The sequence below is a fragment of the Loxodonta africana genome, chromosome 1 (genome assembly GCF_030014295.1).
Source record: "Loxodonta africana isolate mLoxAfr1 chromosome 1, mLoxAfr1.hap2, whole genome shotgun sequence".
NCBI classification, from domain to species: Eukaryota; Metazoa; Chordata; class Mammalia; order Proboscidea; family Elephantidae; genus Loxodonta; species Loxodonta africana.
Genome location: NC_087342.1, coordinates 14813991 through 14958169, shown reverse-complemented (window position 1 = coordinate 14958169; position 144179 = coordinate 14813991). Strand labels below are relative to the sequence as shown.

Below are 144179 nucleotides of genomic sequence, written 5' to 3'. Positions count from 1 at the left end.
GTAGCCAAATTTTTTCCCCCAGCCTGTAGGTTCTGTTTTTACTCTTTTGTTGAAGTTTTTTGATGAGCTTAAGTGTTTAATTTTCAGGAGCTGCTGTTTATCTAGTTATCTTCTGGTGTTTGTACATTATTAGTTACGGTTTATATTCTATTTATGCCATTATTAGGGCCCTTAGCATTGTCACTATTTTTTTCTTCCATAACCTTTTCATTTTAGATTTTGTATTTAGGTCTCTGATCCATTTAGGATCCATTTTGGGTTAGGTTTTGTATGTGGTGTGAGCTATGGGTCTTGTTTCATTTTTTTAGAGATGGACATCCAGTTTTGCCAGCGCTATTTGTTAAAAAATACTATCTTTTCCCAATTTGTAGCCCTGGCGGTGCAGTGGCTAAGACCTTGGCTGTTAACCAAAGGGTCGGCAGTTTGAATACACCAGCGACTCCCTAGGAACCCTATGGGGGCAGTTCTACTCTGTCCTGTAGGGTCGCTATGAGTTGAAATAGACTCAACAGCAACACGTTTGGTTTTGGGGTTTTTTTTCCCCCATTTAATGGACATTGGTCCTTTGTCAAAGGTTACCTGACTGTAGGTGAATGGATTTATGTTCCACTGGTCTACATGTCTGTCGATATACCAGGACCAGGCTGTTTTGACCACCGTGGCTGTACAATAGGTTCTGAGATCAGGTAGTGTGACATCTCCTATTTTGTTGTTTTTCTTCAGTAATTCTTTACTTATCTGGGGCCTCTTTCTATATAAAGTTGGTGATTAGTTTTTCCAACTCATTGAAGAATGCTGTTGGTATTTGGATTGTGATTGCATTGTATCTGTATATTGCTTTGAGTAGAATTGACGTTTTCACAATGCTGTGTCTTCCTATCTATGAACATGGTATGATTTTCCATTTGTGTAGGTCCCTTTTGGTTTCTTGCAGTAGCATTTTAAAGTTTTCTTTGTATAGGTCTTTCAGATTCCTAGTTAGATTTATTCCTAAGTATATTATCTTTTAAAGCCTATAATAAATGGTATTGTTTTCCTGATTTCCTTTTTGAAGTTCTCTTTATTGGTATATAGGAATCTAAATGATTTTTCTATGTTGATCTTATATCCTGCTACTCTGCAGAATCTATTAGTTCCAGTAGTTTTCTTGTGGAATCTTTGGAATTGTGTATGTATAGGATCATATCATCTGCAAATAGGGATAGTTTTACTTCTTCCTTTCCAGTACGGATGCCCTTTATTTCTTTTTCTTGCCTTAGCACAATGTTAAATAGGAGTGGTGATATAGGGCGTTCTTGTCTTATTTCCATTCTCAGGGGGAATCCTTTCAGCCTCTCTCCATTGAGAATGATATTGCTGTTGGTTTTGTATGTATGCCCTTTATTATGTTGAGGAATTTCCCTTCAATGCCTATTTTATTGAGAATTTTTTATCAGGAATAGGTTTTGGACTTCACCAAAATGCCTTTTCTGTGTGGATCGAAATGATCGTGTGGTGTTTTTCTTTTGTTCTATTTATGTGATAGGTTATGTTGATTGATTTTCTAATGTACCATCCTTGCATACCTGGTATGAATCCCACTTGGTTGTGGTGTTTTTTTTTATGTGATGCTGAATTGCATTGGTTAGAATTTTGTTGAGAATTTTTACATCTATATTCATGAGAGATATTGGTCTATAATTTTCTTTTTTGTGTTGTCTTTGTCTGGCTTTGGCATCGGGGTTATGCTAGCTTCGTAGAATAAGTTTGGGAGTATTCCCTCCTTTTCTGTGTTCTCAGATAGTGTGAGTAGTACTAGTGTGAGCTCTTCTCTGAATGTTTGGTAGAATTCTCCAGTGAAGCCACCCGGGCCAGGGCTTTAGTTTTGTTGGGAGGTTATTATTATTATTATTATTATTACCTCTTCTATCTCTTCTCTTGTTATGGGTCTGCCCTGGAACTTTTTGAGTGAAGGTGTACAAGTTTTCACTTTAAGATTCAAGTAGGTAAGTACACACCTGTGTAAAGACAGATGTTCATTAAAAGGCTGTTTGATTATTTTTAATTGGCAATAACCTTAATGTCAAATGCTAAATTCACAGAGTAAATTTTGCTACAGCTCTTATCCAGCCAATAACAGTTGTGTGACGTGGAAAAGACTCCCATGATATACTGTGGAGTAGATAAGCTGTTTGGTATGACCCCTTTTTGTTTATACAAACACACATATATTTACGTTGAAAAAATTCTGGAAGGATACAGTCTATATTTTTGATAACATCATTAGGGGAGACTTCTGCTTCTTGTTGATCTCTACTTTTTGAACGAAGAAGCATTGTGTGATTTTTGTGTCAAGAACAGAATTGTTTACGACAACAAAAAACAGAGATTATCGAACTGCCTTCTTCTAACCTTAGAGGTGCACAACAGTGGAATACATCCCTTGTGGGATTGTGAAGTCCCCAATATAGAGAATGTCAGACAGAGGCTGGGTGACCCCCTAACCAGGATTCCTGTTGTCCTTTGATTCAAACATTCCCTTTTTTTTTTTTTTTTTCCTGCCAATAGGTCAATGCCTCAGACCGATAAGCAAATATGCATCCCGCCGGAGCTGCCGGAATTGCTGAAGCAGTTCACCAAAGCTGCCATCCGGACCCAGCCGCAGGATCTCATCCAATGGGCTGCCGAGTGCGTCTTCCTTTCCTCCTCCAGCCCCTTGTTCCCACACTGAGGGGAATGAATGTCATGGAAAACTGTGAGGAGGTTGTCATGGCTGCAGCCAGGGAGTGGAGGCTGATTAGCATAACCTTTGTGATTTTCGGTTCTAGCATGGCTTTGGTGTTTTAAAATTCACACATGAAAACATCACAGCGGTCAAGGATGGGATGCCCTCCCCTGAGCGAGCCAAACTTAGCAACATGAAGCCAGGGCGATAGGCAAAGTGTCCTGGGGCAAACAGCAAGAACTAGACCATCACATCACACCAGCCCACGCACACCCCACCCCATCTCTGCACCCCCTCAATCTGTCCCAGTGGAAAGAAGAGTTCAGAACCCCCTGCAGTTTAGCTGGGCTTTTCCTTAGTTTAAACCACGACCGCGTTCTCTTATCTCACCACTAGATGGCAGCAGTGCACCTGGGGGAGCCATGTGAGGATCCTGCTGGGTGGATTGTGTGGGATGGGTCCAACCTGGTTCACTCCTGGATCTACCCCTTTAAGGAGACACCTTCCTCCAGGGCTGTTAAAACTCATACTTGCACCTGATCAGAGACACTTTTTTTATTTTGTCTTTGGTGAAATTATTGTTACTTTCGTTAGCATTCCTTTGAATAATAAAGAAAAAGGAGGTAAAACAGAGAGAGAAAGTCAGCAGGAGTATAGCTGGGTTGAAAACAGTGCTCCCTCTTTCAGGAGAGACCTCCAGAGATAGCTCAATTGATGGGTCTTACACAGTAATAGCTGCTGGCCTGGACTGAAACAGCTTTACACAGAAATCCTCTCAGCTATGAAATTGCTTCTTAGACAAACTCGCCTGCTTAAAGCTGGGGGTCTGGGGCTTGTGGCAGGAATTTGAAGCTAACTAGACCTCCCTGACCATTTCCAGGCTATTTTTATTGTTTGGTGATTACTTCCTTAGCAGTATTTCAGTGGGAAAGGGGGACTAAGAGAGGGCGTGGTGGGTTGGACAAGGCAGAATGTCTTCAGCATGAGATTGTGAGTAGGTGTGTTGGGTGGGAAGAAGGTGTGGCCACCTTTGAGAAGGCACCAAAGGTAATCTAAGAGGGTTCTTTAGACTCTGAGCAGCGCTCTCTGTGCTCCTGGGCTAGGTTAGGATGAGGCTTTTCCAAATGAAAGGAAAATAAGCCAGTGGTATGCATAAAAAGGAGACCTGGTGGCTGGTGGCACAGTGGTTAAGAGCTCAGCTGCTAACGAAAAGGTCAACAGTTCAAATCTACCTGCTGCTCCTTGGAAACCCTAGGAGACAGTTCTACCCTGTCTTATAGGGTTCCTATGAGGGAAAATCAAGTTGACAGCAATGGGTTTGGTTTTTTATACATAAAAGAGACATAAATAGTAGTGCTTTGCCTAGTAATGACCCCTGTTTAATTTTCCATTTTAAATTTGACATGTTATAAACTTTAGCTTCAGCAGACTGATTCCTTCTGGCATAGTCAGACACTTTGTGTTATACTATACGATAGTTTAAAACCCCATTTTGTTGTATGTATGCTGCTGTGTTATGGTAAGAAAAATGACGTTTCTTGGTATTGTCCCTGACATTTATGGGAGAAGACGTTCCACCGTTGTAGCCTGTTCACGCCCATGTTGTATCATGCGCTATAAATTTTTTAGACATTGGTGAAAAATCAGTTTGTAGTTTAATGGCAACGAAAAAGGAGATCATGACCTAAGAGCACTCTCTGTCCTATTCAGACATGAAAAGCACTAATCAGATGGTCTTACATGGCTCACAAACCAGTAGCCTTTCAGAGGGTAAAACTCCACAAAGTAGTTCCAAGGCCAAATATGTGTTTAATTCATTGCAAGAAAGAATTTCCCTACCTAAGGGCTGACAATGATGAAACCACCTTGCTGTCAGCAGACATAAACTCATCTGTCCCGTAGTAGACCCACAGGACAACACACATTTGCAGTATGTGTCTAACCATGGAATGGTTCGCTCGCACGTGAAGCTAAAGCACCCATACAGGACTGAATCCACTGACTACAGCCTCATTTCAATGTTCTCTAACCAACTCCACTAACAAGTTGCTGAGTGTCACTCTCTACCTGGGCAATCACTTCTATGGAATGAGGAGCTGTGTGTCTCTGTCATCATTTACATCTCACCTAACCCCCAGTGCCATCGAGTCGATTCTGACTCATAGCGACCGTATATCTCACCTAAGTCTGGCTTTATAGACTGAGACCACACCCTACTCCTGTTGTCACCCTGTACCCACACCCATCCCAACACTGATCTGTCTGCAGAGATTTCTCACCCTGGTGGCATAGGGGCTACAGCTGCTAACCAAAGGGCCTGCAGTTCAAATCTGCCAGGTGCTCCTTGGAAACTCTATGGAGCAGTTCTACTCTGTCCTGTATGGTCGCTATGAGTCAGAACAGACTTGACGGCAACGGGAATGGGTTTATTTCCTTAAAGGTGACCTTAGAATATTTTTTCTGCCCTTCATGCTGATGACCTCCAAGGGGTGACTGGAAGGCATTGTTTTAGTCTGAGTAGCTTTAGTTCTGAGCTGCTTTGTGGCTTGGAGACAGGAAATGGTTCTCAGCCTCATCAAGGAATGGCTTGGCCCTAAGACGGGCTTTACAAAATTCTCTGTGTTCTTTTTATACTACATGGATCTATAGACAGTGTGAAAGATAAAGTGAGGAGGAGCAGAGGCTTGTGACCCAGGGATGGTCACTGATAAGGCTTGTGATGTAGATTATCAGGCCTTTTTTCCAAGGCACCTCTGGGTGGGTTTGAACTATAAACCTTTCAGTTAATAGCTAAGTACTTTACCATTTGCGCCACCCAGGGACTCCGGTAATGGAGATAGACCCTTCCACGTAGCATAGGTGACCCACCTGTCAAGTGCTATGTCCATTCCCTGCTGCAGGCAGCCTCTTCCCATCTCATGCCAATCCTGAAACAGGACTCAGTATTTTTTGTCCACATTGCCCCCCTCCCCTAAAAAAAAACCCCACTCTGCAAAGCATTGGGAAGCAAGCAGACTTTCCTGAAGCTTTTAAAGGGAAGGTAGAGAAGGATTTTATGTCATACACCCCACATAATATAAGGTTGTCTCAAATCCTTCTTTGGCTTGTCTTCTCCCCCTGAGCCTCCCTTTCTGCCCCACCAACCTTCTCTTTCTTCCCTCTTGAAGCCCCAAGCTTTGTTCTTTCCAGGCTTTCCCCTTCTTGGCTCACCCTAGAGCTCTCTTTCTCTCCCTCTTTCTTACACAGGGCACTTTAGTTTTCTCCCAGCTTCTCTTTCCAAGGTTACATATCCTCACTCACTATCTAATACTGACTTTAAGTACATCTGTGGTCATCGTACAGGTAGTCCCGACTTACAAGGGGTTCCATTCTAACGACTCCATCATAGGTCGGTTCTGACGTAAGTTGAATACCTCTTTTTTTTTTTTTTTTAGTTTTCCTTATTATTGCCTTTTATCATCAGTATCTTTACAAATTTGGTCTTTATTTGTCTTTGGGGGTTGGAAACATTACATCTGAGAATGATAACATCAGCAAATTACGCACTGCAGCATCGTATGTTGTACATATTACTGGTGATAAGATGTACAAAACGAAAGCAGAAACCAGTCGGTCGTAAGTGTGGTTCATCGTAACTCAAGTTGTAAGTCGGGGACTACCTGTACTGATAAAGATTTTATTTATGTGTGTGTGTGTGTGTGTCTGTTTTTTAAAGATCATCTAGTTACTAGGGTTTTTCCTCCATAAAAGATAGCATGGAATTAGAAATAATAATTTTTTTCTCCTAATCTTACAGATACACACAAACATGAACATATACATAACACACAAACACACACGCATACATATCCTATGATGTGTTATATATCTTATGATGTGTGTGTGTATATGTGTGTGTGTGTGTGTAAAAAGCTTAGGAGGGATGACTGGGGAAAAAAAAAAAACATACCCAATATACTCCAGAGAATTTGCTGATTGTTCTTCATTCTTAGAAAGGAGCAAATATTTTCACCCCCTAAGCCTTCTCTAGGCCTTAGGCACAGAAAGCAATACATTCAGGCTTTCCTTGTATGTCAAAACCAAACAAAAACCAAACCCAGTGCCATCGAGTCAATTCCAACTCATAGCGACCCTATAGCGACTCTGTATGTCAAGGAGCTTTATAAACAAGTGTCTGGTATCCAGCAGCCACCGGACTATAGAATGCTCCCCCACCCCCTAACTGTTTCTCTCGTAGTTATTTTGGAGCCATGTCCCGTGGAGAGAATCCCCCTGTGAGAGAGCGATCTGAGCGAGTGGCTCTGTCTAACTGGGCAGAGCTAACACCTGAGCTGTTAAAGATCCTGCATTCTCGGGTAAGGGCCACACTACTGCGGTACATAAGGGGGGTGGGGGACAATGTCAAGGCTGGGTGGATACAGACCAAAGCCCACTGTCACCCGGCCATTCAGCTGGTCACACGTGCAGCACCATCCTAAAATTCACTGAACGATGGACTTAAAGTTAATCTCCCCTTGGGGAAATAGGAATAATTCTGAAATGGCTGTGGACTATCCAGTGCTGAGCTGTCAGTGGGGACATCCTCAGACTGCCCTGAAGCTGGCAGAGTGTCCAGGGTTCAGGACAATGCTAACCCCTTCCCTCCAGGAGAGTGCAAGGCCAAAGTCCCTCAGCTGTGTCTCCCTTACTGATTAACACTGTAATATGATGCCAGTCGTGATTTGGAAAGGGGCCTATTATAGCTCCCCCACTATCCCAGGTGTAGGCATAGGCTACGTTTTAGGAAAAAGTCTGGTTCTCCTCACAGCCAAATCACCTTGGGAGCTGCCTTGGATGCTTTGGGTCAATTTCCAGGAAAATATGGCTTATCGTGGTCCACTTTAGGATCCAAGACAGAGAGTTTTGGGGTGATTCAGGACTGACTTAGCCAACTATCTTGGTCCCAGAGGCTTAGCCATTTCACCAGCATCAGAAGGCCAGGGGAGGTGTTGGACCTTCACTGGGGCATCTGTGCCCTTCTCACATTGTTGGCCAACAACTGGCCACTCATTCCCTCCATCTTCCTAGCCACCAAGTGCCTTGTGCTGTGGGTGTGACACAGATTCAAGGTACTTGGGGCCAAGCAACATTATGCATCCAGACCAAACCCTGAGGGTAGCCATATCCCCATCTTGTTCCTGAGAAAGCGTGAGGGATGCATGTGAGGGATTGTGCAAAGAACTCAATGGAGTCTGGAAACAAAAGCTCTAGAATCTAGTTTCAACACTAATCCGTGGTCTCAGTCACATGAGTCCTCTGCCCCTTCAGGCTGCCCTATCTGCCTTACAGGAATAACCTAGGGATAAAACAGCAGATAATAAAAACATCAGAAAAAAATTGAAATGCAATACTAAAAGTCTATGTTTCCTACAACTATGATATCTGGAGTTAAAAATTATTAAATTCTATCTCACCATGTTCTTTCACTAGGGTGAATATTTCTCTGCCCTTGCAAAGAAACTGCCAGAGTCTTACCTCCTTGACAACCCCACTTGCTGTGCCCTGGGAGAATCCGGGGCCTCGCTGGGCAGGTGCGTCTCAGGGGCAGAGGCTGCCTCATTCCCTGTGTTCTCCATGTTCCTACCCTGCAGGTTGCCGGTAGGCTGATCATCCATGCAGATGAGCTGGCCCAGATGTGGAAGGTGCTCAGCCTCCCAACAGATCTGTTTAATAGTGTGATGAACGTGGGTCGCTTCACGGAGGAGATCGAGTGGCTAAAGTTCTTAGCCCTTGCTTGCAGTTCTCTTGGAGTTGTAAGTCGTTTTAATGTTTTGTGTTCATTTAGGGAAATTCTCTGGGCCTGGAAGGGCAGGAGTTGACAGTTTGTGCATCTAGACACACAGTCAACTCTCCAAGGCTGTGGATTGGAGATGAGCATGCGTGTGGATTCATTATCCAGGCTTCTCGTCTTTTCCTCCTCTTGGATTAGGCTCATTTCTGTGCTCTTTAGCAGGGGTTAGGGGGAAAGAGAGAGAAAAACTGATCCAGGCTCTAGGGACAGGTTGGCTAAAATGTGGCTTAGGGGCTCTTTGTGAATTTCAATCATTGCACGCAGATTCATGTCTATCACCACTCCACTCCCTCCATTATATTCATAGAGATAACCAAGAGTGCACTGCAGGGTAAGAGTTGCTTATACTCAGCTGCCAGACACCTAGCAGACATAGAATGGAGACTTTTACAAAGAGGGGCAGCCTTATAAAAAATACAATTGGGTAAATGTAATCGGACAGGAAAACCAGAGATAAGAGAGCAAGGAAGGAGAGATGAGGCTATTTCTAGACCCGTAGTTATGACATCAGCACTGATACAGGATGCTCACACAAATTCATGCCTTTTCCAATTTGCCTTGGTTTACAATTGGAAAAGCCACTTTCCTGTTTGAAGGAAAAGATGCTGAAACCTGTGTGTGTGTGTGTGAGCGTGTGTGCGTTTTAACTAAAGCTTAGGTGTCTTCTTATACATGGACTCAGTCTTGTTAAACACTGTTTTAATAACTTCCATGAAAATGAACCAGAAACTTGGTTTAAAAAAAAAAAAATCCTTGAAATAAATGAGTTTAAAAATTAACGAGATAATCATTGCCTCTGCCAAAGCCAAACGGTGGGAAAAGGTAGCTTGAATAGTTCGGCACATTTTGTGCTTTCTTCTCGAATATCCTTGAAACGCAGATTTGACATTTTTGTTTCTGAGAAAATTCACCAGAAATACTGTAGTCCAACTTTTTCTACGGGTTTTCCTTGAAACTTTCCTCATTATCATTTCTTGAGAGAGAAGAGGAGGCGCCATTTGTGTTCCTTTTTTTTTTTTCCTGTTCATTGTCCTTTATAGCAACATTATGTAATGAATACATTACTATCCTCCAAGGGCAGACGAGGGGCCCAACAGCACTGATCTCACTTCTGTGGAAATAGCTCAAGAGCTGGCACCTTAGTTATCTAGTGCCGCTATAACAGAAATACCTCAAGTGGGTAGCTTTAATAAACAGAAATTTATTTTCTCGTAGTTTAGGCTAGAAGTTCAAATTCAGGGTGCTGTCTCTAGGGGAAGGCTGTCTTTCTCTGTCCGCTCTGGCGGAAGGTCCTTGTCTCTTTTTAGCTTCTATTCCTCAGTTCTTTGGTGGTGGTGTGGCATGTGTCTTCCCCTCTCTTTATGCTTGCTTGCTCAGTTCTGCACTGTTCATATCTCAAAAGAGATTGATTTAAGACACACCCAGTGGTTAAGAGCTACGACTGCTAACCAGAAGGTCAGCAGTTTGAATCCACCAGTTGCTCCTTGGGAACTCTATAGGGCAGTTCTACTCTGTCCTGTAGGGTCACTATCAGTCAGAATCAACTGAATGGCAATGGTTTTTTTTTTAAACCCACAAAGAGGAGCCCTGGTAAGGCAGTGAGTAAGAGCTCGACTACTAACCAAAAAGGTTGGCAGTTCAAATGCACCAGCCACTCCTTGGAAAACCTATGGGGCAATCCTGCTCTGTCCTATAGAGTCACTATGAGTAGGAATCAACTAGATGGCAGTGGGTTTAGTTTTGGTTTACCCACAAAGGGTAGAGTAAGAAAATAACTAGATTTAATCCAATCCAGGAATTTCAGCCTGATGCAGTAATTGAAACAGCCTTTAGGCAAATTGCACAGTCTCTTCGATTTCTTCGGTACCACCCGCACCCCCTTCCTCTTTTCCAAGATGACAGTTGAGTTTATAAGGAAAGAGTGACTCCAGGACCTCAGCGCAGCCAAATGAAGGTTTTCGCACGTCTGTTGGTCTTCTTGGGCACCTCTGGTTTCCATGGTGATGCCTCTGTCTGCCTGGTCACAGCTGCTTGCAGCATGAATGGTCTAGTCTCTTTCAGGTTAGTCATCGCACAATGGTGTTCCCCCACAGACATCTCAGTTTTCACTGGTGCTGAGGTCTGTTCCCTAGGTAAGGGGTCTATGCCACAGCCCCTCACTGCCTTGTGAGATGTCTGAATCTTCCCCTATCCCTATATCCCACAGTAACCAAGAGTGGCTTTGGAAAGCCAAATTCCAACCTTCTCTCTGCTTAGCCCACTGTGCAGCTGCTAGGTTCACTTTGATGTGGCTGCCTCCCAAATTGGTGAGAAGAAACCATGAGGTGAATTGTGTCTTTCTACTTCGTCTCAAAAACAAAGAGGTTGGGTTAGATGTTCCATGAGGTTCCTTCACCTCTAATGTTCTGTGATTCTATTCCCCCTTCTCTGCTTCCACTGAGTCACCCTCAGCCCTAGCTGTGGATAATAGTAGGCTCCTTAGATTCTGAAAGGTCCTGACATGTTTGACTTTGCCCCTAATTACCGTATGTCAAAGAATACCTAGAGGTGAGGTCAGCCTGGAGGGCAAGTCCATAAATAAAATGTGCCCTGTAAATCCAGGAAGCAATTCCTTCATTGGATCACACTGGATTGTGGCTAGGAACTTAAATGTGGCGTGGTCAGAGTGTCACCATCTGGGGTGAAGGCTTTGTCTTCTAGTTAATCCACTTATCTAGAGTTAAGCCCAGGAATTCCCTCCTTCCTCAGTACCCAACCATGATCTCTGTGCCATCTAGAAAAGCCATTTCCCCCCTTGTAGAGAAGAGCCTAATGCAGGAATTTTAGGTAGCAGGTAGACGTACTCAAGTCTTGAGCTCCCTGACCTAATACATGTGATTCAAAATGCAATGGCTTGAAGACCTTGTCGGTTTCAGGATTCCTCCCTGTGGACTGGCCTATGCCACTTCCTTTTCCAACTGAGACTTTATGTAGAACAAAAAGCTCTTGCAAGTAGTAAATAATTGGGTTAACTGGAAGGAATGGCTTACATTTTCTTAGCAAATAATTCACTTGTCGAGCCTTTTACCTCTGAGATTGAAAATGAAGCTCATAAGATGCTATCTCTATGACGTGGACCCTCATCTGACCAGAGATCTTGTGCAGAAGAAGGCAGATGTTTACTTTAGATTTATTTCAGTTTACCAAAAAGCTCCAGTCCAAAGAGTTTATCCATTCATCCATTCATTCATTTATTGAATGTTTTTAGATCTTATAAGGGCAATAGAATTTGAATATTTGCTGTTTGAATGACCAATAAAAGATGATATTTGGGGTAGAAAGCACCCTAATTTGGATGAGGCTGCAGAAAGAAGATAACCAAACAAAGGCAGTAAGAGAGCAGTTGGTTAACAGAAGTAGAGAGGATGAGCTATGGATGAAAATTATGAAGTTGAGTGCAAGCACTCATGATTGCAAATAATCTACCCAAAGCCATTCTTATGCTGACCTCAAATACGTGGATGCCTTCCCATCCTCACTGACAGCCCCTGAGCCAGCCTCATGCATGCCCGTCCTCCCACCCCCTTGGTGGAAGTGGCTGCATAATGGCTCACACTGTGCTTACGGTGCTTTCCACAAGAGGGTGCCAAGGAGAGAGAGCAAATGCCAAGTGGCCTGCTGCAAACCCCAAGTGTCTCTGACATCGTGTGGTTTATCACATACAAATTCATGTACATTGAAGATTCTATTTCATAAAATAACGATGTTTGATTTAATATGCAAATAATGTTCAAAATACTGGCCATCAAGTGCAAATGTCGCTACAAGAAGATGGGCCAAGTTTATTCAGTGCCCTCATCTACCTTCTGGCTTGTAGACTTACACCCTTATGTAACGCACACCACAGTTAAAGAAGCAGCACCTAGACATTCATTATATTCAGGGAGAGGCTGGGAGCAGAACCAGCAAACCTCAGCTACAGAGGGAGAGCAGTGCTGGCCAGCCATTTGGTGAGATATAACAGCTGCTTGTTCACTCCCCCAGCCTCACCCAGTTCACCACTCAGGACTGATTTTTCACTGATCCCTGAGGGTGTGCAAGAAACATTTGCACCTCGTCTGTTTTAACAAACTTCTATGATGTACATGCTAACCTGTCTTTGCAGATTCAGAGCTAAACCATCCTTTCCTTGTATCATTTCCTTGCTTTATCCCATCACTACACAACTCTTTCCCTTGTGAAATGTATTCAAAGGGCAGGCTTGTTGAAAGACACTGGTACATTAAAACCTCTGCTCTGAACATGATCCTTAGTGTTCACATTTCAGTGAAAGGAGTGGTTTGCTTCTACTATACTAACCCTTTCATTACAACTTCTGGCAATCATCATCTACTAATTTTTCTCCCAGCAACAGGGTTAGTATTACGTACTGACCAAGACCAGTTGCCATCGAGTCCATCCCAATTCATGGTGACCCCATCTGTGTCAGAGTAGAACTGTGCCATATAGGGTTTTCAGTGGCTGATTTCTTGGATATGGATCACCAGGGCTTTATTCCGAGGTACCTCTTGGTGGCTTACATCACCAACCTTTCAATTAGCAGCCCAGGGTGTTAACGATTTGCACCACTCAGGCACTCCCGATAATGTACTTCATGATTGTAGTTAGATGGAGCCACATGCTTTAGACGGATGGGTTTTATCTTGATGTCCAGTCTCATTTTTCCTGCATCTGGAACACCTATCTTCCTAGGGACATCAGCTTTTTTCTCTCTCCTTCTCCCTGCGGTGGCACTGCTCCACGTCTCTCACAGGAGCGTGCAGACTAGACTAATTACCTCAACCCTTTACAGAGATGATTGTAGAACAACAAGAATAAGAAAAACTGTAAGTTTGTGGAATGTAAAAGCAAATTACCTTCTTTCAGTAAGGTTATTCTGATTAAAGAAACAAATGTCTCCACATATTCAGCAGTTTATAAACTTGATTCTCTAAAGATACCCCTCCAACAAAGAAAGAAAGGAGAAAAAGACGCCCAGTAGGCACTCAATAAACCAGTTGCTGTCAACCGATTCTGAGTCATGGTGACCTGTGTGTGTCAGAGTAGAACTGTGCTTCACAGGGCTTTCAGTAGCTAATTTCTCAGAAGTAGATAATCGGTTTGTCATATTGTGGTGGCTTGTGTGTTGCTATGATGCTGGAAGCTATGCCATTGGTATTTTATATACTAGCAAGGTCACCCATGGTGGACAGGTTTCAGCGGAGCTTCCGGAATAAGACAGACTGGGAAGAAAGGCCTGACAATCTGCTTCTGAAAATAAGCCAATGAAAACTTTATGGATCACAACAGGACATTGTACAACTTGGCTTGCTTTGGACTCATCATCAGGAGGGACCAGTTACTAGAGGAGGACATTATGTTTGGTGAAGGAGAAGGCCAATAAGGGCAAGGGAGAGCCTCAGTGAGACGGACTGGCACAGGAGCTGCAACCATGGACTCGAACATGTGATGTCGAGGGTGACTCAGAACCAGGCAACATTTCTTTCTGTTGTACAAAAGGTTGTCATGAGTCAGAGTTGACTGCAACTATCTATAGGTACTCACCATTTTGTTTAGATTGAATTAAATGACATTTAGGTGTAAATATTTCAAGCTTTCCAGAATATTGCACCAGTCCCACTTCATTTTATGAGAGTAATATTTTTTTCTTTTTGTATCTAAACTGAGCTCAAGAATCTGGCCTGGAATAATGACTTTCTCTTCATTTTATCTTGTGGTTTTACAGACCATTGCCAAAACTCTCAAGATCGTGTGTGAAGTTTTATCATCTGACCATGATAGCGGACCTCCCAGAATCCCCTTTAGCACCTTCCAGTTTCTCTACACGTATATTGCTGAAGTGGACGGGGAGATCTCGGCATCGCATGTCAGCCGAATGCTAAACTACATTGAACAGGAAGTGTAAGTAAACCTTTACCAACTGGGGGTGAACAAATACAGGGAAAACAAATCTAGCAGGGTCCCAAGCCATGATATGGTGAGGTTACCATATCACACTGCTCTGGAAACAGAAATGGTGTGAGAAATGTGAAGTAAAGATAGAAAGGAGATGAGGAATGTGGAGGGGAAGAATGGTGTAGGACAGCAATTCTTAGCATGAGCCTCAGACCAGCAGCAGCATCATCACTTGGGAACATGTTAGAAATGCAGTGTCCAGGCTTTATCCTGGACCAACTGAACCAGAAACTCTGGAGTGGGGCTAATCTGTGTCTTAGCAAGCTCTCCAGGTGACTCTGACTCTCAAGTTCAAGAGCCAGTAGGGTAAATGCAGAGGAGGAGAGCTCAGGACAACTGAGGCTGATGAGGGAGGAGCAACAGCAGAACATGGAGCTAGAGAGTTGTTTATATGTTGTCTTTCTTAAGATTCATCATGTTTAGCGAACTAACCCAAGTCTATGTATTTTCCCCACACAGAATTGGTCCTGATGGTTTAATCAAGGTGAATGACTTTACCCAAAACCCCAGAGTTCGGCTGGAGTAAAAGCACAATTCTGGCAATTTTAAAAGAAGATACAGAGATAATTGTGCTTCAGAATGACTGAACCCCATCCACCATCCAATGTCAATTTTCTTGTACAACGGGGACATGCTAATAAACAATTACACAAACATACTAAATCAGAAATGTGTGGAATTAAGATGCCCAAGTGTTGGGGAAAAACACCTGCATTAAGAGATTAGTATTCTTTCCACACTGGCTCCGGGTGAAAGTGGCTAACAAAGCGTGGAGAGAAAATGCATCTTGAGGCAAAGCCAGACTGTTGGATTTCAAAGTTAGAATGTTAACTGGACACAACGTTGATGTTTTGTAACTATTAAGCTTAAGTTAGATAAGGTCCATCCAAGTTTTTACTGGTTTATTTCTCCATTTGTTGGTATTATACTAGTTGTTCACTCATTCACCAATATTTATTGAGGTTAGTTAGCTCTGTGCCAGGAGGAGTCCCTGGGTGGTTGCAAAAGGTCAATGCACTTGGCTGCTAACTGAAAGGCTGAAGGTTCCAGTCCACCCAGAGGTGCCTCAGAGGAAAAGTCTGCTGATCAACTTCCAAAAAATTAAGCATTGAAAACCTATGGAGCACAGTTCTACTCTGATATACATGGGTCAGAACTGGCAACTGGTTGTTTATGCCACAGGAATAGAGTTGCCAGATAATATACAGGATGCCCAGTTAGATTGAATTTCAGGGAAGCAATGAATAATTTTTAGTAAAAGTGTTTATTTTGGTTTTTTGCTAAACCTGGCAATCCTAGCCAGAAATTACGCTGGCCTCTGAGCATATACAAATGAATCAGATCTGAATTCTGCTCTCAAGAAGTTCCCAGTCTAACACTAAGATAAGACACGAACATAAATCACTTTAATGCAAGTGGTGTTGAGAGGTACTAACAGAGTGCTTTAGAGATCACTATTAAAGTATCGATGTTAACAGAGTTTCCTGACACCGTATATGTACAGGTGTAATGGGACCTTCTGGGGAAAATCTCCTGCATGAGTGTAAGACCTCCTGAAGAGGTCACCTAAAGATTGTTCTTTCTCCCAGGAAGCAGAGGAGATTAACAGGCTGAGTTCCAACGTCACTGCCTCCCTTCTATCAATCCTCTTTTAAAGTTGTTTGTGTTTAAAAATCATGTTAACTTGCTCATATATGAATTGGGAGAAAAATTGTCTATTGGTGTCCAAATAAAGTTAAAAAAGTGATTGTGACTAGACGTCACCATGGGCCCTTGATTTTGGCCTAGGGTGAAACAATTGAAGGGGCTGAACCGAATTTTTCCCCCATAGTCACAGAACCGTACCTGCAAGGGTACTGCTGCCTTCTTGGCCAAAGCGGCCCAACATTTATATCCATTCTGGGACCTAAAAGGCACTGGTGGCACAGTGGTTAAGAGCTCGGCTGCTAACCAAGAAGTCAGCCATTTGAATTCACCAGCCGTTTCTTGGAAACCCTATGAGGCAGTTCTACTCTGTCCTATAGGGTCGCTATGAGTTGGAATCAATAGCAACAGGTTTGGGTTTGGTTTGGTTTTGGGACCTAACACTGCTTGAGAATTGAAAATTCTCACCTTCAGGCAGGGAGCTAAAGTACCTCGGGTGAAACCTGGCACCATAATTAATAGGATGTAGAATTTAGAGAATGAGTGAGATCCTTTAACTTGCCTCAGTGCCCCAGTGTCCCTTGGTTTCTCTTTCATTATGATCAAGAATTGATATATAGTCTTGTCTGTGAGAAGGAAGTGGGGGTGGAGGGGCTGGGGAGGAGCATTTTGGAAGACTCTAAGACAACAAAATTCATAAACTCAAAGCAAAGGGTCCTTTGTACATTTGAGGATACAGATTGAAATCAATAGCTAAATCTCAGAGTAGCCCTGAGCATAATCCCTCGAGAGTGCGGTTGAGGAAACCCCAACTATCAAAGCATATATTACACACAGATATGAAATTACTGATGGCACGGACACCAACAGCTGAGACTAAGAGCAATTGGCAATACCCTCATGGCACTGCCAACTGCTCGTCTTCTAAGTCACTATTTGGTGTCCACCATTTTTGTTCTCTGCTCTGGCTCACTGTTGCAATGCTTCCAAAGCTATTGATACTTCTAAGTCACAGGTAAGAGACTCAGGTGCTACAGCACATTTGCCGAATCACCCTGCTCCAGCAGTTGCTCCAAGGGTGAAAGCAACCTGGCCCTCAACCTGGGCTATGCCATATGAATATTATAAATACTGTTATAAATACTAGGGTAATAATAATTTTTAAAAATCTAGTTGCCATTAAGTTGATTCCTACTCATGGCGACCACACGTCTGTCAAAGTAGAACTTTGCTCCATAGACTTTTCAATGACTTTTGGAAGTAGGTTGCCAGGCCTTTCTTCTGAGGGACCTCTGGGTAGATTTGAACTGCCAACCTTTCAGTTAGTAGCCAAGTGCTTAATTGTGTGCACCACCTAGGGACTCCATTAAAAAATAATAGCTAGTATTTATTAAGTACGTACTATGTGCAAGCCGCCGTGCATGACACTTTACAAACATTCTCAAAATTTTCTTCACAACTCGACCTTATAAAGTCAGTACTATCATCCACATTTTATAGATGAGGAAATAATCTTAAAGATATTAAGTTGTTCATTGTCACTGGTGAGAAGGAGTTTGAATCCAGGTCCGACTCCAAACTTGTGCTGCCTTATATGCTTAATGCCTGTCTTCATATGGGATTTCCCCCAGAAGCAATCTTTGAGACAAGGATGTAAGTGTAAGCAGTTTATTTGGGAGGTGATCACAGGAACACTGAAAGAAGAGAAACTGATGGGAAGAAGGCCAATAAAGGGTACTGTGCAAATGATTAACACGGTTGGCTGTTAACCAAAAGGGTGGAGGTTAAGTCCATCCAGAGGTACTTTGAAAGAAAGACCTGGCAATCCACTTTTGAAAAATCAGCTGTTGAAAGCCCTATGGAATATGTATAGGTATGTATGTTTGTATATATATGTGTGCATATATACATGTAGCTATATGTATACATATATACATGTGTGCATGCATGTACCTTCATATATGTAAGAAAACACATTGGGGATACAGTTACAGACATTTCTTAAACATAACACTCACTGGACTGGTTTTCTGAGTTTGAAGCTTTAGGACCATAGTCTTGTGGGACAACTCAGTCAAATGACATAGTTCAGAAAGTTTATATTCTACATCCTAGTTTCGTGAGTAGTGTCTGGGGTCTTAAAAGCTTGCAAGTGGCCATCTAAAATAAAACTACAGGTCTCTTCTCATCTGAAGCAAAAGAGAAAGAAGGAAACCAAAGACTCAGAGAAGAAATTAGTCTACAGAACTAGTACAATCTACATGAAACCACAGCCTCTTCTACTCTGGGACCAGAAGAACAAGGTGGTGCCAGGCTACCGCTACCAAATGTTCTGATCAGAACCATGATAGATGGATCCTAATAGAAGGGGGAAAAATGTGGAACAGAACTCAAATTCTTAAAAAGTCCGGACTTCCTGGACTGATCAAGACTAGAGGACTCCCTGAGACTATCACCCTGAGATACTCCATAAAGCTTGAACTGAAACTACCCCCCCTGAGGTCACCTTTTAGCTTATAAAACAAAGAATATTACCAAGGAGTACTGTGCATCCTTAAAAAAATCATCTATATGAGACCAAATGGTCAACAGTTCCTCTAAAGCAAAGATGAAAGAGTAAGGGAACAGGGAAGCCAGATTACTAGAAGCAAAACATCCAGAAGAGAACAAATGAGAACGTCAACACATTGTGAAAAATGTAACCAATGTCTCTGAACAATTTGTGTAGTAATTGTTAAACGGGAACCTCATTTGCTGTGTAAACTCTCAACGAAAGCATAATAAAATATTATCAAAAAAAAAAAAAAACCTATGGAGCACAGTTCTACTCTGACACACATGGGGTTGCCATGAGTCAAAATCAACTTGATGGCAAACAGTAGTGACAGTAGCATCAAGATAAAACCAAAAAAGCCCTCAAATCCATTGCCATCGAGTCAATTCCAACCCATGGCGACCTTATAGGACGAAGTAGAACTGCCCCATAAAAAAAATAGGGTTTCCAATTAGTGGCTGACCTTTTGGTTAGCAGCTGAGTTCTTAAACACTGTGCCACCAGGGCATAGGTACCCATAAAGCTGAGTCCCGCTGGAGAACTCTGGGAGCCAGGTCTCAGGGCTATCCCAACCTCGGGGGTGAGGAACTCTTCATGACTGCTTGACCACCTCCCCTCCCCATCTGTCATTGTCTGAGGGCTGCTTCCAGGGCCTTAACTCTGGCATTTCTAGCTTTCCCTGTGCATGGCTTGAGCTTGCTCCTGTTGCTCCAGGGGAGGAAAAAAATTTTTAGGCAGTGTCTTAGGTTCTTAGTGCTGCTATGACAGAAACACCACAGATGGGTGGCTTTAATGAACAGATATTTTCTCACAGTTTAGGAGCTATTGCTGTTGTTGTTAGTTGCTGTCAAGTCGGTTTCAACTCATAGCGACTCTACCTACAACAGAATGAAACACTGCCCCGTTCTGTGTTATCCTCACAATCATTGTTATGTTTGAGCCCATTGTTCCAGCCACTAGTCCAAGGTCTTCCTCTTTTTTCCTGTCCCTCTACCTTCCCAAGCATGATGTCCTTCTCCAGGACTTGTCCTTCCTATTAACATGTCCAAAGTATGTGAGATGAAGCCTTGCCATCCTCACTTCCAAGGAGCATTCTGGCTGTACTTCTTTTAAGACAGATTTGTTCGCTCTTCTGACAGTACTTGTTTTTTCAATATTCTTCACCAACACCATATTCAAAGGCATCAATTCTTCTTCAGTCTTCTCATTCATTCATTGTCCAGGTTTCGCATGCATATGAGGAGACTGAAAATACCATGGCAGGGGTCAGGTGCACTTTAGTCCTCAAAGTGACATCTTTGCTTTTCAGCACTTTAAATACCTCTTTTGCAACAGATTTGTCCAATGCAATATGTCATTTGATTTCTTGACCGCAACTTCAATGGGCGTTGATTGTGGATCCAAGTAAAATGAAATCCTTGACAACTTCAATCTTTTCTCCATTTATCATGATGTTGCTTATTGGTCCAGTTGTGAGGATTTTTGTTTTCTTTATGTTGAGGTGTAATCCATGCTGAAGGCTGTGGTCCATACTGAAGGTCCTTGATCTTCATCAGTAAATTCTTCAAGCCCTCTTCGCTTTCAGAAAACAAGGTTGTGTCATCTGCATAATGCACATTGTTAATGACTCTTCTTCCAATCCTGATGCTGTGATCTTCTCCATGTAGCCCAGCTTCTCAAATTATTTGCTCAGCATACAGATTGAATAGTATGGTGAAAGGATACAACCCTTATGCATACCTTTCCTGACTTTAAGCCACACAGTATCCCCTCGTTCTGTTCAAACAATTGCCTCTTGGTCTAAGTACAGGTTCCACATGAGCACAATTAGGTGTTCTGGAGTTACCTTTCTTCCCAATGTTATCCATAATTTGTCATGATCTGCACAATTGAATGCCTTTTCATAGTCAATAAAACACAGGTAAAGATCTTTCCAGTACTCTCTGCTTTCAGCCAAGATCATCTGACATCAGCAATGATACCCCTTGTTCCACATCCTCTTCCAAATCCAACTTGAATTTCTGGCCGTTTCCAGTTGTTGTATTGTTGCAACCATTTCTGAATTGTTTTTGGCAAAATTTTATTTGAGTGTGATATTAATGATATTGTTTGATAATTTCTGCATTCTGTCAGATTACCTTTCCCTGGAAGGGGCACAAATATGGATCTCTTCTAGTTGGTTGGCCAGGTAGCTGTCTTCCAAATTTCTTGGCATAGATGCATGAGAACCTCTAGCACTGCATCCGTTTGCTGAAACATCTCAATTGGTGTTCTGTCAATTACTGGAGCCTTGTTCGTGGCCAATGCCTTCTGTGCAGCTTGGACTTCTTCCTTCAATTCTATCAGTTCTTGAAGTGGTTGAACATCGAACAATTCTTTTCGGTACAGTGACTCTGTGTTTAGGAGCTAGAACCCAAATTCAGGGCACTGGCTCTGGAGAAGGTTCTCTCTCTGTCCGCTCTGGGGGATAATCCTTGTCTGAGCTTCTCTAGCCCCTGTATTCCTCAATTCCTTGGTGATCTTCACATGGCATCTGTCTTTCCCCCATCTGTGCTTCCTTGTCTCTGTGTCTAATCTGCTCCTTTTACATCTCAAAAGTGATTAGGTTTAAGGCATAGCCTACAGCGATATGGCCTCACAAACGTTAACAAAGAAAATCCTATTCCAAATGGGATTACATCCACAGCTACAGGGGTTAGGATTCCAACATATATCTTGAGGGACACAATTCAATCCATAACAGGCAGGAAGTCATAGATGTTCACAACAAAGGGCATACAGATGGGACACCAACAACATCTGTTGCAATGCCTTGCAGAGATTTTAATGAAATGAAATTTCAATGTTTTAATCACTATTGTCTTCTTCTTTGGTCGTGCACAAGTCTACAGGGGCTTCGAGAAAACAAGTGACTGACATTTTCCTGTATTAAATTCACACCTGACCTCCACACCTGGCCCACTGTTCCAAATCAACTATTTCCTCCTTATGATGAAATCATCCTGAAGGGGGTCTCCTGGTCTTGCTGCTGGTAGATCCTTGTCAGACCTGTCACTGGCCTTCCTGTCACAGTCAGAAATATCTAAATCCTAGCATGACCCCAGTTAGGCTGTCAAACAGAGAGCTCTGTAACATATAAACCATATGTTTCTTCTTTAAAAAGAAAAACATCCAGGAAGCAATAAAACCAGGAATTTATAAAGAAAAAGAAGTGGGCTCTTGCTTTACTAAATTAAGCTATTTTGGTTAAAGTGAAGACTGCAGATACTTTTAAAGCTTCGGGGAAATGCAAAGATTATGGCGCAATTCCATTTTCTCTGTGTTCCAGGTCCCCTCTCTCCTTGATGCTATTTAATTAGGCACCTCACTATCCCTAGTTAACCAACTCCCAAGATCACCAGGGCCCTGCGGGAGAAAGAGCTGGTCACTCCAGCATAGAAAGCCAGTCTTTGAATTAGGTTCGACTAGGATTCATAACCAGGAATTCTTGGAGAGGCTCCTGAAGTCCTCTCGTAAAACTATATACAGAAAAGCTTCAGAAATGTACACATTAGCATTTTCCTAAGGGAAAAAAATACAAAGCTTTTAGCCAGTTCTCAAAGTTATATGATCTCAAAAGCTTAAGAACACTTGGGTTAGAAATAGCTCTGGAAGGCAACAAATGGCTTGAGGAAAGGCAACAAGTCTCAGATCTTTCCAAGCAGAACCAAGCTCATGTTTCCAAAGTTTGATTTATTATCCAGTCCACGGCCTCTTACTTTTGAGTCTCTTATCTTGGCTATAAATCTTACTGCGTTTTTAGTTTAGATTTTCATAATGCTTTGCAGCTTTGGTTGCTTCCTATAAACTGGAACGTGGTTAAGCATGAACAGAGACTTTCACACTTCAGAGGTGAGCCAATTGGAAAAGCTATTAGTCCAATATGCTAAATTATAAAACACTGGCTACCAGCAACAAAAAGAAAAAAAATAGATAACTTGGAGTACATCAAAATGAAAAAATTTTGTGTATCGAAGGACTTTATCAAGAAAGTGAAAAGACAGCCTAAAGAATGGAAGAAAATATTTGAGAACTATGTAAACTATAAAAAGTGGACAAAAGGGCTTGAATAGACATTCTCCAAAGAAGATAATACAAATGGCCAATAAGCGTGTGAAAAGATGCTCAAGGCCCTTAGCCACTGGAGAAACGCAAATCAAAACCACCGTAAGATGTCACTCACACCCACCAGGCTGGGTATTATCAGAAAAACAGAGACTAACAAGTGTTAGCAAAATGTGGAGGGTTCCAATTGGAATCCTTGTGCATTGCTGGTGGAAATGTAAAATAGTGCAGCGACCATGGGAAAGTTTGGTGATCGTTCAAAAAATTAAAGACGGAATTACCATATGACCTAGCATTTCCACTCCTACGTGTACCCTCAAGAAACTTGAAAGCTGGGACTCAGATACTTGAACACCAATGTTCACTGCAGCATTATTCACAATAGCCAAAAGGTGGCAACAACCCATGTGTCCATCACCAGATGAATGGATAAACAAAATGTGGTATGTGCACACAATGGAATATTATGCAGCCACAAAGAGAACCAAAATTCTGATACATGCTACAACATGCATGAACCTTGAAAACATTATGCTGAATGGAATAAGTCAGACTCAAAAGGCAAGTATATGATCCCACTTATATGAAATATCTAGAATAGGCAAATGCATAAAGACCAAAGTTTATTGGTGGTTACCAGGGGCTAGATGAGGCGGGAAATGGGAGTTATTGCTGAAAGGGCACTGAGTTTCTATTTAGGATAGTGGTTAATGGTATCAGAGCCTGGTGAAAATAATTAATGTCACTGAATTATACGCTAAAAAATTGTTAAAATGGTAAATCTTCTCTTATATATGCAGTATTTCATCAAAATAAAATTTAAACAAACCAACCATTAGCTAGACCAAGCAGAGTCGGGTACCCATGATACTAGAGTGACCTAAATCTCTACATCAGACTCAAAGGGCTGAGTCCTGGATAATCCTGAGTCTCATGGCACTCAAGTGGCTGTCAGCCTCAATGCAACAAAGCAGTCCAAACGGAGATCAGTCAGCATTTACTTAGTCAACAAAAAATTTTAAAGTTCTTACTATGTTCTGGGCGTTGTGCTAGGCACTGGGGGATACTTCACTGAATAAGATAAGGTCTCTGCTCTCACAGAGATTAAATTACACTTGGATAGACAGACATTTCATAACTAATCACACAATTAAAATTGTGAAAAGTGGTGCAATTCCGTAATAGGATAGGGCATTCAACCTAGTTTTCAAGGGTGAGATAGAGACGTGGAAGGAAAAGCTTTCTTGAGGAAGTAACCTTAAAGCCAATGCAGAAGCCTATGGCTTCAGATACCATGGATGACTCAGAAATGTACATCTGCAGCCCACACCTCCCCACCGAACTCCAGACGCAAATATCCAGCAGTCTACTTGATATCTTCTCTTGGATGACTGCAAGGCACCCCCTAGTCAACATGTCCAAATCTGAGTTCCTAGTTTGGGGCTTTTTTTCATAATAAAATGTTGGGGAAAATGAGTTCATAAACTTCTCTCCTAAATCTGGATCTCTTCCACCACCCACCCAGATATCAAACCCAGAAACCAGGGTCAAAAGAAACACTACTCCTTTGCCTTACTTCCTGAATCTATCTTCAGGTTCTGTCCATTTTACCTCCTATGCTTCTCTTGCATCTGTTCTCTTCATTTCTCCCTATCCCTATCCCAGCTGACCTGTTTCATCTGGTCTACTACGATGGCTTCCTACCAGTCAGGAAACAGAAAACACTCTTAGCTGAGATTTTGAAGCTAATTAAAGGAAGATTTACAGACATATAAGGGGTATAGGGAGCCCTGGTGGCATAGTGGTTAAGCATTCGGCTGCTAACCAAAAGGTTGGCGGTTTGAATCCATCAACTTCATCTTGGAAACCCTATGGGGCAGTTCTACCCTGTTCTGTATGGTCTCTATGAGTCAGAATCAACTCAGTGGTAATGGGTATGTTCTTGGTTTAAGCAGTGTCGGAGAAGCCCTGGTGGTGCAGTGGTGAAGTGCTCGGTTGCTACCTTAAAGGTTGGCAGCTCAAACTGTGCGAGAGTTCCAAAACTGAGACACCTGACTCATGTCAGAATTATTGGCCCTGCTCTGAGTTCCAACTCCATCTTAGCTTTTCTTACTTCACCCGCAACTGCCAAACCCTTAGACAAAGGAAACGATTTTCTCTATGGTTAAACTAAAGATATGGAAAGAATGTTCCTAAAGGAGGGTCTTGACACAAGACCTTTATCAGAAACCCTCTCAGCAGCCCTCAGGAAAAGTCTTGAGTTAGTTGCCTTGAGACCACCCTGTAAAACTCTCCTTTGTCGTGTATTTAAACTACCCAGTCCAAAGAGTCGATATTCATATTTCCAACCATATGCTGTGAAGCACCCTCCGAGTTGTCCCACCTCCTGCTTACCTGATCTTGCAACTTCCAATCAGAATGTTGTATTTCATCTTGTAAAAATACCTCTGTGACTCCACCATTTTAGAGGGCTTGGCTTCACTTTGTGAGGTCAGACCCATCCCCTGTTTGAACTGTCTTAATAAATTTCTTTGCTTTTATTTTTAAGAGTACCCATTCTTACTCATAGAAAGAACCCAGCAAGGCACATGGGAGAAAGATGTGACACTCTGCTCCCATAAAGATTATAGCCTAGGAAACCCTATGGGGCAGTTTTACTCTGTCTGATAGGGTCACTGTAAGTTAGAATAGACTTAATGTCAACAGATTTTGTCTTTAGGGAGTGTTGAGGAGCTCGGGCAGCACAATCGTTAAGGACTCAGCTGCTAACCGAAAGGTTGGCAGTCTGAACCCACCAGCCCCATCTCAGTAGAAAGATGTAGCAGTCTGCTTTCATAAAGATTGTTGTTGTTGTTGTTGTTAGGTACCATAGAGTCAGTTCGGACTCATAGTGACATTATGTGCAACAGAACAAAACACTGCCCCGTCCTGTGCCACTCACACAATCCTTGCTATGTTTGAACCCATTGTGCAGCCCCTGTGTCAATCCATCTCATTGAGAGTATTCCTCTCTTTCGCGACCGTATGTACAACAGAACGAAACATTGCCCAGTCCTGTGCCATCCTCACGATCGTCCTTATGGTTAAGCCCATTGTTGCAGCCATTGTGTCAACCCATCTCGTTGAGAGTCTTCCTCTTTTCATTGACCATATACTCTGCCGAACATCATGTTCTTCTCCAGGGACTGGTCCCTCCCGATAACATGTCCAAAGTATATGAGATGAAATTTCACCATTCTCACTTCTAAGGAGCATTCTGTTTGTACTTCCTCCAAGACAGATTTGTTCATTCTTCTGGAAATCCATGGTTTATTCAGTATTCTTCACCAACACCATAATTCGAAGGTATCAATTCTTCTTCAGTCTTTCTTATTCATTGTCCAGCTTTCACATGCATATAAGGTGATTGAAAATACCATGGCTTAGGTCAGGAGCATCTTAGTCCTCAAACTGACATTTTTGCCTTTTAACACTTCAAAGAGGTCTTTTGCAGCAGATTTGCCCAATGAAATACATCATTTGGTTTCTTGACTGCAGCTTTCATGGGCATTGATTGTGGATCCAAGTAAAATGAAATCCTTGACAGCTTCAATCTTTTTTCTGTTTATCCTAGTGTTGCTTATTGGTCTAGTTGTGAGGATTTTTCTTTTCTTTAGAGGTACAATCCACAGAAGGCTGTAGTCTTTGGCCTTCATCAGTAAGTGCTTCAAGTCCTCTTCACTTTCAGCAAGCAAGGTTGTGTTATTTGCATATCTCAGGTTGTTAATGAGCCTTCCTCCAATCCTTTTGCTATGTTCTTCATATGATCTGACTTCTTGGAATATTTGCTCAGCATACAGATTGAATAAGTATAGTAAAGGGATACAACTCTGACATACACCTTCCCTCATTTTAAACCACGCAATATCCCTTGTTCTGTTTGAACAACTGCCGCTTGGTCTATGTATAGGTTCCTCATGAGCACAATTAAGTGTTCTGGAATTCCTATTCTTGGCAATGTTATTCATAATTTGTTATGATCCACACAGTCAGATGCCTTTGCATAGTCAATAAAACACAGGTAAACATCTTCCTGGTATTCTCTACCTTCAACCAAGATCCATCTGACATCAACAACAATATCCCTTGTTCCACGTCCTCTTCTGAATCCGGCTTGAACTTCTGGCAGTTACCTATCAATGTATTGCTGCAATCACTTTTGAATTCTCTTCAGCAAAATTTTACCTGCATGTGATGTTAATGATATTGTTCAATAATTTCTGCATTCTGTTGTATCACCTTTCTTTGAAATGGTCACAAATATGAATCTCTTCCAGTCAGTTGACCAAGAAGCTGTCTTCCAAAAGTCTTGGCATAGATGGGTGAGCACGTCCCCAGGCTGCAGCCATTTGTGCAACATCTCGGCTGTTATTCTGTCAATTCCTGGAGCCTTGGGCAATGCCTTCAGTGCAGCTTGGACTTCTTCCTTTAATGCCATCGGTTCTTGATCATGTGCTACCTCCTGAAACGGCTGAACATTGACCAATTCTTTTTGGTATTAAAACCCACTGCCGTTGAGTCGATTCTGACTCATCTCGACCCTATAGGACAGAGTAGGACTGCCCAATAGTTTCCAAGGAGCACCTGGAAGATTTGAGCTGCCGACCTCTTGGTTAGCAGCCGTAGCACTTAACCGCTACGCCACCAGGGTTTCCTCTTTTTGGTGTAGTGACTGTGTATTCCTTCTATCTGTTTTTGATGCATCCTGTGTCGTTCAATATTTTGCCCATAGAATCCTTCAATATCGCAACTTGAGGCTTGAATTTTTTTTTTTTTCAGTTGTTTCAGCTTGAGAAATGCTGAGCATGTTCTTCCCTTTTGCTTTTCTAACTCCGAGTCTTTGCACATTTCATTACTTTGATTTGTCTTCTCAGGCTGCCCTTTGAAATATTCTGTGCAGTTCTTTCATGTTTTCATTTCCTGTTAGCTTTAGCTACTCAATACTCAAGAACAAGTTTCAGAGCCTCTTCCGACATCTATTTTGGTCTTTTCTTTCTTTTTGTCTTTTAAACGACCTTTTGCTTTCTTCATATATAATGAACATGATGTCATTCCACAACTTGTCTGGTCTTTGATCATTAGTGTTCAATGCATCAGATCTATTCTTGAGATGGTCTCTAAATTCAGGTGGGATATACTCAAGGTTCTCTTTTGGCTCTTGTGGATTTGTTTTAATTTTTTTCATCTTCAACTTGACTTGCATATAAGTAACTGATGCTTCGTTCCATAGTCAGCCCTTGGTCTTGTTCAGACTGATGACACTGAGCTTTTCCACCATCTCTTTCCACAGATGTAGTCGATTTGATTCCTGCATATTCCATCGAGAGAGGTCCAAGTGTACAGTTGCTGTTTATGTTGTTGAGAAAAGGTATTTGCAATGAATAAGTCATTGGTGTTGCAAAATTCTATCATGCTATCTCCAGCATCCTTTCTATCACCAAGGCCATATTTTCTATCAGACCTTTTTGTTTCCGACTTCCCCATTCTAATCACCAGTAATTATCAATGCATCTTGATTGCATGTTTGATCAATTTCATACTGGAGAAGTTTGTCAAAACCTTCAATTTCGAGAGGCGGAGCCAAGATGGGGGAATAGACAGATGTTTCTGTCCAGCCCTCTTTACAACAAAGACTCGAAAAAACAAGCGAAACGAGTATATTTGTGACAAGCCGGGAGCCCTGAGCATCAAAGACAAGCTTAGACAGTGAAATGAGGGGCAGAGGGAGGAAGAGGCCGTTCAGAAGTGGAGAGGAGTTGCCGGACCTGAATCGCGGGGAGCCCTCAGGCACCATTCCCGGAGCAGCGGTGGTGGCAGTGGGCTGGTCCTAGCGTTCGGCCCGCAGTTTCCTCAAGGAGAAGCAGCAGCCACACAGCCCACTCACACCTCCGGAACCTGAGGAGAAGGGCGCCCTCAGCAAAAGCTAAGGACTTGAGGATATTTTACCGTGCACCCCCCACCCCCACCCCGGCTTTGGCAGCTGAATCCCCGGCCTGAGATAGACCCTGGTGAGCACCTGGAGCTGTCCTTTTGGCCTGGGGAAGGAAAAAATTTGCAACTGGGGGGAAAAGATAATTTGCTAGCTCTATTAACTGGAGGAGCTCAGGACAGAAGCGGCTCCTGTCCAGGCATAAACCGTCCGTGGACCTTGAGCACCTTTCCCTTCTGTGTGGACCTGTGTGGGCCTATTTCGGAGAATAGGCCCTTGTTGGCAGACTCTAACCATTTCGGCTATGCAGTGGAGAGGTGGGTGTTTGACGTTTGACACTGCTTTGCCTAATAAACAAGGTCCTCACCTACCCACAACAGGGACCTAAGGACTGGTAGCTCCACTCAGACCACCCAGCCACCCACAACAGGGGCCCAGGTAAATGGTACCTCCTAGTCCTTACAACCAAAAACTTTTGGTGCCCATGGTCTCTCTGCAGAACCCACCCACCAGCATGCTCTAGGGAACAGAGACGTGTTTTCCTCAGAGACACTTGAGGGTCAGTTCTCAGCCTGCTGCCTTGTTCAGAGTGTGACCCCCTGCTGCAATCAGAAACCGGTATATAAGCCAATCACCCCTGCCCCTCTAAAACTGTAGGACAGAGCCTGTACCACACACTTGATATCAGCTTCCTGGAAACCTGAGCTGAATTCATACAAGAAAACTGAATGGACTCCTAGATTGATATACCTGAAAACAGCTCTAGCCAGCTGGGGACAGGACACCAGAGCTCCAAAGGTGAAAATAATCAAGCTAGCTCACTCAAGCAACCCACAGGGGTATACCAAAACAAAACAAAGCAAGAAGCTATGACACAGTAAGCAAGCATAAACTAATACAGTAACTTATAGATGGCTCGGAGACAACAGTCAATATCAAGTCACATAAAGAAACAGGCCATGATCGTCTCAACAGGCTCTCAAAATAAAGAATCCAGGGATCTTCTAGATGAAAGTGTATTCCTGGAATTACCAGATGCAGAATACAAAAGTTTAATATACAGAACCCTTCAAGACATCAGGAAGGAAATGAGGCAATAGGTAGAACAAGCCAAGGAACACACAGATAAAGCAACTGAAGAAATTGGAAAGATAATTCAGGAACATAATGAAAAGTTTGATAAGCTGGAAAAATCCATAGACAGACAGTAATCAGAAATTCAGAAGATTAACAATAAAATGACAGAATTAGATAACTCAATAGAAAGTCAGAGGAGCAGAATTGAGCAAGTAGAAGCTAGAATTTCTGAACTCGAAGATAAATCACTTGGCACTAATATATTTGAAGAAAATCAGATAAAAGAATTAAAAAAAAAATGAAGGAGCCTTAAGAATCATGTGGGACTCTATTAAGAGAAATAACCTACGAGTGATTGGAGTACCAGAACAGGGAGGGATAACAGAAAATACAGAGAAAATTGTTGAAGATTTGTTGGCAGAAAACTTCCCTGATATTGTGAAAGATGAGAAGAAATCTATCCAAGATGCTCATCGAACTCCACATAGGGTAGATCTTAAAAGAAAGTCACCAAGACATATTATAATCAAGCTTGCCAAAACCAAAGATAAAGAGACAAAATTATAAGAGTAGCAAGGGATGAAAGAAAAGTCACCTAAAAAGGAAAGCCAATAAGAATAAGCTTGGACTACTCAGCAGAAACCATGCAGGCAAGAAGACAATGGGACAACATATTTAAAAAATTGAAGGAAAAAAATTGCCTGCCAAGAATCATATATCCATTAAAACTGTCTCTTAAATATGAAGGTGAAATTAAGACTTTTCCAGACAAACACAAGTTGAGGGAATTTTTAAAAACCAAACCAAAACTACAAGAAATACTAAAGGGAGTTCTTTGGTTAGAAAATCAATAATATTAGGTATGAACCCCAATACTAGAACACTGGGCGGAGCAACCAGAAGTCAACACAGACAGGGAAATCCAAAAAAAAAATCAAGATTATTAAAAAAAAAATCCCAACACAGGGTAATGGCGATGTTATTATATAAAACATAAAAACATTAAAATAATAAAGAGGGACTAAGAAATGTAATTATATACCTTCCATATGGAGAGGAAGGTACGGTGATACAAAGAAAAAAAGTTCGTTTTAAATTTAGAAAAATAGGGGTAAATGATAAGGTAACCACAGAGGAGACAAACTATTCTACTCACCAAAATAAAATACAAGAGAAAAATACAGATTCAGCAGAAACAAAATCAACAACAACAAATACGAGGAAAGGACAATACATAAAGAAAATCTACTAAGCACATAAAATCAAGTGGGAAAAAGAAACTGTCAACACACACACAAAAAAAGGCATCAAAATGATAGCACTAAATTCATACCTATCCATAATTACCCTGAATGTAAATGGACTAAATGTACCAATAAAGAGACAGAGTGGCAGAATGGATTAAAAAACAAGATCCATCTATATGCTGCCTACAAGAGACACACCTTAGACTTAGAGACACAAACAAACTAAAACTCAAAGGATGGAAAAAATATATCATGCAAACAACAATCAAAAAAGAGCAGGAGTGGCAATATTAATTTCTGACAAAATAGACTTTAAAGTTAAATTCATCAGAAAGGATAAGGAAGGACACTATATAATGATTAAAGGGACAATATACCAAGAAGATACAACAATATTAAATATTTATAGACCCAATGACAGGGCAATAAAATACATAAAACAAACTCTATCAGCATTGAAAAGTGAGATAGACAGCTCCACAATAATAGTAGGAGACTTACACACACCACTTTCGGTGAAGGACAGGACATCCAGAAAGAAGCTCAATAAAGACAAGGAAGATCTAAATGCCACAATCAACCAACTTGACCTTGTAAATATATACAGAACGCTCCACCCAACAGCAACCAACTATACTTTCTTTTCTAGTGCACATGGAACATTCTCTAGAATAGACCACATATTACGTCATAAAGCAAGCCTTAGCAGAATCCAAAACACTGAAATATTACAAAGCATCTTCTCTGACCACAAGACCATAAAAGTGGAAATCGATAACAGGAAAAGCAGGGAAAAGAAATCAAACACTTGAAAACTGAACAATATCCTCCTCAAAAAAGACTGGGTTATAGAAGACATTAAGGATGGAATAAAGAAATTCATAGAATCCAATGAGAATGAAAGCAATTCCTATTAGAACCTTTGGGACACAGCAAAAGCTATGTTCAGAGGCCAATTTATATCAATAAATGCACACATCCAAGAAGAAAGGGCCAAATCAAAGAATTATCCCTACAACTTGAACAAATAGAAATAGAGCAACAAAAGAAACCCACAGGCACCAGAAGAAAACAAATAATAAAAATTGGAGCTGAACTAAATGAAATAGAAAACAGAAAAACAATTGAAAGAATTAATAAGACCAAAAGGTGGTTTTTTTTTTTAATAATTTTTATTGTGCTTTAAGTGAAAGTTTACAAGTCAAGTCAGTCTGTCACATATAAGCTTATGTTCACCTTACTCCATACTCCCACTTACTCTCCCGCTTATCAGTCAGCCCACTCCCTCCTTCCAGTCTCTCTTTTCGTGACAGTTTTGCCAATTTCTCACCCTCTCTACCCTCCCATCTCCCCTCCAGACAGGAGATGCCAACACAGTCTCAAGTGTCCACCTGGTATAAGTAGCTCACTCTTCATCAGCATCTGTCTCCAACCCATGGTCCAGTCCCTTCCACGTCTGATGAGCTGTCTTCGGGAATGGTTCCTGTCCTGGGCCAACAGAAGGTTTGGGGACCATGACTGCCGGGATTCCTCTAGTCTCAGTCAGACATTGAGTCTGGTCTTTTTATGAGAATTTGGGGTCTGTATCCCACTGTTCTCCTGCTCCCTCAGGAGTTCTCTGTTGTGCTCCCTGTCTGGGCAGTCATCGGTTGTGGCCGGGCACTATCTAGTTCTTCAGGTCTCAGGATGATGTAAGTCTCTGGTTTATGTGGCCCTTTCTGTCTCTTGGGCTCATAGTTATCGTGTGACCTTGGTGTTCTTCATTCTCCTTTGATCCAGGTGGGTTGAGACCGATTGATGCATCTTAGATGGCCGCTTGCTAGCATTTAAAACCCCCGACGCCACATTTCAAAGTGGGATGCAGAATGTTTTCACAATAGAATTATTTTGCAAATTGACTTAGAAGTCCCCTTAAGCCATAGTCCCCAACCCCCCGCCGTTGCTCCACTGACCTTCGAAGCATTCAGTTTATCCAGAAAACTTCTTTGCTTTTGGTCCAGTCCAGTTGAGCTGACTTTCCATGTATTGAGTATTGTCCTTCCCTTCACCTAAAGTAGTTCTTATCTACTAACTAATCAGTAAATAACCCTCTCCCACCCTCCCTCCCTCCCCGCCCCTTGTAACCACAAAAGTATGTGTTCTTCTCAGTTTATACTATTTCTCAAGTTCTTATAATAGTGGTCTTATACAATATTTGTCCTTTTGCATCTGACTAATTTCACTCAGCATAATGCCTTCCAGGTTCCTCCATGTTATGAAATGTTTCATAGATTTGTCACTGTTCTTTATCGATGCATAGTATTCCATTGTGTGAATATACCGCAATTGATTTAACCATTCATCTGTTGATGTACACCTTGGGTGCTTCCAGCTTTTTGCTATTGTAAACAGAGCTGCAATAAACATGGGTGTGCATATATCTGTTTGTGTAAAGGCTCTTATTTCTCTAGGGCATATTCCGAGGAGTGGGACTTCTGGGTTGTATGGTAGTTCTACTTCTAACTTTTTAAGAAAATGCCAGATAGATTTCCAAAGTGGTTGTACCATTTTACATTTCCACCAGCAGTGTATAAGAGTTCCAATCTCTCCCAAAAGGTGTTTTTTGAAAAAATCAACAAAATTGATAAACCTCTAGCCAAACTGACAAAAGAAAAACAGGAGAGGAAGCAAATAACCTGAAAAAGAAATGAAAGGGGCAATATTACAACAGACCCAACCCAAATTAAAAGAATCACATCAGGTCACTGTGAAAAACTATACTCAAACAAATTTGAAAACCTAGAAGAAACGGATGAATTCCTAGAAACACATTACCTACCTAAACTAACACAGAGATAGAACAACTAAATAGACCCACAGCAAAAGAAGAGATTGAAAAGGTAATCAAAAAACTTCCAACAAAAAAAAGCCCTGGTCTGGAAGGCTTCACTGCAGAGTTCTACCAAACTTTCAGAGAAGAGTTAACACCACTACTACTAAAGGTATTTCAGAGCATAGAAAAGGATGGAATACTACCAAACTCATTCTCTGAAGCCACCATATCCCTGATACCAAAACCAGGTAAAGACACCACAAGAAAAGAAAATTATAGACCTATATCCCTCATGAATGTAGATGTAAAAATCCTCAACAAAATTCTAGCCAATAGAGTTCAACAACATATCAAAAAAATCATTCAACATGACCAAGTGGGATTCATACCAGGTATGCAGGGATGGTTCAACATTAGAAAAACAATTAATGTAATCCACCACATAAATAAAACAAAAGACAGGAATCACATGATTTTATCAATTGATGCAGAAAAGACGTTTGACAAGGTTCAACACTCATTCATGATAAAACCTCTCAGCAAAGTAGGAATAGAAGGAAAATTTCTCAACATAATAAAGGGCATTTATACAAAGCCAACAGCCAACAGCACCCTAAATGGAGAGAGCCTGAAAACGTTCCCATTGAGATAGGGAACCAGACAAGGATGCCCTTTATCACCACTCTTATTCAACATTGTGTTGGAGGTCCCAGCCAGAGCAATTAGGCTAGATAAAGAATTAAAGGGCATCCAGATTGGCAAGGAAGAAGTCAAAGTATCTCTATTTGCAGATGACACAATCTTATACAAAAAACCCTAAGGAATCCTCCAGAAAACTACTGAAACTAATAGAAGAGTTCAGCAGAGTATCGGGATACAAGATAAACATACAAAAATCAGTTGAATTCCTCTACACCAACAAAAAGAACTTCGAAGAGGAAATCACCAAATCAATGCCATTTATAGTAGCCCCCAAGAAGGTAGAATACTTAGGAATAAATCTTACCAGAGATGTAAAGACTTATACAAAGAAAACTACAGTACACTTATGCAAGAAACCAAAAGAGACTTACATAAGTGGAAGAACATGCCTTGCTCATGGATAGGAAGACTTAACATTATAAAAATGTCTATTCTACTAAAAGCGATCTATACATTTAATGCAATTCCAATCCAAATCCCAAGGACATTCTTTAATGAGGTGGAGAAACAAATCACCAACTTCCTATGGAAGGGAACGAGGCCCTGGATAAATAAGGCATTACTGAAAAAGAAGAACAAAGTGGGAGGCCTTACTTTACCTGATTTTAGAACCTATTATGCCCCCACAGTCGTCAAAACAGTCTGGTACTGGTACAACAACAGATACACGGACCAGTGGAACAGAATTGAGAATCCAGACATAAATCCATCCACATATGAGCAGTTGTTATTTGACAAAGCCCCCAAAACAGTTAAATGGGGAAAAGAAAGTCTTTTTAACAAATGGTGCTGGAATAACTGGATATCCATCTGCAAAAAAATGAAACAAGACCCATATCTCACTCCATGCACAAAAACTAACTCAAAATGGATCAAAGACCTAAATATAAAATCTAAAACGATAAAGATCATGGAAGAAAAAATAGGGACAATGTTAGGAACCCTAATACATGGCATAAACAGTATACAAAACATTACTAAGAATGTAGAAGAAAAACTAGATAACTGGGAGCTCCTAAAAATCAAACACCTATGCTCATCCAAAGACTTCACCAAAACAGTAAAAAGACAACCTGCAGACTGGGAAAAAGTTTTTAGCTATGACATTTCTGATCAGCACCTGATCTCTAAAATCTACATGGTACTGCAAAAACTCAACTGCAAAAAGACAAATAACCCAATTAAAAAATGGGCAAAAGATATGAACAGACACTTCACTAAAGAAGACATTCAGGTAGCTAACAGATATATGAGGAAATGTTCACGATCATTAGCCATTAGAGAAATGCAGATCAAAACTACAATGAGATTTCATCTCACTCCAACGAGGCTGCCATTAATCCAAAAAAACACAAAATAATAAATGTTGGAGAGGCTGTGGAGAGATTGGAATACTTATACACTGCTGGTGGGAATGTAAAATGGTACAGCCACTTTGGAAATCGATTTGGCGCTTCCTTAAAAAGCTAGAAATAGAACTACCATACGATCCAGCAATCCCACTCCTTGGAATATAACCTAGAGAAATAAGAGCCTTTACACGAACAGATATATGCACACCCATGTTTATTGCAGCACTCTTTACAATAGCAAAAAGCTGGAAGCAAACAAGGTGCCCATCAATGGATGAATGGATAAATAAATTATGGTATATTCACACAATGGAATAGTATGCATTAATAAAGAACAGTGGGGAATCTGTGAAACGTTTCATAACATGGAGGAACCTGGAAGGCATTATGCTAAGTGAAATTAGTCAGAGGCAAAAGGAAAAATATTGTATAAGACCACTATTATAAGAACTTGAGAAATAGTTTAAACTGAGAAGAAAACATTCTTCCGTGGTTACGAGACAGGGGAGGGAGGGAGAGTGGGAGAGGGACATTCACTAATTAGATAAAAAATAACTACTTTAGGTGAAGGGAAAGGCAACACACAATATAGGGGAGGTCAGCACAACTGGACTAAACCAAAAGCAAAGAAGTTTCCTGAATAAACTAGATGCTTCGAAGGCTAGCGTAGCAGGGCAGGGGTCTGGGGACCATGGTTTCAGGGGACATCTAAGTCAATTGGCATAATAAAATCTCTTAAGAAAACATTCTGCATCCCACTTTGAAGAGTGGCATCTGGGGTCTTAAACGCTAGCAAGCAGCCATCTAGGATGCATCAATCGGTCTCAACCCACCTGGATCAAAGGAGAATGAAGAACACCAAGGACACAAGGCAATTACAAGCCCAAGAGACAGAAAGGGCCACACAAACCAGAGACTACATCATCCTGAGACCAGAAGAACTAGATGGTGCCTGGCGACAACCGATGACTGCCCTGACAGGGAACACAACAAAGAACCCCTGAGGGAGTAGGAGAGCAGTGGGATGCAGACCCCAAATTCTCATAAGACCAGACTTAATGGTCTGACTGAGACTAGAAGGACCCCGGTGGTCATGGCCCCCAGACCTGCTGTTGGCCCAGGACAGGAATTATTCCCGAAGCCAACTCCTCAGACATGGAGTGGACTGGACAATGGGTTGGAGAGGGATGCTGGTGAGGAGTGAGTTTCTTGGATCAGGCTGACACTTCTATGTTGGCATCTCCTGTCTGGAGGGGAGATGAGAGGGTAGAGGGGGTTAGAAGCTGGCGAAATGGACACAAAAAGAGAGTGGAGGGAGATAGCAGGCTGTCTCATTAGGGGGAGAGTAATTGGGAGTGTGTAGCAAGGTGTATATGGGTTTTTGTGTGAGAGACTGACTTGATTTATAAACTTCCACTTAAAGCACAATAAAAATTATTTTTTAAAAAAACCTTCAATTTCTTTATCTTTGACATTAGTGGTTGGTGCGTAAATTTGAATAATAGTTGTATTAACTGGTCTTCCTTGTAGGCATATGAGTATTATGCTATCCTTAACAGCGTTGTACTTCAGGATAGATCTTGAAATGTTCTTTTTGATCATGAATGGAACGCTGTTCCTTTTCAATTTGTCATTTCCAGCATAGTAGACCATATGATTGTCTAACTGAAAATGGCCAATGCCAGTTCATTTCAGCTCACTAATGCCTAAGGTATTGATCTTTATGCATTCCATTTTATTTTTCATGACTTCCAATTTTCCTAGAATCATACTTCATACATTCCATTTTCCAGTTATTAATGGATATTTGCAACTGTTTCTTCTCATTTTGGCTTGTGCCACCTCAGCAAATGAAGGTCCCAAAAGCTTGGCTCCATCCACGTCATTAAGGTTGACTCTACTTTCAGGAGGCAGCTCTTTCCCAGTCATATTTTGTGTACCTTCCAATCTGAGGTGCTTATTTTCCGGCACTATATCAGACAATGTTCCTCTGTTATTCATAAGCTTTTCACTGGCCGTTTATTTTTGAGAAGTAGGTTGCCAGGCCCTTCTTTCTAGTCTGTGTTAGTCTGAAAGCTCTGCTGAAACCTGTCTACCATGGATGACCCTGCTGGTATTAGAACACTGGTGGCATAGTTCCCAGTATCACAGTAGCAAGTCACCACAGTAAGAAAAACTGACAGATGATTGGTGGCTCCCAGCCTTAAAGGTAGGAATGTTTTAAGGGAAAGAAACAGATTACAGAGGACAAATTCATTTGAGAAAGTATTTCTACAGTATTATGTAAATTGTGGAGTCTTTGGGTGGTGCAAATGTTAATCTTCAACCAAAAAGTTAGAGGTTCAAGTTTGCCCAGAGATGTCTTCGAACAAAGGCCTGGTGATCTACTTCCAAAAAACCAGCCTTGAAAACCTTGTGAAGCACAATTCTACTCTGACAGACGACACACATGGGGTGGCCATGACTTGGAATTGACTTAACAGCCTCTGGATTACCAGTTTTACCTTCCTTTAACTAGCAGATTTGAGTGTCTTCCCAACCTCCACGGCTACCTCCAATTTCTAGTTTGTCGGACTGTGGGGGGTTGTGTGTTGCCGTCATGCTGGAAGCTATGCCACCGATATTCAGATACCAGCAGGGTCACCCATGGAGGACACATTTCAGCTGAGCCTCCAGACTAAGACAGACTAGGAAGAGGGACCCAGCAGTCTACTTCTGAAAAGCATTAGCCAGTGAAAACCTTATGAATAGCAGCGGAACATTGTCGGTTACAGTGCTGGAAGATGAGCCCCTCAGGTTGGAAGGCACTCGAAAGAAGACTGGAGAAGAGTTCCCTCCTCAAAGTAGAGTCGACCTTAATGAAGTGGATGGAGTAAAGCTTTTGGGACTTTCATTTCCTGATGTGGCACGACTCAAAATGAGAAGAAACAGCTGCAAACATCCATTAATAATCGGAACCTGGAATGTACGAAGTATGTATCTAGGAAAATTGGAAATTGTCAAAAATGAAATGGAACACATAAACATCGATATCCTAGGCATTAGTGAGCTGAAATGGACTGGTATTGGCCATTTTGAATCAGACAATCATATAGTCTACTATGCTGGGAATGACAACTCAAAGAGGAATGGTGTCGCATTCATCATCAAGAAGAATGTTTCAAGATCTATCCTGAAGTACAATGCTGTCAGTGATGGGATAATATCCATACGCCAACAAGGAAGACCAGTTAATACGACTATTATTCAAATTTACACACCAACCACTAGGGCCAAAGATGAAGAAATAGAAGGTTTTTATCAGCTACTGCAGTCTGAAATTGATCGAACATGCAATCAAGATGCATTGATAATTACTGGCGATTGGAATGCAAAAGTTGGGAACAAAGAAGAAGGACCAGGAGTTGGAAAATATGGCCATAGTGATAGAAACAATGCTGGAGATCAAATGATAGAATTTTGCAAGACCAACGACTTCTTCATTGCAAATACCTTCTTTCACCAACATAAATGGTGACTATACACATGGACCTCGCCAGATGGAACACACAGAAATCAAATTGACTACATCCGTGGAAAGAGACGATGGAAAAGCTCAATATCATCAGTCAGAACAAGGCCAGGGGCCGACTGTGGAACAGACCATCAATTGCTCATATGCAAGTTCAAGCTGAAACTGAAGAAAATCAGAGCAAGTCCATGAGAGCCAAAATATGACCTTGACTATATCCCACCTGAATTCATAGACCATTTCGAGAATAGATTTGATGCATTGAACACTAGTGACCGAAGACCAGATGAGTTGTGGAATGACATCAAGGACATCATCCCTGAAGAAAGCAAGAGGTCACCGAAAAGACAGGAAAGAAAGAAAAGACCAAGATGGATGTCAGAGGAGACTCTGAAACTTGCTCTTGAGCGTCGAGCAGCTAAAACAAAAAGAAGAATTGATGAAGTAAAAGCACTGAACAGAAGATTTCAAAGGGCCTCTTGAGAAGACAAGGTAAAGTATTGTAATGACATGTGCAAAGAGCTGGAGATGGAAAACCAAAAGGGAAGAACATGCTCGGCATTTCTCAAGCTGAAAGAACTGAAGAAAAAATTCAAACCTCGAGTTGCAACAGTGAAGGATTCCATGGGGAAAATATTAAACGATGCAGGAAGCATCAAAAGAAGATGGAAGGAATACACAGAGTCATTATACCAAAAAGAATTAGTCAATATTCAACCATTTCAAGAGGTGGCATATGATCAGGAACTGATGGCACTAAAGGAAGAAGTCCAAGCTGCTCTGAAGGCATTGGCCAAAAACAAGGCTCCAGGAATTGATGGAATATCAACTGAGATGTTTCAACAAACAGATGCAGCGCTGGAGGTGCTCACTCATCTATGCCAAGGAATATGGGAAACAGCTTCCTGACCAACTGACTGAAAGAGATGCATATTTATGCCCATTCCCAAGAAAGGTGATCCAACCGAATGTGGAAATTAGAGAACAATATCATTAATATCACATGCAAGCAAAATTCTGCTGAAGATCATTCAAAAAAGGCTGCAGCTGTGTCTCGACAGGGAACTGCCAGAAATTCAGGCTGGATTCAGAAGAGAACGTGGAACCAGGGATATCATTGCTGATGTCAGATGGATTCTGGCTGAAAACAGAGAATACCAGAAGGATGTTTACTTGTGTTTTATTGACTATGCAACGGCATTTGACTGTGTGGATCATAACAAACTGTGGATAACACTGCGAAGAATGGGAATTCCAGAACACTTAATTGTGCTCTTGAGGAACCTTTACATAGATCAAGAGGCAGTAGTTCGGACAGAACAAGGGGATACTGATTGGTTTAAAGTCGGGAAAGGTGTGTGTCAGGGTTGTATTCTTTCACCATACCTATTTAATCCATATGCTGAACAAATAATCCGAGAAGCTGGACTACATGAAGAAGAACAGGGCATCAGGATTGGAGGAAGACTCGTTAACAACCTGCCTTATGCAGATGACACAACCTTGCTTGCTGAAAGTGAAGAGGACTTAAAGCACTTACTAATGAAGATCAAAGACCACAGCCTTCAGTATGGATGACACCTCAACATAAAGAAAACAAAAATCCTCACAACTGGGCCAATGAGCAGCATCATGATAAATGGAGAAAAGATTGAAGTTGTCAAGGATTTTGTTTTACTTGGACCTACAATCAACAGCCATGGAAGCAGCAGTCAAGAAATCAAAAGATGCATTGCATTGGGTAAATCTGCCGCAAAGGACCTTTTCAAAGTGTTGAAGAGCAAAGATGTCACCTTGAAGACTAAGATGTGCCTGACCCAAACCATGGTATTTTCAACCACATCATATGCATGTGAAAGCTGCGCAATGAATAAGGAAGACTGAAGAAGAGTTGAAGCCTTTCAATTGTGGTGTTGGTGAAGAATATTGAATGTACCATGGACCGCCAAAAGAGCGAAAAATCTGTCTTGGAGAAGTGCAGCCAGAATGCTCCTTAGAAGCAAGGATGGCGAGAGTGCATCTTACATACTTTGGACATGTTGTCAGGAGGGATCAGTCCCTGGAGAAGGACATCATGCTTGGCAGAGTACAGAGTCAGCGGAAAAGAGGAAGAACCTCAACGAGGTGGATTGACACAGTGGCTGCAATAATGAGCTCAAGCATAGCAACGATTGTAAGGATGGCGCAGGACCGGGTAGTGTTTCGTTCTGCTGTGCATAGGGTCGCTATGAGTCAGAATCCACTCGATGGCACCTAACAACAACAACAACCGAAAATAATGCGGTATCAAATGCCCTGGACGAGACCACATTACCTAGTGTCTTAGTTACCCAGTGCTGCTGTAGCACAACTATCACAAGAACAGAAATTTATGTTTCCACTGTTCTGAAGGCTAAAAGTCTAAATCAAGTTCTCTGTCCTGTGGACCCTTTTTCTGTTGGTAGCCCCAGGCATTCCTTGGGATCCTCACATGCATCTGTCTTGCCCCCGTAAAGATTACAGCCTTGGAAACTCTATGGGGCAGTTCTATTCCGTCCTGTAGGGTCACTAAGAGTTGGAATTGGCTCTACCGCAAGAGGTTTTGGTATGGAGTGTTGAGGCACCTAGGGACTAACAAGCCATTATCACCTCTCAGTCTGAAGGGACAAGGGGAGGAAAATGTTTTATTAGAGCCTGGTGACAACTGAAGCTCCCAGGGGCTCCCCTTAGGAGCTATAGTCCTGGAGGGCTACTGTATCTCCAGAATGACACTGAGGTGGGAGAAATACCCCAATCATTCTGTCTTAGTTTCTCAGTGCTGCTGTAACAGAAATACCACAAGTTGGTGATTTATAACAGCAGAAATTTATTTTCTCACAGCTTAGGATGCTGGAAGTCCAAATTCAGAGCACTGGATCTCTGTGGGTTCAGGGTAAGGGAGAAGGTCCTTGGCTCTTTTCAGCTCCTGTGTCTCAGTTCCTTGGTAATCTTCACCTGGCATGACATCTATCTTCCCCCATCTGTGTTTCCTTGCTTTGGGGCCTACCCTGTTCCTTTCATATCTCAAAAGTGATTGCTTTAAAACACGCCATATTTACTGATAATGGCCTTATCAACACAACAAAGAACACTCTGTTCCCAAATAGGATTACATCCAGGAGTGTGTTAGGATTTTCAACACACATTTTTGGAGGTCAAGATTCAATTCATACACAGTCTCTCCTCCTAACCTCCTTTTCTTTTTTTGTATGTTCCGTTTTATTTTTTACTTTTGAAAAATTTTTTTGTGGGAAAATATATATGACAAAACATTTGTCATATTTCACATAAGTGGATCAGACAATACTTGTTCCTTTGTGTCTGATGTATTGCACTCATCATGTTTTCAAAATTCATTCATAGCATTATTCAGAAACTCATTTCTCTGTGTGGCTGAATGATATTCCCTTGTACGTATATACCACTTTTGTTTATTTCATTCACCCATCGACGAATGCTTGGGTTGTTTCTACCTTTTGGCTATTGCGAATAATGCTGCGATGAACATTGGTGACGCTCCCTGGTGGCACAGTGCTTAAAGTGCTCAGCTGCTAACCAAAAGTTTGGCAGTTTGAATCCACCAGCTGCTCTGTGGAAGAAAGGTGCGGCAGTCTTCTTCCACAGAGATTTACAGCCTTGGAAACCCTGTGAGGCAGTTTTACTCTGTCCCACTAAGACAGGGCTCACAAGATAGTTCATATTCTGTCTCTGCCTTATTTCCTGAAGTTGTTTTCTTTGCAGAGATTTCCTTGAGCTAGGTGACAAAAGAAACTAGCTAGAACTTGTTCCTGACGCCATCTTAGTACCTAAGGTGACCTTCCACACAATCTGGAAAAAGACAACAAGGACCTAATTACAGAGGGAGAAGTCTGACCTGCACTAAACCACCTTCCCCATCCGGTGCACCTGTGCAGTGAATAAAAATTGACCTGGCCCTTGAAATCAAAATTTATAAGGCCCCAGCCTGCAAAACAGAGTTGGGTGCCCACTTCCTGCCCTTAACCCCATAAAACTCCCCTTGAGGTCCCTTGGGGAGATAGTCTTGGATGGCTTGCCTGTCCTGATTGTCTCGGTGGGCCAAACAATAAAGGTGACTTTTGTCCGCTCCATCTGGGTCTCTGTCATTTTGGCTGGATGGAGTTGTGCCAAGCAGAACCCGGAGTTCCTGGCAACACTATAGGGTTGCTATGAGTTGGATCGACTCCATGGCAACTGGTTTGATTTGCTTTTGAATCCCTGTTTTCAAGTCTTTTGAGTACGTACCCAAGAGTGGAATTGCTAGGTCATGTGGTAAATTATACGTTTAACCTTTTGAGGAACTGCCCAGCTGTTTTCCACAGCTGCTGCACTATTTTACATTCCCTTCAGCAAAGGATGAGGGTTTCAGTTTTCAATTTCTCTACAACCTTGCCAACATTTGTTATTTTCTGATAATAGCCATGCTAGTTTGTGTTAAGTGGTTGCCTTCCTGACTTTGACTAAACAAAACCAGAAACTGGAGAGCAAGCCCCAGTGACGTAATCCTTACGTTGTCAGGTGAAAACTCCAGGTTTTGCTTGGTGAGCTTGTTATAAACAATAAACAAGAGGCCAAGGTGGAAGATCAGAAAGATGCCTTTATTTTGGAAAGGAGCAACCGGGGCTTTTTGCCCCCAAGACTGCATGCAGGCAGCTTGGGCAGGTGGGCTTTTACAGAGAGGAGACAGGGAAATGCAAATTCATCATGAATATTCAGGATTGACCCTTACACTGGCACTCAGAGTTTGGGGATGACTAAGCATTTTCTTTAGACAAGGGTTCAATCCCCCAGGATGGAAGAAGAGGTTGATTTTCTTTCAGAAGGACGTTAAATCTCCATCCAGAGGCGGGTTGAGGCCATCTATGGCCCGTTTTTCGGTTATCTTGTCAAGGACAATTTTGGAAGAATGCATGGCTTGTTTTCCTTGGTATAGGAGGATAAGCCAGAGCAGGTGTCTCTCAGAAGGGTTGGGCTCTGAGCCTGCCTGCCTCACTTAGGAGTCCATCTCTTCTGCATGGAGAAGGGCAGAGAATGAATTGTATGGTCCACTCAAATCCACTTGTCTTCCCAAACAATCCTCTACACTAGTGTTGCCACACTTTTTTCTGTAAAAGACCAGATAGTCAATGTCTTAGGCTGGGTTCCCTAGAGAAGCAAAACCAGTAAAGTGTACAAATACATATAGAGATTTATCCCTAGAAAATGGCTTACACAATTGTGGAGGCTGGAACATCCCAAGTCTGTGGATCAGGATAAAGGTTTCTCCGATTCATGTAGCTGCAGGGACTGGCGAACCCAAGTTTGGCAGGTCAGAGAGCAGGGCTCTTGCTCACAGGCTGTAAAAATTGACAAATCCCAAGATTGGCCCATAACCTGCTAGCTCAAGTTCCAAGAACTGGAGGTCAGACAAACGGGAGGCAGCTGCAGGATCCACAGCAGGCAAAAGCTACAACATCCACTTATATTCAGATGCAGGCCACACGCCCAAGGAAACTCCCTTTCAACTGATTGGCTACTCACAGCAGATCCCAACATGGGAGCGATCACACAGAAACACTGAGACTCATGGCCCAGCCAAGCTGGCACACAATCTTAACCATCACAGTAAATATTTTAGGCTTTGCATGCTATAACGTCTCTGTCACAACTACTCAGCTCTGTCATTGTAGTTGGAAAGCAGCCATAGACAATATATAAACAAATGAGTGTGGCTGTGTTCCAATAAAACTTTATTTATGGACACTGAAATACGAATTTCATGCAATTTTCACATGTCATGAAACATTATTCTTCTTTTTGATTTTTTCCAACAATTTAAAAGGGTAAAAACCACTTACAGGCTGTACAAAAAAATCGGTGGCAGCTGAATTTGGCCTGAGGGCAGTAGTCTGCCAATTCCTGCTCTATACCTCAGCTGATGAGCTTTTTGAAAGACCAATCAATTCACATTACTCCCTGCTTAAACTTTATAGATTCCCATTGTCCTTAGGATAATAACTCACATCCTTAATGTGACCTGTCCACCACTCATCTGTCAGTTTGTCATACTATGGTGGCCTCCGGGACAGGAGCCGTCTTGGAGAGCTGCTGCTTGCGCTGCTCGCGCGCACCTTAGTTAACATATCCTCACCTATGTCTATGTCTATGAATAAACACGAATCTTTTCCCTCTCAAGTACTTTAAAAAACCCAGGCCTGTTCTTTGTTCTGTGAGACGAGGGCAAGCATTGCTCTAGGCCCTCCTTGTCTCCACTTGCAAGCCTCTTCAGTGAAGCTTTGCTTGTGTGAAAAATTCTGCATGCCTTTCCTGCTCATTCTGGACCAGCGAGAGGCAAGAACCTTATTCCGGTAACGTTATTGGAAGGGACCAGTCCCTGGAGAAGGACATCATGCTTGGTAGATTGTGAGAGAAAAAGAGGAAGACCCTCTACCCTCGAGATGGATGGAAGACCCTCGAGATGGATTGATCAGTGGGTGCCGAATGGGTAGTGTTTTGTTCTGTTGTACATAGGGTCACTATGAGTTGGAGCTGACTTGACAGCACCTAACAGTAACAATGTGGCCTGTGAGGACTGGATAGTCCAATCCCTATGTCCATTAACACCCCCGCTGTCCATGCTTCAGCCACAAGGGCCTTTTTGCTTTCCTCTTACTCACCATGCTCTCTCCACATGTCTAGAAAACTCCACGTCCCCTCTCCATCTAGTTCAACCTGCAGAAGACCACTCACTACAGCATTACTAATAACAGCACAAAAATAAGGTAGGGATTTTATCCCCAACAGTAGGGAAATGGATAATGAAACACCAAGCAGCCCATTTTGTAATTTAGATTAGTGAAAACTGATGCCGATAAACACTGGAAAAACACTCATGTTACAATAATATATATATTATGTCCTTGATATAAGGTTTACACATATAAATAACAGGTGGTAAAATTCTGGAAGGGGATGTGCCAAACTGTAAGGAATGGTGTCCTAGTTATCCAGTGCTGCTGTAATAGAAATACCACACACACACAGACACACACACACAGGTATAGGGGTTAGGACTTTCAACATATATTTTGGGGGTGACATGATTTAATCCATAACAAATGGTAATTCATGGGTGGTGGGTTATGGGTGATTTTTTTGTCTATATTTTCTAAAATAACGACAATAACAATAAGAACACCATTGCCATCCAGTCGGTTCCGACTCACGGTGACCCTATAGGACAAAGTAGAATTGCCTCATAGGTTTTCCGAGGAGTGGCTGGTGGATTCCAACCATGGAAGTTTTCGGTTGTAACCACTGAGCACCAGGTCTCCTTTCTAAAATAAGCATGTAATAAGAAAAAATAGGTCTTAAAATAAATTAAGAAAAACAAGCCTGAACTCTCAGAAGAATATGTTAAAAACTGCTATAGGAGAGGAACACGGAGGGCCCAGGACTGGAAGTTTTCACAGTCCAATTCAATGCTAAATTTACCAATTACCTAGTTTCCCAAATCGATCCGTCTAAGTGTGTAATGAATTGCTGAGAAGATATTAGTTCCCAGATTTTGATATGAATTGTAACTGAGCCTTTTGAAAGGTAGCTCTTTTCCCATTAAAAAAGATAAAACGAAACCAATTAGGTTACTTTAATTTCTTCTCAACTTGATTTAAAACATTAAGCCAAAAATCAATGCCTGAAAAACTAAAGATTAATCCCCATTACCGTTAGCACGGCATAGCAATGGTAAGAACACTGTGTCATTCTTTATTAGCAATAATTACCTCCAATGAAGAGTTGACAACTATGCACGGACGGAAAGCCAGAATCTCAACTAATAAGTACTGAGATCAATGCCACGGTGAATAATTTTGTAATTGACCTCAGAGTTACCCAAAGATTAAGATCCCGAGGTTTGATTTTCATTTATTAAGAACAACATCATTCAAAAACGCACACACAACTCAGAACTAAAAATAAAAAGCCAAAACCCAAAAGGTGAGCGCCAATTCCTTCTGAAACATATCCGCTTCCCATTCCAATCCCTTTCTATATAGTCCCCGCCTCCCCCATCTGAGGGAGGGCAGCTCTCCTCCCTCAACAGCCCTCAGAACTCTGTTCTTTCCCGGGTTTGGGGACCTGGCCCCCTCAAGACCAGCGCCTGGGCTTCTAGCCCCGCCCCGCTCTCATAGCCCCGCCCCAGCCCCGCCCCCTAGCCCGCCCCGCCCCTCCTCGCCCCGCCCCGCTCGCCCGAGTGTGACGCTCCCAGAAGCCGAGAGGACTCTATTGCGCAAGCCCAGGGCGGCGAGACAAGGAGGCGAGAGAACTGCTACAATGAGGCGCGGCGCTCGGCGGGCTCCTTGCCGGAAACGGAAGCTCAGGGGGCGGGCCAAGGGGGGCCGAGAGCCTGCGGCGGTTAATTCCTTTTACCGCCCCGCTGCGGTTCCCTGGGCCTGGGCTTCGCTGAGGCTGCGAGAGATGGTCAGGTCCGGACCTCGGCCGGGCCAGGTGAGGGGTGTGGGCTGAGGGGTCCACTGCGGGGGTGCAGAGGGGCCGAGGGGGTCCTCGGAGCGGGAGAAGTGTAGGACTCGGCTTGACAAAAACAAAAACAAAGACGTCGAGGCGGTATTGAAAACCCTGGAAGAGGGAGGGGCGGGGACCCCAAATCTTGCTATCCTAACGCAGCCCTCCTGTCCATAGATGTATGTTCTGTTTAAATCCTTGTAGGCATCAAGAGCGTTGGTTTTGGTGTTGGGCAGGGGTTCGAGTCCAGCCTCTGCCGCTGGGGCGGGCACCAACCCCTCCGGCCCACAGGACGCGCTGCTGCATCGAATCCCGATTCTCCGCCCCATCCTTTAAGAGCTGCTGTTAGCTGAACCGCCCTGCTATTGCCACCTCACTGTCACTATTGCTGGTGTTTTACCACTAGGGGAAAAAAGTCCCGATTGGTGTCCTGACCTTCCCCCCTCAAACGCACGCCTCTCGATGTAGCTAAAATTTCGTCTTTAAAACCCGACATTGGACATGTCTCTTTTTTCCCCCCTTAATATTTTATTGTTTTTTAGGTGAAAGTTTACACAGCAAATTGGGTTCTCAGCGATTTTTATTCACATTGTTCTGTGACATTGGTTACAATTTTCACTGTGTGACAGCGTTCTCATTATTTCCATTCTTTTTGTTCCGTTTCCATTGATCTAGCTTTCCTTCCTCTCCTTGCCTTCTCATCTTTGCTTTTAGGTAAATGTTGACGATTTGGTCTCGTATAATTGATTGTTTAAGGGAGCACATTCCTCACAGGTGGTATTGTTATTTTATAAGCCAGTGTATTATCTGCCTGAAAGGTGACCTGTGGGAGTAGCTTCAGGAGCAAGTTCAAAGGGTATCTTAGGGTGATAGTTTCAAGATAAAATCTCAGTTCGTTGGGCTGTCTGCAGAGAGCCATTTTTATTCCAGCTCTTGCTTTGCTTTTGTGTTCATGCCTCCATTCCAGGAACATGCAACACTCCACCTGTTAGTCCTGCAGTGCCCTGGATGTGGCAGGCCCTCTAGCTTCCAGGCCTTTGCTCATTCTTTTCTCTCTGCCTACACTGCTCTTCTGTTCCTGATAACACCATTTCCATCTTCTTCAGCTAAAGGGCTGTCACTAGAAGCCTTCCCTTGCACGCTCACATCCCCGTTGGTTGGGTGCCCTTTGTCCTTTAGCACCCTGTGCTAACCTTTATCAGACCACTTTTCGGGCTAGAGGTTGCTAAGCACTTCCTCCACTAGACCATTTTATCTCTGTCTCTTCTACACCTGAAAGGAGCCCTGGTGTTGCAGTGGTTAAGTGCTTGGCTGCTAATGAAAAGGTCAGTGGGTGGTTGGAAACCACCAGCCGGGGCAGTCTGATTCCGTAAAGATTTACAGCCTTGGAAACCCTATAGGGCAGTTCTACTCTGAGTCTCTATGAATCGGAATTGATTCAACGGCAGTGGGTTTGGTTTTTTCTTCTGCACCTAGGACAGCAGCTGACATAGTAGATTTTCAGAGACTAGTTAGTAAATTTTCAGGGAATGAATCAACTGTTGCTCACACAGACCCTCTACTTAGTGCATCTAATTGCTCTCTCTCGCTCTCTTTTTAATTGCTGTGTCTTCTTTTATCAGCTCCTCTGTTTTCACCATTAATGTGAATCTTAGACTTTTTTCAAGGCCTGGCTTAAGATTTCTTCACAGGACTTCCAGATCAGCCCCACTCATATAGGTCAGATCTTTTTCTTAATGAACTCAGAATATGTGCAGTCAGCAAGGGGGAAAAACATGGTTTTTATAGTCACAGTCTCCTACAGATTTAAATTAAAATTCTGTCACGGTTGTCTTAATGACAAACAAAGTACTTCTCTTGTCAATAAAATCAGGGGTAAGAGCACCTGCCTGAAAAAATTGGAAAGATTAAATGAGGGAATCTGGTAAGACACTTATCAGACACTTGACAAAGATGTGCAACAAAATTCAGTTCACTTAAGAATGCATAGGAGACCCTGCTGGCGTGGTGGTTAAGTGCTACGGCTGCTAACCAAGAGGTCAGCAGTTCGAATCTACCAGGCGCTCTTTGGAAACTTTGGGCAGTTCTACTCTGTCCCGTAGGGTCACTATGAGTTGGAATCGACTCGATGGCAGTGGGTTTTTTTTTTTTTTCTTTTTAAGAACACATAGTTTACTACTGTCTTAATAATAATAACGTTGTTGTTGTTAGCTGCTGTTGAGTTGGCTCTGACTCCTGTTGACCCCATGGACAACAGAACGAAATGTCGCCTGGTCCTTTGCCGTCTTCACGATCATTAGCATGCTGCAGCCCGCTGTTGTAGCCACTGTGTTTTGAGTGCCTTCCAACCTAGGGAGCTCACCTTCCAGCACCATATCAACCAATGTTCTTGTGATCTATAGGGTTTTCACTGGCTAATTTTTGGCAGTAAATCGCCAAGCCTTTCTCTCTAGTCTGCCTTAACTTGGAAGCTCCACTGAAGCCTGTCCACTGTGGGTGACCCTGCTGGTATTTGAAATACAGGTGGCATAACTGCCAGCATCATAGCGACACACGAGCTACCAACAAATTGACAGACGAGAGTGATGGCGAAACAATAATAGTGGCTTGATGCTATTTGAAGTGCTTTTACATATTATAACTCATTTTAATCCTCACGATAGCACTATGAGGTAGATACTCTTGTCATTCCCATTTTATAGATGAAGTTGAGAAATGGAGAGGTCAAATAATTTCCCTATAGTTACACAGCTGGTTAGTAGTCGAGACAGGATTCAGACCCACATAACTGGTGCCGGAGTCCATTCTTTTAAACATCACACTTATTAGACGTGAGACTTAGAACAAATCACCTCTCTGAACCTTGGGTTCCTACCACACAGGGTATAGATTAAACGGAAATGGAAATGAAAGTTTGTAGTACACTTGAAATCGTTCTGCCGATCTTGCACTTGTTGGTAGGAGATATGCCTACTAAGAAATGCGTATTTTCTTAAGAAGCAAAATAAAAAGTTTAATGATAATACCCACTGGAGAAAAATATGAGATAAAACTGTTCTCTCATGGATCGTGAATCAGGCATACACCTTTTGGAGAGCAGTTTTGCAGTTTCTATCAAGGGTCATTAAACTGCTAATAATCTTTCACAAAATAATTATTTTAACCTTAAAAATGAAAAGGCTATTTTCGGTATATAGAAAGATTGCTTCAGGTTTTTTTTTTTTTTTATGTGAAAAATAGGAAGCAAGCCAAGCGTGCATTGTATTACTTCACTCACAGAAATACAACTATTGGAATTTTTGAAGACTATCTTAATGTGGAAAAAGATTTAAAAGTGAAAGCACAGGATCCAAAATTGCACATATCCAGACATCATGACTAAGTAAAAAATGCTTATGATAAAGATGGAAGCCCCAGTAGCAAAGAGCACACTTAGTGCCCAGATCTTGGTTTCTAAATTCCATTTTCCATCAAAAGGAAAAATAACCAACTCCAGGGCTGAAGGAGGGAAATTATAAGATGAACCTGGAGCATACTATTATAGAAAGTAAGGGACTACTCAAAAAGTGATGGGAGGAGTAATCTGGAAGGCATTATGCTGAGCGAAATGAGTCAGAGGCAAAAGGACAAATATTGTATAAGACCTCTATTATAAGATCTTGAGAAACAGAAAAAACTGAGAACACATACTTTTGTGGTTATGAAGAGGGGAGGGAGGGAGGGAGGGAGAGGGTTTTTTATTGATCAATCAGTAGATAAGAACTGCTTTGGGTGAAGGGAAAGACAATACTCAATACAAGGAAGGTCAGCCCAATTGGTCTGGACTAAAAGCAGAGAGGTTTCCGGGATAAAATGAATGCTTCAAAGGTCAGCAGAGCAGGGGCTGGGGTCTGGGGAACATGGTTTGCAGGGACTTCTAAGTCAATTGGCAAAAAAATTTCTATTATGAAAACATTCTGTATCCCACTTTGAAATGTGGTGTCTGGGGTCCTAAATGCTAACAAGCGGCCATCTAAGATGCATCAATTGGTCTCAACCCACCTGGAGCAAAGGAAAATGAAGAACACCAAGGTCACACAACAACTAAGAACCCAAGAGACAGAAAGGGCCACATGAACCAGAGACCTACATCATCCTGAGACCAGAAGAACTAGTTGGTGCCCGGCCACAATCGATGACAGCCCTGACAGGGAGCACAGCAGAGAACTCCTGAGGGAGCAGGAGATCAGTGGGATGCAGACCCCAAATTCTCATAAAAAGACCATACTTAATGGTCTGACTGCGACTAGAGGAATCCCGGCGGCAATGCTCCCCAGACCTTCTGTTGGCAGAGGGCAGGAACCATCCCCGAAGACAACTCATCAGACATGAAAAGGACTTGTCAGCGGGGGGGAGAGAGATGCTGATGAAGAGTGAGCTAATTAAATCAGGTGGACACTGGAGAGTGTGTTGGCAACTCTTGACTGGAGGGGGGATGGGAAGATAGAGAGAGAGGGAAGACGGCAAAATTGGCACGAAACGAGAGACTGAAAGGGCTGACTCAATAGGGGGAGAGTAAGTGGAAGAAGGGAGTAAGATGTATGTAAACTTACATGTGACAGACTGGGATTGTAAATGTTCACCTGAAGCTTAATAAAAGTTAATTAAAAAAAAAAGTGATGGGAGCATGTTAAAATGATGCAGGAGGCAGTATGAAGGGCCTCCCACTGACCCAAATCTGGGAAGGTTTGACCGTCAAAATAATAATGGATAATAGTTCCATTGAATAAAATAGGAGTCGATGAGCCCATATTTATATAAATAGGTAAATGAGGCAGAAGGAAAAGTACGTTCATGCAATGAACGCCAACTAATGTAGGAAGAATGATGTTGTTTGAAAATTACCGTTTGTTATGGATTGAATTGTGTCCCCAAAAAACATCTGTCAACTTGCCTAGGTCGTGATTCCTAGCATTGTGTGATTGTCCACCTTATTGTATGTGTTTTAAATCCTATCACTATGATATAATGAGATGGATTAGTGGCAGTTATATTGATGAGTTCTACAAGATTAGATAGTGTCTTAAGCCAGCCTCTTTTGAGATATCAAAGAGAGAAGTGAGCAGAGAGACATGGGGACGTCATACCACCAAGAAAACAGCACCAGGAGGAGAGCGTATCCTTTGGACCTGGGGTTCCTGCATGGAGAAGCTCCTAGTCCAGGGGAGGATCGAAGACAAAGACCTTCCTCCAGAGTTGACAGAGAAAGAAAGCTTTCGCCTGGAGCTGACACCCTGAATTTGGACTTCTATCCTACTAGAGTGTGGGAGGATAAATTTCTCTTTGTTAAAGCTATCCACTTGTGGTATTTCTGTCATAGCAGCACAAGATGACCAAGACATTGTTTGACAGACATCATCGTTTAGTTGGGCAAGAGTTAGCCATGGATATTAAAACTACTAGGTGAAAGTTTGATGAAGAATAGAATATCTACATACTCTCAAAGTATCTCTCCACAAAATATTAATAATTACAAAGCAAAAAATTGTAACTTTACAGCTGAAAAGCCTGGCAAAAACCGTCTTAAATAAAGTTTACATCACCAGTGATAATACGTGCTTATTCATGTTGTATTCAGAAGGGTAGGACATCCCTTTTGTGGTAGTCTTGCCAAAACTGCATAACCTGAATCTCATCTTGAGGAAACATGAAACAAATCTAAATATCCACAGGGACAATCTATAGAGCAACTGGACTGACCATTCTTTTAAGTATGCCAAGGTTATAAAAGACAATGAGTGACAGCCTGAGGAACTAGTCCAGATTAAAGGAGACCAAAGAGATAAGACTGTATAATGCAACATATGATTTTGGATTGGACATGGGCGAGGTTTTTTTTTTTTTTTCTGTAAAGGACAGTATTGGGATAATTGACAAAATTTGAATGAAATCTGTGGATCAGATTATAGTACTATGTCAATGTTAATTTCCTGATTTTGATAATTATACTGTGACTATATAAGAGAAGGAAACCCTGGTGGCGTAGTGGTTAAGTGCTATGGCTGCTAACTGAGAGGTCAGCTGTTTGAATCCGCCAGGTGCTCCTCGGAAGCTCTATGGGGCAGTTCTACTCTGTCCTATAGAGTTGGTGTGAGTCAGGATCGACGGTAGTGAGTTTGGTTTTGGAGTTTTATATAAGAGACTATCCTTGTTTTTAGGAAATATTTGGGAGTCTAGGGGCTTATGTCTGCAATTTATGCTGAAGTGGTTCAGATAAATAATGGTGTGTATATATATTTATGGAAACCCTGGTGGTGTAGTGGTTAAGTATTCAGCTGCTAACCAAAGGGTCAGCAGTTCAACTCTGCCAGGCACTCCTTGGAAGCTCTGTGGGGCAGTTCTGCTCTGTCCTATAGGGTCGCTATGAGTCGGAATCAACTTGATGGCACTGGGTTTGGTTTTTTGGTTTTATGTATATTTATATATAGGGTCGCTATCCTTCGGGGTCAACTCAACAGCAGTGGGTTTGGTTTTTTTGGTTTATACATGTTGAGAGAGAAAATGGTGGATGAAGTGAAGTGTCAGCAATGGGGGAATATAGGTGAAGAGTATATGGGACTTCTTTGTACTATTATTTCAAAATAAAAAATACAAAAAAAAAAACTGGAAAGAAAGGTACCAATATGGTAGTTATCGTTTCAGGGTGCTTTTATCCTGTGTCACTTTCTTTTTTAGATTTTCTATAAAGTACTTTTTGTGTATATTTTTTGGAGAAATATCGTGTATACTCTTAAAATTATACCATGCACTTATTTTAGACAGCATACTTTTTTCCTCTAATTTAGAGACAATAATTGTCGCTGTTTTCGGGCTTGGTCCAGGGTGTAGCAGTAGCGTGGTTTGGAGTTTTATTATGGTTCCACCAGTCTACCCCCATAGATAGACCAAAGGAAAAGACCCTGAGAGTGTGATGCAGGGACAAGTAGAGCTACATTACATGGGGTCTTATTACCTATGATGTTGATTGTTACCGTGGGCTTTATTTCCTGTGATGTTGATTTTTACTGTGGGCTTCATTACCGTCTGTTATATTACAGATTATCTCAAGGAGAAGTACAGCTCTACCAATCAAAAAATTTTAATGGATTCTGAGTAGCATTTTAGGAGGGAGTGCATTTCATGTATTCAAGCAAATAGTAGAATATTATTTAAAAAAAAAATTAAAAAACCCTGTTGCCATCAAGTTGATTCTGACTCAGTGACCCTATAGGACAGAGTAGAACTGCCCCATAGGGTTTCCAAGAAGTGGCTGGTGGATTCGAACTGCCGACCTTTTGGTTACCAGCCATATGCTTAACTACTGCGCCACCAGGGCTCCAGAATATTATGTAACTCCAGAAAGTTTGGTAGTTATCGCTCAAAGCTGTCTTTGGATGAAATATGTAAACATGCCAAGAAAAATTGTAAGCAAAACTGCTAACAGTGGTTATATCTGGAGAGAGGAACAAAGAGGGTGAATTTGGGACTTTCACTCATGTCTTTTTAAAATAGTATAGAGATATAGCTATCTAGTTTAAAATTATTAAAATATGGAAAGATATACTGTGACAAGCCTCCCTTCTTGCTCTGTTCCCCCAACGCCAAAAAAAAAAGAGTTGCTGCAGAGTTGATTCCTACTCCTGGAGACCCCCCCGTGTGTCTGAGTAGAACTGTGTTCCATGGGGCTTTCAAGGCTGTGACCTTTTGGAAGTGGATAAACAGGCCTCTCTTCAGAGGTGCCTCTGGGGAGATTTGAACCTCCAGTCTTTCGGTTAGTACCTGAGTGCTTAACCATACGTATCACCAGGGACTCAGTTTCCCTCCCCAGAGGCAACCACATTGCCTGTTTCTTGGGTAACTTCCAGAAGTACTAGGCGCATACAAAAGCAAGTACATATTTTTTTCCGTATAAAAGACAGCCCACTTATGTTACTTTTAAAATAAAAAAAAAAAATTGCTGTATGAGTTTAAAAAGAAAGACTGTGAATGAGTTGTGGGTCAGCAGGCACGGTAGCATCCGTGTGCTGGCCTTGTCAGGCATTCTAAAGAACTTGGATAAATGGAGTGAGAGTTACAGACTTCGGCCTTACGTTGAACAAATCTGTACATCTGAGGAATGTAGAAAATGTTTAGAGATTGAGTATAGGTAGTAGTTACTTCTGGTGAAAATAATGTCTCAGTTTCGTCAGCTTAAATAGCCAAGGAACAAAAATAAGCGGTGCTTGGCTTGACATTTTATATAGAACAAGTAATTTATGGTAAGAGTTTAATTGTGAGTTTTTAGGGTGTACCACATTTATAGAAAATAAATAACATTTTGCCTGGACAACTTGTTGAAAATAAAGATATTTGTATATTTACTGTAATGCATTATGTCACAGGTATTGTCTTCGGGAAGACACACTGGACCTGCTAAATTAACAAATGGAAAGAAAGGGTAAGTACTTAGAGAGGTTTAGAACTGAAGGAACTCTCAAGAGGTTTTTCAGGTCTTTGGGCTGGACTGCATTTTGCCTGTCCCAGAGAACTGGATGGCCCTCTCTACCTTAACAGCTTTGGAGAGGAACTTTGGCATCTACCATTTTAGGGCTTTATAATCTTTCTACACATCTGTTCTTGTCCACCTTTTTCTGGAAAGAAAGTGACTGCTTACTAACATATTTTGGGGCAAAATATATCTTTAATATTTGTAAGAATATTAATAAACTTGTTTTCTAGGACCCATTTAAGAAAAGTATCACGTTTTAATGCAGATTCTGGCTATCACACCCACTCTGATTTGGAAAGTCAGGTAAGGTAACTTAATAGATACAATACACACTATTCTAATTGGTCTTCAGGTAAAAGCTGAGAAGTGGGAATAAAGTGCAGAGGTGGAGTATTAATTGGCTTAAGGAAGGGGCTTGTGACAGTGGACAGCTCTTGCCTTTCGTGCAGGAGACTGAGGTTCGATTCCCGGTCAGCGCACCCTAAACGCAGCTGCCACCTGTCAGTGGTGGCATTTGTGGTACTGTGATGCTAAACAGGTTTCAACAAAGCTTCCAGACTAAGACAGACTAGGAAGAAAGGCCTGGTGATCTAATTCTGAAAATCAGCCAGTGCAGATCCTACCGGTCACAGTTGTCTGAGCACCTTGTGCGTGGGGCTGCCATGAGTCGGGGCCAACTCAACAGCAGCTAACAGCAGGGAAGTATGAGGGCTTGTTGCTTTAAAACATGTTTTCTCCCAATAATTAGTTGCTTCTAAATAAGGAAATTTCAGAGCTGTGCAATGTTTCCCCCCCCCCCCCGCACTAAAGTTTTCTCTACAAATGTATCTAATTCATTTTCTTCTTACAGATTGAAACCATACAGGGGCTTGATGGCTGCGCTTCTTTACTGCGGGACATCTTGAGAAATGAAGATTCAGGTTTTATACCTTAAATTCTTCTTTGCAGATCACCTTTTCTAAATTAAGTAGTCCTTTGAATTTTAATGAATTTTTTGTTTTAATTGTCAATAGGTTCAGAAGCTGCATATGTAGAAAATAGACACAAATTCAACTCTAGACCTTTAGAAGGCAAAAGATATGGATCTAAAAAGAAGGGACCTGAAAAACACACTATTCCTTCAGCTATCTGGAAAGAAATTTGTAAGCATTTTTTGTCATTTATTTAAATATAATCTGTAACTCTGGGGGTTTTGATAAATTCTCAGGATTATGCAGTTGTCCTTGAGTTTAATGATATGGTGGCTATTCAGGGGTGTGAGTGTGTACGCTCCTGTTTCTCTATGTGCCTTTTAATCTCTGAACGGTTACGTTTGCTATCACTTCCCCCAGAAGACAGGATGAAAAGAAAACTCGGTTTGGGTTTCATAAGAGAAAAGGTTCGAACTCAGAATGCCATTTAGGCGGTATCTAGAGTTATCTTTGTTCTCTTTGCCGCTCGTTTTTTTTTAGGTTGTGTTTCAGGTATATACTTATACATGCTAATTGTTTTAAAATTATTTTATATGTACATATCCTAATAGATTCTCAACTTGTTAAGCTCGACAGAATACGTGGTACACGAGAAGGGAAAATTCCAAGTTCGATAGATTATTAAGGAAAAGGGGCCTGCTATTGATTGATGGGAGGTGTAGCCAAGGGCATTTACACCCTCACAGTTAATTCTGCTGACTTATCTACATGGAATTATTCAGCAAACAGTTTAGAACAAGCATGTTTTTATTATGTTGTCACTGGGAGGCCTATAGAACAATGTAGCCCAGGATGGAGATGAAAAAGTCCTGAATGGGGATTCAGATGTAGAAGCATGAGACTAGCTAGTGCCACAGTTCAAGTGGGCCAGAAATGTCAGCACAGGAATGCATGCTCAGATTCAGCTTTGGCAAAGGGTGAAGTCTAGAAAGTCACCTAAGGCAATAAGGCAAAGAGGCTGAGAAAATGAGGGTAGAGCATTCGTGGGAATAGAGGCTGATGTTCTAGACGGTCCAGAGTTAGAGGACAGAGGCAGGGGAAACAAATGACCTCAGTCCTCCGTAGTCCCCCTTGGAGACCGGTCACACTTAGCCTCTGCTCTGTCCTGTCGGGGCACTATGAGTCGGAATTGACTCCTCAGCAACGGGTTTGGTTTGGTTTTACTTATAAAGGGACTCATTACCAAGGTATGCGTGGGGTGTAGGGAAACCACAAGGGATTGTACAGCAGCCCAGCACTAGTAGCAGCAGCAACAGTGCTATTATAATCCCTAGGCTTTAAGGGACGAGAAGAGGGACAGGTTACTGAGACCCAGACAGAGACCGTTACACAGAGTAGGCTGCCTTGAAGGATAGTGAGCTTCATTCAAGGAGCACAGCCAAGCCAAGGTGGGCTCGTAGGGAGGGATTAGGAATAAGTACTCTGACATCATGCTTTTTCCCTTCTTTTTTATGCTGATACTCCCTTTGACTTGGACTCAGTGGTAGCCCTTTGATGTATGTCAGGTCTAGGATTTGATTTTCCTTCTCTTTGCATGCTAATAAGTTAGTCTGTTACTGCGTCTTGTATGCTGGCAGAAGACACAAGGCTCCTGGGTTAGAGACAGAAGCATAGCAAGCAGCGTATTTGCTTTGGTTTCCCCTTTCCAGTTCCCAGGGGTGTGATGTAATGGGCCCAGATGGATGCTTCGCGTGCTGTGGAGTAGGAGTTGCAGCTGAGGAACGCTGAGGCTGGGGAATCCATTGCTTTTTAAAAAAAAATCTTTTATTGAGCTTTGGGTGAAGGTTTACACAGCAGTTTTAACAATTTTTACACAGATTGTTCAGTGACATTGGTTACATCCTTCACAATGCATGAATATTCTCATTATTTCCTTTCTGGTTGTTCCATCTCCGCTAATCTAGTTTGCCTGCCCCCTTAACATTCTCATCCTCATTTTAGAGTAATTGGTGACCATTTGATCTCTGTACATGATTTTTTAAAGGAGCTCAGTAACCATAGGTGGTACTCTTATCTTGCGAGCCAATCTGTTACTTAGCTAAAAAGGCTTAGTTTTGGTTCAAGACTTAAAGAGTATCTCAGGGCGATAGTCTTAGGGGGTCCTCCAGTCTCAACTGATCCAGTAATTCTGGATTTTTTAAGAATTTGAGGTTCTGTTCCACATTTTTCTCCCATTCTATCAGGGTCCATCTATTGTGGCCCTGATGAGAACAGTTGGTAGTGATAGCCAGGCATCATCTAGTTCTTCTGTTCTTAGGGAAGACGAGGCTGTGGTTCATGTAGACTATTAGTCCTGTAGACTAGCTTCTTGGTTGCATCTTTGGTTTCCTCCTTTCTCATTTGCTTCAGACGAGTAGAGATCAATAGTTGTATCTTAGATGGCCGCTCACAAGCTTTTAAGACCCCAGACGCTATTCCCCAGGCTAGGATGTAGAACGTAAACTGTATGAACTGTATATATGAGGCCAGTTGACCAAGTTGTCCCACAAGACTATTGTCCTAAGTCTTCAAACCCAGAAAACCAGTCCCACGAGGTATCTGGCTGTGTCTAAGAAATATTTGTAACGTCCCTGTGTGTTTTATCATATGTATGTATGTGTGAATATATTTGCATATGTACGTACGCATGTGCGTACACTTATATACACATACGTATACGCACGTATACATATATGCCTACGTATATACATATATACCTGCACATGTATTTTTTGGCTGTTGCAAAATTATATTAAAAAAAAAAAAAAACCCACTGCTGTCGAGTCAATTCCGACTCATAGTGACCCTATAGGACAGGGTAGATCTGCCCCATAGAGTTTCCAAGGAGCGCCTGGCGGATTCGAATTGCCGACCTCTTGGTTAGCACCCATAGCTCTTAACCACTGTGCTACCAGGGTTTCCATATGCCATAGCAATTACCAAAAGGACCTTTTTTCTTGTTTAAATCTTAGCAACATCATTTACCTTGTCAAAGCTGTGCACACGTCATATAACTTGGAATTTCCTTTCCCATCACCAAAAATGGCTAGTGTCTACTACCTAAAGAGCGAGTCCCCCATTCCCCCCACCCATCCTTGGTAACCATTGATGCACATTAGTTTCTGTGTATTTACCTATTCGTGTCATTTCGTAAAAGTGAGGCCATATAGTATTTGTTTTTTTGTGCTTATTTCACTCAACTTTATGTCCTCCAAGTTCATCCGTATTGTAAGGTTTTTCTTTATTGCTGAGTAGTAGTTCCATTGTATGGGTGTACCACTGTGCCATTGCTTTTATAGCAAGTAGTAAATAAAAGAGCCTGCTCCTTGTCCCAGAGGGAAACAGTACCTCATCCCTCAAGGTGGTGGTTTTCTTGGCATATCCGGCAAGTCCTTAAAGAGCAGGAGAAACCCACGAAGGACTGTTCTTTCAACAATGTAGTCCATATACATGAGCATCCTAGGGAGAATAGGGTGGAGACAAGTAGAGGATGGATTTGGTGGGGCAGAGGGGAGACATCCGGTGTTTTGGCTCCCCAGCGGTAAATTCTCGTCTGGACTAGAATCAGATGAGCATTTCTGGCCTGTGGTCAGGGCACAGTGTTCTTGTCTTTCCCCCAGACTGTGTTCATCAGAAAGAAGGGCCTGCTTCACGGAGGACAGGCTCCTATAGGGGCGCAGAATTAGAAACTGGTTTTCATTGCTTTATTTATGTCTAAGGCTGCTGGAAGCAGCAGAAGCTCCCTTCCCTTTGGTTCAACTGTTCTTCTCTTTTTTAGTTTACCAAACTAGCACTATCTGCAAGGTTTTTGCTCTGTTATTACAGTGTTCAGCAATACACAGAAACCCAGCTCTGCACTTGCTCTCTTTTACATATTACCCCACATGAGGTAGTCATAAATAGAACTTTAAGGAATTTCATACAGCATGTTAAACAATATCTGTACGTCATTTTAATTTTAACATACATTATCTTGCTATCTGGTGATAACTCTTGTGCTATGGAGTGCTTTTATATGGCTTTTCTAGCCATGGTCTTGTGCAAGTGGGTGGACTGGGTGCAAATAAGGTGTTTTTGGCCCACCAAGGGGATTGGATCGCTAGCTAATGATGCAAATAAGGTGCATGGCACCCTGGCGGAGGTGGGACCATGCAAACAAGTGTATGGAACCCTAACAAGGGCATTGGTTAGTTTTGCCCTCCTGCTAGGCTTAAAAGAGAGCCAATCCCAGAGGAGAGGGAGGCCTCACTACCACCAAGAAGAGATGGGAGTGGAGCGTGTCCTTTGGACCCGGGATCCCTGCACTGAGGACCTCTTAGGCCCAGGAGACAGAGAGAGGGAGCTATAACACTGAAAACAGCGAGAGATGGCATTGCAGCAGTAGTAAGAGCAATAGTGGCGCAAGATGGCAGGGACCAGGAGACCAGCAGGAAATGGCTACGGTGAGGATTGCAACCCACAGAGCTAGGAGCTTCATAACACCTGCCAGCGCAGGGCAGAGGAGAGGCCGAGGGCCGCAAAGAGGCGTGCCCGCAGACAAGGCTGAGAAGAACCTGTCCTGATCGGAGAACTGTAACCTGAGTCTTTTCTGATCCCGAGTTGAACCCTGTTACTTCCCTGATAAACCCTCTAACTGTGAGTATGGTCTTTGAGTTCTGTGTGGCCATTGCAATGAATTATCGAACCCAGCAGAGAAGTAGAGAGTGCCATGGGGGGGACAGCTGGTATCAGAATTGGTAAAAAATTTGGAGAGAAGAGGTAAGCCTGCCCTCTGTCTCATAGGAATCAGCCTTGGGCTGTTGATCTTGTTTCGCCTTCTTTCTTGTGAAGTTAGTCAAGGAGGTCGGATGCCTCCGTGCTGCCGCCATTTTTACAGCTGTCTCCAGGAGCGTCCTTACCTACTTTGTCTGGCACCTGCCTGTTCATTGTCTGTGGAGTCAGGTAAATGCGCCTTGGTGGAGAATGGGCATAAGGAGGCAGAGAGGCAGTTCCAGGTATGCACTGAACTTGGAAGCGCTCCTGACGATTAGAGAAAAAAACTCTTTAAATTAGCATCCAAGTTGAATGCTTCGGATATGCAACAGCTTTCAATAGGATACATACATTGCTGCCCTCACCTGGGGGAAGTAAATCATCACAGGCAGGATCCTTTGAGCATTGATTGCCCCCGTCAAGGTCACGTTTTCCCTTACCTATTTCAAATTGTAACAGACAGTTAAATGCATGGCTGCTATCTGCATTAGACGTTTGTTCTGTGTTTGGGTGGCGGGAATTTTGTCACCTGTCAGACAGTGCTGCAACATCCAGTGCTTGTACCTCAGGGAGAAAGCAAGGGCTAGAAAAGTTTTGTGGGCTGAATAAATAAATGCATACCTTTCATGAATTCTCATGGTTTATGAATAAATTTGTCAACTGACACCAGTTAAACATTGCCATCATGATTGGTTAGGTAAAATTTTCACGGCAGGTGCTTTGGTGTAATGAATAAGACCAAAAAAAAAAAAAACTTCATTTGTATTTGTGTAATGATAGGCTCTTTTTATTGGTAGTGGTGGTGGTTTGTTTTGTTTATTTTAAAGTTGTATAGTAGCAATATAAATGCAATCTTTTCTATCAATTTACAGTGTTACCTGTCTTGGATTATTTGCTTTGAAGGCTGCTGTTGTTAGGTGCTGTCGAGTCGGTTTCGACTCATAGCAACCTTTTGGGCAACAGACCAAAAAACACTGCTTGGTCCTGCGCCATCCTCACAACTGTCGCTGTGCTTGAGCCTATTGTTGGAGCCACTGTGTCAATCCATCTTGTTGAGGGTCTTCATCTTTTTCACTGACCTAAGCATAGGGTCACTATGAGTCGGAATTGACTCGACAGCACTGGGTTTTTGGGTCAAGCATGATGTCCTTCTCCAGGGACTGATAGATACCTCCTGACAACATGTCCAAAGTATGTAAGATGGCAGTCTCGCCATCCATGCCTCTAAGGAGCATTCTGGCTGTAATTCTTCTAAGAGGGATTTGTTCGTTCTTTTGGCAGTCCATGGTATATTCAGTATTCTTCGCCAACACCACAATTCAAAGGCATCAACTCTTCTTCGGTCTTCCTTACTCATTGTCCACCTTTCATATGCATATGATGCGATTGAAAATACCATGGCTTGGGTCAGGCCCACCTTAGTCTTCAGGGTGACATCTTTGCTCTTCAACACTTTGAAGAGTTCCTTTGCAGCAGATTTACCCAATGCAATGCATCTTTTGACTTCTTGACTGCTGCTTCCATGGCTGTTGATTGTGCACCAAGTAAAATGAAATCCTTGACAACTCAGTCTTTTCTCCATTTATCATGATGTTGCTCATTGGTCCAGTTGTGAGGATTTTTGTTTTATGTTGAGGTGTAATCCATACTGAAGGCTGTGGTCTTTGATCTTCATTAGTAAGTGGTTCAAGTCCTCTTCACTTTCAGCAAGCAAAGTCGTGTCATCTGCATAACACAGGTTGTTAATGAGTCTTCCTCCAATCCTGATGCCCCGTTCTTTTTCATATAGTCCAGCTTCTCGGGTTATTTGCTCAGCATACAGATGGAACAGGATGGTGGAAGAATACAACTCTGGCACACACCTTTCCTGACTTTAGACCACGCAGTATATCCTTGTTGTGTCCGAACAACTGCCTCTTGATCCATGCACAGATTCCTCATGAGCACGGTTAAGTGTTCCAGAATTGCCATTCGTCCCAACGTTATCCATAGTTTGTTATTGATCCACACAGTCGAATGCCTTAGCATACGCAATAACACACAGGTAAACATCTTTCTGGTATTCTCTGCTTTCATTCAGGATCCATCTTACATCAACAATGATATCCTGGTTCCACATCCACTTTTAAATTTGCCTTGAATTTCTGGTAATTCCCTGTCGATGTACTGCTGCAGCCGCTTTTGAATGATCTTCAGCAGACTTTTACTTGCATGTGATATTAATGATACTGTTTGATAATTTCTGCATTTGGTGGGATCACCTTTCGTGGGAATAGGCATAAATATGGATCGCTCCCAGTTGGTTGGCCGGGTAGCTGTCTTCCATATTTCTTGGCATAGATGAGTGAGCACTTCCAATGCTGCATCTGTTTGTTGAAACATCTCAATTGGTATTCCATCAATTCCCAGAGCCTTGTTTTTCGCCAATGCCTTCAGTGCAGCTTGGACTTCTTCCTTAAGTACCATCGGTTCCTGATCGTATGTTACCTCCTGAAATGGTTGAACGTCGACCACGTCTTTTTGGTATAGTGACTCTGTGTATTCCTTCCATCTTTTGATGCTTCCTGTGTCATTTAATATTTTCCCTGTAGAATCCTTCAGTATTGAAACTCAAGGCTTGAATTTTTTCTTCAGTTCTTTCAGCTTGAGAAATGCTGCTCATGTTCTTTCCTTTTGATTTTCTATCTCCAGGTCTTTACACATGTCATCATGATACTTTGTCTTCTCAGGCTGCCCTTTGAAATCTTCTGTTCAGCTTTTACCTCATCATTTTTTCCCTCTTGCTTTAGCTACTGGACATTCAAGAGAAAGTTTCAGAGTCTCTTCTCACATCCCTTTAGGTCTTTTCTTTCTCTCCTGTTTTTTTTAATGCCCTCTTGCTTTATGTATGAAGTCCTTGATGTCATTCCACAACTTGGCTCGTCTTCAGTCATTGGTGTTCAACATGTCAGATTGATTCTTGAGATGTCTCTAAATTGAGGTGGGATATACTCAAAGTCCTACTTTGGCTCTCGTGGACTTATTCTAATTTTCTTCAGTTTTAACTTGAACTGGCACGGGGTAATTGATGGTCTGATCCGCAGTCGCCCCCTGGCCTTGTTCTGACTGATGATACTGAGCTTTTCTATCGTCTCTTTGTATAGATATAGCCGATTTGATTCCTGTGTGTATCCAAATGGCAAGGTTCATGTGTATAGTCGCCATTTATGTTGGTGAAGAATGGCATTTGCAGTGAAGAAGTTGTTGGTCTTGTAAATTTAGTCATGCCATCTCCAGCATCGTTTCTGTCATCAAGGCCATATTTTCCAGCTACTGATCCTTCTTCTTTGTTTCCAACTTTCTCATTCCAAGCACAAGTAATTATCAGTACATCCTGATTGCATATTTGATCAATTTCAGACTGCAGAAGTTGCTAAAAATCTTCAATTTCTTCATCTTTGGCCTTAGTGGTTGGTGCATAAATTTGAATAGTCATATTAACTGGTTCTCCTTGTAGGAGTATGGATATTATCGTATCACTGACAGCGTTGTACTTCAGGATAGGTCTTGAAATGTTCTTTTTGACGCAATGCCATTCCCCTTCAGGTTGTCATTCCCAGTATAATAGACCATATGATTATCTGATTCAAAATGACCAACACCAGTCCATTTCAGTTCACTGATGCCTAGGATATTGATCTTTATGCATTCCATTTCATTTTTTGATGATTTCCAATTTTCCCAGATTCATAACTTCACACATTCAATGTTCTGATTATTAATGGGTGTTTGCCTCATCAGCAAATGAAGGTCTCGAGAACTTTACTCCATCCACGTCATTAAGGTTGACTCTTCTTTGAGGAGGCAGCTCTTCCCCAGTCGTATTTTGAGTGCCTTCCAACCTGAGGGGTTTGTCTTCCAGCACTATATCAGACAGCGTTCCGCTGCTATTCATAAGATTTTCAGTGGCTAATTCTTTTCAGAAGTAGACAGCTGGCTTCCTTCTTCCTTGTATGCCTTAGTCTGGAAGCTCAGCTGAATCCTGTCCGCCATGGGTGAGTCTGCTGGTATCTGAATACTGGTGGCATGGCTTCCAGCATCACAGCAACACACAAGCCTCCACAGAATGACAAACTGACAGACACGTAGGGGCTTTTAAGGCTTAGTATCTTAAGTCCAGACATTCAGCATTATTAGTATAGTTTCGTATGGACGGGATTAATAAGGAAGCGTGGTAAATCTTTCTAAAGCTTTGATTTTTAAGAAATTTGTTTGGCATAGATCAGTTTATGCTGGATGATGACATCTGGTGGCCAAGAGGCATAATATTGTAGCTCAGCTTTATCAGAGGCTGTAGACAACACCCCTTGAACAGAAAGTGAATGAGAGCCAATATGGAATCTGAGAATTCCTCAGACCAGATAGTTTTATTTTTAAGGGGTAAATATAATCCAGGAGCAGAAGAGAGACCCAGAGACTGGTAGGAAAGGAAGAGTGCAGGGCTGGTGTCATGCTGTTTACACTTGCAGGCCTGAAATCTGTGACTGGACAGCCATGGGTTAACTCTCACCTCACCCTCCATCATTTTAGATTTTAAAATTAAAATATTTTGGAGGTTACTTTTCCATTTGGTTTATTATACAACTGGATGGCCAATAAGAACTAACAGAGTTTTCTGGAAATTTGTGTAACCATTTTTGTTGTAGCTCGTCTGTTCAGATAATAAAGAATAACTTACTGCTTTTGGTTTTAATCACTTTATTAGAGGCAACATTCTTAGCGGTATCAGGTGGGGGAATTTTTGTCTAAAGACTTTGCAGCCATTTGGTAAATGCTTTACAAGTGTTATCTCATTGACTGATTCTCCAGACAGCCTTTTGAGATAGGTGCTCTTATTATCACCATCTTTCTGATGAGAAAAAGGAGCCCAGAGACGTTAAGTAATGCCCAGGGCTACTCAGCTAATAAGTATTAAAGCTTATAAATTCCAGCCTAGGAAGTATGTTCACAGAAATAGAGCGTTTTAAAAGGAATCGTAGGCAAAGCATAGCCAAGTCAAAATGGAAGCACTGAATTGCCAACCGTATTTAGCAGTCTTTTTCTTAAATTTTTTTCTCCCATTTTTACTGGTTATGGTATGTAATCTGCTTTTAACTTTTTTGGTTTTACATTTAAGTTTATACTTTTAGCAGTGTTTTTATTTTCAATAAGCTGTACATTATATATTTACATATTGAGGGGTTCCATGTAGTGTTTTTTTTTTTTTTTTAACTTTGAAAAAAACGTTTTTCTAAATTGAGGAATAACTCCGGTAAATAAATACATCAGTCTCTATGATTATTTTTGCATATGAGATACCCATGTAGTCACCACCCAGATCAGGACACAGAACTTTTTCAGCACCCTGTGGGGCTCCCTCCCGGTCAGCATCCTCACCACCACCACCTCCACAGCCTGTGCCCTCATCGTTGGGTAACCACTAACCTGACTTTCATCTCTAGTGGCTTCATACGAACGGAATGATGCGCCGTGTAGTCTCGTGTCTGACATATTTCTCACAACCTCATGTTTGTTAAATTCATCCAGATAGCTGTGTATATAAGTATTTTGTTCTCTTCATTGCTGTATAGTGTTTCATCATGTACCACAATTTATTTTATTGTATGCCCATTTCCATTGCTGTCAAGTTGATTCTGACTTACAGTGACCCTGTACCACAATTTATTTACTCATTTCTGTCGATAGCTATTTGGGTGCTTTCAGTTTTTGGCTACTACTAGTAAAACTGTTATGAACATTCATCTACAAATTTTTTAGTGGACATAAGCGCTCATTTCTTTTAGGCGTATACCCAGGAGTAGAATTGCTGTGTCACAGAGTATGTGTATATTTGTCTTTGGTAGGTAGTGCCAAAAGCTATATGTTTTTCTAAACTTATTTTGTACCCTGATAACCTGTGATCTACTATAACACTCTGATTGCTGTGAATAGCCTTTGAAAAACATTTCAGGAGGGAACGTTATCAGACAGGGAAATACATTTCAGATTTTGGCACTGATCTGTACAGTAGTGCTGTAGAAAACTTTGTTGTTTTTCATTTGTTTATTAATACGAGGTTTCTACGTTGTACATAGACTAATACTGGGCTCTATGGGAGAAAATAATGACGTGTAAGATACAGCCAGCCCTCCCTGAAGAAGCTTATAGTGAGTCAGAGGGACGAGAGAATGAAAAGATAAGCAATCTAGGGCAATGTGTAAGTGGGATGTGATTTGTACAGAGAATATGTGCTCTGATCAAGAAGAACAGTCCCTGGACTGGAATGATTAGAAAAGGCTTCACAGAAGAGTCAGGCCCTCATCTGAGCCTTGGTGAGTGGGTAGAATTGAGTTGGAAGGGACGGGTCAGCATGAGCAGCATTATAAAAAGGTGAGAAAGGCCTGTGGAGTGACCAAATTGGCCTGGCTAAAATAAAAAGTGAGTTGAGGGTCTTGGGAAGATAGTCGGAAAAGTAGAATTTGAAGGCCCAAGGTGTAAATTATCCTTTTTTCTTCATGATCTCTAAGCTTCAATTTTCTTTACAGTCACAGCCTCAGAATTACTATAGAATACTTGGTTTTCCCCTGGAGCATGAACTGGGCCAGGGGCAATGTGAAGGACTTTTATTGGACTTTAGAGAGAATTTAACACCCTCAAGAGCTCTTTATATCGGAATGTAATTGAAGGAGAAATTTCACAAATAGCGTTTAATGGAGATATTAAAGACTAGTATGGATAATTTTTGACTGGGGGGAACAGTTTATTACCTACCTACTTTGAAAAAGAATTTGAGGTGATTTTCTCTAGGGGCGATAGTGGTAAAGCTTTTCTGTGAAGTGTATCATGTTGAATTGGGCTACTTCTGAGAGTCCTTTTTGTCCCTAAGAACCTATTCTAAAAGTTTTTGAAGAATCGTATTTCGTGAACTTTCTTTTTCCTTCCTCCACATTAGTATCTTCAGATAAGAGGAGACAGATACCAAATGAAGCTTCTGCTAGAAATGAAGGAGACTCATCAGACATAGCAGAAAATTGGTCATTGCAAGATCATTACAGAATGTATTCACCCGTAATATACCAAGCCCTCTGTGAGCACGTGCAGACTCAAATGTCACTGATGAACGACTTGGCTTCAAAGAACAGCGCCAGTGGAATTTCTGTTAGACCTTCCCATACTGTTTCCTCTTCTGGTCAGTATGAACAATGTTTTAAAAGCGCAAATACAAGCTGTAATTAAATGACCTGGGTATTGTATAAGCAGCATGAGATATGAGTGATTTTCTCTCCCTCTTACCTTTTAGAATCTCCGGCAACTCCACGCTCTAGTTATGGCTTATCTACCTCCAACCCAGCCCAGTCACCTCCACGGCCACCCTGCCCTGCGGTGGTTCATTCTGTGGGTACAGTTTTTATACTATACAAGGAATGATTTGCTTGTAGAAATTGTCATCTTAGTAAGGAAAGTTGAATGTACTGATTGTATCTTAACGTGGTAGGATGTAAAGACTTATTATTTTTTTTAAGTTTATGTTTTATTAGAGAAATGCCTATTTATTAAGGGTAGAAAGCGGGCAGGGAAGGGCGAGAGGTGTGGAGAACAGTAGAAAAAAGAAATCACCCAGCACAGTCTCTGTTAACACACCGATGGACTGCTTTCCAGTCGTTTAATTCTCTGCGAGGGTTTGTTTTCTGGCTTCTTTGGTTGTTGTCGTTAAGTCTGCTTTCTTTTTAAAATACACTTATAATTAAATTTTATATAGTTTCATATACTGCTTTTTTCACTGAACATTTATTGTAAGCATGTTTCTCTATTAAAATATGCCTTTTGTAAATTTGTAACAAGCAGTGATTACTGTATTCAGTGGCTATACCATAGGCTGGTGTGACTACTCCCCAGTGGTTAGACATGTTTTTTACTATTGTAACATTTCTGCAGGTATGTTTATGCAAAAGCTTTTTTTGTGTTTGAACTTCTTTTCTTGTAGTTTCCCAAAGTGGAATTGTTGAACACAACTAATTTTTGGTGCCTTTGAACCATTTGCGGTATTGGCAAACAATCTATCTTAGTCACAGCCTTACAATCTTCCTATGTTGCAGAGTGAACTCATTAAGCTTTAAAAAACTAGAATCTTTACTGAGGAGAAATGTAGTTTAGTCACTGGTCACTTGTAACTCTGTCATGCAAAAAGTCATTTTCTCATATTTCTGATTTGAGTTGATTCTAGCCAATGCCTGCAAGCCCATGCTTATACTTTTGAAGAGTTAACTTATTTTTTTCTTTCTTTAGGAAGTTCAGATTGATAGTGACAACCAGTGTGCATCAGAAGGTAAAACAGTTTCTGTGAACTCTACTGGTGTTCCAAGGAATTCCTTTAGGACCAGTCCCGGACTTCCATGTAGTCTGCCCAGAACTGATAAATCGGCAGCTCCAGCATATCAGCAGCTGGGGCTTGGAGGTGAAATTCTGCCACCACAAGCAGTCTCTAAGGATGCAGACCTACTAAAATGTCTCCAAACATATATGTCTCTGTTGCGTTCTCATGGACAAGAAACTGGTCCGGACAGTCAGACACACCAAAGCCCTGCCCGAACACAGCCGGCTTTCTTGGCCACTAATGAAAGGAAATGTGCCAGGGAGCATATTGGAGAAGCCACAAGTGAAGGAAAGGATTTAAACATACATGTGCGAGAGGCAAGAACCGTCAAGGATGCCCAGAGGGCAAAAAATGTGAACCAGACTACTGAAAAAGTTAGAACTATAAAGTATTTGTTGGGAGAGCTCAAGGCCCTGCTAGGAGAACAAGGTAGCTGGGCACTCTCTTTATATTTTTCTGTAGCATGGTGGCATGCTAAATAGCAGGGCATACTACATAGCCATCACTGGAATTTAGAATAATCAACCTGGAGTTTGGGGTATTTTCCACAGAACTGTGTCTTAAGCCAGTAAGGAAGTGAGTTCTGCCTGTTTTATGCCCATGAATTTGAAATGTATTAGGGAATATCACACATTCTTTTGCTTGCAAGTATACATTCATTCTACTTGAGCCAAAGAGACCTTGAAAAGATTTAATGAAAGAGAATTTGTGGAGATAAAATTTTAGGGGTCAGAGGCCCCCTAAAGATGATTAATTCCCTGGAGTAAATTATTTTTCCCACTTGAAAAAGGTATAGAGATTTTTACCCCATCACTTCTTCTTCTTTTTGTTTTTAAATTGTGCTTTAGATAAAGGTTTACAGAGCATATTAGTTTCTCCTTAAATGATTAATATGTACATTGTTCTGTTACATTGGAAGCCAACTGCAGGACATGTCAACACTCTCCCCTTCTTGACCTTGGGTTCTCCATTACCGGCTTTCCTGTCCCCTTCTGCCTTCTCGTCCTTGCCCTTGGGTTGGTGCGCCCATTTAGTCTCGTTTTGTTTTATGGGCCTGTCTAGCCTTTGGCTGAGGGGTATCCATCGCTTCTTTAGTAACTGCCTATTATTTTGCTTCACAAATCTAACTTTGAGAGGTAGCCAGAACCTTTTACCGTAACGCTCTTTTCAGTTCTCTCTAAGGATTTTTTGAATTAAATCATGAGAAATGTCTTAGGTGGACTTTATGTGATATTTGAGTCAGGTCTTATTCATTTGTTTTCGTTATGTATGTATTTTCTAAAGTAATGACTTGAAGTGTGTTACAGATTTGTTATCCTGGTAAACAGTAATAGATAGTAGAAGCACTGATTGAATATTTGCCAACTGACAAAAAAATACCAATTCAAAATGTACCTGTAGGAAAACAGCACCATTAATCCAAATCTTCAATATGTTAAAATTCATGAGTTTTCAGACCTTTAATTTATTAACATTCTGTTAATACTTCTTCATGGTAACAATAATAATAACAGTAACAATAATAGCTCTTATTTATTGAACACTTACTATGTGCCTGGCACTGTGCTGTTTTATATTCATTATCTCATTTAATCCTCACAGCAACCCTGTGAGGTATTATTATTGACTCCACCTTACAGATGAGAAATTTGAGGCTTAGAGAACATTATCTCATTTAATCCTATCAGCAGCCCTGTGAGGTACTGTTATTATCTTCATTCAACCATGAAGAAACCCAAGCTAGAAAAGTTAACAAATTTTTTTAAATAATGTATTTTATTTAGCCCAATATATCTAAAATATTAACATGTAATCAATATAAAAAAGTTATTAATGAGATATTTTGCATTCATCTTTAACAGTTAAATAGTTTGACTAACGTTACATTCGTAGAAAGCGGTGGAGCCCAAGTCTCTGACTCTGAAGCCCATAAGCAAAACTGTTCTACACGCACAGGGTTGGTAGAGGATTGCGTGGTCATAGGACACGGTTGTCTCCTGTGTTCATGTGTTTTTTTATCAGGGTGTTAAAATACCCTGTGGAATTGAGTAATTTTTGTAACTTAGTGTCTTAGCTATCTGGGGCAGCTATAACAGAAATACCACAAGTGGGTGGCTTCAACAAACAGAAGTTTATTCTGTCACAGTCCAGTAGGCTAGAAGTCCAAACTCAGGGCATCAGCTCCAGGGGAAGGCTTTCTGTTTCTGTCGGCTCTGGAGAAAGCGCCTTGTCATCAATAATCCCCTGGACTACAAGCTTCTCTGCATAGGAACTGCAAGTCCAAAGGACGCGCTGTGCTCCTGGCGTTGCTTTCTTGGTGGTACGAGGTCCCCATGTCTCTCTGCTGGCTCCTTTTTTTAATATCTCAAAAGAGATTAGCTTAAAACACAACCTAATTGTGTAGATCGAGTCCTGCCTCATTAACATCATAGAGGCAAGATTTACAACACACAGCAATATCCCATCAGAGGACAAAATGGCAGACAATCTCACAATACAGGGAATCATGACATAGCCAAGTTGACAGATAATTTTGGGGGACACATTCAATCCATGACACTTAGAATATACTTTCTACCTCTTTTGGATATCACACAGTTAATATTATAATTCTCAGATGCTTTCAGTTCAGTGATTTGAAAGGGTATGAGGGAACGATAACAATAAAAGGACCAAAGATCTAATACCCACCTTCCACCTGTACCTGCTTGCCACCTCCAGAAACATCCACTCCCCACAGCTAATAGCAGGAATGGTACTGCATTCGATGCCACATCAAGTGAGGTGTGGCTGGCTGTGTTAAATCTAGCATTATAAAATTAAAGAATGAAACCTAATCTTAGCAGACCCTCACACACTATTTTGCCAAATGAATCATCTAAGGTAAATTATTTGTTTATGCCAGAACCAAAGGTTGTGTTATAAATGCTACCACTGCAAGTGGTCATAGGAGTCCAATATTGTCCTTTGGTAAACGCGAACTGGTCAAAACCAAAAAAAAAAAACCAAACCCACTGCCATCGAGTCGATTCCGACTCACAGCAACCTTATAGGACAGGATAGAACTGCCCCCATAGAGTTTCCAAGGAGCGCCTGGTGGATTTGAACTGCCAGCCTCTTGGTTAGCAGCTGTTGCACTTAACCGCTATGCCACCAGGGTTTCCATGTGAACTGGTAGATATGCTACCTTCCTACGAGACTCTTCAACTGAAGAAAACCACTAGTATGATAATCCTGTGATTTATGCTTAATTAATTTACTGACCTTAATATTTTTAGAACTCTTCTGAGTAAGTAAACGTAGGCCGCAAGAAAGAGGAAAATGAGATGTGTAAATAATTGAGTTGAATTTATTTATGCAAATATGTACATATCTATAAAAATTTTCTTTTTTTTAGTAATACATACTAATACATACTAATAGCCTTCCCAAAAATGATTTACAATATTGTTTTTACTCCGTTCTTCTGCCTTTTATAGGAGATTCGGAAATTCAGAGGTTGGTTACAGAATTGGAGGCATGCATATCTCTGCTTCCAACAATAAGTGGAAACACAAATATTCAAGTTGAAATAGCCTTGGCCATGCAACCACTGAGAAGTGAAAATGCTCAGTTGCGCAGGTAAGAATTGATCTTTGAGTATTTTCATCTTGTATGCAGAGACGTTCCATGGTCAGACCATAGGTGCCAGATGGGATATCTAGGACTCCAAAAGGAGCATAGATTTGCTGTCTTAACATGATTCTACTTTTGCTTGCTCATTTTCCAAAGATTGCCAGCATTCTCTAAGTCTTCCATGTCTTCTATGCACTAGTATATATTTTCTCCCACCTCTTTTACCTCTCTTGTCGCTTGGTTGGTAGTGTGTTGAGAGGAAAATGAAGTACCTCAGTGCATTTGTCAGGCTCGGCTAGGCTACACTGCATTAAGAAACTCCAAAATGTCAGTGGCATAGCACAGCAAAAGTTTATTTCTCCCTCATGCCAAGACCAACATGGGTCACCGACAGCTCTTTTTTGTCATGTGGCTCAGGATCCAGGCTTCCTCTGTTTTATGAGGCCACTGTCTCAGTTTGTGTTTTGCAAGAAAAAGAGAACATGGATATGGCATGCCAACTCTTACGTGCCTCAACTGAGAAGTCATGGTGTCACTTCTGCTTGTATTTTTTAGGTGAAAACGAGGCACATGGCACTACCTACTAATATAAGGGTCTAGGACATAGACTCTTCTCATACTTCCCATGTGCCTGGGAAGGAAAGGAGAACCTGAGGTGGGTAAGCACTAGTAGCCCCACCACACTCAGAGGTAGCAAAAGCTCCTTTAACGCTTAGATTTTTTTTTTTCCCCCCATTTGGCCATCTTCATTTCTGTTGAAATCATATTCTTAATTTGTTCAGGAAAGATGTAACTCAGAGATCTTATCTTGGAATATAGGAAATCACCCATATGCTATTAATGATGTATTTACTTTGAATGTTCCATTGGTGCCACCAAGCCACCACTCGAGGGTCCATTTATTAAAATAGTCTGCAGAGGCTTGGAGGGCATTTTCAGCTGCTTCCGCAGCACTGTAGTGTGAGTGTGCCCTGAGAGGACATCACAGCCTCATCAGCTGTGGGCATTGTACAAGATGGGGCCTGAACGAACAGTTTCAGGAACTTGGAAAGCAATAAAATAGGCTTCCTAATTGGAGAGTGGTGTAGTTGTACGGACCTGGAGCCCGCAAAGGCATGACACCTAGTGAGGTCTCCTTGCTTAGGATTATTTCTCTAGATACCGTGATAAAAGATGGAGTTGTTGGCTGTAAATTCAGATAACACTTTCTTCGTTTCTGACCTAAGGGATCCCCATACTAGCATTAATTTTCCAAAAACCAGAATAAATAATAAGGATAATAAACAGCAAATACCACTACTAACACTTATTGAATATTTGTTATGTGCCAGGCACTATTGTTCTTTATATGTGCCACCTCTTTAAATCCTTAAGAGTGCTGTGAAGTAGGTATTACGTTATTCTAATTTACAAATGAGGAAACCAAGGCACAGAAAGATTATATAACTTGCCCAACATCACCTACCTATGAGGTGTGGCAGAGTCAAGGCTCAAATGCAGGCAGTTTGATTTTAGAGCACAGTGTTCTGAACTTCTAGACCTCTGCACTGTCTCTGCTGGGAAGTAGAGATTAATTTATTTGTAGTTCAACATCTAGGTGTATTTTGGGAAACAAATGACTAAACTAAGCCTTCAAAGTAAATCAGTATATTGTTTAAAGGTGTGGCAATAATATAATCGGTTTCTTAAATAAGCATATCAGAACTTAGTCTCAGAATAGAATTTATTTTAAAGTTGTCATGGTGGGAAATATCAATAATTCTGTAAGCTACTCAAGAAAATGAGATGTACTGCCTTATGTCACTGCTTGGTATTACTTTTTTAAAAAGATACCAGTTTGTAAATTCACATAAAAAGACCAGACTTAATGGTCTGACAGAGACTGGGGTGACCCCTCAAACTATAGCCCCTGGATGCTCTGTTAACCCAGAACTGAAAACATTCCCAAAGCTTGCTCTTCAAAGATTAGATAAGGCTATAAAACAAAAAATAATACACTTGAGGAAACATGCTTCTTAGTTCAATCAGATATATGAGACTAAATGGGCAGCGCCTGTCCAAAAAACAGGATGAGAAGGCAGGAAAGGACGAGAACTAGTCTAATGGACTTGGGGAACCCAGGGTGGAAAGGAGGAGTGTGCTGTCACATTGTAGGGATTGCACCCAATGTCACAAAACAATATGTGTATAAATTTTTGGATGAGAAGTTAACTTGAGCTATAAACTCTGACCTAAAGCACAATTAAAAAAAAAATCATTTCGATGTCTGACCTCATTCTTGAGACTTCGCATCAGAGCTTTTTGGCACTGTGTCTTTAGATTACATATCATGCTATTGGCACTGTTGTTTACTTGACCTTCTAAAAGATGAAATTATTGAAAATTAGTTTGTCACATCTGCCCCTTTTAGTAGAAGGAGGTTTTCAGTAGAAATATGGGAATTTTTGTGTCATTTTGGTAACTTTTATTTTTATTTGGAAAGAATCATTCGTAATCTCCATTACAAATGATTATTGGAATGCATAGCCTCACTTAAAAGTGTTTTTCATCATTTTCAATCACAAAAACATTTTTTCCTGTTTGGACATTTAGAAACGACATGTTTCTTTTTAGCCAGAAAAGTGATCTTTCAGAACTTCCTTTGAGTTTATTGCCATCTTGTGGCTTAAAAATAAAAAATAGCTAGGTGCACGGTTTCTATAGCATTTGGGGCTGGACAGTTTTTTGTTTTGTGGGACTCATGGCAAGTGCCCAATGTTTAGCCTCCCTGGTATCCACCCACTACGTGTCTGTAGTGCCCCCCCCCCCCCCACCATTTTGACCGCCAAGATCTCCTGCACATTCCCAGATTTCCTGGAAAGGGGTTAGGGAGCTATGGAACTACCTCTAGTTAAGAACCATTGAGCTAGAGAGTGCCTTAGTATTTATAGGGGAAGTTAGAATTCATGACCATTTCCTGGTTTTAGATTTAGACATGAGACCATTATGTACTTACGCAGAAGAAAAAACTGAAATGGGAGTGAGAGGAAGGATAATTTGACAGATGGTAACAGAATTCCTCTAGACAGATGCTGTTAGAAGAGGACTAAATTCGTTTGTTTGTTTTTGATTTTATTTTTGAGTTAGGAGGGCCAGTGAGGTTTAGGTGTGCTGAATGCATCATGTGAAGCATCTAGGGGTAGGAGCCTGGGGTACGGGTCTGAAGCACAGGAACAAGATTCAGGATTGAAATGTACACGGGAGTTATTCATTCAACAGTTTTTTAATTGAGCTTTCACTGTAGATCTGGCACTGTTCTAGGCACTAGAGGTAGCGTAACCAAAAGCGAGTGATTTGTTATCGAGAAGGCAAAAAGTGTGAATACAGCCCAGAGTGAATTGTTGGAGAATAACAGCTTTTTAAAGAAAGAACAGAGGACGAGGAGTCCATGAAAGAAACTGAGAAGGAGCAGGTAGGGAGGTAGCAGGAAAACTAGGAGAAAAAAACATTATAGAAGGAGAGATACTTGTATAACATTCAAATAAACTGACAAAAGGTACAAATGTAGGGCAGGTATAAACATCATAAGACAAGTAACCAAAAAAGAAAAAAAAAAAAAAACTGCAGGAAAAATTAGAAGTATTCCCTAGTCTCAAGGAAATTAAAAACAATAGAATCTCTTGTAGAAAGAGGGAGAGATGGCTTGAAGAAGATAAAACAGTAGAAGAAAATAAGTATTAGGTAAGCTCAGGAAAATAAGAGAGAAGCATAAAAATATTATGAAAGGAAAGCCCCATTAGAAAAAGCAACAAAAAATAATGACAAATAAACAAAATGAAGTCAGGAATAGTATATTCCACTAGAACCCAAGTAGTCTGAAGGGTGAATTTTTGTCTTTTGTTTGCTGGTATATCTCCAGTATGAGAAGAGTACCTAGCACTTACTCTGATAAATACTTATTAAATGACTAAATTCATAGTGGATAATCTTGAAGAAATCAAAGTGGAAAAAGAATGGTCTAAAAATTATTATAAAAACCGTGATACCTATGGAAGAGAAACAAAAGAGATGCAGATTGGCGTAATTGATGTTCCTGGAAGAGAGCACAGAACAAATGGGTCAGAAACATTATTAAAGATAAATAGGTACAGAGAGGTTTACTCATCTAAGAATTTGTCCCTGCAGATTAAGAGGACATGCAGGGTCCCAGGAAAAACTGTGCAAAACAGTATCAAGACATATGCTGGTAAAGTTATTACACTTTAACAATAAAAAACAATAATTTTTATAGACACTCCAAAAGAAAAAGCAAATATCAGGCTGTCCTCAGGCTCGCGCAACAATAATAGTTGCCAGAGGATCATAGAACAGCATTTACAAAGTTCAAAGGGAAAGAAAATACGCCCCAAGAATCTCATATGCGGCGCAGCAGCCCTTCTACTGTAAAGGCAGCAGTCGCGTTCTCAAATGTGTGAGAACTTTGGAAAGAAGGTCCTGAGTTCTTGGGCTCCTTTAAAAAAATGACAACAAAAAACTTGCACGGCAAAGTCCAGTCAGCCAAGAGATGAGTGCAAATAACGGAGTGGACTAGAGATGACCAGGGAATCTATTTTTAGGTAGAGCCAAGATTAGACAACTATGGGAATTATAGTTACAGCATAGAATGTGTTCGTAATCCTGACGATATAAATTCCAAACTCTTAATATTTTCCGTGTCCTATTTTCTTAATTTTAATCTATTTAGGAATTAACATTTCTTGAAGTAAAAAATATTGGCTAACATTTATCAGTTCTGGTTTTACTTTTTATGGTTAAAATCATGTAATCCTAAATTCAATAGTGATATTTTAAAATAATATTTTAATACTATCTCATTATTTAGAAATTCTGTTTAGCTATTTGTTTTTGTCTGTATATATGCTAAAAAAAAGAGTCTGAATGATATCCAGCAAATAACGATGATTCTCTCTACTTAACGTTTTCCTAGAGATACTAACCAGTGCAATAAGGTAAGAAAAAATACAACCCAGCCCCATTGCAAAGGAATAAATAAAACTGTCATATTTACAGATGACAGTATAGTCTTTATAGAAAATCTTATGGATATTACACAAAGTTACTAGAACCAGAACTCATTTGAGTTTAGCAAGTTTGCAGAATACTTGATGAATATACAAAAATCAATTGTGTTTCGGTGTAGTAGCAACAAACAATTTGAAATGAAATTTAAAATCAATACCATTTACAGTAACATCAAAAAATAGGAATAAATTTGATAAAAGATATGTAAGTCCCATACATTACAAACAATGAAACACTGCTGAGAGAAATTAAAGAAGACCTATATAAACGAGAGATATGCCAGGTCCAGAGATGCTAAGACTTATTGTTAAGGTATCTGTTCTCTAAACTGAGCTATAGATTCTATGTAGTTCCACTGAAAACCCTAGCAGGCTTTTTTCTTGAAAGCTGATTCTAAAATATATATGGAAATTCAAAGAACGTAGAAGAATCAAAACAGCTTTGGGAAAGGAGAACAAAGTTGGTACCATCTGATTTTAAGACATAATGTTACAGTAAAAGACATTGTGGCATTGATATAAAAGTAGACAAATAGTGAAACAACAAAGAATCCAGAAACAAGTCTCACATGTGTGGACGCTGGTTTTTTGTTTTTTTTAAACAAAAGAATAGTTGTTTCAGTAAATAGAGGTGGAACAATTGGAGAGCAATATTTAAAAAAAAAAAGTGAACCTCAGCCTTTACCTTACACCATATACAAAAATTGACTTGAAATGGATCACAAATTTTAATATGTTAAAACTATAAAACTTATAGAATTAAAAAATAGAAAATCTTAGTGAGCTTGAGTTGGGAAAGATTTCTTACATACAGCACAAAATTCTAAAGTAGCAAAGAAAAAAATTGAACATCATCAAAATTAAAAACTTTTGCTCTTCAAACTAACACTGCTACTACCACAAACTGGAAGAAGATATTTGCAAAACACACATTTGGTAAAGGACTTGTACTTAGAATATATAAAGAACGATTACAACTCAATAATAAGACAAATACCCAATTTTAAAGTGGGCAAAATACGTGAACAGACACTTCATCAGAAAAGCTATATGGCTATCAAACAAACATATGTAAAGATGCTCACCATCATTAATCAGAGATACCACTATATACCTACTAAACAAAACAAAACAAAACCCATTGCTATTGACCCCTTAATGTGCTACCCTTCCAGAAACCCACTGCCGTCTAGTGGATTCCAACTCAGCAACCCAGTAGGACAGAGTAGAACTGCCCCATGGGGTTTCCAAGGAGCTGCTGGTGGATTCAAACTGCCGACCTTTTGGTTAGCAGCCAAATGCTTTACCACCGTGCCAGTAGGGCTACATGTACCTGCTAGGATGGCTACAGTTAAAAAAGACTGACCACGTGTTGGTGAAGATATAAAGGAACTGGAAGTCTCATAACTCAGCTGGTGAGAACGTAAAATAGTACAACCATTTTGGAAAACCGTTTGGCCATTTCTTAAAAATTAACCATTTGTCTGCCTTATGACCCAACTTTTTCACTCCTAGGTTTTTACTCAAGAGAATTGAAAGCATATGTCCACACAAAGACTGGCTCATGAAATGCCCATCAGCAGGTGAATAGATAAACAAATGGTGGTATATCCATAGCGTGGAATTCTCAACAATAGGAAACCTGGTGGCACAGCGGTTAAGTGCTACGGCTGATAACCAGAAGGTCAGCAGCTCGAATCCACCAGGCGCTCCTTGGAAACCCTATGGGGCAGTTCTGCTCTGCCCTGTAGGGTTGCTGTGAGTTGGAATCGACTCGATGGCACTGGGTTTGGTTTCTGTTTACTAAACGGTAAAAAGGAAGGAACTATTAACACGGGCAACAGCACAGATGAATCTCAGAACCATGATGAGTGAAAGAAGCCAGTCGTAAAAGAGTACATATAGTAGGATTCCATTTATATCAAATTCTAGAAAATCCAAGCTAATCTAAAAATCAGTGGTTGCCTGGGGAGGAAAGGGGCACAAAAAGGGGCATGAGGAAACTTTTCGGGGTGTTAAATATGTTCATTACCTTTATTGTGGTGATGGTCTCATCACATCGTGTCAGAACTTACCAAATTGTACCCTGTAAATACATGCTGTTGATTGTATGTCATTTTATCTTAATAAGCTATGTTGAAAATCATGAGTGAACTGAAAAAAAAATTTTTTTTGTAAATATCAGCAGTTTTCCTTTATTAAAATGTTAAAATTAAGTACGTAAATTTAATGCATACTATTTTAAAAACATATGTAATGCTATCCATTTTTAAAAGATTGTCTTTTCCTATTTATTTTTATGTACACATCATTCATTATGAATCATTTTTTATAGAACGCTCATTTTTTAAAAACCTGGCTCTGAAAGCAGGAAATGAGAGGGAAGAGAATAGCTAATGGTACAATTAGGTTGGAGGAAAGACTTTCTGAAATACGGGAGCAATTTTACTCCGCTTTTCAGGTCGGGCACATGAGTCGGCAAAGAGGGAGAAGTTGAATGAAAAGCTAAAGGGAGTGATAGAGGAGTACAGTCTTTGAGGGACTAGGAGGAGGTGGGAGCAGATGAGGCCCCTGAGACGAGAAGAAAGAAGTGAAGACTCATCTACATACACATGAATTTGTAGGCTCTGGGACAGAAGGACAGCCATTTGTCCCCAGTCCATGCTATTTTAGTGAAAATAGGAAAGTATTCTACCAGATGAGGTGGGTAAGGATGAGAGACTTCCACTGAGCAATGAAGTTTCGATTGTGGGGAAGAGAGAGGAACCTGACCAGGGGCACGCAAAAAGTTGTCAAGCAAAGCTGTTGTCTCATGCTTGGTATGTGAGAGGCCCTTACCACTTAGAGTTTTCTGGCAAACAGCAAAAGAAGCATTCTGGTTGGAGTGGTGGGTCACCCGTGTATGCTCTCTTTCCTAGATGCATACTCTTTGTCGTAAAGGGGAAACCTTTTTAGAAAAATCGGAATTTTATTACAGTTATCATTTTGGAGGGCTTTTGTCCTCATTAAATTTTAATTGCACAATAATATATTTTTGTGAAAGAATGAAAACAATACAGAAGATACAGAGTAAGACATGAAAATTTTCCTTCGACACATACAGTTTCCACTTATCTCCCCACTGTTAACAGATTGGCGCATTTCCTTCCAGAAACTTTTATATGACCCTACGCATACATACTACGTGCACACACATATATACACATATTAGAGCTTTTAAAAGCAATGTATGGGGTCATAATTATAATACTGTTCTGCAGCTTGCATTTTTCACTTCATGATGTGTCTTGGAAATTTTTCTATGTTGGTATGTGTAGATGTCTGTCTTTCTAATGCATGTGTATTAGTTTTTTGTAGTATGAATGTACCGTAATTCATGTAGCATTTTAGGTTGTTTTGAACTTTTCACTATTGAATCTTGCTGTTGTGAATATCACTGTAATACGTCTACAAGGTTGTAGATACTTTGCACAGGTACAACTATTTCTGAGGCTAGATTACCCTAGAGGTAAACTTATTTTGTCAAAGATTAGGAACGTTTTATATTTGGATGGGTACTACCAAATTGTCATCCAGAATCATTGCACCAATAGACTCCTGCCACGTGAGGTAATTCATTTCCCCATGCCCTTACAACAGCGAGCGCTATTTCCTTCTATTTTTGACATTCTGGTGGCCAAAACCGGCCAGTTTTAAATTTGTAGTTTTTCGTGTCACGTTGAGCATTTCTCATAGGTTTATAGGCCATTTTTGTTTCTTATGTGAATTGCACATTCTTACCCTTTGTCACTTTTGGTAGGCTTGCCTTTCTTACCGGTTTATAAGAGCTCTTTAAATGTTATGGGCTCTGTCTGTTACATAGGTAGGAGATACGTTCTTCCAGGCTATTAATTCTAGAGCCAGTTTCAGACTTTGATGTAATCAGATTCTTTATTCTGTTCCTTGACAGTTGCCAGATTCTGAGTCGTGCTTAGGAATGCCTTCCCCATTTCAAGATTAGGTAGCTTCCCCCCGTGATACTTGTTTTGGTGGGTTTTGTTTGTATATTTTATGTTTAGCTTTTAATCTGTCTGGAATTAATACATGTGAAAGGTGTGAGGTAGGGTACTATCGTTTTAGATTCTGTAACAAAAATAAACATTCTAATACAGAATGTTTTCAGGTAAGTAATTCTGGCAAAGAGCCCTTTGATGGCGCAAATGATTGATGCGCTTGGCTGCTAGCCAGAAGTTTGGAGGTTCAAGTCCACCCAGAGGTGCCTTGGGAGAAAGGCCTGGCAATCTGTGTCGGAAAAATCCGCCATTGAAAACCCTATGGAGCACAGTTCTTCAAGGAAACACATGGGGTCGCCGTGAGTCAGAATCAGCCTCACCAGCAACTGGAAAAAAAATTCTGGAAAGATACTAGAGATAACTTTTTTTTTAGCACCGATACAGTCTTAGAAGAAAACTTTTTTTATGTTTTGTTTATTCCTATTTGTGAAGCAGCTACATGCTTATTAACATTCTCATTACTTAAATGAGGTCATTAACTTTTCCATCTGATGAAGAAATTATTGGAAGCATGAGTTCCTGTCTTCCGGTATCTTCGCCGTGTGAGGGATATCAACCCGACGTCTTAGAGCAGTCAGTCCCTGTAGGTGTGCTAGTTCAGTGACAGATCTTAAAGTAGATTAACTAGAGTAATGAAGACAACAGAGAAGGGAGACAGAAAAGCAAGAAGAAAATAAGAGGAAATAGGAAGTGAGAGAAATAGAAGGCAAGAAGAAACCATTAAGAGATAAAGGAACAAAAAAAGAGGAAAAAAGAAAGTAACTTCTTTCTAGTGAGGAGAGGTTTTATGCCATCCCAGCATCTCTTCGTGGGCTAACCTGGCCTCCCCTCTTTCAGCCTCAGCTAATCCTACCTTAGAGGATACCTGTGTACTTATCTTCCTGAGACCTCTTTCTGCCACTAGAGCTATTTCTTTTTAATTACTTTAGGCCCCATAACAACAGTATTGTTGTTCATTGGACTTTTTGTCTCTTGTTTTGAAGGCAAGTGAACTTCTGCTATCCTCCTGGCTGCCATTGGTTTGTTTTCTCTTTTTTGATAAAGACTATCAAATGTATACCGTTCAGTGGGCTCAGGATTCTTGTATTCAGTGTTTCTTTGTAATTTCCTTTAGGCAAGTGAGAATTTTGAACCAACAACTTAGAGAACGAGAAAAAACTCAGAAGGCATCTGGTTCTCTGGACTGCAACCTTAAACGTAGGTAAAAGAACTTTAAGGATTGATGTTAAAGTCTTTGTGGCTCTGGAAATGTTGATAAAGAATTGGGCTTTCTTAATTAACTTTTTTTAGGTGGTTTTTTTTTTTTAATTTTTTATTGTGCTCTAAGTGAAGGTTTACAAATCAAGTCAGTCTCTTATATAAAAATTTATATACATCTTGCTAAAACCCAATTGCTCTTCTCCTAATGAGACAGCATACTCCTTCCCTCCACTCTGTTTTCGTGCCCATTTGGCCAGCTTCTAACCCCCTCTGCCCTCTCATCTCCCCTCCAGACAGGTAAATCAACTTTTTAAAAGATAGAAATAATACTCATTAAAATTTCAAATAATATACAGAAACACACAAAAATAAAAGATCCGTGTTATCACTCTTCAACAATATTCCTGTTTTTAAAACAACAAACAAAACAAAAAATAAAAACTGTGTTTCCTATTAGATATCTTCTGTTCATATATAATTCATTTATTTCACAAGTACTACCTGCCAGGCACTAATAGAACTACAGATGTACTTTTTCCTTTTAAAAAGGAGATCACACTGTATATATTCTTCTGCAGCTTGCACTTGTTCACGTAATATATAGTGGATATTTTTGTACTAAATACACTTCTTTAAGAACTGCTTGGGTATTCTTACGCTGCTGTATCATAATTTATTTAAAGACTTCTGCTAATAGTCGGAATTGACTCGAGGCAACAGGTCTTGTGTTTTTTTTTTTTTGGCTGATATATGTAGGCACTTCTTTTTTTTCCAAATATAAACAGTGCTGCAATAAAAATCCTTGTACTTGTGTTTTTGTGCATCTGCGTGAGCATTTCTATAGGACAGATTTATAGCGATAAATTGCTGGTCAAAAGCTATATAGCTGCAGTTTTGGCAGATACCGCCACATTGTCCTTATGGATCTCAGAGCTTAAAGTAAAAGAAAAGAAAAAACTAATAGTTCTAGTAGGTGAGAGCTTTTCTTTTGGTATCCTTGGAAGCCTTTCCTAAACCTAACAAAAACTCAGATGCCACAAAGGAAAAGGCTGATAAAATATGCCCCCAGAAATTTTTTAAAATTTCTGCACAGCAAAATTATGAATACATTAAAAAAAGCATCAACATGGGGAAGACTTTGGGATACATGACAAAGGCTTAGTGTTCTAAATGTGTGAAGTTGTCTGACAAAGCACCCAACAGAACACTGCATAGAACTGTTCAACTTCACCAGTAGCTTGGTCTAAGTCAGTGTCTTCTGTTAATCGAACCACTCATCTCTCTACTTCCTGTCTTGGCTCTCCTCTGTCCTCCTCCTCCAAGGTCCCCCCCGCCCCATCTTTTATGGAACCAGAGTGTTCTTTTATGAAATTATTCTGCTTTTTACTTTCAATGGCTTCCCGTGGTACTTGAGATAAAAGTTACTTGGGGTGAAGGTGACCCTGCATCGTTTGGCCCTGCCTACCTCTTGAATGTCACTGAGTTCCATTTCCCCCTTTTCTCCCTTGTTTACCACTTTCTAGCCACACCGGTCTCATTCGAGTTCCTGAAGAAGACAAAGCTCTTGGAGATCTCAAGGCTTTCCTCTAGGCTCTGGTGTTGCCCTCTGGAACCCCTCCCACTTTCTACTCATCCTTCTGGCCCCAGTTTAAAACTCGTCCCATCCACGAACCTTTCTTTTGCCACTCTGAGTAGTTCCTCTCTTTTTATTCTCTGTCCCTCTACCTTCTCGTTCCCTTCAGAGCATTTATTACCATTTATAGTTGTTTGTTACCAGCTCCACGAGAGCAGGGACCATGTCTGTTTTGTACACTGCTGTATACCCAGATTCTAATACGGTACCTCACACATGGTAAGCGGTCAGTCAAAGCTGTATTTGTGAGGTGGGTGATGCCAGATACTTTTATAAACATTAAAAAGAGTGTGGTCGATCTCTGCTAATAAAGAACAGTCTTATGGAGGGCGGGGGAGGCAGGGTTAGACACGGTGTGCATAATATGATTCATTTATGTTTAAAGACATACATGCAAAAGCATTTTCCAGAAAGATACCGAAGCGATGGCCTCTGAAAGAGAGTGGAGGTGGGTAAGAGGAGACTCTTCCTTGAGAATTATTTGGTGTCACTGATATTTGGTGGTATTTAATTAGTTTTACTTTGTATGTATATTATTCTCATTTAAAAAAACAAAAAAATGAATGCCCAAAGTATCAGTTGCAGAAAAAGGCATGACTTCTGCCAGTCAGTTTTTAAAATACATTTGTTATTTATGCAGAACTGCTCAAGCATATAGTTGCTAAGCAAAATCAGTAAATTCTGGTCCTTTAAAAACAAACCCAAACCCCCCGCCCCCGATCTTTCCAGGCTCGTACTTTTTAAAGTGAGGAAACAGCTGTGCCATCTGTTTTGCCTTCCAGTATTTTCTCTGCAGTCATTGAACATGTCACTGCAGAATCAGTTGCAGGAGTCGCTGAAGAGTCAGGAGTTACTACAGAGTAAAAATGAGGAGCTCTTAAAAGTGATTGAAAACCAGAAAGACGAAAACAAAAAATTTGCCAGTATATTCAAAGAGAAAAATCAAACTATACTTGAAAATAAACAGCAATTTGACATTGAGTCAACAAGGATGAAAATCGGTATGTATTTGGATTGTAGTTACGGTCACATTTTTAAAAAGTAATAAGGAAGCTGACTTTTATTTATTTACTTATTTTTTGGGTGTTTTAGAGCTGGAGGAAGCCTTAGTCGATGCCAAAAGCTCGCAGTTTAAATTAGAAGCTGCTGAAAAGGAAAATCAGATATTAGGAATAACATTACGTCAGCGTGATGCTGAGGTGACTCGACTGAGAGAATTAACCAGGTAATATTGACTGTTTGCAATAACCCATGCCTTTAATTAGATGTACTTAAAAACTTAAAAAATTTCAGATCTGCTCTCTTTCCCCTTTCTTTCTCATTTTGTCATTGCTTTTGTTAATTTCTAGTGGTCTTTTCTTCTGTTTCAATTAAGTTAATTTAGAAATTTCAAACGAGCTAAATGCGTTTTTCAACCAGGTAATTCCCAGCAAAGGGCTCCGATGAGGAGCTGAAGGCTTGTACAGCAAAGTGGTTAAGACTCTTAAGAGCTCCTGGATCTGAAGTCAGAGAGACCTGAGATGTAGTCCCAGCTCTGCCCCTTATTAGCTGTGTAACTTTGAACAAGTTACGTGACCTCTCTAAACCTTAGCTGTAAAGTGGGTACATGAATAGGCTTGTTGGGGGATCTAAGAAATAAGTCATGAGAACCATTTAGCTCAACAGGTCCTCATGCTGTGTGATCGTGAATCAGTCATTTTACCTCTTTGAATCTCATTTTCTTTATTTCACCAGTAAAATTAGGGAGTTGACAGCACCCTTTAAGATCCCTTCGTTCCCTAACAGTCAAAGATTCTAAATTTGTTCTGTCTTTTCTCAAATAAGAAGCCCTGGTGGCACAGTGGTTAAGTGCTTGACTGCTAACCAAAAGGTCAGTGGTTTGAACCCACCAGCTGCTCCGTGGGAGAAAGATGTGGCCGTCTGCTTCTGAAAGATTACAGCCCCGGAAACCTTATGGGGCAGTTCTGCTCTGTCATACGGGGTTGCTAGGAGTTGGAATCAACTCAACAGCAGTGGGTTTGGTTTGGTTTGGTTTTTCTCAAATAAAATCACCTCACTCAATTTGTGGTTATGATACGCTCTACAGAGTTGAGTTTTCTCTTGAGACATGTGCTTAGAATTGGACTTTGAACCACTTTTTAAAATTCTAGAGGAGACACTCAGTTGTTTTAGGCCTGAAGATCACTGGATCTGAGCATACCTTTGAATGATCCGGGGATCTTTTAGTTCCAAATATAAGACAGTTCTGAATATAGATCAGTCTCCTTGGTATTCCCAATGAGAAGATTCCCCAAAATAGTGCATTTTCCCCCATTTTGAATGATAACACTTTTAGTTTATATGATTATAAAGAAATATAAATTATTTATAGATGAAATAGTAATGGGTATATATATATTTATTAACTTAGTTTTCTAATCATTTAAAATGATTATATATAAGGTATGTTAATATAAATATTACTTTTCATTTTCCGTTCATATTTCATAGAGTAATTTCATTCAGACTTTTCTTGCACAATGGGAAAAGCAGTAGACATTTGGATCCATTTAGTGTTATAATTGTTTAGGTTCTAGTCAGAGCGTCTAAAACATTGGCTTATACCACTCTTGTTCAAAATAAAGGAATTGATTGTCCCTACTTTGTTTCTATGGATTTGCCTATTCTGAACATTTCACATAAATAGAATAATATACATGGCTTTTTGTAACTGGCTTCTTTTACCATATTAAAAAAAATCCTGATGTTGTCGAGTTGATTCTGACCCACAGCAACCCTATAGGACAGAGTAGAATCTGCCCCATAGGGTGTCCAAGGAGCGGTGGGTGAGTTTGAACTGCCGACCTTTTGGTTAGCAGCCAAGCTTTTAACCACTGTGGCACTAGGGCTCTCTTTTAACCATATATACTTGATAAAAAATTACTCCTCAGAAAAGAAGGTGACTTTTTCTTTTGGAGACCTTTTAAAATATGTATTTATAGAGTTGTGCAACCATCACCGCTATCTAATTCCAGAACATTGTCATTACCCCAAAAAGAAGCCCCATACCCATTAGTAGCTGCTCTCCACTCCCCTTTCTTCCCCCCGCCCCTTGGCAACCAATAATCTACTTTGTTTCTATGGATTTGCCTATTCTGAACATTTCTTATGAATGGAATAATACGATACATGGCTTTTTATAACCAGCTTCTTTTACCATATTTAAAAAAAAAAAAAACCTAATGCTGTCGAGTTGATTCCCACTCATAGTGAAACTATAGGACAAAGTAGAACTGCTCCATGGGGTTTACAAGGAGCGGATGGTGGATTCAGACTGCCAGCCTTTTAGTTAGCAGCCTTCTTAACCACTGCACCACCAGGGTTCCATATGTCAGTAAAGCTGATGGTTGTTTTTTTAGTAAAAAAGAAGGCTAGTGAGTTGTGGTGGAGTGCGTGAGCATTGCTTAGGCGTCCCTGTGAGCATTGTCTCTTTCTGAGGGGCGTGGTTCTCAGCCCCAAGCAGAGGATCTGCTTTGCTGGAATTTTTCTCCGCACAAGTTAGGTGTTAATAAAAGTTAATGACAGCTAGAACTAGAACTCAGACCTCTTCATTCCCAGGCAGGTTTTCCCGCCGTGTGGCACAGCTCAAAGGCTAATACAGGTCATTCCTATTCCTGGTAACAATTCCATGCCTAGTTCAGTCAAAGGAAACCTTCACATTTTTCTCCTGGGAGATGGATGGACTAAAGAATGGATTCATTCACTTACTCATTTATCCAACAGACAATTATTTTAAGTTTATTTTGTGCCGAATACATGTGCGTGAAACACAAGAAAAATATTTAATGAGTTTAGTTGTAAAATATCCAGATTTGTCAAGCAAAAGGCTTATTCTAATGTTTTGATGACCTATGCAGGAAGATACATCTATTTTTTTAAAAACAATTCACTTCTGTTGTTGTTTTTGAAAATACACATAGCAGAACATACACCAGTTCAACAATTCCTACATGTACAATTCAGTGACATTGATTACATTCTTCAAGTTGTTTATCCATTCTTAACCTCCTTTTCCAAATTGTTCCTCCTCTGTTAACAAAAACTTACTGCCCCCTAACCTTCCTGTCTTTCAAGTTACTGTTGTCACTTTGATCCCATACAGATAGTTCTTTAAAAGAGCACAATGTTCAAGGCAGACATTCTTTACTAATTAAGCTAAACTATTGTTTGGTTTAAGGAGCCCTGGTGGCACAATGGTTAAGTGCTTGGCTGCTAACTAAAAGGACCTCGGTTTGAACTTATCAGTGGCTCCAAGCGATCTGCTCCTGTAAACATTACAGCCTAGGAAACCCTATGGGGCAGTTGTACTTTGTCATGTAGGGTCGCTAGGAGTCAGAATCAACTCGTTGGCACACAACATTGTTTGGTTTAAAGAAGACTTCAGATGCTATTTTGGTTTAAGGTTTAAAGGCATTGGGGCAAGAGTTTCAAGGGTTCATCCAGCCACAGTGGCACCAGAAAGTCTAGATCCAACGAGGATGTGAAATTCTGTTCCTAATGTTCTCCCTTTTGATTAGGCTTTTTCTGTAGAATCTTTGATCAAAACCTTCAGTACTGGTAGCAAAAATCTTTTTTTAAGAATAAACTTGACTAAATACCATTCAACCATGTATGATATATTTGCTGAGAAAGTTGATAACAAAAACACAAGAACGGTCTTTCAAAATACATGATAGTATAACTATTCTAGAAATGAGTATAAATGGAAGCCGAAAGAAATGAAGGGATGTACCTGGTTCTCACAACTAGTTGGTGCTTGAGCAGAGACCTGAGCCAGGACTTTGGATTCCCTCTTCAGCTTCCTGTTTTTGAAAAAGACAGCGTCTCTCTGAGTGCAGATGACCTGTTTCTGAAGGATTCTTTACCTTTGTAGAAGATACTTTGTACTTGTTCATTCTTTTAAAATAATACCCAGTCTGTCTTTTCCTCTGTTCGTTAGGAATAAAGAAGGATTTGCTTGCAAGCTGGAGCCGTCTTAACATTTACCCTAACATAGAATTATAGGAAGTGAAAAAGTTCGTTAGTTCTTACATACTACCTGCTTTTAGAAAAGGTTATGTCTAAACTATTAGATTCAGAGTTTCTGTTCCTTAAGACACTCAAGAATTATTGTTAAAGACTTTTCTTTTTGTGCTGGACTTGAAACCTGCCTCATGACTACTAGCTCACCTGTGAATCTAATTTCCTGGACTCTAAAATGGTTTTAGAAACATAGTGGGCAGGCTTAGCACAGTGCCTTATATAGGGTTTCGTAGTACCCCTACAATTTCTGAAGATTCCGTAACAGCTTCAAAATGCAAAGTATACCCATCAAAGGCAATTTTTGTTTTGTCCTTTAAATGAACAAAAAACTGTCTTAGAGCTTAAGAGTATCTGAGTTCATCCATGTTGGTGATTTATAGTATATTTGGTGAGACCCTATACAGTTCAACCAGTGTCTCATGGAGAATATCTTCAGTACTATAACTGGGTTGGTACGTCCACTTCAACTTTACTTTTGACATTAGAGGGTTATGCAGCAGCTTCAGACAATACAGATAAACTCCCGTTCATCTTACCTGTACTCATAAATGCGTTCAGTCAGATAGGTGTATGCTTTTTGTATGCGTGTTTTAAATAATCTTTTGGAAAAGACATTTCAAAAAATGTATAAATCCCTTTCTCAGACATAGCTGGGGAGGGGTAATGGGCCCTGGAGGTACACATGTAAGGTCTAAACAAATGTCTGAAACTGTTTTGCTCTCCTTTGTCCAGTCTTCAGTAATTTTGAAATATATATTTATCACTTTTTTCAGATTTCACTACAGCTAATGTTATGAGAGTGTTAAAATGTGAGAAAATTAACGTATTTTCTGTAAATAGCAATGTTCTTCTGATAGCTCCTTAGAGGACTTTACCTACGCTGATAGCTATTTAAGTGAGCGTGTTTTTATTAGTCTAGAAAGAACGTTGCATTTCTTATTATGAAAGTTTACCAGTTTTCTAAGCGTTAGAAACCAATGTGTTTTTAGCTGTATCCTGTATAATAGAAACACAAATATACCCACTTTAAAGCAATCAACTGCTAACCGAAAGGTTGGCTGTTTAAAATCACCAGTGACTGAGGGAGAGCGATATGGCAGTCTGCTTCCGTAGAGATTTACCACCTCGGAAACCCTATGGGGTCGCTCTGAGTTGGAATTGACTCAGTGGCAGTGGGTTTGGTTTTTGGGTTCGCTTCTTCTAAAAATTTCACATACTCTCATCTCTACTTACAGAGATTTTTCTTTTAATTTCAGAGATGATGGCGAGTCACATTTTGTTTATATCGGAAGCTTAGTAATTGCTGTTTCCAGAGATTAAGCTTTTATTAATGTCATTATCCCTTCCTTTCTTTATGCCTGATATTGTCCGCACCAAAGATAACATTTCTATTTAAGTCTGGAAAGAAACGTCATATAAGTATTCCTGTTCCAAAAAAGTAAAAAATACAAACACACAGTCTCATCAAATTAATTAAAAAAAAGAAGAGCTGCTTTTGAGTCAGTTCTGACACATGGAGACCCCACGTGTGTCAGAGTAGAACCGGGCTTCGTCGGGTTTTCAGTGGCTGACTTCCCAGAGGTAGAGATCACAAGGCCTTTCTTCCGAGGTGCCTGAGTGGACTCAAACCTCCAGGCTTTCAGTTAGCAGCTGAGTGAGTTACCCATCTGTCACCCAGTGATTGCAGATTAGTGCCTCATTATTCATCACAGCACTCCTTTGATGATATGTCCTTCCAGCATATTCGCGTCTTCTAATAACAGCTTGTTAGCTTTTTGAAAGAGGCATGAAAAGAAGTGGTGGAAGCCACTGTCGCTGGAAGAGCGGTCAGAAATTAGGACCTAGCGTGTTCAAGATGAGAGCGTAAGCCACGTTGGAGAAGATCACTCATTCTTTCATCCAGGGAGGTGATCACTGTCGACTTTAGAATAGAGATTTCCTTTTAGTATTTAATGTGTAAATGTGTGGCTACTTATTTTTACAAGAATAGTATTGTATAAATATTCTTTACCATATGACTACTAATGATTATTATGCAGTTAGACCATAATTTACCTAAATCAGCTTCATATATTTGAAGATGGAGATATATTTGTAAACATAACTTTGTATACAGCATCTTTCTATATAATTAGTAGGAGAAATTCCTAAAAATGAAAACTGCTGGATCAAAGGGTGGGATATATAAATCTTAAGGTTTCTAGAATGTATTGCCAGCTTGCTCCTGAGAAGAGCTGTATCAGCGTATACTCCCACCAGCAGCACATGCCTCTCCAGGCTGCTCCAACAGTGGGTATTCTTATTTTACTATGTGAATTTGATAGGCCAGAAGTAAAAAATCTTTAAATTTGAATTTCTCTGCTTAAAAGTCGAACTTTGAAAACATGCTTATTGGCTAGGTATAATTCTTTTTTTTGTGTGTGAATTACCTGTAGATGTCCTTTGTATATTTTTAAAATTTACATTTGTAATTTTCTTATTGATTTATAAGAGCAAATATGATTCAATTCAAATAGATTAAAGGTTTGATATTAAATGACTTCAGGAGAACTACTAATAAAAGCTGCCAACAAATGAATTTAGCCTGAAACCTGTGCTGAGCACTTTACCCTTTTATCTTATTATTTTATCTTACTTAAACTTCATTGTAATTCTGAAGTAGGTGGCTTCATTTGACAGTTGGGGACATTGAGATTCAGAAAGGCTAGTGACTTGCTGAAGATCACACGTAGTGATGGTGCTAGAATTTGATTCCGTTTCTGTCTCAGTTCAAACCCTGTGTGTTTTCCTTATATTACATTTTGCATGAAATCTAAGCTGCTGCTTGTTCTTAATTATGCCAGGTAATTATCTCTAACCATCCTTTTTTTTCCAGTAATTTTCACTAGAATTGTCCTTTGCATATATATCTTAAATGGTGGGAAGTAACTTAATTTCTAACAGAATTTATTAACAAAGGAGTTACATATTTTCCATTTTGCTTTTTGTACCTTAGCCTGCCTATATGAGGCTAATTTTTCATTCTAAGACTCATTTTGCAATGTTTCTCTAGAATAAAGCATCCTCATGTCTTCAAAGAAAAGAATTTCTGATTCTCTATTTTTAGATATATTGTTAGGTTTGATGCTGACCAAGACTTTTTATCATGTGTTGTTTTAATGGACTCTTGCCAGAGCGTAGTCTATGACTTTGTGCTTTTAATTGCTTGTTTCCAAATTAAGAACCAGGCACTTTTCTTTTTAAGATGATGAGTTGTATATAAATAAATTAAAGAAACAGGTAAAAAATAATAATAGTGTACTAAATTCTTCTTAACAGAACTTTACAGAGCAGTATGGCAAAGCTTCTCTCAGATCTTAGTATGGACAGTGCTCGCTGCAAGCCTGGGAATAACCTTACCAAATCACTTCTGAACATTTATGAAAAACAACTTCAACATGACCCAACCCCTACTCACACTTCCATAATGAGCTACTTAAATAAATTTGAAACAAATCACATTTTTACACATTCAGAGCCCCTTTGTGCAGTTAAAAATGAGGAAAACATGGTGCCAGGTAGACGCCATGAAACTGCCCTGCCCTCCAAAGTTCCTCAACACGGTAACACTGAGAACATGGAGGAAGCTTCAGCCCCTGGGATTATTTCTGCCGTTTCGAAACAGGGTTCTGATGAGGAGAGCGAAACCAAGACTTTAATAGAAGATGGGTATAATTTGGATGATACAATTTATATTCCTTTTGTTAGAAGCACTCCTAAAAAGAAATCACCACCATCTAAGAGAATATCCCCCCAGCCACAGATAAGTGTAGCTACACCCCAGCCAGTCAGCAACAGTGGACTTGTCTCTGAAAAGGAAAATAAGCTGTGCGTGCCCATCGTTTGTTCCTCTTCAAAAAAGGAAGCAGAAGATGCACCTGAAGAACTTTCCAGAACAGATGATATAGAAGACAGACAGCTCCTCAAGAAAATAAAGGAAGCAATTGGTAAGATCCCTGCTACCACTGAGGAGGCACAGGACCAGGCTGTCTGCCATGGCCCCACTGCTTGTCAAAGCAACAACGTTGAAATCAAAGGCAATACCGTCTCCGATGGTAGTTTTTTAAATTCTGACTTGATGTCTGACTGGAGTATCTCTTCCTTTTCAACGTTTACTTCTCGTGATGAGCAAGACTTCAGAAATGGTCTTGCAGCTTTGGATGCCAACATAGCTAGACTCCAGAAATCCTTAAGGACTGGTCTTCTAGAGAAATGAATTCAGGAAAAAAAAAAACTAATTGAATGCTTTTTTTAAAAGTATCAGGACTAGGCTACATTGAATGTATATTTTAAGTTTCTTTAGAGAAGAAATACGCTTTTATGTTATTAATTATGTGTGAAATAACAAATTATGTGAATAATAAGTTTATTACTGGAATATATGGGTATTGTGGAACTTAAAAAGTAAGTCATCTTAAGATATTGACATTTGCTGAGAGACAAAAGTTGTAGATAATTAGGAAAGGATTGTAAGTATTGTTTCCATTTGATGCTTAGCAACTAGAGTTTTATGTTAATACGTACCTGCGGAGATAAGGTACAGATGGGAAGGATTGTCTGGTTGTCCTAAACGATAATGGGGAAAGTCTCTGGGGACAATTTATTTTATTCAAACTGGAGTTTCTTTTCTCTTTCAGGATTCCTGTTTGCTTTTTTAATGACGTTGTGTTTTTATATGGGATGCTCTGTGCTACAAGCTAATGTTGGTGAGATGTATAAATATTTTTTTTAAGAGAAAAGGTACCAGTATCTCCATCTCTTAAAAACATTGATTGGTCCAAGAAAATATAGGTAAACATCCGAAGTTAGCGTGTGGTTTTTGAAAGTTTGGCACTTTTACATATTTTTATCCTGATTGCATGTTTAAGGCATTTAAAGAAATAAAGTCAGGCTGATACATGTGCTAACAAATAAGTTTCAGTTTTGAAAATATGTTTTTTAATAAATGAATGTTTGCTCTTCTTATTTGAACGTGGTGGTGTTTATAAATCTTGGCACTGGCTGTAAATCTGCGTCTCTGAACCAGTTTTTTTTTTTCTTCAGTACATTAGCTGAGCACGTTTTCTGTTCCATAAATAAGATAAACTAGGTTGGTCCTTCTGCCAGTCTGTACCAGCATTTCTTAACTGCTCAGTATCATCTCCCTTCATTAAGCAGCCTCACTTTAACTCTTAGAAAACTGAACGTTGTGCTATCACCAATACTTTGTACAAGTCACTTGCTTTGTGTAATAGTGTTCAGTACTTGGGCAGGCTTTAGCATTAAGGAGTACTCTGCTGGCCCCTGAAACTCTTCCTGCTGATTTTTTAGGTATTGATGCTACAGTTTCTGAAGGACCCAGATACAGTCTCTTTCAAAAGTTCACATTTTACAGATAGAGTTTTTTTTTAAGTCTGAAGTTATTACATGAATTCTAAACTATTTTCACAGAAGAACTATTAATTAAAATTAAATTTTTTCTTATTTCCAGTATTCATAATTAATCATTAAGTTCTATTTGGAGGTAATAGGCCACAATTCTCTAACACAGTTCAAAAGTACAGTTTAGAAATACAAAATTATAAAACAAGGAAGAAAATTGTTACCTGTCTACTGCCAAATATTTGTTATTCATATGGAGAAGTAAATTCTTAAGGTTATTAAAGGATAATCCCATAAGATAGCCCTATTTTACCCCTAATTTAGGATGGACATCCTTATATGTGAAGGAAATTCAAAAGTGCTTATGCCCGAAAAACCCATTGTTGTCAAGTCGATTCCGACTCATAGCGACCCTATAGGACAGAGTATAACTGCCCCACACGGTTTTCAAGGAGTGGCTGGTGGATTTAAACTGCTGACCTTTTGGTTAGCAGCCGAGCACTTAACCACTGCGCTTCAATTATTTAGGGGTTATGATGGCGCAGTGGTGGTGCTCGGCTGCGAACCAGAAGGTCGGTGGTTCTAATCCACCAGCTGCTCTATAGGAGAAAGATGTGGGAATATGCTTCCATAAAGGTTTATAGCCTTAGGAACCTTATGAGGGCAGTTCTACTCTGTCCTGTAGGGTTGCTATGAGTCAGAATCAACTCGACAGCAATAGGTTTTTATAATTTGATTGAAGAACAAATGAGGCTGGAAATTCCTTTAGGCACCTTCACCAGGAGTTTACTGTTTTTTGATATAAGATATACACATGACATAAAAGAGAAACATGAAACAATCAGGGTTAAATTTCAAAGCAAACCAAATGCTTCGAAGGCCAGCGTAGCACGGGTGGTGGTTTGGGGACCATGGTTTCAGGGGACATCTAGGTCAGTTGGCGTAATAAAATTTGTTAAGAAGACATTCTGCATCCCATTCTGGAGAGTGGCATCGGGAGTCTTAAACGCTAGCAAGCGGCCATCTAAGATGTATCAGTTGGTCTCAACCCACATAGAGCAAAGGAGAAAGAACACCAAAGACACAAGGTAAGTATGAGCCCAAGAGTCAGAATGGGCCACATAAATCAGAGACTGCATCAGCCTGAGACCAGAAGAACTAGATGGTGCCCAGCTATAACCAATGACTGCCGTGACAGGGAACGCAACAGAGAATCCCTGAAGGAGCAGGAGAGCAGTGGGATGCAGACCTCAAATTCTCGTAAGAAGACCAGACTTAACTGTGACTAGAAGGATCCCGGAGGTCATGGTCCCCAGACCTTCTGTTAGCCCCAAACAGGAACCATTCCCAAAGCCAACTCTTCAGACAGGGATTGGACGGGACTACAAGATAGAAAATGATACTGGTGAGGAGTGAACTTCTTGGATCAAGCAGACACGTGAGACTATATGGGCAGCTCCTGTCTGGAGGAGCTTGCTATATACTTCTAGTAGCTCTTCCCCTAATGAGACAAAACATTCCTTCTCTCCACCCTGTATTTCCGTGTCCATTCTTCTGTCCCCCTCTGGGGAGATGAGAAGGCAGAGGGGGACAGAAGAATGGACACGGAAATACAGGGTGGAGAGAAGGAATGTTCTGTCTCATTAGGGGAAGAGCTACTAGAAGTATATAGCAAGGTGTATATAATAAGGTTTTGTATGAGAGACTGACTTGTAAACTCAGTTAAAGCACAATAAAAATTTTAAAAAATGGATGGTATAGACAGTGAATTTAATAAAACTTTACAGCAGAAAGAAGCCAAGAAATGGTAGAGGAAGACCTAGAAGAAGCTTCGTTTAGATCTTGATGGATGTATGTGATTAAGAAGTTCTCTGAATATCCTCAGTGTTTACCCCATAGAAAGTGTCATCTAAACGTGGGAGTTGGTTGAGTGTGGCATATGAAGGTAAGCCAACCTGGCTAAAATAGAGGGGCTGGGAAGGGTGGTAATAATAAATGATGGTGACGCAATTAGAAGAGTTTGGATCAGATCAGGGGATATCTTGAACTCCAAGCTGAAGAATTTTAACCATTATGGCGTTGTTGGAGGGTTTGGGTAACTTTGTTTTGTTTTTAATTAAAGATTACCAGATGAAATGGAATGTTTTTAAAACTTCAGAGAGTGATGGTCAATAGGACAGATGAGAGGAGGAAGAGATTGGAGACCACTTAGAAAGCTCTTGCGGTAGTCCAGACCTAAATTGGTAAGCCTTTGGAAGTAAAAGTGAAAAGGACAGAGAAATTGAAGAAACTGCCAGTAGGCTTGATGACTTTATAGTACACAGAAAAAAAAGGAGAAATCAAAGATGACTCCACGGTTTTCAGCCTGATCAGTTTGGGACACACTGAGCAATGTCTAAAATGAAAAACAAGTTTTTTTGGCCAAGAATTCTGTGTTGAGTCTTGATAGAGTTACTGCTAGTGGACAATGGGATAAGGAAAAAAGACAGCATTCTTCTTTAGACCATGACACCAGGAGGCAGTATAACTGCCTCATCATAGTTTCAGAAGGACTAGTCTGGCCCCAAATCCCAGCCTTCTCATAGTACCTTTTCAGATGTCCCAGAGTATGAAAAGCATATTAGGGTGAGTATCCCCTGAACTTTGATGGTGTGAATTCAATATCTCCTGATCGATAATGAGTATGGCATGGAAAAGAACCACCTTCCAGTATTTTACTATCCTTTCTTGGATCAGAGGAGGTAATATACAAACTGTTCACAATGGATTTAACATCTGTGACTACCAGTGAAGATAAAAGAATCTGATTCTATTTGACCAAGTGGTAGAGATCTAGGAGTAGGGCTAATGAATAATGAAGCGAAGAACTTAGTGCAGATTGTTCCCTTATTCTGCCACCTCCTTGAGTTTATTAAGTCTTCCAGAAATCTTCAGTTTTCACCAATGGTGGCATTTTATTTATTTCGACGCCTAAAAGTCACAAAGGCCTGCATCCACTACATGCAAAGTAGGGAATAATTTCAAAACCTAGAATAAATTGGGTAGAAAGGGCATACAGCCCGTTACGAGTGAACCAGTGTGTATGTAGAAGGCAGTGGTGGTTCGGTGATAGAATTCTCGGCTTCCACGTGAGAGACCAGGTTCGATTCCGGCCGTTGCATCTCAAGCAGAGCCACCAGCTATCTTGTCAGTGTTGGCGGCAGTGTTGCTGTGATGCTGAGTAGGTTTCAGCAGAGATTCCAGACTAAGACTAAGAAGAAAGACCTGGCAATCTACCTCTGAAAATCTGCCAGTGAAAATTCTATGGATCGCAACGGTCTGATCCACAACCAGTCACAGGGATGGTGCAGGATCAGGCAGCATTTCGTTTCATTCCATTGTGTATGGGGTTGCCATGAGTCAGGGGCCAACTCAATGGCAGCTGACAAGGAGTGTGTATATAGTGCTTACATCGTGGGGTGATGTCTTCAGCTTACATCGTGGGGTGATGTCTTCAGCTAACGATTCATTTATTCAACAAATGAAGTGAAACTCTAACATATGCCAGGTACTATTCTAGACTGTAAGACTGCAACAATGAACAAGGCACATTTCACATATCAGGGAGCCTGTATTACATTGGGAGAGACAATAAACAAAGGAATATATAGTGAAGAGTGCTGTGAAGAAAAAGCAGAGTGACAGAACTGGCTTAAGTTTTCATTAGTAGAGTCATAGTTGTTAGTTGTTGTCAAGTCGATTCCAACTCAGCAATCCCCTGTGAGAGTAGAACTGCTCCGTAGGGTTTTCTTGGCTGTAATCTTTATGGAAGTAAATCACCAGATCTTTTTCCTGCAAAGCCACTGAGTGGATTCAGACCCACCAACCTTTCAGTTAGCAGCTGAATGCTCAACTGTTTGTGCCCACCAGTCCTCCTTAATTAGTAGGGTGGACCCAAACCCACTGCCGTCAGGTCGATTCCAACTCAGTGACCCTGCAGAACTGCCCCCATAGGGTTTCCAAGGCTGTAAATCTTTACTGAAGCAGACTGACACATCTTTCTCCTGCGAATTAGTAGGGTAAGAGGCCCCAAGTACATCACTTAAATCCAGCTCAATGCCATTCTGTCTCTACCAAAAAAAAAAAAAAAAAAAAATTTTTTTTTTTTTTACTAGATTGATAATAATAAGGAATTCCCTCTGGGATTTGTTGTGAGGGTTAAACAAGATAGCATGGAAATTCTTTGTGATCTATAAACGCTAAATAGATGATACTGATTTCTAATTACATATACATATTGTGTGTGTGTGTGTAAAAAAAAATTAAAAAAATATTTTTATATTTTGTGTGTGTGTACATACATACTAGACACTAAGGTTTTGCTTTATGAAAGGCACACGGTGTTCTTAAAATCTCTGTTTAACATGTGGCGTAATACTAGTAAAACAATTTCCCACCTGTCACTTGGCCAATTCCATCAAAACTTGTTCTTTGAAGTTCTTTTTGAAGTATGTGGAGAAAGTTGTACGGGCTCTTCTCCCATCAGCAGTGACTTTCATGCTGAGTTCTCACATTTCCAGAGCCCCAGTGCCATCTTCTGCTCAGCCCATAGGGTAAGAGGGCCCCTTTCTTCATGGAGCTCTCTCTCCGAGGTATGCAGAGGTATCCCAGACTATCCAGGAGAAAAACATGATCCCCTTCGGAGCTGGAAACTCGCACATTTGTTCAGCTCTACAGCAAGGAATGTGATCAGTTGCTCAGCAGGGAGCACACAGCCAAGGTACATATTTTCACCCCCCCATCCTTTCCGGATCATTCTGCACTTGGCTGTCAGCTCCGGGCCCAGAGCTGGGGTAGGAGACCAGAATCAAATATTTTGAAAATTAGTGGCTCCAAAACAAGCAAAACAGACCCTCTTGGAGGGTAGTAGTTTATTTGTGGTTTGGCGAGAAGAAAGAATAAAGGCGGAAGAATTTTCAAACCCAGAGCCTCAATGGATGGAGAGAAAATTAATCTTTTTTTCTTTTTCCTTTTGTAGGTCAGTCAGTACTGTCAGACTTGCTTTTAAGATAGGGAGATAGATTGGTGGAGATGGGACAGAAACTAGAGCAAGTCAATACATTAAGTATTTGAATAAGTAAAGTAGGTCTTCACTCTTCAGAGCAGCGAGCTATATTCCACCACTCCACCCTTCGCCCACCACAAAACTGATGATCATTTTCACCAGAAACTCAGACCACTATCACCTCCCCCCTCTCCCCTACCACTACTAGACTAAAAATCTGTCCCGTCAGATTTTTGTACACATAAAGCAACTCCTCGCAGCCCCCAACCTACCCAGAAAGAGCATGAGAATTTAAAGCGTAGTTTTTGTATCTTGGGCTAAAGAGAGGGAAGTTTGAGAAAAGGTCATGATGTTGATGAATGTAAGAGTTAAACAGGCAATGATGTTTTAAGTCTGGAAAAGTTCATTTGAATAACATGGTGCATGAGAAGAGCAAGAGCACTGGATTGAGAGGTAGGTGACCTGGTAACTGTCTTCATGTGCTATGTGACCATTCACTGATCATTTGTTAGCTCTCTACTGTGTGCTACACGTTGGGCATTCAAAGACAAGGCAAGGTATCTTTGAGGGGTTTGGAACCCCAGCACCTACAAACTGAGGATATAGGATCTCAAAGACTCCCTCCAGACCTAAATGCTAAAGTTTCCAAGGAGAAGGCCCCTAACACCAAAGGAGCCAGACACACTCTTTCTATGTTGGTGTCATATAGAACTTTAGATTGCTGTTCTTTCTTTTTCCCTTTGATACTCATCTTGGATGTTCTCTATTTTTCTGCTGGTTGATGTTTTTTTTTTTTTTGTATTTTTTTTTCCCCAAAGAGTATCTTTGGTAACTCTCTGAGGACTTGAATATTTTTATTTCACTCTCACATTTAAATGATAGTTTAGGTTGGATTTAAGTATGAGGATAGTAGTGCAAACTTTCCATTTACCTCTTCTTTTGTAGAAATCATCAAAAATGACAAGAAGAGTACAGACTTCGTTTGGGGGCAGGGCAGAGGGGTGGAAATCAAGAGACAGCTCTAAAATCAAACTACAAAATAGCTGAAAGACCTGCTGGAGTAGTGGTTATTCAAGCCGCGGTGCATATGAGAGGAAACAGAGAAGGGGGTGCTATGGCTCCAGACAGCAGAAAAAGCTAGTCTTCAATTTCTGTAGTTTCTAACGGTGGGAAGAGGATCCACAGACTCTACATAGTGAAAAATGAACATAGCTGCCTATTCCATGTGAAGAAGTAAACACTAAACGAATTAATTCACACAACTCTGACTATTAAAGAAAACCCCAGCCCTTCTTACACACAAGCCTTCTGCAGATAGCTGGTCCAGGAAAACCTTACCTAATTTAAAAAAAAAAAAAAAGGAGTTGTCAGGAAGGGCCAGCATAGAATTTATACTAAAATATTGGGGGCAGGAGGAAGGGGAGAGGAAAGGAATGGAAAAATAGAATGGCTAATTAAAAACACTATCAGAAAAAAATGTTGCCATTGAGTAGGTAAAAGTTGTGATCAAGTATTTAACCATGAATTTTTAAACGGAATGAAATAGCTATAACATCAAGAGCACCGAGCAGAGAAGCAAGAGCTTAGGGACAAGATGACGAGATGACTGATGGAAATGAAGAATGAGCTGGCAGAGCTTAGGAAAAAATGCAAGGAAAATCATAAAACCAAGTCAGAAATGAAGACAAAATTGAAAGTAACACAAAGGAAAATAAATAGAAAACAATAATTTTGGTATAAAATTCTAAGATCTGACTTGTTTTTCTTCAGCACTTAACACACTACACCATTGTCTCCTGGCTCTCGGAATGGCTATTAAGAAACCTGTCATCAAGCAAATTCTTGTTGCTTTGAAGGTGGTACAGTTTTTCTCTCTGGAAGTCTTTAGAATTTTCTCTGACTTTGATGGTCTTAAATTTTATTCTGACAGGCATGGGAGTGTTTGTTGTGGCTTTTTTTTTCTTCTTCTTCTTTTTCTATTTTGCTTTTTTGTTTTAATCTCTCTTGGCAAGTACTTCATGAGTTCATTAAATCAGAGCTCTTACATCTTTCTTTAATTCTGGAAAATTCTCAGTCTATTCCTTCAAATATTTCCTCGTAATTTATTTTCCTTTCTCCTTCTGTGATTCGTATTCTCCAGAATTTGATGCTTCCACTTCAATTCTCCGTGTCTCTTAAGTTTTCGCTTGTCCTTCCACCTCCTTGCTTATTCTTGAATCCTTCTGGGAAAATTTCTTCATCTGATCTTTCATCTCCTTTGTTCTTCACCTCCACCTGTTTTGCTGATAAATCCCTCTATCGAGTTCCTAGTTTTAATTGTTATATTATTCATACAGTTTGTTCTTTATAGTTGCTTGTCCTCGCTTCATATTTCCAATGTTCTCCTTTATCTTGCTAAACATATTTATTATGTGTATTTTAACTTCTTGTCTGTGTGGTCGGCTGATTCTGATAAATGGGTCATTCTTTTGTACTGCATGTGTATCCCAGATGCATCATTATTTTTGCCTGTGAACTCATATTACCTAGGTTCAAGGAAGTCTGGGAAATAAGTCTTTAGTTTTCCAGCCTCTGCAAAATAGAAGGACACAAGTAAAGGGTTAAGTAGAGGGAAAATGGGAAAGTCTCCCAAATCTGCTGCTGTGAATTCACCTTGTTTCCAGTTCGGGGCACCTATGAGCAGTGTCACAGTAAACCTACTTGTCCATTTGGCCTTATGTGTTTCTATTTCTGTATCTAAGAAATGAAGTCCTAGGACTAGGATTACTGGGTCAAAGGATATATGTATTTTAAAATTAAAAAAAAAAAAGATCATGCCAGATTCCTTTCTAAAAACTGGTAACACTTCTCGTTTCTGCCAGCAATGTGTGAGAATTCTCTTCTTACATCCCACCAGCATAGGTGCTAAGGCTTGGTATGTGTGTGTGTTTACTTTTTATTATGGAGAATTTCAGACATACACAAAAGTAGACAAATAGTATAATAAACAAGTAGACAAATAATATAATGAATAGAGCCCTCCAAAATTCATGTCCGTTCCAGAACCTCGGAATGTGACCTTATTTAGAAATAAGGTCTTACAGATATAATTAATTAAGATGAGCTCATACTAGAACAGGGTGCACCTTAATCCAATATCATTGGTATCCTTATAAGACGAGGAGCCCTGGTGGTACAGTGATTAAGAGCTCGGTGGCTAACCAAAAGGCTGGCAGTTCAAATCCACCAGCTGCTCCTTGGAAACCCTATGGGGCAGTTCTACCCTACCCTGTAGGGCTACTATGAGTCAGAATCGACTTGACAGCAATGACTTTGGTTTTGGTTTATAAGAAGAGGAGAGACAGAGAGACACAGACGTGGGGAGAATGCCTTGTGATGACAGAGGCAGAGACTGGAGTAACATCTAATGCCAAGGTTTGCTGTCAATACCAGAAGCTAAGAAAAAGGCATGGGACAGATTCTCCCCTACAGCCTTTAGAAAGAACACGGCCCTGCCAACAGCTTGATTTCGGACTTCTAGCCTCCAGAACTGTCAGAGAATAAATTTCTGTTGTTTTAAGCTAGTTAGTGGTAATTTGTTACGAGGGCCTTGGGAAGCTATTATGCACACATATCTAAAAAATTAACAATTTCTTATTAAATATTCAGTGTTTATATTACAAGTTTAACAGTTTGTTTGAGTAAGAATCCAAATAAGGTCCACAAATTGCAATTGATTAATGTCTTCTAAGTCTTTTTTAAATTATAGGATTCCCCATCCTTTTTTTTTTTTTTTTCTTACAGTTTATTTGTTAAAGGTTCCAGGTTGTTTTGTGCTGTGAAATTTTCCACAGTCTGAACATTGCAGATGGCATTCCTATATTGTGGAATATTTTCCTCATCCTCTGTATTTCCTGTAAATTGGTATTCGAATATAAAGGCTTAAACAGATTCCATTTTGACCTTTATGGGGAGAATAATTTATAGATGGTATCTGCTCCTCCATCAGGAGTCACACAATGTCTGGGTGTTTCTGCCTTTGTGATGTTAGCAACCATTGATGCTCGGTACCCACATGTGTCAGTTCATTAGGGTTGTAAAATGGTGATAGTCTAACTCTCCTTCATTTATTAGCTGGAATATCCCCAATAAAGGAGTACTACCTTACATCTGCTCTTGGGTTACCTGATAATACAGTTCTATACACAAGGCAGGATAAATGCTTGGTTCTTTTCCATTATTTACCAGTTTTCAAAATAATGAATTAGTGCCTTCATACTGGTGATTTTTTTTAGCATCACTATGAATTCGTGGACTGATGAGTTTCAATTTATTGCAGTTATGATTCTCATTGATGCTCAAATTATCCCATGTTTGATCTGTGGGAGCTTTGCTTTGACTGTTTTTGTTTGTCAGTGTGATGGGTGTGATTTTTCATTACCTTCATTTTCATTTCTCTGATTTCTAGTGAATTTGAGCATACTCATATGTTTGTGGGCCATTTGGTTTTACTCATAGTGAATTGTTTATTTGTATCTTTTGCATAATTTTCTATTCAGTGGTTGGTCTTTGCCTTGTCAGTTTTTAAATATGCTTTGTGTAGACAGTAATCCTTGGTGTGAAAATAATAGCACAGTTTTTTTTTTCGGGTATATCGATTGTATATTTGTTTATGCTACATTTTGCCATACCAAAAAAAAAAAAATGTTGCTTCTAAACAGTCAAATATGCCTTTTACTTTACAATTTCTTGATTCTTAGAAAGTCACCCCAAACCATAGATTATACATGTACTGTCCTAGTTTTTTTTTTTTTTTTACGAATTTAAATTTACTTTTCTTTTGCATTTAAATCTTTAGTCCATTTGCAATTTAATTTTTATTTAGTTTAAGATAGTAAAGAAGTTCAAACTACACTGAAGGGAATGGCGAAAAACCAGGCTTCAGGAATTGACAGAATACCAACTGAGATGTTTCAGCAAATGGATGCACCTCTGGAGGTCCTCACTCATTTATGCCAAGAAATTTGCACGACAGGTTCCTGGCCAAGTAACTGGAAGAGACCCATATTTGTGTCCATTCCAAAGAAAGGTAATCCAGCAGAATGCAGATGTTATCGAACTATCATTAATATCACACACAAGTAAAATTTTGCTGAAGATCATTCAAAAGCAGCTGCAGCATTATATCAACAGGGAATTGCAAGATTTAGAAGAGGATGTGGATACCAGGGATACCATTGCTGATGTCAGATGGATCCTGGCTGAAAGCAGAGAATACCAGAAAGATGTTTACCTGTGTTTTACTGGCTATGCAAACTCATTCAACTATGTGGATCATAATTATGGATAGCATTGCAAAGAATGGGAATTCCAGAACACTTAATTGTGCTCTTGAGCAACCTGTACATAAACCGAGAGGCAATCGTTCAAACAGAACAAGGGGATACTGTGGGGCTTAAAGTCAGAAAAAGTATGTGTCAGGGTTATATCCTTTCACCATACTTGTTCAGTCGGTATGCTGAGCAAATAATCCAGAGAGCTGGATTATATGAAGAAGAATGGCATCAGCATTGGAGGAGGACTCATTAACAACCTGCAATATGCAGATGATACAACCTTGCTTGCTGAAAGTCAAGAGGACTTGAAGCACTTACTAATGAAGATCAAAGACCACAGCCTTCAGTATGGATTACACCTCAACATAAAGAAAACAAAAATCCTCACAACTGGACCAATAAGCAACATTATGATAAATGGAGAAAAGATTGAAGTTGTCAAGGATTTTATTTTACTTGGATCCACAATCAATGCCCCATGGAAGCAGCAGTCAAGAAATCAAACAATGTATTGCATTGGGCAAATCTGCTGCAAAAGATCTCTTTAAAGTGCTAAAAAGCAAAAATGTCACTTTAAGGACTAAGGTGAGCCTGATCCAAGCCATGGTGTTTTCAGTCGCCTCATATGCGTGTGAAAATTGGACAATGAATAAGACCAAAGAAGAATCGATGCCTTTGAATTACAGTGTTGGCCAAGAATATTGAATATACCATGGACTGCCAGAAGAACGGACAAATTTGTCTTAGAAGAAGAACAGCCAGAATGTTCCTTGAAAGTGAGGATGGTGAGACTTCATCTCACATACTTCGGACATGTTGTCAGTAAGGAACTGTCCCTGGAGAAGGACATCATGCTTGACAGAGTACAGGGTCAGCGAAAATGAGGAAGACCCTCAGCGAGATGGATTGACATAGTGGCTGCAACGGTGAGCTCAAGCGTAACAATGATTGTGAGGATGGCGCACACGAGGAGTATTTTGTTCTGTTGTACACAGGGTGGCTATGAGTCAGAACCACATATGCCACATTTTGTTTGTCCATTCACTTGGTGATGAACATTTGGGTGGTTTCTGCTTTTTGGCTAGTATGAATAATGCTGCTCTAAACATTTATGTACAAGCTTTTGTGTGGACATACATTTTTGTTTCTCTCGGATATACCCTAGGAGTAGAATTGCCAGGTCATACGGTAAACTCTATATTTGTTTAAGAAACCGTCCGACTATTTTCCAAAGTGACTGAAGCATTTTATATTTCTACCAGCAGTGTGTTTTTGTTGTTGTTGTTAGATGCCATTGAGTCGGTTCCAACTCATAATGACCCCATGCGCAACAGAACGAAATACTGCCCAGTCCTGTGCTAGCCTCACAATTGTTGCTATGCTTGAGCCCATTGTTGCAGCCACTGTGTCAGTCCATCTTGTTGAGGGTCTTCCTCTTTTTTGTTGACCCTCTATTAGGGTTCTACTTCCCCCACATCCTTGTTAACACTTATTATCTGATATTTTAGCTCTAGCCATTCTTGTATGTATAAAGGCGTATCGATTTGCATTTGCCTTGTTGTTGTTGTTATTAGGTGCCGTCGAGTCGGTTCCGACTCATAGCGACCCTATGCACAACAGAACAAAACATTGCCTGGTTCTGAGCCATCCTTACAATCATTGCTATGCTTGAGCTCATTGTTGCAGCCACTGTGTCAATCCACCTCACTGAGGGTCTTTCTCTTTTCCGCTGACCCTGTTGACCCTGTACTCTGTCAAGCATGATGTCCTTCTCCAGGGACTGATCCCTCCTGACAACATGTCCAAAATATGTAAAACACAGTCTTGCCATCCTTGCCTCTAAGGAGCATTCTGGTTGTACTTCTTCCAAGACACATTTGTTCGTTCTTTTGGCAGTCCATTCAGTATTCTTCGCCAACACCACAATTCAAAGGCATCAATTCTTCTTCGGTCTTCCTTATTCACTGTCCAGCTTTCACATGCATATTATGCGATTGAAAATGCCATGGCTTGGGTCAGGCACACCTTAGTCTTCAAGGAGACATCTTTGTTTGCTCTTCAACACTTTAAAGAGGTCCTTTGCAGCAGATTTACCCAATGCAATGCGTCTTTTGATTTCTTGACTGCTGCTTCCATGGCTCTTGATTGTGGATCCAAGTAAAATGAAATCCTTGACATCTTCAATCTTTTCTCCGTTTATCATGATGTTGCTCATTGGTCCAGTTGTGAGGATTTTTGTTTTCTTTATGTTGAGGTGCAATCCATACGAAAGACTGTGGTCTTTGATCTTCATTAGTAAGTGCTTCAAGTCCTCTTTACTTTCAGCAAGTGAAGCAAGCAAGGTTGTGTCATCTGCATAACGCAGGTTGTTCATGAGTCTTCCTCCAATCCTGATGCCCCGTTCCAGCTTCTCGTGTTATCTGCTCAGCATGCAGATTGAATAGGTATGGTGAAAGAATACAACCCTAACACACACCTTTCCTGGCTTTAAACCAATCAGTATCCCCTTGTTCTGTCTGAACAACTGCCTCTTGATCTATGTAAAGGTTCCTCATGAGCACAATTAAGTGTTCTGGAATTCCCATTCTTCTCAATGTTATCCATAATTTGTTATGATCCACACAGTCGAATGCCTTTGCATAGTCAATAAAGCACAGGTAAACATCCTTCTGGCATTCACTGCTTTCAGCCAGGATCCATCTGACATCAGCAATGATATCCCTGGTTCCATGTCCTCTTCTGAAACTGGCCTGAATTTCTGGCAGCTCCCTGTCAACATACTGCTGCAGCTGTTTCTGAATGATCTTCAGCAGAATTTTGCTTGTGTGTGATATTAATGATATTGTTCTCTAATTTCCACATTCGGTGGGATCACCTTTCTTGGGAATAGGCATAAATATGGATCTCTTCCAGTCAGTTGGCCAGGAAGCTGTCTTCCATATTTCTTGGCACAGACGAGTGAGCACCTCCAGTGCTGCATCTGTTTGTTGAAACATCTCAATTGATGTTCCATCAATTCCTAGAGCCTTGTTTTTCGCCAATGCCTTCAGAGCAGCTTGGACTTTTTCCTTCAGTACCATCGGTTCCTGATCATATGCCACCCCTTGAAATGGTTGAACATCAAAACTAATTCTTTTTGGTATAATGACTCTGTGTATTCCTTCCATCTTGTTTGGATGCTTCCTGAGTCATTTAATATTTTCCCCATAGAATCCTTCACTATTACAACTCGAGGCTTGAATTTTTTCTTCAGTTCTTTCAGTTTGAGAAACACCGAGCATGTTCTTCCCTTTTGGTTTTCCATCTCCAGCTCTTTGCACATGTCATTATGATACTTTACTTTGTCTTCTCAAGACGCCCTTTGAAACCTTCTGTTCAGTTCTTTTACTTCATCAATTCTTCCTTTTGCTTTAGCTGCTCGACGTTCGAGAGCAAGTTTCAGAGTCTCCTCTGACATCCATCTTGGTCTTTTCTTTCTTTCCTGTCTTTTCAATGCCCTCTTGCTTTCTTCATGTATGATGTCCTTGATGTCATTCCACAACTCATCTGGTCTTCGGTCACTAGTGTTCAAAGTGTCAAATCAATTCTTGAGATGGTCTCTAAATTCAGGTAGGATGTACTCAAGGTCATATTTTGGCTCTCGTGGACTTGCTCTGATTTTCTTCAGTTTCAGCTTGAACTTGCATATGAGCAATTGATGGTCTGTTCCACAGTCGGCCCCTGGTCTTATTCTGACTAATGATATTGAGGTTTTCCATAGTCTCTTTCCACAGATGTAGTCAGTTTGATTTCTGTGTGTTCCATCTGGTGAGGTCCGTGTGTATAAAAAAGATATGGACACCGTTTATGTTGGTGAAAGAAGGTATTTGCAACAAAATTCTATGATTTGATCTCTGGCATTGTTTCTATCACCAAGGCCGTATTTTCCAACTACTGATCCTTCTTCCTTGTTTCCAACTTTTGCATGCCAATCGCTAGTAATTATCAATGCATCTTGATTGCATGTTCGATCAATGTCAGACTGCAGCAGCTGATAAAAATCTTCTATTTCTTCATCTTTGGCCCTAGTGGTTGGTGCATAAATTTGAATAATAGTGGTATTAACTGGTCTTCCTTGTTGGCGTATGGATATTATCCTATCTCTGACAGCGTTGTACTTCAGGATAGATCTTGAAACGTTCTTTTTGATGATGAATGCAACACCATTCCTCTTCGAGTTGTCATTCCCAGCATAGTAGACTATATGATTGTCTGATTCAAAATGGCCAATACCAGTCCATTTCAGCTCACTAATGCCTAGGATATCGATGTTTATGTGTTCCATTTCATTTTTGATGATTTCCAATTTTCCCAGATTCATACTTCGTACATTCCAGGTTCTGATTATTAATGGATGTTTGCAGCTGTTTCTTCTCATTTTGAGTCGTGCCACATCAGCAAATGAAGGTCCCAAAAGCTTTACTCAATCCACGTCATTAAGGTCAACTCTACTTTGAGGAGGCAGCTCTTCCCCAGTCATCTTCTGAGTGCCTTGCAACCTGGGGGGGCTCATCTTCCAGCGCTGTATCAGACAATGTCCTGCTGCTATTCATAGGGTTTTCACTGGCTTTTAATGTTTTTCAGAAGTAGACTGCCGGGTCCTTCTTCCTAGTCTGTCTTAGTCTGGAAGCTCAGCTGAAACCTGTCCTCCATGGGTGACCCTGCTGGTATCTGAATACTGGTGGCATAGCTTCCAGCATCACAGCAACATGCAAGCCCCGACAGTACAACAAACTGACACGTGGCGGTGCATTTTCCTAGTGACTAGTTATGTCAAGCATCTCTTCATATACTTATTGACCTTTTGTATATTTTCCTTGGAGAAATGTCTATTCAGACCTTTGCCCTTTTGTAATTTGGGTTACCTGTCTTTTTATTATTGAGTTGTAGGCATTCTTTATACATCCTGAATACAAGCCTTTTAACAGATTTCAGATGATTTGCAAATATTTTGTTCAATTTTGTGAGCTGTCTTTGTTCTTTCTTGATGGTTCCCTTTAAAGTATTAACATTTGTAATTTTGACTAAAACCAATTTATCTACTTTTTCTTTCATTGCACATGCTTTTGGTGTCATAGCTAAGAATTCTTTGCCAAATACATAATTATGATGATTTACCCATATGATTTCTTCTAAGAGCTTTACAGTTTTTGGATCTTACATGTTGGTCTTTGATCCATTTTTAGTAAATTTTTCTAGATAGTGTGAGGTAAGAGTCCGATTTTATTTTTTGCATGTGAAAATTCAGTTGTCCCAGCACCATTTGTTGAAAAGACTATTCTTTTCACATTGAATGGTCTTGATATTGTTGCCAAAAATCAGCTGACCATAGATCTATGAATTCATTTTTGTACCCTCAATTCTATTCCATTGATCTATAGTCTATCAGTACAATATTATCTTGACTACTGTTGCTTTATAGTAAGTTTCGAAATTGCGAAGAGCGCTGGTGGCATAGTGGTAAAGAGCTCGTCATTGGGAAGTGAGCCCTCCTAATTTATTCTTCTTTTTCAAAATTGTTTTGGCTAGTCTGGGTCCCTTGCAATTCCATATGAATTTTAAAATCAATTTATTAATTTCCACAAAGAAGTCAGCTGGAATTCTGGTAGAGATTGCATTGAGTCTGTAAATCAGTTTGGGGAATACTACCATCTTTACAATGTCAAATCTTGTAATCCATGAATATGGGATTTTTTTTCACTTATTTAGATCTACTTTAATTTCTTTCATCAGTGTTCTGTAGATTTTAGAGTGTAAGTTTTGCACTTGTTTTGTTTAATTTGTTCATAAGTATTTTATTTTTTAATACTATATTGACTAATTTTTTACATTATTTTTACTTTTTATGTATAAAAAAGTAATATAATGACCTGTGGCCTCAATGACACTGTACAGTATTACAGATAGTAAAAAATGGAGGAAGCCCTGATCAGAGACAATAGTAGTTATATACTGTGCTTAAGTCTTTGGGTGGACAGAGGCCAGAGAAAGTGTTTGTTTCACCCAGATTGCTTCTTTTAAAGAAGTGGTTGTAATCAGGTCAACAGAGGACTAATAATTCGAGGATTTAGGTGGGTCTCTAGGATTTTTTTTTTTTTTTTCTAGGATTAGGCTGCATCTATAAAATAGAGAGCAGGAAATTAATCAAATGGAGTGCCCCCTTTCTAAAGAAAGAGTGTAGAAAGAAACGAGGGCTTGGAAGTGGGGGAAGTTTGGCCTGCATGAAATCAGGAGGAAGGGGGTGATAAAGCCAAGTTTAGTGATCAGTTGTCTGGCTCTAACGCTGTCCAGGGAAAAGGTGCCCTGGCTAGTAGCTGCCAATAGGTTCTGGCTAGCACCAGCTTCTAAACTCAATCAAATTAGTTCAGTCGATACTTCCCAGGCAAACTACATTGGCTTCCCTAGGCACACATTCTTGCCAATAAAACAGGGAACTTGGCAGCTGTCATTCTCACAATAAGTTAATTAAGTGAAATTCTGTTTCATACACGACTTTCATCTTAACACAAGCCAGTCTTTCAGCCTGACCTCCTCCAATTTCATTTCTAAGATCTAGTTTTTGAACCCGTGAAACTGAGGCTCAGGCCCCACTGAGTTACTTCCTTGTCTGAAGCCTTCCCTCTTCGATATCTCTTCTAGCTACAACACTGAATAGTCAAGCAGCTATCCCCTACAGGGAGGGGGAAACAAAAAAACACACACGGAATTAAAAAATATCTATATTTGCAACTACATTTTAGAGAACACAGAGTGTACCTGCGAAATATCAAACCCAATGACAAACAGATATAATCTGGTAAATTACTGCACTTTAAAGAAAATAAAAACGTTCTCTGGGCATCTAGGCAGAAACAGCATATAACTTATAAGTGAGACCGTATTGGACTTCTTTACAGCAATGCTTCAAGCCGGAAGAAATCTTAAACACATATTTAAGATTTTTAAGGAAAAAAAAATGCAAACCATGTATTTTATATACAGCAAAAGTGACTTTGAAATATACCTTCAAACTGTAATCGACATCAAGAACTCAGGGAATATTGTTTCCATAAGGCCTTCCTAAGGAATCTACTAGAGAACCAGATTTCAGAAAATCAAAATGACTAAACTAGAAAGACATAGACATAAAGAACTGATGATGTTCATTAAATATGTATTTACTTATAGAACTAAGACTAAATGAGTCCTTGTACAGCAGTATTCGTGGCAGCATTATTCGTAACAGCCAAAACGCGGAGACAACCCAAGTGTCCGTTAACAGATGAATGGATCAACAAAATAGGGTATGCAATGGGATATTTTGCACCACAAAGAGAAATGAAGTTCTGGTACATGCTATGACATGGATGAACCTTGAAAACATTACACTGACATAAGTCAGACACAAAAGAACACGTATCGTATGATCCCAGTTATATGAAACATCCAGAAGAGGTAAGTGCGTAGCGACCACAGTTCATTAGTGGTTACCAGGGCAGGTGGGAGGGGGAGATGTGAGTGTTTCCTAAGGGGGACAGAGTTTTTGTTAAGAATGATGAAAAATTTTGGAAACAGAGATTATTGTACAACATGCATGGTGAATGTAATTAACGTCACCAAATTGTACACGCAAAAATGGCTGAAATATTTTGTTACATGTATTTCACCACAATAACCAATAACTATACATATAAAAAAATAACTCTATGTGTATATATAGTTACAAGGTCACTATGAATCAGAATCCACTCAACAGCATGGTTTTGGTTTTATTTATATATGGCACTCAACGTAGAAATAATGGCGTCCCTGGGTGATGTAAATGGTTAACCCACCCAGAGGCACCTCAGGAGACAAGCCTAGGTTCTGCTTGTCCAAAAGCTCGCAGCCTTGAAAAGCCTATGGAGTAGCTCTGTTTTGCACACATGGGGTCACCATAAGCTGAAATTGATTCGATGGCAACTAATAACAACATAGAAATAAAAACTTTTTGAAATAAAAATTAAAAAAAATAACTAAGCCAGAAAATCAGTTGCTGTCAAGTCGATTCCTAATCCTGAGGGTTAAATGGTAAAAATTATAGTATGCAATGGCTATAGAAGCTGGGAATATAGAGTCCAATCGTAATAAAATAGACAGTATATGAAAAAAATTAACTTTTCAAGAATCATCATTGGTGATAGTATTAATATTGTCATTCTGAGGTTACTGTATGTTTAATGTAAAATAAAACAAGTTAGTAAAATGAGATATTCTAATTTCATCATCCCTTGTATCCTTGAGAACCAGGATCCTCCAAGTAGAAGAAAAGACATCCCACTGTAATATGGAAGAGTTTAAGTAAAACCTTATAGTTCTAAAATGGAATTGGAAATATTAGTATGAACTCATGAAATATTTTATCTTCGTTCTGTCTACTCAAAAGGCCTAAAAACAATTACCAGTCTCGTGGCAGTGGACACCATTCCCTCACTAAAAGAAACTAGGGATTCTTGGAGAAATGGCTAATCCCGGGTCTGGGGCAGCAAATGTACAAGATGAACCGGGAACGTTTTGTCATCTCAGAAAGCAAGGAAGCTATCAAAGACCACTAGTGTGTGTCAAAAGGACCCAGGAGCCAAGTGGAAGAGGTTCCTACCGGCCAAAGATGGGCAATCTGAGCTTCAGTGAGGATTAGAATTGCAGTAGATTAAAACACCTTAAATATATTTAAATCCATGAATTCATAATGTTATTAAGAAAAAGAAAATTAATAAGTCACTGTCTTAGGCCGAGTTCTCTAGAGAAGCAAAACCAATGTGGCATATAAATATACATAGAGAGAGATTTATATAAAGGAAATGGCTTACAAGGTTGTGTTGTTGTTGTTTTTAGGTGCCATCCAGTCAGTTCCGACTCATAGCGACCCTACGCACAACAGAACGGAACACTGCGCCATCCTTAACAATCGTTGTTATGCTTAAGCTCATTGTTGCAGCCACTGTGTCAATCCACCTTGTTGAGGGTCTTCCTCTTTTCTGCTGGAAAGTCCCAAATCTGTGGGTCAGGCTCGAGGCTTCTCCTGATTCATGTAGCCACAGGTGCTGGTGAATCCAAAATTGGAAGATCAGATAGCAGGCCTCTGGCTCACAGGCTGTGGAGGCCGACGACGAATCCCAAGATGGCCAGGTAAGACAGCAGGTAGGCTGCTAGCTCAAGTCGTGAGAACCAGAAGTCAGATGAACAGGACCCAGCTGCAGGATCCAGAGCAAGAAAAAACCAGCAAGCCTTGCCAGAAAGTCTACCAATATTGGATGCAGGCCACATCCCCAAGGAAACTCCCGTTCAACTGATTGGCTGCTCACAATAGATCTCATCATGGAGGTGATCACATTATGTCAGATATCATTATGGAGGTGACTACATCATTAAAAAGCTGCCAGACTACATCATACCTGCCAAACTGCTGAGGATCACGGTCCAGGCAAGTTGACACACAACCTTAGCCACCACAGTCACTTTTTGAGGATGACGGAGGACCAGTTTATTATCTTGAAAACTGCATCAATTCATAGAAAGAAGCAAGTGTTTATCCTGTTTTTCCTACATGAATTTATCTCAGAGTAACCAAATAGTAGGTGAGGGTAAGCATCGGTTTATAAACGTATTCAGCTAATAAATGAAAACAAAATGGTAGAATTAGAATATCATTTTGCAGCCCTCGATGAATTCATGGGTCTTGGAATTGAGCATCAACAGCTGCTAACCTCAAAGGAGATCCAAAAACAGACATCATGTGCCTCTCGATAAAGGAACATACCACCACCTATAGTCTTGAAACGGGATCAAACGTCAGTTTGACGACACTTACAGATCAGCTGCCAAATTGGAGAAAATTTAGAGGACAGAGGAACAAGCCAAACTGTTCATGAACGTGCCTAAATTCTCCAACAGATAAATTATAAGAAAAAACTTAAAATTCACACAAAGTTTTAAAAAAATAGGCAAGATGTACACTTGAGTGATAACACCAAGTACTTGATTACTGTCTATAAAAGGCAGGATAGTGGTTACTCATGGGAGAAGGAAGGAAGGGATGGGACATATGGAGAGACTTCTAGTTTGGCTGGCAGATTTCTTGATCTTAGGCTGGGATTACAAGGACATATATATATATATACAGTTTGTGTGTGTGTGTGTGTGAGGTTATCTGTGTCTATGTTTTATTTTACAATAAAAAGTTTTTGTTGTTGTTTTTAAAAAGGACCCCGGCCTCAAATAAAGGATTAAAAAAGAGGGCATGGGAGGGGCGGAAAGAGGATCCAAGTTAAGAGATCAGAAAAACTACAAAATACTTCACATCAGGTGCAAATTAAATATTAAGCAAGCCAAAATTTTTCTTTCTTTTATTGTGCTTTAAGTGAAAGTTTACCGGAGCTGGTCTCGGGGTCCTGCGCTCGGGACCCGGCGGAGGAAGAGCGCCGTGGGCGTGGCGGCCGGGGAGGCAGGTCCATTCCCCGAGCGTTATGCAAATGGCATGCAAACCAGCGCGTGTTAGTGTGGAGTCCGCAGCGTGCGTCCGGCTCCGGGAGCGGCGCGCTCACTCGCTGGCGCACGGGCGCGCTGGCTCCTGGTTCTCTCGCTTGCCCGCCAGGTCCCCGGGTCCGCGCCCGCCCGGCCGGGACGCGCCTCGCCGGCTCCCAGCGCCGCCAGGTTCCCGGTCTTCTGCAGACGAGCCCGCGCCTCGCGCCTGCGGCCGGTGCGCCCCTGCCGAGCGCCGGTGCTCGACTCCCGGGCCGCCTTCGCAGCGCGGGTGAGTGAGTCGCCCCACGCTTTTGTCTTGGCGCGGCCCTGGAGTCGACTCTCGGAGGGGTGAGTGGGGAGCCGAGACGCTCCCTCCCTCGGAAGCCTTCCCCCCTCGGAGCTGGACGCCCCCGAGCTGGTGCTTCCTAACTCTCCTGCTGGAGAGGGGCTCCTAGGTGCGGCGAGGAGTTGGGGGACGTGAGGGGACGACAGTAATGACGCCCAGCAGCCCGGGTTTTCTTTTGGAGGAGGTGAGGTGATGGGGAACAGTGATATGATTGTCTCTATAGGAGTTACGCAAAGGGGGTGCCTGTGATTTGAGGGGTGCGAATCGCCGCTAGTCCCCAAAGAAGAGAACCGGGCTTTTCTCCCAACTTCCCAGCCCCTTGCACGACAGCAGTGAAAGTCCCACAGCCCAAATGTGAATCCCGGGAGGTAAGTCTTGCTCTTACTCAGTGCCCCTCTCTTAAGTCTCTCCCCTCGCTCTGCCTCCTCTCTTCAACTGGGCTTCCGTTGTTAAGGGACCCTGTTCCCAGATAATTGCGACTAGGAAGTTTTCAGTGAACTAATTCCCAGGAAGCATTAGCTGTCAATAGTTGAGGCAGAGCTACTAAAACTGTCAAGACCCAAAGGACTGAATTTCTGGAAGCGTTACTGCAGACTTGAAGATGGGCTGGTGGGGAGAGTTTTCCTAGGAGCTTTGGGTTTGCATTCCCTTTATGTCAGGATGCCAAGGAGAAGAAGAAGGACTTAGCTTGGAGCCTAAAACTTGCTCCCTTCAAGTTGATCCCTTGATTCTGAGTCTTAGGGAACCACTGCGCCAACAGGGCTCCAGTGTGAAGCCTGGAAATGGTAAAATTAGTGATTACAATTCAGGGAGCTGGGTGGGATGGGGGTACATCTAGGAGATGGGCATGGTGCCAGGCCTCAACACCTGGTTTTGTCATCCTTCCTGGCCCCCAAGTTCGAAGAGCACCAGTGTGTATAATACCCCATGCCCCCTGCCTTCTGGGGCCTGTCCTAGAGCTGTGCCCCTCTGGGGTCTGTCCTAGAGCTGTGCCCCCCTTCTACTTGGAAGCCTTAGGTTCCTCCTTGCCTTAAGGAAATCTTTGTCAAAATGCACACTTGTCAATAAATTATTTCCAAAAGGGGGCTCGAGAGGAGCTAGGATTGTTCGGAGAGCCCCCCCCCCGCCCCACTTCAGCACATCATGTGTTCACTATGCCAGTCTTGGGGACATGTGGGTGCTCTGGTGTCCTTCTTAGGCTCCCAGAAGGCATTTCAGATTCTAGTTGAATTATTTTTGTTTTTCCCACTTACTTTCTTTCCCTCTTCTCTGCTACTGTTGTTTTCTTTTAAAATCTTCCCTGCCCTGTTTACTGCGGGACAGGAAGGGTGATGCTGCTGGCACCGCAGTGCCCTAGGCCTGCGTGGAACAGTCGCTCCTGGTGCCCAGACTGAGGCTGACCCTTTGTCACCTGTCCTCAGTGGGAAAAGAGCTGAAGCTGGGGCAAGGAGGAGCACAGGCAGGTGGCCCTGGGTGGGGAGTGGTCTGAACACTGGAGGTCGGGTAGGGGGCACTCTGGGGGCATGCACAGGAGCCTTTTCACTGAGATGTGCATGTCAGTTGCCTCATTCGATGATACAAAAGGATGTGAGTCTTCACACACCACTAGGCATGAGTTTGGAGAACCAGCCACCCCCACAGTGGGGAAGGATTTGTGTTGGTCCATCCTCCTGTTTTGGTTTCTTTTGTGCAACAACTGGTCAGCTGAGGAAGGAGGGGGTAGCTGGGGCCTTGGAGCGGTTTTTCCTTGTGTGAGGTTTGCTGATCCCCCCCCACCCCCACCCCAGCAGGAGACTGCTTCCCCAGGAAGCAGATCTTGGGGAACAATGAACTGAGCAGACTACAAGTTCCTGGTCTAATTACTGTAGTTTGCTGGACCCATCTGCTGCCTGTGCCGCCACTACAAGTAGGGTCTCCCGGCTGGCAGACGGGCAGGAGGCTGCTGGGAAGGGTTGTCAGAGAAGGAGGCTGGCCTCAGGTGGTGCTGAGGGGAGAGAGGCCCGTATAGTGCCAAAGGTGGAGCAGCGGGGAGGACACCTAGGGTCTGGGCCCTGGCTGGGGAGATTGTCACCAGCCTTGGAGGAATAGAATGTGAATGTGCTGGGGTCACCTTGTACTCAGTGTCTACAAAAATGACCCCTTGCTTTTTTCCTCACAAGGTAAGATGGACCTAGAGTCTGTGAAACTCACCTAGTTGGTTTATTTTCTCTTTGCCTTTTAGGAGGTTTAGGAGGTGGGGATTTGAGAATGCAGTCCTGCTTGGGAGTAGGGGGTCCAGAGACCCTTTGAACATGTAGAGTTTTATTTAGTATCTTTCTGAGGACAACACTTCTTGATATTCTGAAAGTATACACTAAAGCCACTTTAAAGCCCAGCTGCTCCTGCCCCAACTCAAAATAACACACACAGGTTGGGAAATTAATTCTTAAAAGCTTCCTGCCATACTGTTCTATCCTTTCTTTAAATGTAGAGAAGTTTAGAGAGCAGCCCTTAAAAAGCAGGCTTTCCCAACAGAAGACATTGTCCTTGCCCAACCTGAGTATTCAGTCTTTTTTCCTGACCATGGAGGGTACACCCAGGGAACGTGAGGTAGGATCACTTGCATGGAAAACGTACAACTGGGCGCTTGGGTTTGAGTGATATCTGGGGTGGCCTGGGGGCTCGGAGTCAAGGAGCCATCGAGTAGTAATCCAGAGTGAGGGCACAGCAGCTGTCACTGGATGGGCTCCTGTGCCATGGGACCCCTGCCTCCTCCCTTCACTCCCACCCCGGCCCAGCCTCCTGCCCACAGCACAGACAGCTGAGTGTGCTGGTCAGGGATCTACTCTGGGTGCCACTCACCTGAACTACATGGGGTGTTCCACAGATGAATTCTCTGTCTCTTTATCGCATTTTGGCTTCAAACATTTCAATTTGTTTGACGCCAAGAGGTTGAGCAAATGCAGTTCTCCTTACAGACTCAAGGTGGATGGACCTCCATGGTTGTCAGTACAGAGCAGCAGTTGAGTCCCCTTGGCTTTGGGGCCTTGTTGTGTGTACCTGGCGTGCCAGAGCTGCAGCCCTTGTGAAATTCGCTGCAGAGCCAGCCCAGAGCTGCTGGGCCAGAAGGAACGCAGGAGGACTTGTTTCCTGTTTGAAGCTTGTCTGGTGTGGATAGGGCTGGGCTTCCAGAAACTCACTCCACTTTCTTTTCATTGCCTTCCTGCTCATTGCCCCCGGTGTCTGAGGCTGAATGCTCACAGTGGAAGCCCCAGTTGGGAGCTGTGAAAATTTTTGTGTAGATCTGGCTGCTCGGATTCCCCCTCCCACCACCGTCCGTACTTCCATGCCCTTGTCCCCTCCCCCAGTCCTCTGGGTCCTGAGTGCAGAGCCCTCAGAAGACGGAAAGCCTCTGGAGACAAAAAGAAGAGGGATGAGGAGGGAATTTCTTTTTCTTTCAGATCTGCGTCTTGATTTGTTTTCTGGCTCTGCACTCCCCACCCCGCCTCGTGTTAATTAGTTAATCCCGGACTTTGAGTTATTTCTCATCTTTTGGGAGCCAAATGCCTATGATTTTGGCCCTCATAGTTGAGGATGCTGTTTATCTTTTCTGTTTTCGGAGACCAAGGATTCTAGTACAGAGTAGCTCTCCAGATTTCTCACAGAGGAGGCAGCATGAGGGTGGAATGTGATCTGTGGTGTTAAACTTGGGTTCACATTCATCCCGTTCGCTTACCGGCGGGGTGTTCTTGGGTATGACATTGAACCACTGTGAGTTAGTTGCCTTCTGACTCCTCATGTGTCAATGAGGGTGGTTGTAGAAATTAAATATATGAATATAAACGTTGTATACCATCAAGTCAATTACGACACATAGCAACCCTATAGGACAGAGTGCAACTGTCCCATGGGGGTTTCAAGTCTGTAATCCTTATGGGAGCAGACCGCCAGGTCTTTTCTGTCATGGAGTCGCTGGGTGGGTTTGAACTGCCTGCCTTTCAGTTAGCAGCTGGGCCCTTAACCATTGTGCCACCAGGGCTCCTTATGAATGTAGATAGTAGACACAAAACCAGGAATAGCTGTTCCTATACATATTGAGTAGTGTTCTCTGTGTCTGTGGAATGACCTAAACATCAGCTGACAAACATTAATTATATCCTTACTCTCTGCATAGCTCTGTGGAGGATTATAATACAAAGGTAGTATACCCAAGAGACTTTGTCTATATAGGGAAACAGCGAACATGTATGAAGCAATTAGAAAACAGTGACAACGCGTAATTTCCAAGTTCTGTGGTACAGACTCAATTATGGGAAGTAAGAGTGGCAAGAAATTCAGGAGTTGGAGTGGTCAGGGAAAGCTCAAAGCTGAGAAGGTGGGCATGCGGGCATGAGCAGGACCCTGAGGGAAGGGTCTGCATGCTCCAGGGGAGGGGAAGGCAGGGGACACTGGCTCAGGTGTCCGAGGGCTCATGTAGTACCTTTGGCCCTGCAGGGAACAGCCACCCATGTGGGTCTGATTATCATCTGCAATTTATTTTTGGAACAATTTTCATTCTGGGCATGTTTTCGCTTTGCTACCCAGCTTATTCCTGGGACTAATTTATCTTAATTTTATACTGAATCAAAAATAATGAGCAGCCAGTCTATGGCCAAAATGAAAGTCCACTACCCTAGAAGACTTTGGATTTTCCAGTGCTCTGTATTCTTTCATCATGCCTCAAAGACTGTAGCTCATTTCCTGCACGTGGAGTGGCAGACTTGAGGGCTGCAGGAGACCCAGCCCACCTGACTCTTGTGTTGTACCGAGGAGGAAACACTGGCCTAAGAGGACTCACCCAAGGTTCTTATCACCTCAATGTAGGGAGGATGGTGACGGGGATGGGAAGGCAAACAGCCTGACCTAGGCCAGCGGAATGGATAGGAACTGGTCGTATCATCTGCTTCACCTAGTTCTCTGGAGTCCTTAAAGGCTCTGCTCTTTAATCTGAAGGTGCACTGGAGAGCAGAGGTGAATGTTCCATACTTTACCAGGCCTGACACTGTGATCCTTACCATCTGTCTGCCTCTAGGGCCTCTGGGTACCTGGTTATCTGCTCACACAAATTCCACCCACCCTTAAAGTTCCAGCCTCCCTCCCACTTAATATCCAGACTTAATATCTATGGCTGACTCTCTATTCTGTGTCTGCCTTGGCTCTGGAATGTACCATTCTTCCTAGGAATTTTTACCTTATGAGAAATCCCAGACTCAGGCTGTCTCCGCTGACCCCAGCGGAACTGGTATTTGCCTTTCCTAGGGCTGGAACAGATGGAATGTCTTCCTAGGCTGTGTGAAAAACTGGGAAGGTGCGCACGGTTTGGAGTCAAGCCCCAGCTCTGACCCATACTGTGTAACTTCACCTTTCCAGGTGTGTGTGTGCTCACCTGTAGATGAAGAGAGGCACCACTTCTCTGCTCACCTGATGAAGCTGTGGGCGGATGAACAAGTGTTATGTAGCTTTTGCTCATGATACAGTGGTAAGGGGTGGTGTCCTGGTGGGCTGTGAGCTCCTGGAGGTCAAAGGCCGTAGCTCATCTTTGTATCCTTACTTGTAATCCAGTGCCAGACACAATATAGGTACTTGGTACATCTGCGCTGAAGGACTGTCTGACCAGGTGGACAGAGGTGCTCCACAAAAGATTCTTGGGGATTTCAATGTGCTGCTCCATGAGAAGGCATTTTCTGCTTATATCTCATGAGCCTCAAGCAACCCAATATCCTGGGCCCCCATATGTGTTTCTGCAGGTACTGTTTTCTCTTTTAGGAACAAGCCTTTCCCTGACTAACTCCTGTTTATTCTTTGAACCGTTAACTCTAGGCTTACTTCTGGGAAGCCTTTCCTTAGTCTTCAAGCCCTCGATCTGGCTTAGTGGCCCTCCTCTGTGTCCCACAGTATGCCCAGCTGCTATGGCAAGTATCATTGAACTGAAATTGTCACACCAGACCCAGCTTCTTGAGGATAGAGACTTAGTCCTCACCTCAGCATCTTCTGAGATTAGCACAGTGCCTTGGGTATGATAGGTGCTCAGGTAGCCTTGGAGTGAGCAAGCGTCCCCAAAGCAATTTGAATGAATGCTGTCAGCAAGTGCCAGGAATGGGGATGAGGCCTTATTCTGCACAGGGCCTGAGTTTGGGGCAGGGTTAATGAGCTGTTGGAGCAAAAGAAATGTCCCCAAACAGACACCTCTGTACAAGAGGAATGGACCCCAAGTGGGTATCACTATGCAGTAATGGACAAAAATGGGAAAACAGTGGCTGGACTTGCAGATGAGGTGTGAGGAAGAGAAGAAGGATGGGAAGGCAGGAGGCTCGAGGTGCGTGATGCCTGAATTAGGTCAGAAGTGACAGTGAAGGGAAAAAATATAAAGTATGGTAACTGGATTGCCACGAAATTGATTGCAAACTAATTTGTAGAAAGTGTGGTACTGCCAGCTAACATTTTGGAAATTGTATCTCTAATTTTGATCTTTGGTTAACAAATAAAACAAACAATTTTCCTTCTCACAACCCTAATGATATTTCTGTTTTCATATCCTAATTAAACCAAGGCTTAAATGCAGTAGAACTTAAAATCTTTGGAAAAATTCTAGTGACTCTTCCTGTAAATAGATAATCTCATCCTAATCTGTTTTATATGTTGAAACTGCCGTTTTCTTTTATTTTTAAAGGGCAGTGTTCCTGCTGATAAAATGGGTGAGTACTGAAAGCAAGCTGTCCTGAAAACTAGGAATCTCAGGTCAGGGAATTCTGCCCCCTGGAGTCAGAAGATGGCTGGGCCATTCTGCTACGTGGTAATTATGTGCACAGAGACCCAGAAAAGTAATGAGTCAGAGTCCCTGTCTTCAGAGTGTTAAAGGGTGAGCGGGATACAGACACACAGACAGCTGTGATGAAGAGTGGTAGTGCTATGGTAGATGCTTGCAGAATGCAAGCCTGAAAAAATGGCAAGTCATTTGGGAATTTTGGATTATGAGACGGCCAAGATGAATTATTTGTGGAGAAGGAGCAGCATAGTGGTGGGAATGTCTTTCCAGAGCAGCTGAGACGTTGCAACAGCCTGTCTCACAGGTGCCAGGATGCAGGAAGGGTATTCAGGAGGCATGCCCGCCCCCTCTTCTCTTGATAACACAGAGCGGGCGAGGTACCACTTGCCTTTTTAAAATTTTGTTCTTGTTGAGAATATACACAGCAGAACATATGCCAGTTCAACAATTTCTACATGTACAATGCAGTGACATTGATGACATTTTTCAAGTGGTGTGACTGTTCTCACCCTCCTTTTTTGAATTGTTCCTCCTCCATTAACATAATCCCTCTGGCCCCTAAGTTTCCTGTCTAATCTTTTGAGTTGCTGTTGTCAGTTTGATCCCGTAAGGATGGTTTCAAAAGAGCTCAGTGCTCAAGGCAGACATGCTTTACTAATTAAGCTAAACTATTGTTTGGTTTTTAAGAAGACTTCAGGGGGTATTTTTGGTTTAAGTCTTAAAGGTTATCTCAGATAAATCATTTCAGGGGTTCATCCAGCCTCCGTGGCTCCAGAAAGTCTGACTTCCATGAGAATTTGGAATTCTGTTCTGTATTTTCCCCTTTTTGATCATGAATTTTCTATAGAATCTTTGATCAAAACATTCAATAATGGTAACCAGGCACCATCGAGTTCTTCTGGTCTTACGGCAAAGGAGGTATTCATGGAGGCAATTAGTTACACATTCCATTTCCTCCTCCTATTCCTGACTCATCTTCTTCCTACACTGCTCCAGGCAAATGGATACCAATTGTTGTACCTTGAGTAGCTGCTTGCAAGCTTTTAAGACCCCAGGCACTACTCAACGAACTTGGAGGCAGAACAGAAGTACTAAAAACAATATTAGGCCAATCAACAGTGATAACCCATGAAACCGTTACCCTAAACCTCCAGACCAAGGAACGAAATACCAGGAGGTGTTTGGTTATACATAAGCAGCCTCGACACCTACTCTTTTGTTGTTGTAAACATATGTATCACACAACATTTGCCAATTCAACTTTTTACAGATGTACAATTTATTGACAGCTGTTACATTAATCGGCTATGTAATCCTTAATCCATGTGATTTTTCCATCACCATAAACTGAAACTCAATACTTTACAAGCAATAACTCCCCCTTCTTTCCCTCCCTCCCTTCTCTGGTAATCATGAATAAACTTTGCTCTCTATGTGTTTACCTGTTCTTGTCTTTTTATGTAAGTGAGGTCATACAATATTTGTCCTTTTGTGATTGACTTTTTTCACTCAGGATAACTTCTTCAAGCTCCGTTCACGTTGTAGCATGTATCAAGACTTCATTTCGTGCTTTGGCTAAGTAGCAGTCCATGATGTGTATTTACTACAGTTTATCCACTCATTCATTCATGGCCATTTATGTTGTTTCCACTTGCTTGCCTTCTTGAAACCATCTGGCCCATATTGACTGTCCTGGGGTTACTGGCTGTGGGTGACATTGTAGGTCAGAAACTCTTCATTAGGAGTGCTGTCTGCTTACACACCCTGAGGTTTGAGAAAGGGGAGCCTGGCTGAGCTGCTCCAGGGCACAGTGTCTGGTCCCAGCTTCATACACTTCCGGAAAGCAGATAATGACAACCGAGACAAGAGATCCCAGACTTTCATAAGCTGCAGTTTCTTCCCTGGGAACCCGTAACAGCTTAAGAGGCCAGGAGATACCTCCAAGTACAGCTGTGTACCTTCTCTGCATTCCTCAAGCAGCTTCCTGATGCACCCCACCTACTACAGAGGAGGTGTGGGACTCACACCCCTCAACCAAGCATGGTTTACACTCCTGCCCATTCGTCTCAAAGTGTCGTTCATTTGTGAGTTCAGACTGCTCATCCATCTAGCAGTGACCCCTCTCCCAGCCACATGGTTCTCCATACAGGGCTCTGTACACAGGGAACCTTAGTCTCTCCTTCCCAAGTCTTAGGAGAGCATGGTGTTGGACCACATTTCCTGGCCTTCAAGGTCAAAGCAGAGTGGACACTTGAAACAGTACTCAAGGCAATAGTTGTAACATTAAGTTCAAGTGATAAGTTTTGGAAGAGCCAGCCTTGATGCTGGGGTCATGTTCACTGTCTAGAGGTGGATATCCAGGGATCACTTGATCCAGCCCCTTCTATGCCCCACCACTGCTTGTTATACGAAGAGGACCTAAGACCCTCAATTACTGACATGATTTACTCAGCAAGTGTGTGTTTTATGTAGTTATTTCTGGCATAGCTTTGTCAGTGGCACCCTGAAAGATTAAGATATAAAATATATCATAACATAATTTTACAGCTGAATGAGAACTTAAAAATTATCTAATAAAAGCTTCCTGGTTCTGGACCCTCCAATTTTTGCTTCTTAAAATTTATTTAATGGACAAACTGTTCAGCAGTAGTCTTAATACACGCACATACAAATCTAAAGGAAAAAACAAAAACAATCCATAGCCTCGTTCTCTCTCTTCTCTGCCTGTTTTGGCAACCTACATTTCCCTCTTAGCAATGGTAGACATGTCTCCATGCCGTAACTTCAAATACTAGGTAGTAGTCCATTCTTTGAGCTTACCAGAACTTAACGAGTTCATTGCTATTGAACATTTAGAATGTAGCCATGCTGTGATTATTTATAAATAAGGTTTTCAGATATGTCTTTGTGTATGTCTTTGTATACAACTGATTATTTTGTTATTATAGATTATTGGGAATGAAATTTCTGGGTCAAAGGTTGTGAATATTTCTGAGGCTTTCGATTTAAAGTGTATGCTAAATTGCCCTCAAGAAGTTATTGCCGGTGTATCCTTCCACCAGCAGGATATGCGATGGTAATAGCTACCACATACTGAATTCTATCTATGTGCCAGAAACTGTATTAAGTGCTTTACCTACATAATTTCATTCCCCATAGTCATTACTATGAAGCAGGTGGTATCTCCATTTTAGAGATAACAAAACTGAAGTTGGGTGAGATCTTATAATTTGCCCAGTATCGCTTAGCTCCGTGCTTCTCATCTGGGGGCGGGGTAACAATTTTACCATTTATGGACATCTGGCAATATTTGGAGGCGTTTTGGAGGCCCCGGGTTGTGCAGACACCTAAGTGTTTGACTACTAACCAAAAGTTCGGCGGTTTGAATCTACCCAGAGGTACTTTGGAAGACAGGCCTGGCCATCTACTCTTGAAAGATCACAGCCGTTGAAAACTCTGTGGAGCACACGGTTCCACTCTGACACACATGGGAGGACGTGAGTTGGAATCGACCTGACAGGACCTGGTTTTTTCTGGTTAAGAGGCATTTTTAGTTGTTAAAACTTGGGTGCTACTGGCATCCCGTAGGTGGAGGCCAGGGATGCTGCTAAACAGCCTACAACGCACAGGATAGCCGCCCCCCTCCAACAATAAAGAATTACCTGGCCTCAAATGTCAATAGATCTATGGTTGATGTGGAAAACGTCAGAGCCAGGATTCAAACCCACATCTCCCTGACTCTGAAGCCGAGGCTCTCACCCGCAGTTATACTGACCACAGGAGAGGATTAGTATCCCTATATCCTTCGCACACTGAAAGTTGTAACTTCTTAAATCTTTGCCGGTTTGGTAAGTGGAAAGTAGAATTTTACTTTTTTATTTATATTTCTCTGTTTATAGTGAGGCTAGACATTTTTTGAATGTTTCTGGACATTCGTATTTCGTTTGTGAATTGCCTCTTATCTTCTCTTCTGAGATGCTTATTTTTGTTGTTGATCGCTCTTTATACATTTAGTCCAGAATCACAGCACGCACTGCTCAGAGAGGCTGTGAATACGAAACGTTGTTGAAGGTCTGTGTTAAACACTGTCTGTCTTTAGTGGACAGAATCTCCTACGAGAATTCAGAATACTTGGTGTTATGGATTGAATTTATGTCTCCCCTAGTCCAAAAATATGTTGTAAATCCTACTACATCTGTGGTTATAATCCCATGTGGGAATGGGTTTTCTTTATTAATGAGACAGTATTAGTACAGCGTGTGTTTTAAATCAATCTCCTTTGAGATATAAAAGAGCAGATTAAGCAAGCAAAGATGGGGGAAGATAAATGCCACGCCACATGACGATCACCAGGGGGCCCAGAAACAGAACCTGTAAAAAGACAGGGACCTTCCCACAAAGCCTTTCCCTAGAGCCGGAGCCCTGAATTCAGACTTCTAGCTGCCTAGAAACGAAGAGAAAAAAAATTGCTGTTCGTTGAAGCCACCCACTTGTGGACTTCTGTTATAGCAGCACTAGCTGATTAAGGCAGCTGGCTTTTAGTCTGCCTTCATATTTTACCAGACATAGGATGTTGGGAAAATCACTTTGTGTTCTCAATCCCCAAACTCCCTATTGTGAAATGTCAATATCATCTACCTTTCCTGCCTTTGCTGGTTGTTGAGGTTAAATAAGATGTGTGATAAAGTGCTTTTGAGACTGTAACATAATGAACACTTGTAAATTGATGATAATGGTGATGATTAATTATATTTATTTTTTGACTGTCCCAGCCTGCTCTGCCTCTTCTGACCTCATGGCTGTGTTGGTAGCATCTTCTCTGTTGCTTGTCATCTGTAGCTTTGAGTGGGTCTTCTCTAGAGTACCGGGCCCTGCACCTGGGGATATATTTAAATATCAGTGTTCTTTGAATGTAACATCATTTTACGTTGTTGAGGGTCCTTGTCTTAGTTACCTAGTGCTGCCGTAACCAAAGTACTACAAGTGGGCGGCCTTAAAGAACAGAAATTTATTTTCTCACAGTTCAGGGGGCTAGAAATTTGAATTCAGGGTGTGGCTCTAGGGAGAGGACCTTCATTATCTCTTTCAGTATCTAGTAGCTGGCAATCCTTGGAGTTTCTGGGCTTGTGGATTCATCTCCCTCTATTTTTAGATAATATCTATCTTCCCCATCTCTGCGAGTATCTCTGTGTCTAGGCTGCTTTTTACATAACTTGGAAGTGGTTAGGTTTGGGATCCATTCTCCACTGGTATGACCTCAACTGATTGATTGATTACATTAGATTGCATTATGGAAGGTGATTTTACGTTACATTAAATTACATTATGAAAGTTGAGTACGTTACATTATGTTAGATGTAAAGTAATTACATTATAGTACATTAGATTACAATTAGATTATACCCACAGGTATAGCGGTTAAGATTCTAACACATATTTTGGGAGGACATAGTTCAATCCATAACAGCCCTGGAATTTTGTTTTAGTGGCTCTTACCTGTGCCCAGGGGAAGGGGAGATGAAGGGGAGCTAGCCCCGTGTCATATAGAGGAGAGAGGGAAGGGGTGCTTTTGGTATAAGATAACCTTTGTCGCCCTTCGCATTGAAGGGTGGTGGCTGCGAAGTTAAGCTTCAGGGCCTTGAATCCTAGGTGGAACAGTTAGTCACTGTCTAACTTGATCACTTTCCTCCTATCCCGTAAGCTTTTCTCTAGACTCCTACAAACATATTGGACAGTTACCCAGGAGAAAAAAAAATTGCATAGCCTTATTTCTAGGAAAATTCAATTTAATCAGTATTTATGGAGAGCCCACCATGCTAGATGCTACTGAGGAGAGGGAAAAAGCATATAAGATGTCATATTTATATAGCTGGAAGAAACCACAGCAGCGGCCTAATTCACTTTCCTTGTTTTTCAAGCCGAGGATAAGAAAGTGGTCTAAAGTCACTCAGCTGCTCAGTGGCAGGACTAGAACAAGAACTCACATCTCCTGACTCTTGGCCAAAGTCCTCTCCATTAACCTGGACTTATGTATATATTCTTTTTCTTTAGAGTGTAGTACAGCCGTAGTCAAGGGCTCCAGTGAATGCAACCAGGTTCCACAATTAGTGGATTTTCAGAGAGGAAGGGTACAGTCAGATAGAGACCTCTTCATTAGGACCTTACCCTACAGTTGTTCCCTTCTTTATTTCTTCAATCTCTCCCTTTCTGGAAGAAGCAAAGTGTTCCATTCTGTTATGGTTTGAATTGTGTCCCCCCAAAAATATGTGTTGTAAATCCTAACTTCTATGCCTGTGCGTATAATCCCATTTGGGAATGGGTTGTCTTTGTTATATTAATGAGACAAGATCAGTGTAGGGTGTGTTTTAAATCAATCTCTTTTGAGATCTAAAAGAGATTAAATAAGCAAGTGAGAAAAGCATCAGTGGGAAAAGAGAGATGCGAAGCCACATGAAGACTGCATAGGAACAGAAGCGCAGAAGAGAACAGGACCTTCCTCCGGAGCCTGCAGAGAGAGAAAGCCTTCACGTAGAGCTTGCTTTCTGAATGCAGACCTCTAGCCTTCTAAACTGTGAAAAAATAAATTTGTTAAAGCCACCCATTTGTGGTATTTCTGTTATAGCAACACTAGATAACTAAGATAGAACTTAGTACTGAGAGAGTGGGGTGCTGCTCTAACAGGTAACCTAAAATATGGAAGCGGCTTTGGAATTGGGTAAAGGGTAGAGGCTGGAAGAGTTTTAAGATGCCTGATAGTAAAAGCCTAGATTGCTTTGAAAAGACCGTTGGTAGAATTATGGGTAGCAAAGGCGGTTCTAGTGAGGGCTCAGAAGGAAGTGAGAAGAGCTATAGAGACAGCCTCTAGTCTTGGAGACTTAGGGAATGCATATGGCACCAACAACAGAATGTTGCTAGAAATCTGAGGTTAAATATGCTTCTGGTGAGGTTTTAAAAAAAATGATGAACATGTGACTGGGCGACGGAAGAAGGACAATGCTTTTTATGCAGCGGCAAAGAACTCGTCTGAATTATGTTCAGATGTTTGTTGGAAGGTAGAACTTGTAAGTGATGAACTTGGATATCTGGCTGACAAGATTTCTAAACAAGATCTTTAAGGGGCCACATGGTTTCTTCTTGCTGCTTATAGTCAAATCCAAGGGGAAACAGATGGACTTAAAAGTGAACTGCGCAAAATGAAATCAGAGCATAAAGATCTGGAAAATTCTATTGTACAAACTAAGGACACATGCCCTAGAATTTTCACCAAGAACACAGTCTTTTGTTAAAGAGATTAAGCTTGTGACTGGTGAATCTAACCAACTACCACAACAGAAAACTCATCAGCTTAGAATGAAGGGGACAGAGAATGAAAGGAAAGAAAGCGGTCTGCCTCTTGGAATTCTACTGGCAGGAAACAGTCCAAAGGAGCTGTATCTCTTGGCCTCCAAGAACAGAAAAGGACCATCACAGGAGCAGCTCAGAGATCAACAGAACTGTTGGAAGGAGCATGGGGAAAGCAGGACCTTACCCTGTTTCAAAGCGTAAAGCCACAGCCTCCTAGGTTTAAAAGAGTCAGATCTTTACCAGCTGGGTTCCAGAGTGTGGGACTGCTGTTAAGGCATGCCAAAAGAATGGGTCTGCTGCCCAAAGCTGAGGGTGTGGGGCTGACATGCCCAAAAGGGCAGAAGAACAGGGCCTGCCAGGGCTGAGGGGGTGGGGTTACCACTCAGATGGACTAAGAGAATGGGGCTGCCCAAAGCTTAGGGAGCCGAGTTGCCATCCCAACGGGCCTAGAAGATGGGGCTGTAGCCCAGGACTGGTGGGCCTACACTTCAAATCCAGAGAGCGTGGCCAACACCCAGAGTCTGGAGAGTGGGGCCATTGCCCAGAGGGTGTCAAAGAACAGAGGATTATTTTCAAGCCTTGAGAGCTAACGAAAATTGTTCTGCTGGGGTGGCATAGCAGCACTAAGGCTGCTAACCAAAAGGTCAGCAATTTGAATCCACCAGGCGCTCCTTGGAAACTCTATGGGGTGGTTGTACTCTGTCCTGCAGGGTCGCTATGAGTTGGAATTGACTCGACAACAGCGAGTTTTTGGGTTTTTTTTGGTGTTCCTTATCCCTTGCTTCCCTTCAATTTCTACCATTTGTAATGGACATGTCTGCCTTATGCTTATTCCACCCTTGTACTTTGGAAACAGATATCTTGTAATCTAGGTTTCAGCGTTTCACAGATGAAGAGAAGTTTTGCCTCAGGATGAAATATGCTTAAAGTCTCACCCATTATTTGATTTAGATGATTCAGAAAATGAGATTTTAGATTTGGAGTTGATTTAAGACTTTGGGGATGACGTGATGGGATGAATGTGTTTTGCATGTGGCAAGGACATGCATTTGGGGGGGCCAAAGGGTAGAATGTTATCGATTGAATTATATCCCCCCAAAATATGTGTTGTAAATCCTAACTTCTATGCCAGTGGTTATAATCCCATTTGGAACTGGGTTGTTTTTGTTATGTTAATGGAGAGGATTAGTGTAGGGTGTGTTTTAAACCAATTTCTTTTTTTTTTTTAAATAATTTTTATTGTGCTTTAAGTGAAAGTTTACAAATCAAGTCAGTCTCTCACATGTAAACTTATATACACCTTACTACATACTCCCATTTACTCTCCCCCTAATGAGTCAGCCTGCTCCCTCCCTCCAGCCTTTCCATTCGTGACCGTTTTGCCAGTTTCTAACTCCCTCTACCCTCCCATCTCCCCTCTAGACAGGAGATGCCAACACAGTCTCAAGTGTCCACCTGATACAAGTACCTCACTCCTCATCAGCATCTCTCCCAACCCACTGTCCAGTCCAGTCCATGTCTGATGAGTTGTCTTCGGGAATAGTTCTTATCCTGGGCCAACAGAAGGTTTGGGGACCATGACCACCGGGATTCTTCTAGTCTCAGTCAGACCATTAAGTCTGGTCTTTTTATGAGAATTTGGGGTTTGCATCCCACTGATCTCCTGCTCCCTCAGGGGTTCTCTGTCGTGCTCCCTGTCAGGGCAGTCATCGTAAACCAATTTCTTTTGAGATATAAAAGAGATTAGACAAGCAAGTGAGAGAAGCAGAGACTGGGGAAGAGAGATGCCTGAAGAAATGAAGATCACCCAGGAGCAGAAGCTTAGAAGAAGCAATGACCCTGCTCCAGAGCCAACATCTAGAGAAGGCATTTCCCTAGAGCCGGCACCATGAATTTGGATGTCTTGTCTCCTAAACTGTGAGAAAATAAATTTGTTTTGTTATAGCAGCACTAGGTAACTAAGACGCTTCCAGCCATGTGCATGCTTCATTCTTCAAACGTCTTCATGAGACCCTGGAACCTCCAAAATGCAGATGAGTTCCCTCCCTCTATTTACTATCAAATTTTCGACACCAGCCTTCATGTCCTTCAAGAGGACTTGAAGCACTTACTGATAAAGATCAAAGACCAGAGCCTTCAGTTTGGATTACACCTCAACATAAAGAAAATAAAAATCCTCACAACTGAATCAAGAAGCAACATCATGATAAATGGAGAAAAGACTGAAGTTGTAAAAGATTTCATTTGACTTGGTTCCACTTCTGCCCATGGAAGCAGAAGTCAGGAAATCAAATGATGCTTTGCATTGCATAAATCTGCTGCAAAAGACTAAAGTGTTAAAAAGCAAAGATGTCACTTTAAGGACTAAGGTGCACCTGACTCAAGCCGTGGTGTTTTCAGTTGCCTCATATGCAGGTGAAAGCTGGACAATGAATAAGGAAGACTGAAGAAGAACTGATGCCTTTGAATTATGGTGTTGGAGAAGAATATTGAATATACCATGGACTGCCAGAAGAATGAACAAATCTGTCTGGGAAGAAGCACAGCTGGAATGCTCATTAGAAGCAAGGATGGTGAGACTTTGTCTCACTTACTTTGGACATGTTATCAGTAGGGACCAGTCCCTGGAGGAAGACATCATGCTTGGTGAAATAGAGGGTCATCGAAAAAGAGGAAGGCCCTCAATGAGATGGATTGATACAATGACTGCAACAACGGGCTGAAGTATAACAACAATTGTGAGGATGGTGCAGGGGTGTACAGTGTTTCGTTCTGTTGTACATGGGGCTGCTATAAGTCAGGATCTGGGCGCCTCCCAGGAACCATGTGCTCAGAGTAATCTTCTAGTTGTCCAATTCAGTGGCTTCTTCACAGAGTGGAAGACTTGAGTCTAGGAATGGGCCCTGGGGGTCATTTGGTCAGACATACCCCCAGGTAGGACTAGGACCCTTTCCCATTTGATTCTAGCAGATGGTCATTTCTTACCCCTCGTTGTACACTGTGGAACCTCCCCCCTTCTTAACCCTTCTACTTCCTGGACACTTGGTCTGCTCCCTCCCCCACTCCCTGCTTCCCATAGTGTCTTTTCCTCTTCCTGACCCCAAGTTGGCCCTAAGGTTTAGTCTTAGGTATTTTCTCCCTTTGTCTCAACCCACTTTTCCTCAAAGAACTAATCTATCTCACTTTTTCAATTATGTCTTCTATATGATTATGTATAAACTCCTTCTGATTTTTCTCCTGAACTTTATGTGCTTTCCAGCTAAGTACTGAGCTTATTATTTAAAACAAACCTATTCCTACTCTTTCCTATTATCCAGATTGTTTGCTATTTGTGTGTGAACAGAGTGATTATTTTCATAGTCATTGGTTGCTAGCCTTGTAGAAATTAATGTCAGTGAGGAGGAGACAACAGGTTGTTTCGGCAGGAACACAGTCCTTACCCTGTAAGTTTGTCTTCATGCCTCTTAACAGTACCACAAACTTCTGTCTTTACCTCGGGGACCCAGGATGGGCCCAAATCAGTAAATACAATTGCTACTGATTTTACCCCATGGTGTTTTCAACCAGTTGTGTTTTAGGCAGTTCTTAGGCTTCTTGTTTCAAGAAAATTACCTAGCATCACCAACTGGTTGAAGGTGACTGTAGATGCTCAGCTTCTCCCACCATGGACATTCTGGTTATCCCCAGCAGAGAAACCCTTGGTTTTACGTTCATGTTGCTGTTGTTCTTAACCAGACCTTCACTAGCTCACATGGCTGCTCTTTGACACAAATACAGTTTACACTTGGTTGCTTTATTAATCTAGAAGCACAGTTCTGACTGTGTCACTCCTCCTTCAAAAACTTTGAGTGGCTTCCTACGTCTTACAAGATAGCCTTAACCTAAAGCTCAGGGGCTTTAGATAAGGTCCATATCTGACCCCAAAGTCCAGTCTCACAGCAGCCACTCACCCACCCACTCCTTGGTCCCAGTCCAGTCAGACTTGTTGACTTATTGCCCCTCAACTCACTTTATACTTTCTTGTCTCTCTGCCTTTGACTATGAGTTCATCCTCTCACTTGACTGACAAATTCTAACCTTGTATATTTCTCAGTGAATGAATTAAGTTCCTGATATGTGTCGAAAACTGCCCCAAAACAGGCTGCCTCTGACCTTCTCAGCCTCAAATTCTCTTCCTTATTTGAACTTCTGTAGCAATTAGCTCCTATAAAAGTCTTTTGATGGTGACAAGTCATATATTATTATTGGATATTTTTATCTTTTGTTTAATTTTTTTTATGTAAAACTTTATCTCTGTAACTACATTGAGAACTTCAGGGTGGTTCCAGAACCTGCTGATAACAAAATCCCTTTGGGAGCCTTGTTGGAAAAATAAGCCATTCCTCCCCAGTCCCCATCCCAGATGAGGCGGGTGAGGTTGGGGAACCATTGTTTTTACAAAGCTCCCCACGTGATTCCGATACCAGCCAAATCTGGGATTCAGTCCTGGTGAGCTTTTCACTATGTAATTATTTCTTAGTGCAAAAGGAAAGATTCTTAAAAATTAACAGAAACCAACTCAGGCTAGCTGGAGAGAGAGCGAAAGAGAAAGATGATAGTTATTTGGTAAAAGAAGGTGAAATTCTCATATTTTCTTGATTCCAAGATACCATAGGCTGTAAGATTCATAACGCTTTATCGTTTCTCAGGAAAAAGAAGCGCTTCCTTCAATATACACAATTTTGGAAAGTTACAGTTTACTTTTAATTCATAAGATTACCTACAGCTTTCCTCAGTATTATGTTACAACCAAAATACAAAGATTCTTTTGAACCGCATTTGTCTATCAGAGCTACACATGATTTCAAGACAAGTGCTGTTTTTTATAATCTATGCTCATAAATTTTGAACGTTGACACATCCTTGCATTTCTGGGGTAAATCTTTTTATACGTACTTGATCATAATGCATAATTTAAAAAAATTACTTGCTGGCCTTGATTTGCTAATATTTGAGCTTTTTGCATCTATGGTCTTAAGTGAGATCGAACTATTAATTGTCATCGGGTTCCTTGGCCAATTCTGTATATTGCCATGATTTTGTTGGTAAGTGGTACCTTTAGTATTGACATAATAATTCTGAGGACTATTAAAGCATATCAGGGTTTTAACTACATTTCTTTTAGGTTAAATTTATAGTCCTAGATTTTTTGTAAGTAAATAACATTACTAAAAGTTAAATATCTTTCTCTGAAAATTAGCTGAAAGCTTGGAAAAAATAAATGTTGAGTAGCCAATGGATTATCTGTTGTACATGAGTCGGTCACACTAACTTCTCCTAGCTTTCAAGAGTCTTGTTCTATTCGGATACATTTGGCGGTTCCTACTGCCTTTTGATTCCGTTGCTGGACAAGTGACAGGCGTCCTTCTGGGTACACAGTAACTTTTCTTTCGGTGCTGCATCGTAATGGAATATTTTTGAAGACAGTTTTTCTCATTTAAAAAATTGAGGTATAATTTACGTTCAGAAAAGTTCTGAGTTTTAACAAACATATGTAGTCATATAGGCACCACCATAGTCAAGATACCTGTAAAAACCAAACCTGTTGCCTTCGAGTGGATTCCGGCTCATAGCGACCCTATAGGTCAGAGTAGGACTGCCCCATAGAGTTTCCAAGGAGCGCCTGGTGGATTTCAACTGCCGACTTTTGGGTTCGCAGCTGTAGCGCTCACCCAGAACAGTTTAATCACCCCAAAAAATTGCCTCTTGGTGCTTCTGTAGTCAACCCTTTCACCACCCCCAGACCCGGGCAACCACTGATCTGTTTTCTGTCCCTGTGGTTTTTCCTTTTCTAAAATATCATATAAATGGAATCATACTGCATATAGCCTTTTTAGTCTGGTGGTACAGTGGTTAAGAACTACGGCTGCTAACCAAAAGGTTGGCAGTTCGAATCCACCAGTTGCTCCTTGGAAATGCTATGGGGCAGTTCTACTCTGTCATATAGGGTCGCTAGGAGTTGGAATCGACTTAAAGGCAACAGGTTTTGTTTTGTTTTTTTTCCTTAGCACAGTGCATATGAGATTTACCCATATTGTTGGGTGTATCATTAGGTGGTTCCTTTTTGCTGCTGAGTGGTATTCCATTGTATGAATGTACCACAATGTGTTTGTCTCTTCACCAGTGGAAGGACATTTGTGTTGTTTCCAGTTTGGGGTAGTAATGAATAAATTGATGATGAATATTTGTGTACAGGTTTTTATGTGTACATTGGTTTTCATTTCATTAAGGTAAATACCTGTGAGTGGAGTTAGTAAGTTGTGTGGCAAGTGTGGAAACCCTGGTGGCACAGTGGTTAAGTGGTACAGCTACTAACCAAAAGGTTGGCAGTTCAAATCCACCAGGTGCTCCTTGGAAACTCTATGGGGCAGTTCTACTCTGTCCTATAGGGTCGCTATGAGTCAGAATTGACTTGATGGCAGCGGGTTTGGTTTTTTTTTTGTTTGTAAGTGTATAATAAGAAATTGCCAAAGGTGGCTGTACTATTTTGCGTTTCCACCATCAATGTATGAGGGTTATAATTTCCACATCCCTGTCAGCACTTGGTATTGTCAGATTTTTTTTTTTTTAATTTAGATATTCTAGTAGGTGCAGTTTTATCATTTTGTGTTTTTAACTTGCCTTTTCCTAATGACTAATAATACTGAGCATCTTTGTGCTTATTTTCCTTGATATATCTTCTTTGGTGAAATATCTGTTTAAATCTTTTGCCTGTTTATTTTATTGGATTGTTTTTCTTATGATCATGTTTTGAATGTTCTTTTTATATTTTGGATACAAGTCCGTTATCAGATATGTTTGGCTAATGTTTTTTTGCTATCTGCGATGAGTCTTGTCATTCTCTTAATAGTGTCCATTACTACAGCGCTCAAGTTTTTGAATTTTTTTTTGTTACTTTTTAAAAAATTGTGCATTTCCAGAAGAACTAGATGGTGCCCGGCCACAACCGATGACTGCCCTGACAGGTAGCACAACGGAGAACCCCTGAGGAAGCAGGAGATCAGTGGGATGCAGACCCCAAATTCTCATAAAAAGACCAGACTTAATGGTCTGACTGAGACTAAAGGAATCCCAGTGGTCATGGTCCCCAAACCTTCTGTTGGCCCAGGACAGGAACCATTCCCGAAGACAACTCATCAGACGTGGAAGGGACTGCACAATGGGTAGGAGACAGATGCTGATGAAGAGTGAGCTACTTGTATCAGATGGACACTTGAGACTGTGTTGGCATCTCCTGTCCGGAGGGGAGATGGGAGGGTAGAGAGGGTTAGAAACTGGCAAAATTGTCACGAAAGCAGAGACTGGAAGAAGGGAGTGGGCTAACTCATGAGGGGGAGAGTAAGTGGGAGTATGGAGTAAGGTGTATATAAGCTTATATGTGACAGACTGACTTGATTTGTAAACGTTCACTTAAAGCTCAATAAAAATTATTAAAAAAAATTGTGCATTAGGTGAAAGTTTACAGAGCAAATTAGCATCTCATTAAAGAATTAATACACAAATTATAATACTGGTTGCCAACCCTGTGCTGTGTCGACGCGCTCTCATTCTCCACCCTGGGTTCCCCGTTTCCATTCGTCGACTTTTTCTGTTCCTTCCTGCCTTCTCGTCTTTGCTTTTGGGCTGGTGTGCCCTTTTAGTCTGGTATACGTGATTGAACTGTGAAGCTTGTTCCTCACATGTGTTATTGTTTGTCCTATAAACCTGTCTACTTTTCGGTTGAAGGGTGAACCTCAGGAGTGACTTCAGTACTGAGTTAAAAGGGTGTCCTGGGGCCATACTCTTGGGTTTCTCCAGTCTCTGTCAGACCAGCAAGTCTGCTCTTTTTTGTGTGTGTGTTTGTGTGAATTTGAATTTTGCTCTACATTTTTCTCCTACTCTGTCCTGGACCCTCTATCGTGATCCCTGTCAGAGCAGTCAGCGGTGGTAGCTAGGCACCATCTAGTTCTTCTGGGCTCAGTCTGGTGGAGGTTGTGGTAGTCGTGGTCCATTAGTCCTGTGGACTAATCTTTCCCTAGTGTCCTTGGTTTTCTTCTTTCTCCTTTGCTGCAGCTGGAATGGGACCATTAGATGTATCGTAAATGGCCAGAAGCTTTTGCATTTTTATTAAGTCCAATTTATCACTTTTTAAGATGCATTATACTTTTGATATTTTATCTAAGAAATATTTAGCCAATGTGAGATCGATAAGATTTTCTCCAGTGCTTTTTCCAAGACGTTTTAAGTTTTAGGTTTTACGTTTGGTAGATTTAGTCCATTTTGCGTTAAATTTTATACATGGTGTAAGGTATAGATGGAAGTTCTTTTTTTTTTTTTTTTTGCATATGAATATCCAGTTGTTCTGGCACCACAGTGAAAAGACTACCCTCTGTGTATAGAATTGCCTTTGGACTTCTGTTGAAAATCAATTGAGTATATATGTATAGGTTTATTTCTGACTCTGTTCTGTTCCACTGATTTATATGCTTGTCCTTTCACCAGTAGCACAGTCTTGATTATTGTAGCTTTATAATAAGTCTCGAAATTAGACAGTGTGTGTCCTTCAACTTACTTCTTTTTCAAAATTGCTTTGGCTCTTCTAGATCTTTTGCCTTTCCATATAAATTCTAGAATGATCCTGTTGATTTCTACATAAAATTCTGTTGGCAGTTTGATTGGTATTGTGTTGAATTTATAGATTTGGGGAGAATTGACATCTTAACAATATTCCATCTTCCAATACATGAACAAGCTGTTTTTCTCCATTTATTTAGGTCTTTTTGATTTTTTTCGTCAACGGTTTGTAGTTTTAAGTGTATAAATACTGAACATATTTTGTTAGATTTAAACTATTTCATTTTTTTGGTGTAATTATAAATGATATTTTTAGTAAAATTTCATTTTCCAGTTATTCATTGCTAGTATAATTTCTTCAGTAGATTTTTTGTTACTTTTAAAAATATTTAAATCAGAAAGTAAGTACCTGCAGAATCTAGAAAGCTAATATAATTAATAGCCAATTTTTTGTAGTTAGCCAACAAATAAAAATATATAATTTGAACAACTTAGGAGGCTGGGATATAGAACCAATTTTCAGCCCTCATCTGCCTCTGAACTATTTTCCTGAGCTTTTACTTATTTATTTATTTAACAATTGAGTTTTGTGTATTGATCTTTCATCTTACGACATTTTTAAACTAACTTACAGGTTCTAGGGCTTTTTCGGTAGATTCTTTGGGATTTTCTACATAATCATGACATCTGAATATAGACAGTTTCTTCAAACCAATTTATTTGCTTTTAATTTTTTTTTTTTTTTCCTTGTCTTATCGTGCTGGTTAGGATCTCCAGAAACAGGAGTGGTGAAAATGAATGTCGCTGCCTTATTTCCCATCTTAAGGGGAAAGCATTCAGTCTCACACCATTATGTACGATGTTTGCTGTAGTTTTTCATAGATGCCCTTTGTCAGGTTGTGGAAGTTCCCTTCTACTCCTAGAGTTTTTATCAAGAATGGACATTGAATTTTTCAAATGCTTTTTCTGGATCTATTGAGATGATCACATATATATATTTTTTTTCTTTTGTCCAAACTTTTTATTCATAGAGGGCCAGATAGCAAATATTTTAGGTTTGGTGGGCCATAAGGTCTCTACTCAACTCTATTTAGTTCTCATGAGGTCTCTACTCAGTGACTCAATTCTGCCGTTGTAGCATGAAAACAGCCATAGACAATACATAAATGAATGGATGTGACTGGGCTTCAATAATCCTTTATTTACAAAAACAGGCTACAAATGGGATTTGGGCCACAGGTGATAGTTTGCTGGCCCTGCTTTAGTATGTTGATATGTTGAATTATATTAGCTGATTTTCGAATATTGAACCAGCCCTACATTCCTGGAATAAAGTCCATTTGGTTATGATGTATGAACTTTTGTATATATTGCAGAATTTGATTTGCTACCATTTTGTTGATATTTTTTGTGTCTGTGTTCATAAAGAATATTGGTCTACAGTTTTCTTGTAATACGTTTGTCTGGTTGGCTATAAAGGTATCGCTGGTCTCTTCTGTATTCTGAAAGAGTTTGTGTAGGATTTTCGTTACCTCTTCCTTAAACTTTTTTGTAGAATTTGTCAATGAAGCCATTTGAGCCTAGAGTTGTTTTTTTGTTTGTTTATTTGTTTTGTGCGTGGATTTTTACTACGGATCCAATTCTTTAATAACTATAGGACTATCCAGGTTATTGGAGCCCTGGTGGTGCAGTGGGTAAGAGTTGGCTGCTAACCAAAAGGTCAGCAGTGCAAATCCACCAGCTGTTCCTTGGAAACCCTATGGGGCAGTTCTACTCTGTCCTGTATGGTCACTATGAGTTGGAATTGACTTTACAGCAACGGGTTTATCCCAGGTTATCTGTTTGTTCTTGGGTGATCTTTGATAGTTTGTATCTTTTGGGTAATTTGTCCATTTTATCTAAGATGTAGAATTTATAGACGTAATATTGTTCATAATATTTACAATTATTCTTTTAATGTCTTCATGAATTTTGATGTCTCCTTTTCATTCCTGATGTTTATAACTTGCATCGTCTCTTTTACTCTTGGCCAGTCTAACTAGAGATTTGCCTGTTTCCTTGATCTTTTCAAAGAGCGAGCTTTTAGTTTCATTGATTTTTCTCTATTGTTTTTCTGTTTTCAGTTTCATTAATTTCTTCCGTTACTTTATTATTTATTTTCTTCTGCTTGCTTTGGGTTTAGTTGCTCTTCTTTTTCTGGTTTCCTAAAGTGGAAACTTAGATCATTGATTTGTGACCTTCCTTCTTTTCTAATAATGTCCAGGCTTCTCCTTTTCTGGGGTAATCAGGTTGGGAAGGGGAACATGGAGGTGTAGAATCAGTCTTCCTCCCTCCAAGCATTGATTATGAGAGCTTTAGTAAAATCTGTGCCATAGTCCTTCAGACGGCCCTGAGGCTTCTGCCTGGGAGTAGGACCAGTGAGGAGGAGGAGCAGAAGTCATGCTGTGGACTGTTTTTCTCAAGGGAGGCAGTAGCCTGGTCTCCCAGCCCTGGTATCTGATAGCCTGGAACCCTGATGCTCATCAGCCTCCCAATGTGGGGGAGTTGGATTTGCTGCACTTTTATTGGTGGAAGGGTTCTCCCCCAATCCTTCTCCCCCAGTAATCTTTAGGGAAGCAGATTGCCACATCTTTCTCCCTTGGAGCGGCTGGTGGCTTAGAGCTGCCCAACTTTCTGTTAGCAGCCGAGTGCTTAGATCCTACGCTACCAGGGCTCCTTGAGGGTTACATTAAATCCCCACTATCTCTCCTGAGCTAGGAGAGGCAAGGGGAACTTTGAAGGATATAATGCAGGCAGTGATGGGCAAGAGTCTGTGCAGAAATGCAAAACAAATTGGAAACATGATGAAAAAATCCTTTAGAAGAGTAGCATGTGGAGACAGGGTGGTGACCATTCCCTCCCTCTTTGGATGTTGCTGGACTGGAGGGTGCTAGGGGTAATTCAGGAGCTGAGCCTCTGATTTTACTCTGGAGCAAGGAGGGGCTGACTGCCAGGTATGGGTGACTTAGATTGTTTGGTTCTCTTGTCTTACTTTTCACCCGAGTTCACTGGGTTAGGAATGGGGTCTTTGGGCTGTGTCTTAGTTATCTAGTGCTGCTATAACAGAAACACCAGAAGTGAATAGCTTTAACAAAGAGAAATTTATTCTCTCACAGTCTAAGAGGCTAGAAGTCTGAATTCAGGGTGCCAGCTCCAGGGGAAGGCTTTCTTTCTCTGTTGGCTCTGGGGAAAGGTCCTTGTCATCCATCTTTCCTTGGCCTAGCAGCTTCTCAGTGCAGGGATCCCCGATCCAAAGGATGCACACATGCTCCTGGCCCTCCTTGCTTGGCGATAATGAGGTTCCTCCCCTCTCCGGTCTATTCTCTCTTCTATAGCTCGAAAGATATTGACTCAAGATACAACCTAATCCTGTAGATTAAGTCCTGCCCTGTTAGCATAACTGCCTGTAATCCTACCTCATTAACATCATAGAAGTTGGAATTTACAGCACATAGGAAGATCACATTGGGTCACATAATGTTGGACAACCACACAATGCTGGGAATCACGCCACAGCCAGGTCGACACACATTTTT

General features: G+C 41.1%; 2 protein-coding genes across 3 annotated transcripts; both read left to right on the top strand.

Annotated features, from left to right (window-relative positions):
• Positions 1 to 2551: 2551 nt before the first annotated feature.
• Positions 2552 to 15450, top strand: ROPN1 (rhophilin associated tail protein 1). The gene is made up of 5 exons (XM_003412957.4): positions 2552 to 2667; positions 6942 to 7059; positions 8335 to 8496; positions 14299 to 14474; positions 14988 to 15450. Exons 1-5 carry the CDS (start codon positions 2552 to 2554, stop codon positions 15052 to 15054), a joined length of 639 nt encoding a protein of 212 aa, XP_003413005.1. The 3' UTR covers positions 15055 to 15450.
• A 32441-nt stretch (positions 15451 to 47891) lies between these two features.
• CCDC14 (coiled-coil domain containing 14) lies at positions 47892 to 96262 on the top strand. 2 transcript variants are annotated; one of them, XM_064291828.1, is made up of 13 exons: positions 47892 to 48022; positions 56437 to 56492; positions 56774 to 56846; positions 57394 to 57463; positions 57557 to 57685; positions 69216 to 69452; positions 69564 to 69658; positions 70550 to 70589; positions 74117 to 74258; positions 84479 to 84561; positions 86980 to 87198; positions 87290 to 87422; positions 94577 to 96262. In XM_064291828.1, exons 1-13 carry the CDS (start codon positions 47993 to 47995, stop codon positions 95511 to 95513), a joined length of 2244 nt encoding a protein of 747 aa, XP_064147898.1. In that variant the 5' UTR covers positions 47892 to 47992; the 3' UTR covers positions 95514 to 96262. The 2 variants fall into 2 exon arrangements, with proteins under 2 accessions (XP_064147898.1, XP_064147869.1); XM_064291799.1 differs by having other exon boundaries at positions 47893 to 48022; positions 70550 to 71066.
• The last annotated feature ends 47917 nt before the right edge of the window (positions 96263 to 144179 follow it).

Bases quoted from the DNA above. Each gene is read 5' to 3' on its own strand.
- ROPN1 (XM_003412957.4), top strand. From the start codon at position 2,552: ATGCCTCAGACCGATAAGCAAATATGCATCCCGCCGGAGCTGCCGGAA. The intron at 2,668-6,941 runs GTGCGTCTTCCT...TTTCTCTCGTAG, and splicing joins CTCATCCAATGGGCTGCCGA to TTATTTTGGAGCCATGTCCC. The intron at 8,497-14,298 runs GTAAGTCGTTTT...GTGGTTTTACAG, and splicing joins CTTGCAGTTCTCTTGGAGTT to ACCATTGCCAAAACTCTCAA.
- CCDC14 (XM_064291799.1), top strand. From the start codon at position 47,993: ATGGTCAGGTCCGGACCTCGGCCGGGCCAG. The intron at 57,464-57,556 runs GTTTTATACCTT...AATTGTCAATAG, and splicing joins CTTGAGAAATGAAGATTCAG to GTTCAGAAGCTGCATATGTA. The intron at 57,686-69,215 runs GTAAGCATTTTT...CCTCCACATTAG, and splicing joins AGCTATCTGGAAAGAAATTT to TATCTTCAGATAAGAGGAGA.